The 144,179-nt window shown below is 39.9% G+C and overlaps 5 protein-coding genes across 5 annotated transcripts in view; 4 read left to right on the top strand and 1 right to left on the bottom strand.

The window, feature by feature from the left end:
- Positions 1-42,155: 42,155 nt before the first annotated feature.
- On the bottom strand, positions 42,156-50,007 carry LOC149283532 (non-structural maintenance of chromosomes element 1 homolog). Its single transcript, XM_089497474.1, has 9 exons — positions 49,984-50,007; positions 49,329-49,382; positions 46,398-46,584; positions 45,337-45,465; positions 44,128-44,249; positions 43,440-43,517; positions 43,129-43,275; positions 42,710-42,823; positions 42,156-42,332 (listed from the first exon to the last, which is right to left on the bottom strand). Exons 1-9 carry the CDS (start codon positions 50,005-50,007, stop codon positions 42,156-42,158), a joined length of 1,032 nt encoding a protein of 343 aa, XP_089353600.1.
- A 9,957-nt stretch (positions 50,008-59,964) lies between these two features.
- Positions 59,965-64,881, top strand: LOC149283531 (interleukin-21 receptor-like). The gene is made up of 5 exons (XM_089497473.1): positions 59,965-60,070; positions 60,371-60,525; positions 60,628-60,805; positions 62,368-62,474; positions 64,033-64,881. The coding sequence occupies exons 1-5, from the start codon at positions 59,965-59,967 to the stop codon at positions 64,879-64,881; spliced, it is 1,395 nt and encodes a 464-aa protein (XP_089353599.1).
- A 3,134-nt stretch (positions 64,882-68,015) lies between these two features.
- Positions 68,016-103,972, top strand: LOC149283530 (3-phosphoinositide-dependent protein kinase 1-like). The gene is made up of 21 exons (XM_089497472.1): positions 68,016-68,136; positions 75,783-75,894; positions 76,462-76,646; positions 78,202-78,350; positions 78,782-78,962; positions 79,311-79,323; positions 79,826-79,910; positions 80,611-80,964; positions 96,864-97,106; positions 97,857-97,899; positions 98,200-98,337; positions 99,156-99,300; positions 99,892-99,989; positions 100,212-100,287; positions 100,672-100,740; positions 101,152-101,248; positions 101,710-101,883; positions 102,263-102,480; positions 102,862-102,919; positions 103,299-103,451; positions 103,859-103,972. Exons 1-21 carry the CDS (start codon positions 68,016-68,018, stop codon positions 103,970-103,972), a joined length of 2,826 nt encoding a protein of 941 aa, XP_089353598.1.
- A 4,166-nt stretch (positions 103,973-108,138) lies between these two features.
- LOC149283529 (BTB/POZ domain-containing protein KCTD5) lies at positions 108,139-123,311 on the top strand. The gene is made up of 6 exons (XM_089497422.1): positions 108,139-108,348; positions 114,779-114,887; positions 115,555-115,646; positions 117,085-117,180; positions 120,635-120,760; positions 123,282-123,311. Exons 1-6 carry the CDS (start codon positions 108,139-108,141, stop codon positions 123,309-123,311), a joined length of 663 nt encoding a protein of 220 aa, XP_089353548.1.
- Positions 123,312-143,951: 20,640 nt separating this feature from the next.
- UBE2I (ubiquitin conjugating enzyme E2 I) overlaps positions 143,952-144,179 on the top strand; it is a 3,573-nt gene continuing 3,345 nt past the window's right edge. The window contains exons 1-2 of the mRNA XM_089497418.1: positions 143,952-144,017; positions 144,116-144,179. The exon at positions 144,116-144,179 is cut by the window's right edge and continues 20 nt beyond it. Coding sequence (XP_089353544.1) covers positions 143,952-144,017; positions 144,116-144,179 — 130 coding nt within the window. The remainder of the gene's footprint in view (positions 144,018-144,115) is intronic.

Genomic DNA, 144,179 nt, shown 5'->3' with positions numbered 1-144,179 from the left:
AGATCCCTGAAGTTTTTCCAACAAGATAATCCCACAGAGAAAGCCACATGCAGGATGGCACAGATCCAACCTTCTGGAAATGGACACTTACCCCAGGAGAGGTAAAAGAGGGGTACTTGGTTATTTATTTATTTCACAGAAATACTGTTGGTATTGAAAGTTATATACAATTTCCCTTTGCTTCTCTTAAAGCATTCATATTCCACTGCGTGAAAGACCGGACTCACGTTTTGTGGGCTTCCAAAACGAAGTGGTAAGTAAATTGCACCAAGAGCTTGCCATTCAATTACCGATTTGGAAATGAATTCTCATTAATATTTTAGAGCTCGAGTGGTTCACATTGTCTTCCACTTTTAATGTTATTAGAGTGAAGATGAAGCTTTAAAGAAGGCCCTGGAACTCTCTTTACTGGAAACTGGAATACGCAATGTCCTTACTCTAAGGTACATTATATGGTTTGGGATATATATACATTTTTGTTTAAATGATGTGGTTATGTTAGCTAAGCAATGTTTTTAGTATGTGGACATATGAAACAGAAAATAAATGATCGGTTATTTTACCAAAAATGACGAGAGGATCTATAGTCGCTGTTCGCTTTGGTCATGTGTTGATGATATCACCATGTCGCGCCATCAGAGAATTAAACGGTTTGATATATTAAGCTACTTAGAGGGTGATGTCATAAACAAGAGAACAAGCTACATGTTAACGTTAAATACCCTTTTATTTTTTATAGTCATCCAGAAGATGATGAATTGGCTCACTCATCAGTGGCCAGCAGGGAGGAGTACAGAACCTGTCGACTGAAAGGCGTGAAAGCCACAGGAAAGTGAACTACAAGCGAGATCAACATTTAAAATGTCCACGTTAGTTTATAAGACACATTAACTTTATGGGCTGCAGCGGAATTAATCATAAATTAATTCCTGATACGCTGAGTTAGCTGGTGCTACTATTTTTGTAATAGGTTATTCTAATTTTGGAGCTTTCTTTATAACATTAAACATCAATAGTATAGAATGCCGCTAAAATGATTGAGAAATTCCATGTTAGTTCCTGAAAACGTAATGTGAGCGATTTATAAATATCATATTCTAAGAAAGAATACAAATTCCAAAATGTACATATTTAAAGTATTTGCTGGGTTTTTAAATACTGAATTATATATATATATATTTTATAAAGGATTCTTCTTCTCTTGATTAAGTTCTAAACTGTTTGCATGTATACTATTGTGTGGTAATGCACACGGACTTCTTTAGGAATGGAAAAACACATTTCTGTGTTTTTAATGTCACTTGATGTTTTGGACATTTTTTCAGAAAAAGTATTGTGACTTCTGCCGAAGTGTGGACATCTGTGTATATAACATCAACAGATAACATACCAACAAAACATGTCGAAACAAGAGCACACAAGTTCCCCACAACAACGCTTTGGAACAGGAAAGCCCTCAACATGAGTGTTGCCTTCATTATCGCCAAAACCATTCCTACTAGTCCTTCTATGCCAATCAAAAGATTATGCGTTGGATCACTTGAATGGACTAAAATGTATTTGTGTAGACAGTGTATAGTTTCATTGTTTTGGCAATAGTGACTGTTCAATATTATTCGAAGAATTATTAGGTTTATTTTGCCCTTGATAAAAAGCACCTTGAGTTGTTTAGCTTACATTTTATTTTAATATTTCAGTCGTAAAAACTAACTTCTGATAGGTAAATGAGTGTGTAGCGACACATGTAATCTGTTATGTTGTCACTAGATGGCAGTATTAGGACATGACATTTCCATTGCCAAGCAGCACTTCACTAAAAATCCACATTGTGCCCCGATAATACTAAAACACAGACCGCCTGCAGATGAAGGTAAATTATTATCTTTTATTTATATAGCGCTAACAGTTTACACAGCGCTTAATACAATACATAAATTCAAAGGGTCTGACACGACGAGAATTGACAGACTAAGACAAACCGATACATTAGGTGGAGAGAGCCCGGCTCGCAAGCTTACAATCTAGAGGGGAAAATGCGTTTATAAAGGAGATTATCAGACTGAGATACTCCAGTGCTTGTGTTTAGCATCTGGATGCGTTATCCTGTGACACGTCAGGTTTTAAGGTGGCTTTATCATGAAAACAACCATATACCGTCCCGTCTTAAAAGCTTCATTTATGGATTGATCTACTCATTGGCACATGGATATGAACTTAATTTGTACCCAGAAGCAGAAGTTGTAGAACATATGTGTGTTTTATAGTTCTTCTGTGGGCTATTCTGGTTTAGACCTTTGGCTGCGTTAGAGATGATGGGAGAAAGTTCTGGAAGCACTGTAGCTGTTGGAGATCTTCTCCCCTTGGAAGTGCTCACTGGGTAATCACCAGGATCACGGGGTGGCAGTTTATGGTGCTGTTAAGAAACAACCTGTGCACACCTAAAATGAGTTTCTCACGACTACCTTTACTCCTAGCTCGTACGGCCAAGTTCCTTTGGGCCTCTGACCTGGTCCTGTTTTGTGAGGAGCTATTGCAGTGAAGGCATCAGAATTTAACATCAAGGATTCCCGTTGAACTCATCATCTGCAGTCTAGGGCATGATTGTGAACTAATTAGTTACCCCAGTAGCTGTATAGAATCCTCATAGAATTTAAACACTGTATAGTAATAGCCAGATTCACAAACATCTTCTTTTTTTAAGCATGAGATGGGTTCTGTTTGTGAACGCGTCCTCTGCCTTAGTGCGTGGGCAAATGTATGGATTTCCACAAACAAATATGTGTTGACCCACTATAAAGACTGTTTTTTATGCTCTAATGATTAATTCACTGTTCTCACAGGTACGAGTTCCTCTTTACAATGGAAACCATAAACCTTTTCTGTTTCTGAAAATATTTCTCATTTATCTCCTTCTTACCACATTTAAATTATATTGAATTTATAGCAACGTTTTTACATGCAGGAAAATAAATTTTTAAAGAAAAGAAAAATTTTGGCCATTTAAATAACATGAAATAGATCAGAAATCCAGAGCAGATGGGGTTAATGTTGTAAATCACTACTGTAGCCGGAAATGGCTGATTTGTAATGGGATCTCTTCATAGGTGTACAGAGGCCCTTTTATCACTCCCATCACTCCTGTGTTCCAATGGCCCTTTATCACTCCCATCACTCCTTTATCACTCCTGTGTTCCGATGGCCCTTTATCACTCCCATCACTCCTGTGTTCCAATGGCCCTTTATCACTCCCATCACTCCTGTATTCCGATGGTCCTTTAATCACTCCCATCACTCCTTTATCACTCCTGTGTTCCGATGGCCCTTTATCACGCCCATCACTCCTGTGTTCCAAATTTAAGTTTAAAAGGTTAATTGATCTTAGAAAAACCTTTTGCAATTATGTTACAGCTAGAAATTCCCTTGTTTTCCATGAAAACATTTGAGTGACCCCAAACCTTTGAACGGCAGTGTATATGCTATGGTAACCACATGAAATATAAACAAAATCTAACTCAATACAAGTCTGGGAAGCATCGCTGTTCAATTCAACAAACCCGCGGGTGCTTCAGAGTCTGTTTGCGTAGGTAGAGTGCCCTTGGCACACAATCAATTCCCTATACAGGAGGGAGCGGTGGATTTCTAGGGGTATTTGTGACTCCACAATGCCCTGTATTTGTTTCATTGCATTGCTGTAGTATCCATAATAATATCCAGTCTCACATCTTACATCATTGTAAAGACACCCAAGAAATATAGAGTAAAATCCTTTATTAATTCACTATATACGCGCACGTTTCTGACTTTATATCATGGGGAGACAACAACGCATCTCACAAACACCGTGTTCTCAAACTGGGCCGAACTGAGATTACTAGGCGGCCCTGGCCCTTAAGGGCAGACGGCTGTCGGCTGGATAATAGCAGCCGCACGTTACATTTCCATACGCGCGCAGTGTCGGCCGGGACGCGTCTAGTCAGGGGCTGCACACTGAAATACCCAATCTGCGGGATCGTCCAGGCCAAAGAATGGACATCCCAAGCAAATAATGGCAGCTAACCCCAATCGCCGGGGCCGGACTGGTGATGACTAGGTGGCCCTGGCGCTTTAAGGCCTGCTGGAGGCTGGACACCGCAGGGCCAGATCTGCCACTGGTAAGTATGCCACCCTATCGCCCACCAAGCATTTTCATGAATAGCCCAGCAGCCAGTCTGGGTCTGCCAATCTCAGAAAGTAGTGTAAAGTTGCACTTCTCACTACCATTTACGATAATGATACACGTGATTGCTTGTGACATCACAACTGCCTGTTTCGGCCAACCTTTGCTCTTGTCAAGGCTTTTGCGGTTGTTGCTACAGAAGCAGGCAGAAAAAGGAGCAAATTCACTTTTTAAACATTTTGGCAAGCTTTGCTATTTCACTTACTAGCCCCTTAAAGCTAGAGGCACCACAGGGACTTAGCAAAAGGAAACTCCTGGTACCAAGTAAATATTAACTACTTTAGAAATAAAGGAGGCTTCCTGGAGCGTGCACAGGCAATGAATAATAAATACACCCTGTTGGGTGGGGGGAACAAACAAGGATGTCCAATGTGAATAACAGCAAAGAGTTGATCTTAAAGCACTTATGCCTAGCAACGGAAACCTCTAAAATAGACGAGAGCACTGAACACTGACGTTAGTCTTACAGAGAGTCTTCTGGCACATTAAAAAAATAGACTAAATGTTCTTCATGTTAGCATATCATCCGTGTGGCATGGGCATGGGCTAAAATAACTATACACACATGCTAACATCAAACTCTAACATACAAACACTAACACACATTCATGCTTACACCATACACTAACACGCACTCTAACAACATCCTCTCACACATGCTCATACCGGGTTACAGGACCCTTCTACATATTATTGTGAGTTTTGGGGTTGTAGAAGATTATGGCACACCGATATCCATCAAACGTTCTGAGCTCCTAGAAAAGAGGGGGCAGCAGGGGAGGAAAGAAGGACAGTGGGGTTTGGCCCTAAAAGAGGGACTGTCCGTCCTAAGGAGAGAGAGAGACTCTTAGATCGTTCCTCTAGCACTCAAAAGGTTAAGGCTGTTAGAGGTACTTGAAAAGAGAACTTTAAAACAATACCATTAATCATCACCCCGTCTTCTAAACAAACGGTTAACAGGGGCCATTATTAAATCATTGCCACCTTGTTAAGTTAAACAAAGTAAAACATAGAACACAATGTACAATTCATTGCCCGCAGATCAAAACAAACTTCTCTATTAACTGTTCTTTTATTATCTGTTTTGCAGAAAAATCCCCTGGACCCATAATACTAGTTCCTTTTTCTTTTTTACTGAAAAAAATGAAATGTCACTCATTATACCGCATAGGAAATTGTGGTGTTTGACGTGTTCGGAAAAAAATATTTTCTGTGTTCCTTTTGTATCATTGTACAGTATTACTGTTTTTTCGTTTATATAAGAATAATTAGCACATATACTTTCGGGGAGGTCTAGAAACATGAATGTAAGCATGTAATGTAATGTTGCCACCATGCTTGATGACGTTGTACGATGTCACTGCACGCTCTGCCCCTTTGATGCCTATTTAGTGCCCGCTGGGGCATTAGGCATGTGCTGTTGGCCGTGGTGCTGAGATTTATACATGTGATGGGATGGCCTCAGCCTGCGTAAAGATATTAACCCCTTGAGGACAATGGGTGGTCCCAAAATCCATTGAAAACAATGCATTTTGAGCCCGTACGTGTAGCTTAAAATAGCTTAACACCAAATACACGGCTGATGTCAGGATGATGTCCAAGGTAGAGGATCATACATAAATTAAAAGATATAGCTTATGCCGCTTTGTTCTACTATTACTACTGATTATTATTGGCCCGGGGTCATTGAGTAAAAAAGTTATATAGTTTAGCAGGGAGTTTGTATGGGACCCCTTCTAATGACATCATAAAGAAGTCCCCACATTTCTCCAGGGATTATGTACTTATGTTAGCATCCTTGCTACCATGTCAAACCCTGCACTAGGCTCAAATTGGCCACCTGGCACAATGGGTATAGCCCTAGGGGTGATAGGGCTATATATATATTTACCAATAATGCTAGGCAAGAGGCTGATCAGATCCCGTAGTGTGTGGCCGCTCCCTGGATACGCATGACCACATGCCGCAAGAATATAACACTGTACGTCATTTGGCGGGCGCAGGGCCACCTATTCATCCCCAACAAGCAAGATCTGGTTTCAATAATAAAAAAAGCCCCTCACTTTCCCCCTATGCCCCTGGAGTCCTAGGCTGTATAGGCGTTGGCCTGGCACTGCTGGAGTTAAGTGCGATTAACGCCAGGGATGATTGTTTATTTTCTGTTTACCGTTGCAGGCATGGCCTGTTGTGCAGACCTTTGTAACGTTGTTACGATTAAAAACGCAGTGTCTCTTCGTAGCTGAGCGAGAACACCGTGGCATACCGAAGTCTCCCTGTTCATAAGAGACAGTCCCTTTTGTCCTTTTTCCCTCCCCAATGTCCTTTTTCTTAGGAGCTCAGATTGTATGAGTGCATCACAGAGTTCTACAGACCTGAGTCACAATAACGTAGAAAATGTGATTATTAGGTATAAAAAGAGGGTGCATAATCATTAAAATGGACAATATATGCGATTAGGTGGGTCCTATTCTGCCTTAAAGGTAAACTGCTGCCATCAAAGCTTTTACCATAACTAGCTTTATTTAATAAGTTATTATTAGACAAAAAAGCTTTGGTTTTACATACGAATTTTCATAACAGGAAACAAAAACTATCCGATCGTCCTAGATAAGGCAGCGCGGACTACGTGACTACGGACAATTTCTGAAGCATCCGACTTTCGTTTCCAAGTAACATTTTTTTTCTTCCATGCTTATTACTGTTTGAGGAATAAACATGTAAGCAAAGTTCAAGCAGCTGTCCGACTGCCAAGACTAAATAGCCCGACCCTCCTAAACCAGATAATATTTACAGTGGCGGGTTTCCTAGAAACTCAGCAGATGCAAATACTTAGCATTGTATAAAAAAAAAAATATTGCGTGACTCGAATTAGGCAAATATTTAACTTTGCTCCTATCAGGATATTAAAATAGAAACACAAAAAATTAATGGCTTTCCATAAAGCCCCAAACAACTGTATTATGTTGATGGTATTCTTCCAAAGTGTCTCGATTTTCCCAGGACTGTCCTGCTTTCCTATGTAGCTACCCCATTGTCCTGTGGCGGAGATACTCTGATCTCAACTGCTTGAAAACACAATTTCTTATCTTTTTAAGGTTTTTTTACATAGAAAAAAATACTTATCCTCAAAAAATAAATTATATATAAGTATATACAACCAAAAATGAGGAAAGCGAGGAAATGCCTCGGTGGTCCATACGCAACACTAATTCCTACGACGAGCGCTACCGAAAAGGTCAAAATCTAAGTTTGACTCCAACCAAATATGGAGTATTCCCAGTACTCTTCATCCAAGACCGATTATTAAACCACACATTTTAAACAAAGCAACAAAAAGTTTATAAATATTGTTTATAGTAGAAAGTTATGTTTTATATATAAACCATAATTGTCTAAGTAGTCTGTGGGCCAGACCCACCATGGAAAACCTCTCCAAAAAGCATTAGAAAAGATCAAAGTAACAGAGCCCTGGACCGGCCCCAGTATACCAGTATGATCCCAGCCCACTGAAGGGCCCAGTGTCTAAATGACTGTATCCAGCAATCTGGAATCGAATTAGAGAACTGCCCTTAATTGGAACGCTCATTACTAGGGATGCCACCTTTTGCCAAGCCGTTTGACAGATTGTGCCGCACGCTAGTGTAACTCAACGCTGGGCTGTGTAAATAAAGCACCATCTTTGGACTTTGGACCAGTGGAAACATGTTTATCGGAATGATAAAACGTTTTGCTAGCTGGCTGTCCAACGGACAACTCTGTGTGCCAGGGGAACGCTATCTTTCTGACAACTGTAAAGGTTAGAGGTGGCGGGAAGCTTGTGTGGTTTGGGGTAGGCCCCTTAGGGCCATTATAAGCACATAAGCACATTTTCAGCACACCGTGACAAGGTGGTGGCGTCAGTTTGCGGAAGGACCGTTACAGTTTTAGTGCGACACTGGTCCACGCAGAAAGGGATTGTTAAGATTGATCTCCACAGAGCCCGAACCCCATCACCTTTGGGATCCTCATCCAGGCCTAATCGACCCACATGAGTGTGAGAACCTTGCTGCCGCTTTTGTGAATAAATAGAAGCAAATCTCTGCTCCGATGTTCTAGCAATTAATGGAAAGCAAGTGATGGCCGCATTCTTTAGACGGCTTTGGACAACATGGCAGGGAGTGCCACGGCATCTCCTCAAGTTAATGGATTAGGCCGGCTTTGGGGGCTGGAGAAGAGGTTGAGAACTTTATAGCAGTGGGCAAGAGGATCGGGGCCTTTTTTTTTTGGCAGAGCAGCAAGTAAACAATGTTATGTCTGTTTCCAGTGTTCGTATGGCTGGGGGGGTCTCATGAGACTGAGGGTCTTCTTTTGTGCGGGGGTTGGTTGCCAGCCAGCCCAGGCTGCACCAGCCCAAAAAGGGAGGCCTGGTGCTGGGGGGCCAACCCTGTCGGTGGCATCTCTGGGGTTACCCTGGTCGTAGTCTGCTGGGCTAGGAACCCCAGCATGTGATAACCAACAGGGACGAAGAAAATTGTACCCTGGACAAACCTCCCAAGTGACCTCCTGGCGTTACACATCATATATTTTGGTTATATGGTTGTCATTCTGTTTTATTAAACACGTTGGCCTTAATAACTCCACTTATGCCTCCGTGTGGTTGTTTGGGGAAGATCGGGAAGGATGTTAGACTTGGCATTTTCCCCGTCATTTTATAGCAGCAAATAGAGGACTAACTCCATATTAACAGCCACGATTTTAGAATTCAATGTTTGATTCCACAGATGTCCACATAATTTCACAATTCATGTGAATTGACACATATATGACACATATATGACACATGTACCACAAAAGGCTCTGTTTAAATATAAATCTGACTATGTAAAGTTTCGGCCATAGATTCCCATTTGTTTTTTTGTGTAATGCCAGCACCCAATCTTACAGTTTGATTCGTCTTTAGGAAGAAGAAATATATAACCATATAAGCTCAAGAGAAAATGCAGTCTTTAGTTGATATTTCTTATCAGGCCAAAACAGAAAAAAAGATGTAAAACATCTGAAGAAGAGGCCACCGTGGTCCTGAAAGCTTATGTAATTATACATTTTCTTCTATGTCAGTGCTTTATAAGAAGATATTTTGGATTTTCGGTCTGAGTACCTGTCTGGTGTATCTCTGTATCAGGTCTTTACTTAGCAACGTATATTATAAGCGATATACCCTACCTGTCCACTGTTGGATGGAAACCCATACCAAGTTCCCTTTTGTATTCATCAAATGTAACAAAGCAGATTGATATCACAAACCACAACTTCCATATCAGAAATGCTGCATTATCTTATAGAAATGAGTAAACACAAAAGACGTGGGACTTCTACATTTTAAAAATGCCTTTAAATGTCCTACCTAGAAAAAAAAAATATGAAAAGTTAATGGTAACTTTAAAGTTTCATCTATTACCATTTACAGAATCAGGGGGCCCAGGCTACTTAATAATTGTGATGCAAATGATCTGTAATTGATAGTTCTTTGGGTGAAAAACCATGGATCTAGGGATTTCTTCATTAAGAACTAAACCCATGGTACTAGGGACCAGCAACTTAGGAACTAAACTTGTTGTTCTAAAGACTAGAGCCTTGGAGACTAATACTATGGTCCAAAACCGCCGGGGCATGCTGAAGATGCCGTCGAGCTGCTCGTAACTTGCTTGGCTAGGGCAGAAAAAAAAATTGGTCAGGGACTGATGATCAAAAGGCAGCCCTGGCACCTTTAGGCTAGCGGCCGGACTGATGACGTACAGCAGATGCGGCTGATGGTTGGATATGAACGGCTGCATGTATATCTGGACAGTGGAGCGACAGATCATTTGAGTATGGGGAGCCGATGGCCAGCAGCCCACAGGGCGTTTGCCCACGGTGCCAGATGGCTAGTTTAGGCCTTACTGGTCATTATGGTTATTTTCCTATAATTAAAATAAACCCAGTATGAATGGTAACAAAAGCCATTATCTCCCCCAAACCCATGGAGGCAAAGCATTTCTCGGTCTACCCGCAGTGTATAAAGTGGTCCAGGGCTGACCCTGTTTAGGCCAGATCAACAGTTAACGCTTTGGAATTAAATGTCCCACAACACCTTATTGTAGGTAGGTTGGAATAATATAAAGGATGTCCAAGCCATGTCCCTTAATAATGCCTGGGGAGATAACGTTTATATCGCGCCTGGTAACTCTATCAGTCTTTGTACTCTTGGTGGTGAGGCTGAGCTTCTGCCGTGAAGCTGCCGGAGATCAATAAATAGTGAGAGCGTGACATAAAAAAGGCACAGTTGTTCCTTTAGCATATTTGTTTGTAAGACGAGCTTGACCTTGCTTCCTCTCCTCTCTTCTTTAGAATAGATTTGGGCAATCGTGTCTTTTACATACCAGTAAAGCAGTTTATTCTAGTAGCTAAGTATCGTGTATGGCGTCAGCGTCTCATAAAACTAGGTGGTCAGAGGCTTAGATGTAATGTAAGGAAGTTTTACGTCACTGAAAAAGTGATGGATACGCGGGGCAAGCTACCAGCAGAAGTGGTGGAGGTTGATGAACGCACTACTATTTGTATTACTAATACACAAGAAACCATAAACATTAGCTTTCTTTTTTTTCTGGAAACCCCCTATAAAAAACTATTTTTCAAAATATTTACCGGTATGTGCCAAAAAGTTAAAAAGAATGACAATTTCTCTAATGTATCTGAGAGGGACAGAAACAAAATGTAGGTAACGCCACAAACTGAAAGGTGTGAACCACAAAACAGGAAACCCCATGTACAGTATGCGCTGATCAAAACAATTCAAAAATACCATTTTCTTCTATTTTTATGGCTCATACAAACCACTACTGACTGCAAGTTAACAGCACACACCCCTTCCAAAGTGATAAAACAAACAATACTTAAAGATTACATTTTTTTGGCAATGATTTTTTTGGACCCACTTTATCAGACTTTTTATGTGTGTTCCTTATTGGCTGTGATTTAATCTTTGCATTTAGAACTACATTAAATACTAGAACCTTTCGCTTTCCGGAACCAGAACTTTATGGACGCAAGATTTCCATGAGGCTTAACTCCAGCGGAACATTGGACCTAATGGAAACCCAGTTCAAGCCCAGTTTGAGCACCAGAAATATTGGCGTGCTGTTATAAACCAATAAAGTCGGCCAATTCAAGCGAGATGTTCCGCCATCAGAACGCATGTACAAAATGACATCATGCCTTTGCCCCACCCACATTATTTATTTTAATAAAATATTTATTTAATTTACATCCTCTGCCAACTAAACATGTAATATATGTCCCAAAGCTTTTTAAAACATCAATAATAAGAACATATCAACAATAGAAATATACATTTATTGTTAAACTGAAATTCATTAAATACATGACAAAATGATTAAATAACACAACTCATGCTCCCCAAATGTATTTAAGAAAAAAAATAAGGATTTTAAAAAGTTAACTTATAGGATTTCTGACCCTTAACTTATAGGATTTTCTCTATAACTAAAATGCAGTTCGATCCATATTACTGTATTATTTCAGCATAACGAGAGGCATTAAGTAGAATACATTCGTGAAGTTAGCAGCCAAAAAAACAAAGTGTTTAGAAAGACTCAAAGGTTAGCTGACGTTTCAAGGTTTAATTAACAAAACACTTTGGCGTCCAGGAATCTGCCTCTAAATATACGATGTTGCAAGCCAGGAAAATATTACCACTACCAGCCTAAAAAGGAAAAAAAATGTAACATATCTCACAATGTCTCTCTCTGTGACCCAAGTCCCTCTACCTATTTTGTCCCTCTTTTCTAGGGGCTCAGAATGTTTGCGGGAGCGAGCGTGTATCACGGTGTTCTACGGCCCTAAAAGCCACAACGATGTTTATGATAGAAATAAAATAGAATATTCTTCTTCTAAACGCCTTACACATGACTCTTAATAGGTCACAAAAGTCATATTAAAGGGGCATCACCTTAAAACCCTTGCCCCCCACACCCCAAACAAAAAAAGTAGGAAGATTTTTAAATGTATATACAATATCGCAGCTCTTTAGAGTCCGTATTCTATTTGGTTGGATTTGATCACAAAGAAATCAAAAGGGTTAACAAAGTTTAAAGGGTCAAAAAAAAAAAAAAAGAGATGAGGTTAAGGAACTCTGGAGAGATATATATATATTCATAACTCCAGCCCACGTTCTGCGTCAGTGCTGGGAAAATGTGTGATTCTAAGACTACAGGAAAAGCAAAGAGTAGTAAAAGTAGGCAGGGTCAGAGCTTCTTGAAAACTAAAGAGGAAACGGAGCGGAACAAGCAGCCCTTACCAGCCATGAACGGACATGAAAATACAAAAACTTTCCACGTCTCCTCCGCCAGGTGACTACTGCGAGGTAGGTGAATCGGAGGGTTAATGAAATAACCTGATCTGTGGAATAAGGGAAAAAAGTTTTGTTGTTGGTAAAAAGCAACTGTTTATATAGGCTTTTTTATACTGTGTATTGTGACATACGTATGTTTCCCGGACTCATCAAGAACCGTAGAGGTTATACTGGGAGGCGGAAAGGTGGATCGATTCTTTTTTTTTTTCCCTTTAAAAAATAAACAGGTGTTTTTACTCTCCAAATGTTCGCCTCTTTTTTAACCCCTTAATGATAAAGCCAATACCACCTATTGTCCTTAAGGGGTTAAAACCACCTTCTGTATGGATCTAGAGGGACTTTTGCTAAAGAAAGTCGGACCTTGTCATGTATAAGGATTTCAATGTTATGTGTTGCTGCCAAGCATGTTAGACACAATGTCACCAGTAGCGATCTCCTATAGGATGAGTGATTATGTGTGATGTATGCATTTGTTACTGGAAACCCTTTCTCTGCGTTTCATTGGCTGGATGTTCATTTAGGGTTTGAAACATAGACTTTGACAGCTCATCTAGTCTGCCCCTTATTCCTGCTTTAGTGACTGAGACTTAAATCCATGTATTAGATTCAGGAGCCATATTCCCCAACTGTTTTAGCCTCTACCGTTTCTGCAGGGAGGCTGTTCCACTTACCTACTACCCTCTCAGTGGTATTGCCTGGTTCTGCTCAGAACTCATTGCTAACTTTCCATATAACTCAGATGCTTCTTTTCCTGTTTACTTACCAGAATCCACTCTTTTATTCTCTCCTCCCTCTTGGCAAACAGTTCTTCTCTGGATAGCGTGACTTGGTATAAACTGATGCAAGTTAAAGGGGAGTATATTACATAAGCCAATAAAGCAATCAAATACAGATTTTGTTTAAAAGAGAGCTTTTAGAGAGGTTCTGAGTACAGAAGACGTTTTGCCGTTTTCACCGGATGATATTCACTATTATTAGACACCCTAGATATTTGGACCCAGGTCCTTTTAAATAAGTTTTGAAAAGATCTGGGTTTTTTTCCTGGTTCAAAACTGTTATTATTTACACATAATTAGCTGTTTTGGCATCTGCATTTTTATCTATGTTTTATCACAGAACGGCCTTGTGGGAAAGCAGTCCATATCTGAATAAAATGTCTTAATCATAATCACCCTGATGGACCACCATACTATGGAAGGTCTGTAAGGAAGGGACTTAACCTGACTTCATTAGCATTCAAGAATTCCCCGGCACCACCCACCTTTGAACACAATGACCCCCAACATCAACTCAACATTATCCAAACAATACAATAATAAAAATAATAAAAAACTCCTTAATAGGGGTATACCCAGATACCCCAACACCCCCAGGTTCTTAGCCACAGGACAGCTCGAAACCAACCAGACCAACATAACAACCACCTAACCTCTAGGTAACTTCTATCAAAAACCCCAACTTGCCTATCCACCCCCACCACAAAACGGGGACCCCCCCTCAGCCTTTATATAGGAAGGGAGGGTGGGACAAAAACAAGTCTGAAAAACTGGTTAAAATGTTCTTAAACAAAATCGATACCCCTTATTTATCTAACCCAGCTGCTTCAGGCTGTGATAAGGTGGCCTTGTAGGATCTAAAATTGGAGGTCAGAAGATCTCCATAACCAGGATAGGTCTCTGGGACAGCGACCGACCTGTTGGGGGTATGACATTTTGGCTCCATAATGTCTCAGACGATAAGAATAAGTTAAGACTAAGTTAAGATAGAGCTGATCACAGCTAGTGCCTTAGGTGGACTATGTCTCCAGTGTCCCTGCATGATCTTGAGAAGCTAGTTGTAATTTCCGGCCACCAGCAGAATATCTTGTCTAATGTGTCTACACTGTATGGCCAGCCTTGGTGACCCACGATGTATTTGAGAGATCACACACAATGTGCACGGTCCAGTCCTGTTCAATACCCATTCACCAAAAAGGACTGCATAGGATAGCTGAGAGGTCCCTCTTAACCTTCATGATGCGCCCCTTGCATATGCATTAAATCGCCCCATATGCATTAACCGATTTGCCCACCCCCTGGCTATAGTCCCCGCAGGAGTTACGTTTGTCAGGAGGTTTCGATGGGATCACACGGAGTCACTGGCATACCAGGCATACACGTCTGCTTATATTTAAGGACTGTGATATCATTCTTCTGTATTGGTTTTGTATGTTATTTTGTGAGACGTGAGGTTGTTTTCTGTGCTGCACTATTGGTATTACTGTGTGCGTTACGCTTCACGCACCCACTTCTTTTATTTTTTTCAGCCCTTATAGAATACCTGTAAAGAGTCCCTCTTCAGGAGGACAGTCCCTTTTTGGGACCCAAATCTTGGTGCCTCTGGATATGAGCGTGTCCTGGCTCTAAACGTTATAATAATGTTTATATAAACCGCAGAAAATGTATTTGTACCTTAAATTGTGTAAATAAAACACATTATTCTAAACGCCTTATATACGTAAATACCCATCGATAGCTCACAAAGTATCTCAAAATGCCAAGTAAACCTGCCCTAGCCACAACACTTATACAAACATTTTCATATCATTCATTTTTAATATCCTTAGGACGATCTAGAGTTGGCCTGAATGTGGACAAATAGTCTGCAGCTGCAGATTTCCCATGTTTCAACACGAGAAAAATTTCAAGCTTTCAGTTGAACGATATGACTACTTTTCATACGTTTCCTGCGTTTTAGCCTGTACTTTGTGAAATAACTAGTATTTTAATCTTTCTGTTCCCTCTCTCCCTTCTAAGTCGTACATATCGAGATCCCTTACTCTTTCCCGACAATTCTTATACTGCAGACCATCTTTTCTCCCTCTCTATAACAAAGCTGGGTAGGGCATCCGGGGGTAGCCAGACCACGAAGTGGAGTCACCTGCACACAGGTGACAAAAGAAAGTAGGTGGAGCCACAATGGAATGGGTGGAGTCAAGCAATTACCCCAAGCCTGGAACCTTCCCCAAAGATCAAGCAACCAGCATTATCACCAGTATTATCACTTTTTTATCTGAACAAAGAATAAAACAAGTTTTTTTCGACCAAAGCAAGGCTCCAGTCCCACCACACAGATTCCAACCAGTTATAGACGCCATTCACTTTCTACCCCAAGCCAAGAATCTAGATGAAAGAACATCAGTTTCAGACTTTCTATTTGTCTTGTGGGTTGATATCTCCCGATCTTTCTCTTTGTCTTAGTTTCAAACTGTCTTCCGTATTTCCTATATTTCATAACTTTATTTTTTTAAAGACGAACAATAGATAAGCTGATGAAGTTCGAGTGTCCAAAACGAGACATCTGCGTTGGCATGTGTAGTTAAAGGGCGACGGCAGAAGAGCCGGGGCTGTAAAGAGGACAGTGGGGCAGCTATGAGAAAATGTAGGGCAACTCATGAAAAATGAGGCACTTGGGAAGGATGAAATTGCATTACCCTGACACTAATCCTGTGAGTTCAAAAGGTACCAGAAATGAAGTCATATCCTCATCACTCCATACAAACTCACATTCTTCATATGCACTTAGGGTGAAGCAATATAGCATTATATCAGAAACACAGATCCATGATATATCAGAAACACAGATCCATGATATATCAGAAACACAGATCCATTATATATCAGAAACACAGATCCATGATATATCAGAAACACCAATCCATGATATATCAGAAACACAGATACATGACATATCAGAAACACAGATCCATGATATATCAGAAACACCAATCCATGATATATCAGAAACACAGATCCATGACATATCAGAAACACAGATCCATGATATATCAGAAACACAGATCCATGATATATCAGAAACACCAATCCATGATATATCAGAAACACAGATCCATGACATATCAGAAGCACAGATCCATGACATATCAGAAACACAGATCCATGACATATCAGAAACACAGATCCATGATATATCAGAAACACAGATCCATGACATATCAGAAACACAGATCCATGACATATCAGAAACACAGATCCATGATATATCAGAAACACATATTCATAATATATCAGAAACACAGATACATGATCTATCGGAAGCACAGATACATTATATATAAGAAACACAGATCCATGATATATCAGACTTATTGACAGCAGCAGAGCCACGGCATAAACTTTGATAATTGTCAGATAAGGCAGCTGAATAACAACACGAAGACAGACAAATACCAACAAAATACAGTAATTAAAGGGGAAACACCATCAAGATAAGTGATTAAGACTGAGGCATTCTATTGTTTACCATAAGAAAGTATGATTAGAAGTCATGGTGTTTGTATAATAGATTAAAATGACTGGCAGCAAGTAAAAAAATGGTCTTGTCCTAACCCTGGCCATCTTTAGCACAGGCTAACCTTCGGCACCCCCAGCCCAATCGTATCTGATTGAAAGTAAAGGTCTGTGCTGTCACTGACACGGCAGGGAGTAGGAGGTAAGAGGGTTGAGAGTGGGCATGGCTCAGGTAAAGCAGGGCTTCACTCCGAGACTCCAGGTCAGACCTGGAATGTGCCCAGTATGAGTGGCTAGTTGGGAGAGTATTTGGAGACAAGAGAAAAATGGTCAAGCCCATTTCTAACAGCAAAAATGGGGTGAATTAGCCATCCCTAATACATAGTTAAGTCGGTGAAATGTCATCAATGTCTTCTCACTGATTTACCTTTGCATTAAGCAACAGCAGCACAACCATTCTTGTAGGAGAAACTCACCAGGGTCGGAGCTTTCTAATTCATAGTGAAGTCTATAATTTTAAATGTTTTCCATTCAACTCACGGTTTAGTCAATGGACCCCAGAGTCTTAAGAGGCAGCGATGGAGATTATTATTAATTATTGTTTTATATCGCACATCATATTCCGTAGCGCTGTACAATGGGTAGACAGGGCATACCAAGTAGCATGCAACATAACAATTTGACTTACAGAAACAAAAGGCGTGGAGGGCCCTGCTCCAACGAGCTTACAGTCTAGAGGTCACTTTGAGTAGCCAAAGTATTGCGTCTTCCTGTCTATTCTCTAATTCTCTCCAGTGAAGCTTTGGCCTCTGTAAACATGGAGCACAGTGGGTCAGAGGCAGATCACTGCGTGTTTATAATTACTTAAGGCCGTTTAAATGTTTCCTCGATACTCCCTGAGGAACGAAGGATGTTGACATGTTATGCTTGATGGACAAATCAAGGAGGACAGCATATAGCCATAAGCCATAGACTTCCACTGCTTCTAATTGGTTACCCGTACCATCACTTCCAAGTTCTCAAATCCGTTCAAAGGTTACAATGAAACCATGAACGGAACTTCCCATCCATGGTTGCAAATTAACCTATTCTGTAGGTGGGGAACGTGAATGAAACGCATCCGTTCTGTTTCTAATTTCACTTAAAAGAAAGGTTACGTGAGCAAAAAGGTTTTCATCAAAGACACAAGGAAACTAACTTTGAACTGTTAGTCGGGTTTGTTCTTAGAAACGGGTTGTTGGAGTGCGATATCATCTAATTAACGCGGTTATTATTGTTAATACCCCAGATCGGCTATAGTGGGTGGCAAGTAGGAAGGAAGTTGGTGGCTAAATGCCACTCCTTGACCTGGAGAAAGAAGAAACTGAAAGAACGTGCACTCAAGCTCAAACAAAATGATAAAAATCATACCTAAATTACCCAAACAATAAGAATGTTTGCTAAATCCTAATCACCATATCAACATTTGCTAACTTATTAAAATGTAAAAATAAAAATAATATGTATAATCTACAGATCTTCTAAAACCTCTTTAAAATGAAGATGACGTTGAAGTTTCCGGGGAACTGCATAATGAAGTACATAACCTTCCCGTGGCTTCTAATGTTGTGGTGCGAGCATTGTGATGGTAAGTATTTTTTTTTAACTCTTTCTTAATGTGTTTTAATATTTTAGAAGAGGGAGCGAGAAACATGATGGCTTCTCCCTATTAAATATATAAGAGTAAGCTGAAACAGAAGTTCATGCAAACATATAGGGTTAAGGGATTAAGGATTTTACCAACCGCTTTTCATCGAAATCTTACAAAAGCAATAACAAAAATAAATGTATTTTAACGTGTTTGGTTTCCCTAGCTCATTTGGACTTAAAGCTTAAAAACTTTGATTGCTTCAACGATTATGAAAAACACAGTTTTTGTTCCTGGGAAGTTGTTTCTACACCAAGAGTTAACTGCAGTGAAGAGTTTCTCCTTACATATGTCTGTAGAAATGATACTCCCGAAGTAATGTACGTATTTTTTTTTTCTTTTCATTATAACCAAATTGTGTTATTAGCACTTTACAGTTTAGATCACATTTTTTTTTTTACAGTTAAAGGAAAAAAAAGGGAACAAATGTACAGAAATATTAATATATTTAAAAATATATATATATAAAAAAAAGATATTAACTTTTCTAACAATAGGTCATAGTAGATAAATTAATGTTTTGCACTACAATGTACCGGTAGTTGTTTGACAAGATATGGTTTCGTTTTATGTTTCAGTAAAGAATGCGTCCCGCAAAATACACGTCTTGATGACATCACTTCACCTATTCAGTGTATCTGCCATCTTGAGATTTATCCTTATTTAGCATCTATTGTGTATGATGTTGAACTCAAATCACATGGGGAACTAATAGAGAACACAACCTTTCCCCTTATGCAAAAAGGTAATGTCTAGCTACGTCTCCACTCCCACCCCAATGGCTATGCTTTACATAATGTATGCAAAACTTTTCGGAGAAAACAAAATAGAGACACGTGACTGGTATTAATGTGTTAACAACATGTAACACGGCTAATGTCAACTATTTTGCTGACGCCGTAGAATGGACATGAGCCTTATGTACAAGTATGACCTCATCATGCTGGATGATAACCACCAGGTCTACTGATTATTATTCTTCAGTGATACTCTACGCAACAGACAGTGTTTAATATTGAATATCTTTATTTTTGCCATTTTATTCCTCCTTTAACCCAATTACAGCCCTTAAGTTTAAGGATCTAAATGCTCTTTTCTTAACAGCAAAATGTAGGGAAACACAAGTCACTTGGGTGATGATCTCATGTTATATGCAGCCGATTTCTTCCGCAATCAATTGAAATAACCAACCATCATTTTTTTATCTTATCTTATACACAACAACCAGATGCTATGTAATCATACATTTATAAGAGCGTCTTGTTGCCGTTAAGTATGCTCAGTTCAATTTTGACATATTTGGTATCATCTTGTAGTTGTAAATGTTTTTTTTTTTCCTTTTTTTTGTACAGTTAAACCCAAAACCCCTTCCAATTTAACCATTGACATCAGCGATGCTGAGAATATCATGTTGGCATGGGATACCGGATATAACGTCTTCCATTACCTGCATGACTATTTGTATTTCCAGCTACAGATTACGTCCAAGGAAAACCAAAATGTGGTAATGCATTTCAGTGGAATGATTTATTATTTGAAATCACTGATTCGCGGTAAAAAAAAAAAAAGGGCTGATGGGTAGAATGTTCCAGGAGATTAAGATTAGAATCCTCAAATACATTCACCCCTCCTCAGTTCTGGCTTCGGTGAACGCTGCATGCAGGGGTCTATTTAGACCTCAGTGCGCATGTATGAATTCTTCCTCTTGATTTCAATAGGAGGATTTTCCAGCCACTGACTGGCTGCTTAAGCTGTCAATCAGCAACATGAAAGTTTGATTGACAGCTTCAAGAACCGTTGGATCATGGAGGAAGTAATAAGATTATGCAGCATGACTGTAAATTTTGTGCCAGGTAACTTTTATTTTTTAGGTTTTGTTTTTATTTTGTAAGACTGCATATTAAAGTACTTTAAGTAGAGATTGTTAGGGTTACTCACAAAGTACTTTAATATGCATTCTTCTATAGTAGGGGTGTCAGGGAAACAATTCCTTCTTGACTCCGAACCAATAACCTGATTTCTCACTGGATCAACACGCTTTAACTAATCCTGTCCTTATAACTAATTATATTATATTAGTTATAGTTATACTGGTTATATATACAAGAGTGCTACATAGTCCTCCTGATGTCATACATCAGAGCATGGTATCATGCGTATTCACATGAATCCACTACCGGTGTATTCCTCCCCTGCAACGGGACATCAGCAGCCTATCTGTAAGTGGGGTCAGTGGGGTGCCTAACAAAGAACCCTGGTGTTTCTCATACATCAATGACTCATGATGGTGAAGGGTTCGGTATTTTATTGAATAGAATGTAAACTTGGAAAAAAAATTCAGACATAATTGTTTCTTTGAACGTCGCATTCTAGGTGGAAAACACTATCCTAAACCAAAAGGAAGCTCGCCATGAAATAAACAAGAGGCAATTCAAACGAGGCCATCAATACATGGTACAAGTCAGATCAATGCCACATAGTGAATTTTACAACGGCTCCTGGAGTGAATGGAGCCAAGCAGCTGAGTGGTATAATGGTAAGATCTACAAGTACACCTCTGGGTCAAAGGAAGCAATTCCTAGTAGTAATGTAATTAAATATTTGTTGCTATTTTGTAACAGAATTTAATTTTGCACACTTTACCTTTAATTTAGAATTACATTTGGAAAATTCTCCATGCAGCTATGGGATTTCAGAAAGTTTCGTACACACATAAAGCAGACCCCCTGCACATACGTTATTCTAATGCATCATTCATTTTTCTCTACAGATTACAGCCCATCTGTAGAAGATCTTATGAAGATGATTATCCCGGTGGTCACAATAGTGATTTTATTATTGCTCTTATCATACTATTTTGGTATTAAACAGTAAGTATTTTTGGAGTAAATAGTACCAACTATGCTATGGACCCTGGAGGAAACTTTTAGAGAAAGAGTATGTGTATATTTATTATTTACCCTAAACAGTCCCTGATTAAATATCATACAAAAGCATCACAGTGATGAAATGCAAAAATCTGGGTAGGTGGATGGTCCATTTCAAATGATCATCTTCAAGGCGTGCAAAAATTATTCCCGAAAATTATATTTTCCTAAAAGAATATGTGTCAGTGTTCCATATTGAGCAACTTAGCCCAAACATTACTTTTGGGTTGGGTTCATGGCTTCGCTTTGGTGTAACAGAGAAGCTAGTCTTGCAGTAAAACATATCTATTCCTTTGCAGTTTTAAGAAGTGGTGGTTGGATGAGACCCCGGACCCTGCAAAAAGTAAACTCTTTGTGAGGAAACATCACATGCAACAGGTTAGGTCCCTCTTGAGCTTTTGGGTGGTGTTGGCTAAAACATTTTCAATTTACCAAACAACAAAAACTGTGAGTGGTATAATAACGGACATAGGTAGAGGTTAATTGCAATAGGGAGACAGAACTGTACATCTGCTGCAAACCCCCTGCCAACTCCCTCTTTAGTGAATAAATCCCACTCATGTTCTCCAACTGTAGCCAGGTTGTAACTAAAAGGAACTGTGTGGTAGCCTGGGATGACCCAGGACAAAGATGAAACACTCTAATTTACAAAACATCTTGGTATTCCTTAAAGAACTGCTTCATTAAGCTGGTTTTCAAAGAGGTTTCAAAGAGGTCTTCAGGATGAGGAAGAGTTGAATGTAGCAAAATATATTTGACCATTTTCCTATATAATGGACTTATATAAGGGACATAAAAAGCACACTTACCTACTTTTCACATTCTCACTTATTTGTCACAAGTTATCATTCTATGGATACTAGGTCTTACTTGAGTACACTCATTCATCACAGGGAACATTCTGGGTGTTCAACATAATCAGTTTTTGTCTTTGTTACATTTGCATGAAACTTAAATTTAACTGAATCTACTTTTTTTTTAGAAACTTTTGTTGCATTCCGAGTGGAATCATAACAGGCCAAAGCAAGAGGACAAAAAGCAAAATGGCTGGTAAGCGAATAGGGCCATTAAGCAAAAGACAGCCTATGCTGTTGTGTAGGAACTATTGTAAATTAGGGGCTCCAAGGAGGGATGCAGCAAGTACAATTGGTTCATGCAAAGAGATCTCTTTTATAGCATTGCGTATTTGAGCTAAGTACATTTGTTTTTTTCATGAGCTTACAGCTAAGCTTTTTCATAGAAGTCAATAGCCTCGGATGTAAGTATATTTCTAGGAAATGTTCTTTGTAGACTCAGGTATTCTGCTGTTGTTTTTTCCAGGCACAATATCCCATTTATTCCTTTTCTCTTCTTTATGTTCTCTCCCCCTCCTTCATCTGCTCTACTCTTTCTTCATTCTTCTATTATTTTCTCTTCTCTCTCTCTTTCCTTCCTCTTCTTTCTCTTCTGCAACACTATCTGGCAGCCCCTCACCCACCCCCACAACACCTGAAAATCCATCTGATAATAAAGAAAATTGTGCCTTCCCTAAAGAATTTATAAATCCAAAATGATTAAAAAAAGGCAGACTTTGGTTCTTTCTTTGCTATTAATAATAGTTGCTATGCACTTGTCTCTCTCTCTCTCTATATAAATATATATAGAGAGAGAGAGCGAGAGAGAGAGAGAGAGAGAGAGACACAAGTGCATAGCAACTATTATTAATAGCAAAGAAAGAACCAAAGTCTGCCTTTTTTTAATCATATTTATATGCTAATGCGCTATGTGTCCATATTAAATTATATATTTGTTTCGGATTACTTGTGGACTTGTTTACATGACCTGTATATTAATCTTGTGTCTCACAGCCGAAACTGGTTTTATAAGTTGATGGCGAAAGACCCCACAGAGTATGACCTCCACGTCAGTGACACTTTATGTCCAGTTCTCCAACCAGAAACTACAACAATTGAAAAAGAGTTTGAAGTATATTCTGTGGAAAATGAAAAACATACAGACAAGTGTGTTTTAGAGGAGGCCGTTGTCGAGGAGGATGGTGGACCAGAGCAAATAGACGAGTCCGTAGAGAGCACATTGCTGAAAATTGTTGCAGAGAGTGACTTTATGTTTGAAGAATTGATGTTGGACAAAGTGGATAACCATGAAAGTCAACCTGCATCTTCAAGCCAGAATGGTTTCTCTATTATCAGAGGACTATGGCAACTAGAAAACACACAAGTGGAAATTTTTGAAAATTCCCTTGGATCTGGTTATCATAGTTATGAGGGTGATAATTCCCCAGTGGAGCTACAAAATAAACCGGGCCAGTTACAGCTTTGTAATTTCAATGAATTTCCTTGGGGTTGGGACAACTTGCAATCCAATGCGCCTATGGAAAACCTTGAGAACTCATCTCATGTATGTCAACCTATCACACGCATGGATTCAGGCTACAGCACTTTTGCCAATGTTGTGTCTGGTTCAGAAGATCCGGTAGACTGTGCTAACAGTACTAGCCCTACATTGTCTTGGGACGTTGAAAAATTCCCAGCGAGTTCACTTATCAACTCAAACCATCATCTACAACCACACGCGGAGTATTATAATAGAAACTCATCTCTGCTGTTGCCTAAAGTAAGTCCATATAAAATGTATAATCAAATTACATTAAAGCCAAATCCAGACGAATTCTCACATTCTAACCCAGACGACTGTAAATATGAGGATGAAATAGAACACGACTTCGACAACACTTATCCTTCGCCCACCCAAGAGTGGCCAGGATACCAAAGTTTTTCCAAAGTAATCCAACAGGACGGACAATCTGTAGGTTGCCCTGTTCAATCTATGTACCCTGTGGTAGACTCGGGGTATAAATCCTTCAATTGTCTTCTAAATGAAAATAAAACTGAGGTGGGTAATGATAACTCTTTGTTTGACGTGGACATGCATTTTGGAGAACCTTTCCAAAAGGATATAGAGCCAGCAAACATCAATTCTAATAACTACAATGAAACCAATGTATCAAATGAACTTCGTTTTGGTTTTCCAAATGTCCTCTTTTCGGAGGTGTGTATGGATGAAAGTAAAAATCCATCTTATACCATGGACTCATCTGAGCAGATGGAAGATGATGGAAGCAAAATAATGGCTATTAAAAATAACACTACAATGATCTCTCAAGATGAAAATATTGGAAAGATTCCTTACGCGTTAACATTTGACATATGTAACCACTTGTGCAATTTGGCTAATTTGTACGGAGATAATCTTTCACTGGGTAAACTAAAGTCTAAAGGCTTAGTAGACTTTAACTTGAATGACAGGACTGGTTGTGTCGTCTCCTACTGTCCAGATAAGATTTTATCGTGCCTATCCGCATCTGGATCAGCAACAATGAAAGATGAGCTCTCTTTTATTCAGTTTCTCAAAGAACCACGACAAAGAGGGGTTAAGTTTGAAAACATGTCATATTTTTTCAATCCTTATAGGTTAAAGACTTTACTCAGCGACACACAAGAAGACTCAAATGTGATGCCCACCAACTTACTCGTGAGCCACAAAGTACTTGATAAGGACGGCAATTCATATATGAAATTAGCACTAACAAACACTCAGCACCTGGAAAGCATTTGCACTGCTAACAAATGTTAGATGTAACTATCACAAGCTGTGTAATATATTAAAAGTAAAAGGATACTAGTGCGGGAGTCTCCAATGGGGTTTATTCACTGGATACGGAGCTGCCAGGAGAGTTTGCTGAAAAGTTTGGGTTTCAGCTCATAGACTTCATTAGGTTTTATGTATGGTAAGTGACTCCTGCAAGAAGGACTGTGATGGCCCCCCGATAACATAGTTCATTAAGTAAGGTGACTAAAGAAATCTCACTGATTTAATCATCCATTGCACATGGGCAACTAGGCTCCTCTCCAGCAGAAGCTCACTAGGATTAATCCTTTATAATGTAAAGCAAAGCCAGTGAACTGAAACCGCAAGTCTCCTTCAAACTCTGGCCAACTCCCGTTTTAATGAACAAACCAACCACCTTGTCTATATATATTCCCTGCTTTTTTGGTAGTGGATGTTCAGCACCTTAGATTTGAGAGTATAAAAAAATGTACATTTTTTTTTTATTATGTGGTGGCATACTTTGTTTTGCGTGTTTAAATATAAAATTGGTTATCAAAGTGCTGTGTTGTCATATTTTGTGAACGTGAGAAGTCTTTTGTGGAATCCTACACAGCCTTCAGAATTCTGATCCGTGGCATGCTTAATGTCATATTGTGGCACTCGGCAGAAAAAGACGGCAGCTGTGGAGAGGGCAGATCACGACTTTGCCATGGGCCAGGCCAAGTGCAGCGCCCAACATTATTATATATCATCATCATCATCATCATCAATCAAACCTTCCTGCCAATGCTGTTGTCCATTACCTTTACTGTTTTCCTTCCAAAGTATCTTTCTCCACTGAATTGAAAGGAATTGATAGACAGATAATTATAAGGGGCAGCCTGGTTTTTATGTATAGTATCTATGACCTGATACAAACATTTATCGATACATGACGGTTTTGTATCACAGCCTCATGTCGGATATATTACACATCCAACACTGAATGATTTGTCTTCTGCCTGGTGCATTATAGACATTGCAGCACACTTAAAATGTTTGTACATGAAGGATGGGCTAATGGATATCTTCTCACACATTGTGTTGGGGCAATTCATGATGTTATGGTGTAAACCAGCAAGTTGGAGATAACTTCCTACAATGTGAAGGAAGACATCAAAAGAAAGAAGTTGCCTTGACACAGACATGCCCATGGGTGGTAAGATGACCAAAAGGAGCATAGGGTCTGTTAAGGATGGACCTTGATTTCCTGGACAACGTAAAATAAGAAATCATAAAATTAGCAATATTCTCTTTCTTTTACTGTCTGCCTAACCAACAACATAAATAAATAAGAACAAACACTGGTAACAGAACAAATAAATAGAACTATTCTCCTACACACATACTTTATGATAGGGTCTTGTATTTTGCACGCTTGTCATACTGCTCATATATTTTGGAATAAGCCTTTTTCTTGGAAGTAGAAAATGTGATTGTTAATAGTCAGATAGATTATAGTCACAAACCTGGTATTTAGCAGGGCAAGTTTCAACAATATTCTGTCATTGATTGACAGCTAAAGCAGCCAATTAGTGGCAGGAAAGTGCTCCCACTGAATTCAATGGGTAGACTTTACACATGCGCACTGTGGTCTAAACAGACCCGTCTGTCAGTGCTGGAGCTGACTGGAAGCGAGGGCATCATAATGCTTTTGTTCGAATGTATCTCATGCAGGGCATTTAGCTGAGGGGAGTGGCAAATGCATTTGGGTGGAATCCTCCCGTCCATTTACAAAACAGACCATGCTAAAATCTAATGTAGGTAGGCAGCTATAAATGCAATAACGTGCATATGATGCCTGGAATGTCCCTTTACCTCGACCAATCAACTTATTGGAGAAGAGACCCAAAAGTGAAGATAGGGTACCTATACAGTGTCCCCATATGAGCTCAGTCTGCATCCTCACGTTATCTGGAAGAACAGCAGCTGTCATGTGAGAAAAGGAAGGAAGATTTCAGTTTCAGAGGTTTAGGTTGCAGCTGCAGCCACTGAGTGACAGGATGCAGGGTACCCCAGGTACCTATCTCAGAACTAAGCACTTCTGTTTACTATGGCCGAACCAAAAAGAATAGACATTGTCATCAGTGACAATATAAACTCAGGACTGTATAAGGAACATATATAAGGTAATACATGACCATCATTTTTGCGTAAAAAGTGCACCTTACAAAGTTTCCTTCTAAGAGACATACACAATGGCACAGGAAGCACTCCCTGCTCACACCACAATCAGGAAGGACCCATGGAACAAACCACTAACACTACTTGAGGGGATGTAATCTACACCTTTTGTAATGATGGCCCTGGCCAAGGGTTAAGCATTAAAGAGGGGGTAAACAGTTCTGAAAATAAACTCTATGCCCACTGGTACACTAATGGGGAGGGCCCCTCTATCACTGCCCCCAACTTGACTCTCCAGTGGTTTGTCATGAGTATGAGGAGGATAGATGACCTGATGGTATAATTGAGGTCTAGCTGGCACTCGTGGAGATTTGTCCTTTCATACATAACGCTTCCCCCTGGGACTCGGGATCCTGTGGCACCTGTATCCTCACTTGCCCCCAATCGTTTATGACCAGTTTTGCAGCCTGATGGAACTCTCTGAATCTGGATATCATGGAACCACTTTTTTTTTTTTTTTTTTTTTTTTAGCAGTTGTGGGGCCTTTCATATTTTCGGGTCCCGGTACTTTCCGCCAGCCTAACCAATATAAATTCTCCCTCTAGGGAATAAATGTTAGTTTCTGGAACTGTAGCTAAGTATGTTTCACATCTTTTATGGTAGTAGCCGGTATCTGCAAATTGGTGCTACTAGTAATAAAAAATACCTGGTGGGATGGCACCATCATATATGCATATAAGTAAATGTTAAGACCCCATTGGTCTAAGGGGCCGCTTAGTGGAGGAACGGAAGAGACCTATATGGATATGGCAGACAGTCTTCATAAATATAAATTGCTGCAATGTATTTTGTGACCTTAAGTACTGCATTCATTTTAATAATTATTTGACTATATCACAAAAGGACCCTCGCTAAATCGTTTGGCTTAGGGTCCCCAAAAAACACCAGCTCTTATCTTTAATCAGGAAATTGTTCTTGAACAGCATGCAAACATTCTCTGAAACTTGAGCTTTACCTTTTAGTGCCGGCATGCAAATCAGTAACTTTTTAAAATATTAACCCCTTGGCTAACAGAAGTGTGAACCTGGTGAGCCTTTTTGTCCCCGAGAACCCCCGTTAGTTTTCCTGCAGGTGGATGCGTTTGTGGGCACCCCAGATAATGTATACACCCTATCCTATCGAGGATAACTATGTTCTAATATGGAATCACATTGGCTCGAGCAGTGCAGTAGTGTCTATGTGGTTCACTCCAGCACGCAGCTTCTCAAACCATAAACTCAAAGTCCAATACAAAATACAACATAGTGTTTTATAATAAATACATAGCATTTGTATCACTAATCTGTTTAAAAGACTATAAAGAGATAAAGCAATACAAGATCTTCACTCAACTGAGAACTAACTATGCAGGATCACAATCTTAATTGTAGTTGGACAACTTAACCATCTACCAACAGAAAAAAATAATATATTCAGCCTCAGCTCAGCAGCTTTCTCCCTACTCTTAGGGAACAAAATAATCTTCTTGTCTAACATTAGGTGGGTATTTAACTGCCTCCCCATTAGCACTATCATTATTATATATGTAAAGAAACATATGGAACATATGATAGGATTATCTTACCTCTGACTAGTGATATAAAACACTGGGTTTTATATCACGCTCAAAGAGCCAAGAATCTAATACTTTTTTTTTTAATCATTTCATGGGGATTTAATGTGGGCATTAAATAAAAATGGTTAATTTTGCCTTCTGTCTCAATACCGAAACGTGTACAATCTCAAAAGGAAGAAGATCATTTTGTAAATGTGGGCAGGACCGCACCATCATCAGCTAAGAGGAAATATGTGTAAGTAAGATGACATTACAGTATACTTGTAAACACACAGGCTGGAGGACAGATGTGAAGACATTCACTTCAACCTGGTAAAAACTTTATAAAAGTCTGAATTCAATGTAAGTATATTAAACTTCTATATTAAAATGGTATCTGGGATTCTAGAAACAAACAGGACTGCATTTATGTGTAACGGAAGTAAAAAATATAAATAATTTATAAGAGAAACGCAGGGGAAAGCTTTGTGATGTCATGATGCACCCACATGACATCACACCTCTTTCTTGGAGCTAGTGGAGCCAATGTTAGGTCTGCTTCGAAGGAAAATTATTGGTTCAAAGTGTTTTATATTCCTAAGAAAATACACTGATTCTGCTATCTGTTGAACAAGAAACATTGGGTAAGTTCTAGAATGCACTTTCCAGAATCTAGTATTCTGGCCTACAAAAAGAATCTTTGGGTATCATGTATCACTTGAAATGTGGTCTTATTGTCATGGAAAACAATGGCATATGTTCCTATAGACTGGACCATTCCATTGGTTGCTATGGAGATAACGCTCCCTTTTTAAACAATGAACTAGAAGAGGGGTGCCCAACCTGCGGCCCTCCAGCTGCTGCAAGACTACATCTCCAATACTCCTCAGCCAGCCCCTTAGCTGAAAGAGCATTATGGGAGATGTAGTCCTGCAGCAGCTGGAGGGCCGCAGGTTGAACACCCCTGAACTAGAAACACCCCAGTTATGGCTGAAGCATATAGGTATGGGGCAAAAAGAATAACATTATCCAGAGGAGTGGATAAAACCTAACCACAGATTTTCTTTCAATTATTTCTTTATGCGCTCAATTACCAGCCGGACTTCTCTATGGCCTTAAGCTCTAATATTAATCTTTTTTAAGCTTTTAAATGCCATGAGATTGGCTGAAAAGTTTTTTCCCCTTGTATCTGAATGCTGTCAAACAATTTAGTATGTTGGAAAGTAACAGTAATAGTATGAATAATACTAAATCGGTTCTAATCCACAGACGCAGAAGAAGAAGAAAAGAATTACGAAGATGTTGGAACAGCACAGAGAAGCAAACATATGCCTCCTGTGGCTTCTTGCACTGGCAGGCTTGCACTGTCAAGGTGAGCGTTGTGTCATGAAACACGTTGGCACGGTGGTCTGGTGCACTAAATTTCAGAGAGCTCCAGATTGTAATTGTAATGTTCCACATCAAATATACAGAAAAACATAAGCCATAAAAATACTTCTCTCTTTCAACTGTGGCCTAATAAAAGGTATCACCTTCATCTAAAGACTTTTTATCGACTAATATGGCCAACTTCAATTTCCTTATCGACTGCTTGATATAAAATTGAGTGGTTTATTGATGGTTTATTGCACCAGTCACAGAGATCACAGTCAGAGGAAGCGGGTTATAAATATTAGTGGACGGGGGGGGGGGGGGTTACCACCTTCTGGGAGTATAGGGTGGCAGGTAAAGCAAAGTGTTCTCAACAGTCCCTGGCCAACACCTTCCCCCCACAGTACATAACATAGGCACTGGCACACATAGTCACACTTACAAAAACTTACACACACATGCACACTAACACACATACTTACACTAACATACACTTACACATAATCATTCTCACAATCACACACACTTGCGCATACATACTCATGCTAACATACATACATACATGAATACCCACATCCACCCTATCTAACTTTTACCTTTTCCCTTACTCACTCTCTTACCCCATTTACTCCGACCTCCACCCCCCGGGCCAGCCCACCCCTGTTAATGCACCAATATTCATAGAGTGATATGTACAGTAAGTATCATACAATTCTTTGGATTACTTTGTAGACTTGGTTATATATTAGAAGGCAACGGTCAGTAAAACCTACCTCACATGTTTCACTCAGAATAACATGCCTACAATTAATCAAAATCTTAAAGTTTAAGCCCCTTATTAAAATGCCAGAATGAGTAACCATTAAAAACCCCATTTCGTGATTTGGTATGATTTCGCTATGATTAAGCAATATCTTGATTTGGTGGTTTAAGGGAAATTTCATAAATTTGTTTTCATTTAAAATACTTATTTTTTTGGCTTCTCACACAGACCTTCAAGTTACAAATTTAGATTGCTTCAATGATTATGAAACAGAAATGTTTTGTTTTTGGGAAATCTGGAATTCAACGGGTTATTCTTGTAGCGATTCCTTGCTGAAATATTCAAACAACATAGAAGCAGACGAGTGAGTTACATTTTATTTTAATGCCTTCATAATCACTGTTTGGTTCAGGGGTACCTCTGGGAACTACATGATAACCACAAACTAGGGAATATATGTTAAATTACTTGTATGTATAAAAACAAGTTTACTTTACTGCCTGTTACATCTGAATCCTATATCCCAACATCTCAAATGACCAGAGAGGGAATGTTCAGACTTGACTGTTGTAACCTATTACTAGCTATTAATGGTTTGATGGCATATCCTTTCTATACACGTGTTTATGGTTTTTAGTGCTGGGGAACACTGTGTATGCACATATACACAGAAAACTCCTAGAGAAGAGGGGCATCGGGGGAGGGACAAGAAGATTTGCGTCCCACACAGGGACTCTACGTTCTACAGATAGACACGTATTCTTGAATGGGTCTACTTTCTACAGAGCCCTTACAAAAATCATTGGTATTCCAAGCAGGTATAGCCTATACCACACAACCTTTACATTAACCCCTTAAGGACAATGGGCGGTACCTAAACCCATTGAAAACAATGCATTTTGAGCCCGTACATGTACAGGCTTTGTCATTAAGGGGTTAAGTTGGGAATGTAATGAATTCCTTGTGTTCTGCTGGTTATAATTGTGTATTTTATGTAATACCTGTTTTCTGTGTGATTTCAGGGTTTCACAGTGTGTCCCTGAAAGCATTCCACCCGACGGTTCCAATGTACCCACCAAATGCGTCTGCCAAGTAGACGTGGCTTATTTTGTAGCAGGTCTAGTCTACAACATAGAGGTCAAATTAAATGGAAAATCTGTTCAAAACGCAACTATCAGACTTGCAGAAAAAGGTAACCTTCCCATATTTTATACTTGTTACAAGCCTTCAATCATCTTGTTGCGGGCAATTCGGTCACTCCTCAAGTGATTCTCATATATCGCGACTTCTCTACCAGTTCTAAAATATTACACAAAAATAGAAAAGATACAACTTGGATAAACAGTCCATGCTGGCAATTGTAAAGGGGACTGTAAATTCTTAAAACAAAACTATGTAACAAAAGGACAGTATTTAGTAAATACGTGCGCTTACACTTAATTTATGAAAATAACTTTGTATCTGTTTGAGCTTAACATCTTTCTAACCAGTGATGTAATGATAACTACTGCATGTTTATTTCACTTGATATAGTTAAACCAAAGACCCCTACAAATGTAACGCTTGATCTCAATGAGATAGACAGCGTGATATTGAATTGGGACACAGGATATTCACAGGAAAGCCTTCTTCACAATAATTTGATTTTTAATATACAACTTACCTCCAAGCAATACCCCAATAAGGTAAATATTTGTTCTGTTTTTTGTTAAATATTTGATTTAATATTTGATTAATTATTAAACATTTGTTCCATTCCATTGGTTTCCTGTGGGATAAGACCATGTTTTTCATACATAATCCATTATTTATTTAAAATTAACATGAAGGGGTACAATGAGTTACACTGTGAAAAAGATTAGTTTCTATTGATTGAACCACTTTAGTCCCCTATGGACGTACATGTACATCCTAAAAAGACAATCAATAAAGCCCTTTAGACCTTAGTACTACTAAGCACTGTAAGCAGCTTAATAATGCCTACAAGAATCAAATCTATAAAGTCTAGTAATGTTATGTCAACAGTACACATAGTAATTTGTTGCATCTGATCTTCCAGATAAAAAATACAATTCTCGAACAAGTGGAACCACAACATAAAATAAGCAAAAGACAGCTGAAACAGGGATACGATTACATGGTTAAAGTTCAATCAAGACCTGGATTTAATGGCTATAATGGTACTTGGAGCGAATGGAGCCATGCAGTTGAGTGGCACAATGGTAATGCCCACCAAGAGAATGTATGGTTCAGTACATGCCGTCATCTATTAAGCTGGAAGTTCATTACTAGAGATGGGAACAGGATAGTAAGACAAGACTGAGGACTGATTAAGGTCTCTACGTCAGGAAAATGGGCAGACTAGATGGGCCAAATGGTTCTAAACTGCTGTAAAATTCTGTTTCTATGGAATGTGTTAAATAACTTCACTATACATAATGAACGGCCAACACTGTGTTTCTCCTAAAAGATGGGCTAGCGGTCAGGACCTTACCTCTGGCTGCATTTTGGTCTTTAATCATAGGGCACAGCCACTAAATCCCAGCAGTCAGAGTACCTGGAGGCTGAAAATCTGCAAATCCAAGGTTTCCTTAGTCAACTCAGACCAAGGGTTCATCTCTAGACTGACATTGTTACATTCAGCAAGATAACCTTAAGGAAATTTCCCCATATTAATTGTAAATGAAAAAGGCTTAACCACCCCCATCTCACGCATAATACAGCTGATGAGTTTGACTTGCCAGTTTGGCCAGTTAACAGAATTAATAGGTGTCAGGTTTTATATCATTGAAACACCTGAACTTCAGATTTAGTGCATTGGCCTAATTATAGTCTACCTGGTATGATTTAAAGACACAAAAGAGCTGTGATACTCGGGGGTAATTTGAACCATTGGAGTAATATTTGCTGCAGGGCTCCCTCAGTCTAGCAACAGGGAATGTAACTATTTAACTTTTACTTCTAAACATAACTAGTTAAGTTACCAAGTTTATTTGCCTGTAAACTAATTATACGTCAACATTTCACAATGCAATCCCCTCCATGCCCGGCATTTAAAAAGGCCTATTTTAAAACTTTAATCTCAAAATGAATGAAAGAGATGAATGTTTATAATACTAAGATTGCTTCCATGTAATGATTGTTTCAGTATGTTAAGTATATAAATATTTTTAAGTATGCTGAGACCAATGGCAAAACTAAAACAATTACTTTTCTATCTTTAAGCCTTCACCCATTCTAGCAACAAGGAATGAGCCTCAGGACTATTTAACGTTCACTTCTTAAAAGCACTTGGGCACAAAGACATCATAAATATGAAACTTCCTTGAAAAATAACACACACAACCCACCATATGCATGTATAATACTATTGTGTTTTTTTCTTTACAGATTACAGTATCTCTGCCCATCAGCAATTAGCCGTGATTGTCATCGGTATCAGCATAGGGGTTGTCTTCACCTTTCTATTTTGCTTTTCATGTGTTACCAGGTAAGTGTGACACGTAACATGCTATTATCATACATAAGAAAATATGAAATATGAAGCATCACTAGAACTAGACTCACATGTAAGGCACTGTAGGTACAATACTAAAAGTACCACCCTACTTCCTCAAAGAAACATTAAAAGGAGACTGGGGCAAAAATAAAGCAAGACCCATTCATAGGACCATACCCGTTGTCCTTAAGGGGTAATATTAAAAGTAACCCAAGATCTTAATTTTCAGACGCAGCAAAGAATGGAGGAGCAGAATCCCAGATCCTGCAAAAAGTCAACTGACCTCAAGCATATTGCTGAAGGTTAGGTCGCTTTCATTGTCTTTTCCTTACAGGTGGCTGCTGCCTGCTTTCTGTCGCTGCTGGGTCTATTGCATGGGTATCCACGGTATTAACACAAGGCAAAATGGGGGACTGCCCTGGCCCCACACCAGCTGTCCATTAGGTCCCTCAACAGCTATCTCAGCCTGAAGTTGGAGTCCCAGACCGCTCCAATAACACTTCCTCCCTTGAGGGCCAGTACTTCACCTGCTGGTGTGGAGGACCGGACCATGATACGGCATCATAACCTACCTCCCAGCAGCAGAACCATTGCTAAGGAGGGAATGTTTGTAGGAGGTCTGTGTGCGCTGCTTCATAGACCTTCACCTTCAGTTGCCCAGGTATAGTTGCCCTGTGCATTGTCTTCACCCTCCTAAATCATTTCCTACCAGTGCCAGGGACTACGAGTGACCCCCCCCCTGTAAAGCCCACCCATGTCCCTGGCATGATGTGGCTCAATGTGCTATCAATAGAAAAAATAACCGTGCAGGGGAAGCTGGGGGGGGGGCTTTCATATTCAATTGTTGTTTAATTACCTGTTTCCATAAGTCAAATTGCTATGTTATATACTACTACTTATGTCCTGTTTACTCATTGTACAGAGCGGTGGAATATGATGGCGCTATATAATAATTCATTAATATTAGTCCATACCTGTCATTTGAAAAAAAAAATACTCAACATTCTCCTGTTTTATAACATAGCTATCTCAACGAACGCACGTCCTTACATCTTCAGCCTTGTTGCATGGAAGGAACCTCATGGGTAGTAGCACAGATATGGCTTCCTTCATCTTTACACGGCTACCCAAAGCACTTATTCTATTTTCTCTCATTTTCAGCTTCCAATATCAAATATGAATTCTAACAATGAATCACAAATGAACAATCACAGCTTAAAATCAAATTGGTAAGTACATAGGATTCATGATCAAATGCAGCTAAAATTAATCTTATAAAATATTGTATTTTTTTCTTATTTCACTGACAACAGGAATTCCAGTACCTGTGGATATTAAGTTCTTAGAAATAATATCCATTCACATAAACAATCTACAGAGCGCCGGCAGATTCCGTAACGTTATTACAATAGTGGAGAATAAATACAATGACATTAACATTGACAGTATACACTTAGCGCATGTTAAAACATACCGGTACAGGAGGAGAAGAGGGCCCTGCTTTTGCCAGCTTCAAAACAATTCCGTTCACCATATTACTAATACATTGTACTGGGCTCACGGGCAAGTTAGAGTCTCTTGCAAGATGGTCTTCATTGTCCATGAATAACCTTTAAATACGTGAGGTGTTCAGGAAATCCCACAGATTAAGTAGGGTCTGTTTAGTAATTCTTTGGTGTATGGAGGATATCAAGGTCTATCCTGGATCAGTGGCAGCACAAGCTGTCCTACAGTTGTCCTATGGGTCCTCAATGTGGCCATGCACCTTTTGCACCTACCTAATGCTGCCTCTGGATACAGGGTAGGTTGGTGAACACAATTCATCTTGTAGTCGCTGGTGCAGTTTAAACCTGCTGGTTTCAAGTCGGTATCTACACCGGTCTGTCTCTAACCCAACACGGGACTAAAATTAAGGATTATTTTTTCTTTCCTTTCTTCTTCCGCAGCGGAACTTGTTTTAAGAATATGTTCTTCAAAACCCATGAAGATAAAATCAGGAGTAGCACTGATATCCTTGCTGAAACCCAAGACCTAGAAGCATATATTCTAATTCCGGAATATGCAACTGTTGAGAGAAAGGTTGAAATATCACCTCAGGACGGCAAGGGCCTTACCTCTACAAGTGATGTAACGGAGAGCGAAGGTGAAATCGACGGTGGAAATAAATCACTGGAATTTGACTTGCTTATCAACAATATGATATTTGATATTTTAGGAGAAACTTCATTTTTGTTTGACCCGCCAGTCAGTATGAGTGAGAAACACGGGGACAGTCTATCTTTCCTCACAAAACGGTATCCTAACGATTGTTTTTATAAGGAAGGTTCAGACGTTGCAAACCTAAAAATATCCCAAGAACCAGGCTCCTCGACTGCATTTCACAATTCACCGGTGTTTTTTTCAAAAATATTGCAACAAGATCATTATTGCTCTGATGCTCGTAACAAATCATCATCCAACATAGTAGATGGACACTGTTACCAGAACTCTTCGGATGATGCCTGTAGAATTGACACACGTACGAATGAAGGTTACAGCAGTTTTGCCAGCATTCTGCCCGGCTCGGAAACCAAGAAATATTCTACAAACAGTGAAGTGGACACAATGGTCACCATCGATAACGGCAGCCCTGAAATGTGCTTAAGTGATATCCACACTTACCATAGACTCTCTCACCTTAGAGCGCCAGATTTTGACCCTAATAACATGGTCTATGATTTGGAGCAGTTGTCTATTTTGAAACCGTATATAACTTGGAATGGACATGCAACCCGATACAGCACAGACAACACATATCATATGCCCATGCAAACGTTCTCTAAATATCACTGGTGCTCCGACCCTATCCAACAACAGAAACCATTGGTTAGTTTCCATTCTGAACCTACAGATTACCATATATTACTAGATGGATACCTTTTTGGACCTGTAGATAACACCGTGTTCCACTCAGGGTATAAATCATTTGATTATCTTTTCAACCAGAATAGACATGTGGAGAACAGTAGTAGTCTAGATATAGGGCCACATTTGGACGAGTCTTCTCAAAGTGACGCCTCAAGCGCTGGGGCCAACAGCAACATGAACATCAAAGGAGATGAAACCCAAGAACATTTTGAGCACACGGACCCAAATAAACTTTCTTTTGCTTGCGAAACGGTTCACTTCACTGACTGCGAAAGAATAGCGATACAAAATAAATTAATACAGTACGTATCCGATATAAACGATTGCGGGACAACCCGTCTTACACAAAACAAAACTAAACTGCCCATATGGGATTCTAACTATGAAAATGTTCCGTACGCGCCGACGCTTGACATAGATAACCATTTGTGGAATGCTTCTTACCGTAATGGACAGAACATTTTACCGGGTAAGTTAGATCCAAAACCTTTAATATATGTTAACAAGAATGAAGAATCGTTGCCCCCATTCCCAGTTTCTTCTATTTTTGCTTGTCACATTTAAATGTTTCTGATCATCCAACTAATTTTAATATAAGACAAAGACGTGATTAAACAGAAAATGCAGCTTTTACGTTATTTTGTTTATTAAAGCTAAAGCGTTAATTTAAAACCTAAACCGCCAATGTGATGGTTTCAAATTTCAAAACGATAAATGATTCAGAGATGAAAATAAGACCGAAGCAGGCTATTCTACAAACAATCATTTCAGCATCTTAGTAGAAGGGCAGATCCTGTAGATAAAGCGCTTATGACATAAATATTAACCTATTAAATTACATTGGAATTCAGTACTTGTTTTGCCACTTTTCCCATACATTTTACAGTTAATAGATAAAATGAGCCTACATAAAACATTGTTTACGGATTACAATTAGCAACACATTCATATTAACCCCTTAACCACCAATGACGTGCCAAGCACGTCACGGAAAAACGACTGATGACATCCCTGGCACATCATGGCATTAAACAAGCGTGTGTGTGTATGTATATATATATATATATATATATATATATATATATATAATTATCAATACTGAAGGATCATCCTTGCAACACCTCCCTCTCTGTGCTTCATCACACGGAGTTAAATTGACATGTGAATTCTATCAATTTGAAGATTAGTTTTTGTAGACAGGTACTTTATATAGATGTTGTTTCTGTAAGCCAAATTGTTATGCTGTATACTACTTGTTATGTCCTATCTACCCATTGTACAGCGCTACGGACTATGATGGCGCTATACAAAACAATAAATAATAATGTTAAGTTACCCAGTGAAGATTAAACTTTGCTGCCAGGCCACTGTGTTATTGCAAGAATGTGTATAAAATTAAAGTTTTCATAAAAAATGTAATGTTTTTTGAATATACCGAAATCACCTTGTTTCCCCCCTTGGTGGTTTTCAGTACACATTGCATGCAGCAGATGTTTTCAAAACATATAGTTTCACATCAAAATATCTCATATGGCCCATATCAAAGGAATACACAGCACATTGCATCATGTAACATGGTTTAGGCAATTTCCCTACCAACTAACTACTGTTTGCTCATAGAACGCTTCAACCCTCACTCAAGTGCTAATATTTAGATCTTAAGGGCTCATTCGTCTGAGCACAAACAAGTTACTGAACACAAATGTAGGCTTGCTGCTGCAAGACCATTTGGTCTGTTAATAGTACTTGAGTAAAGATATAGATGATTTTGCAGGTCATTTACAGCCAATGATGTCACAAATTAGGTTCTCAAACGCCGCTATATGGCATAATCCTCATTATAATTTCCAATAAACGTCACCCGATGGCCTCTGTAACTGGGGGGAGGTCAATACAAATGCACCGTGCAAGCAGGTAGTGATGTTAAAGCACCACACCAGCTTATATACTGTATGTCTAGTAAGCATTGTTCGTTAAAGAGGGTAATTAGTCCCTCTAACACTGGAGTTTTTAAATCACTGCCTGGTCTCCATGCACTCTTGAAACACGTACCCATGCAGCCCCTTTTTTGCTCCACTGTGTCCCTATTATCACCTCCACACGTATACAAAAGGAATGGTGGAACAAAACAGATATCCAAGTTAAAAAGAAGGTTTGGTATTTAAAATGGCGGGTTTTGTATTTACCAAAATGAATGTAGACATTTTATTCTCATAGAGAAATACAACTGATTTCAGAGGGACCCTGAAAACTAACCGTAATGTTGAACTACTTTAGAACATGGCTGCAACTAACAATTATTTTCATAATCAATTAGTTGGACAATTATTTTTCGATGAATCAGATAAAAAAAAAATCAATTTAAAATAATTAAATAAGGGGACCAAGAAAGTTAATGATGGGAACTGGGGACCCCGGAACAGATTGAAGGGTGGGAGGGAGTTTCTTTTATTTACAGACCAGAAAGTAAGAGGGGGTTTAATGAGGGGACCAGGGAGTTAATGAGGGGAACTGGGGACCAGATCAGACCAAAGGGTGGGAGTGAGTTTCTTTTACTTGCAGACCAGAGGTTGGGAGGGGGTTAATGAGGGGACTGGGAAGTTAATGATGGGATAAGAGTGAGAATGGGGACGGGATCAGTCTGGCACGTCTTCTGCACTGAGCTCCGAAGTATCATCTGTCTGAAGTACTTTAACTTTGAAACAATAGTGCGCGCCGTACCGAGACCCACTAATCAAATGGCCAACTGATAATGAAAATCGGCGACAACTATTTTAATTTTGTATTATTATAGATCGAGTCAACAGTAGTTGTTTCAGCCCTACTTTCGAAAAAAAGAACCAACAACATAGAAAAAAAAGCCAGAAATGTATTGTTTCAATATAACCGAGGCAACATTTGAAGTCAATAGGATTTTACATATATGACTGACCTTAACAAAATCTACACCTAAAGTAACTAAGAAAATGAATCTAGTGCTTTTGCCTTGTCCTCGAGGCCACTGAAGTCTTGGTTGTTCTTCTCTCAAGAGTCGGGACGCTTGCACTTCGGGAAGTGGATGGTCTTTGTGAACTGCTCTGGCTTAACCCTGTGAGAAAATATGAGAATTAAAACCTTTAAATGTCGAATATATGCATTTATTTATATAGGGTCATATTCTACAATGTTGTACAACAGGTAAACAGACCATAACAAGTACAGCAACTACAAGTTAAAACAAATAAAAAACATCTCACACGATACATATATGAACATAAACACACATATATATACTGTAAAGCCTCTGATATATTACTCTTGCTGCCTATGCTGGGGCACTTGAACGGGGCTTCTTATACACTTTCCAGAAATCCAAATTACCGATAAATATGTATTTGAGGGCAGCCATTATCACTAGTCACATCGTTTCCACATTTCCTTTCCCTTTAAACTATTTATCCTACTTGTAGATGACATATGATGACTAGGCGGGAGAAAGTGTACTAAGTATAAAGTACAATGCAAATCAACCATCTGGGGCCTGAGATCAATTTCCATGAGATAAAAAGTAAATATGCTAAGATGCAAATCACTCAGCCTGTTTTCACAAACAGGTACGCAGTAGCACCTTTGTGGTATAACCGAAACATTGTTTTACCCTAAGCAGGATCACAATAACACTGGGGTACTTGCCAGATTATCAAAACCGCCAATCTGTTGTTGCATACAGGGTTGCAGCACATTATAATGGTCCATCCCACGGCAAACACTCATTTTTTCCCCACTTTATGTTTGTTTATGCAAATTTATAATGACAATGTAACCTGATATACTGGAGCCTTTTTTCTGTTATGAGAACATTATTTCTGGGGTTCTATTTTCAACATGAAATCCACATTTAAGATGTTAGATAAGTAAATAGTGTTTTTACAACAAGCTTTGCTCATGGGACATCAATGGCACTTCCAAGACGGAAACATGTGGATTGTTCTCATCACTCTGAGCATCCTTGTTCACCAAACAAAGAAGGAACATGAAGAGACTCACCAACGTAACTGCAAACAAACATATATCTTTATTCCAAAGTTTATTGTGGACACATACAGCAGGACATGCAATGTTGATCACGCCTTATGCATGTTGTGCTGAATAGTGCTATTCAGCAAGAAATGTGTAAGGCGCCATCATCATTGCACGTCCCGCTGAAGGCATCCACATTAAACTTTGAATAAAGGTTTAATTTTTTGCACTTGCCTAGGACTTGTGATGATTCTCTGAGCTTTCCCGTCTTCTTTGTTAAATACATTTTTGCCATGAACGCTTTAGCTTTAGGTTAAATAAACTACAAGCAGGCTACTAGCGCCCTCTCGTGACAGATGTGATCACCTGCAACTACAGCTGCTTGCATCCACTATGAAATTGACAAAAACCTACTTGATTGTAAAAGAATAGTTCAGGGCAATCGAGAATGCTTTGCTCCAAAATTATATAAATTTCCCAAATTTCTACCCAAGGAAAACTGTTGACATCCATTCATAAGCACCCTACACGTGACATGTAAACAGGAGAGACAGATTACATACTACAGGTATTCTACTAGTGAATTACCAAAAGCCTGATTAAAAACATAGTAGTGAAGCTAATAAAAAAAAAGTGAAAAATAAATTAAAAATCCGAGGCTGCATTTGGAAGCCTGATGCCAAGGTTTGTAACAAAGCTTAACCTGCAAATCCATTTTCTTTAGGAAGAAATCTTCTCAACATCACCTGTGCAGTGCAAAATTTCCCATCATGGTAAATAACGTAACATTTGACTCACTTGGAATCTCGTGGGCCCACAGCTCATTACAGTTAGGGCAGCGAGGCTCCGCTTGTCCTTTAAAATATTTCCCTGCACATGGTATATGAATCTGGATCCCACAAGTTTCACACATCTGGCTCTAGAACAGAAAGATGTTAATTCAACGTATGCTTTTATTAACGAGAGCAGAATGAATGTACTTTATATGAAGATATGCCCACAGCATGCTCTGTGGCTGGTTCCTAGCCGCGCTATGCCCTGCCTGTAAGATCCAGAATGGCTCACATTGATGTTATTAAGAGGGTGAATTCGCATTTCCCATAGCAGATGGGTAACTCCCACATCTAAAGCTGCCAGGATGATGAAGATGCGAGAAGAACGTACTTGAATGAATGCACTGCTCACAACTTTCCTGGCTCTTAATCACAATCTGATTTAGTTGACTAAAAACATGAGTCAACGTGAAATTAACTTTAAGTGGTATGATTTCACAATCCTAGAAGAGCGACGGGTTACCTGAACTGCTACGTCGCGACAGATGTTGCATATTTTAACGTCTTGGAAAGTGTTCCGTATATAGGGTTCCAATTCCATTATGCAGCGAGTGTGAAGGGTATATTCGCCTTCTCTCTAAGAATTAAAAAAAAACAAAAACAAAAAAAAACCACTGATTTAATTTTTACCTGCCATGATAGAGAATTAGAAGAAAAAATAAAGAAAACATTTACATAATGTGAACATTTAACACTTACATTTTGAAGACGTAATGGGCAAACACCAAGAATGCCTGGCCAATTGTATTAACTATATACTACTTTTTCTAATTATTATGTGTCAGTAACTGGTTAAAAAAAGGGTGCATGTACAGAGAAAGGTAGCTTCCTCGCCAAATTTTACATTCCACCCGCTGAATATCAGTCTCGTTAGTCACACACCTCAATAAGCCACTTCTCCTGCACAAATTTTTGCAGTAATTGTTCCACCTCCTTTTTCTTAATCTTCTTGGTTTGTAGTTCATCCGAAAGGTTCAAAAGCCGCGTGGAAGACGCAAATCCGTTCTCAGAAGTTACAATTAAGTCCATCTTAAAACGTTAAAAAAAAAATACACATCCATGTTCACATTTGTATGTAAAGTTATTTAGAATTGTGGCCCCTCTTACAAACACTTCCCAGAATGCATTGTGAAACAGAGGTAAATATTTGCACATTTATTTTTACTGCCACTAACCCAGTAGTCAGATCTTACCGTTTTCCTAAAAAGCTCAAGTTCATTTTCTGCGTAATCCGAGGCCATTTTAGTAATTTCATTTTCGGCTAGGTTCACCTGTCGAGTAAGGAGACAACTGGTTAAAGCCTCTTTCTAGTTCCTGGATATAACAATGATATAATTTGCTGTAAGATTTACAATATTCTGGTGAATAAGGAGCACGTTTGTGTATAATAAATGTGTACATTATGTATTTGTGCTGCTTCTTAGTTACTCAGAGCCCAGCAGGAAATCTCTGGAGTCAATATATAAAACGGCTACCCGTGCGTTTGCTTATGTGCTTAAAAAAAGTGTCGCTTTCATGCAAATATAAAACGGTCCCTGAACTTCAAAGTTTGAACCAATTTTACTGTCACAATGCAAACATTCAGATGCGAACAGGAATGTGAATACACATATCTAACAAGTATTCTTAAGATTATTGATTGTTTTATATGTTATTTATTGTTTTATATAGCGCCAATTACTAATTACAAAAATACAGAAATTACAAAAAGCGCAGGTATTTTTTTTTTTTTTTATAAATAATCTTCGCTATGGTAAAATATAAAAGGCAGAAAAAAACAAAACTTCCCCTTTGAGATTTAATGCAACGTAGAAATAAATTGTACAAATAACGGCATTATTACGGACAGAAAATAATAAATTGGGGAGTGTTATGACATACCAAGGCATAGTACCTCTTCCCCTCATCTTCGGAGATCCTTTTTCTTATCTGCATGAACAAAGGCTGCAAATGTTTGTTTATAACATCGATGAAGTCATCCAGTCTGTCATGTATATAGTGAACTGCACAAAACAAGCACAAAAATCACATTTCTTATATCGCATGAATGCCCCATGTAAAAATGGTAATACCCATCTGAATTTCTCTGTGTACCGCAGACAGCCTGTAATATATATTTTTCTCTTATTTTGGGGCAACTCGTCAGTATGCGCTGATCTCCTCCTAGATGACGCTTTGTACAGTATTTATTTACATTTTTGTAAAGTGGGTCCTATCTTTAACCAAAATCAGAAGTGGCATTAATGTGTGGATTTATACTCCCAGCTTGGGTTTCGTGGCAAGGTTCAAATCTACTATTACAAAACTAAAAAGGCATTTCTGAATAATTTTCCCTTTTTAAATATTTTCACATAAAAGGACTTTGGACGTATTTCATTAAATGAATTCCGTCTTTATTACCTAATCTACCCAACGGTATCAGTGCTCGCTCCGGCAACCCGCTTAGTTAAAGGCTCGACGTGATGATGATGTATGCAGGCAAAAAAAAAACATCAAGTGAAAATACTTATTTACATAAATCCATTGAATTTGCCAGACAGATTTACTGCCAAATAGCTACAGCCTATAGCTACCAACTAGACTTATGCACATGGACCAAAAAGGATTCTGACATAATTTTTGTCTTTGGTCAACAAATTTCCAGACGTCAGTACCGATTGTAGACAGCAAGTACAGCCGCGGTAAGCAAATGGTTAACAGTCCCAAATACAGTGATGCAAAAGCAGGAGTCTGTGAGCAGCCCAGGTCAGCAAATAGTTAACATCTCCCATATACAGGGACATAGGTCATGCTGAGGTCAGGAACAGGTTAACAAATAATCAGGAAGATCCACAGTGTAATCCAGGAGGTGAGGTCAAAGTTACAATAGCCAGTAGGTTATATGGGAGCTAGGGAAAGAGGGGAGCGAGGAACTGGTGCAGGACTCAGGGTGGGAACACCTAGGACGTCTCCCACCAAAATTGTGGGCAGACCGATGTCCCAGTTAGAGCATAACTGGCTTTTGCTGCAGCCTGTATTACTCGGCACATCCTACATATCCATATCTTTTCCTTTTTGTGATGGGTCTCTTTTTAGCAGACTTTCACTAACCTTTATGAGCTTCACAGCAATGTTTGTGTAGAGTTCTGATGGCCGAACCCTCCATTATTCCATGGGACATCAGCACTTGGAGGAAACGTTGGTGACTCTCTGTTATTTGTGCCATTTTACAATGAAAACCTGTAATAAAAAAAAAGAAGATTATAGAGGACAAGTTTGAAAGCATCATTACAGTCTTAAAATGCGAAATGCGATTGAATGGATGTTCTCTAAAAAAAAAACTTCGACCAATTAGTTCTAAAAAAAAAAAAAAAAAAAAAAAAAAAAAAGCTATTTATTGAATTCGGTAAATATGTGATGTTAGGAAGGTAATGGGAGGTAGGAGCAAAGTTACCCATTATGGAAACTGATTTTCAGGCACTATCCTGCTATTGCAGGCAGTGGGGGTCATGAGCTGGTTAGGGAGGTCATGGGCTAGTTGTGGGGGGGTCATGGGCTGGTTAGGGAGGATCATGGGCTGGTTAGGGACATCAGAGGACCTCTCTAGACTATCCAACAGAGAGAAGTCAATCAGGTCTATACAGTTTGCTTGTCTCGAATGTAAGTTCTGTTTATGTTCGCCCTAAAAAAAAAAAAAGTAACCCGTCCAATCAATGAGTTGACGAAGAACAAGGTAATCTAGTTTAGGGGAACTAATGCGCTCTCAGGGTGCCCCCAGGCCGTGGTTAGTCTTATCAAAACCCACTTTTGACAGACATGTCATGGGAAGTAAGTAGCAGCATCCCCACAAGGCACTAACATGACAAGGTGTCAGTTGGGGAGGGGTGGCTGACCTTCACCTATACTTTCCCAGCCAGCATGCTTGGAAACGTATAGGTAAATTCATCCCTATGCTCTATAGGCCATCAGGTACTGACAGCATAGTGATAAAAGCTACAAACACGGCTACCGGGTAGCTGTGCGTACATTAAAAAGGAACAGCTGATTGGAGAATAATTACATTCACTATTTCCCTACAGGTAACAAATACTCCCCTCAGCACGCTGACAAATCTAAACGCAGGCGAACCGTTCACTAAACACACACCGGAACGAGCAAACGTCACCCACTACCGACAGCTGGCGGGAAGGACGAAAACTTCAACACAGGGAGTGTCTTCGTTGACGTCACTGCCAGCCGGCTGAACATGCGCAGTGCGCACACAACTGAGCGTATCAGTGGTGCATAAACTCGACTTTCCACTAGAGGGCGCTCAGAGACCACCGTGACCTGCTTGGCAGTCAGGTGTGACACTCGGCACTAAAGTGCACACAATACAAGTTATACACAACCTATACCAGCTCCCAGTTATAAACACAGACATGCCAATAATAGTAATGATAATAAATAGTATATGGCAAGGATTCTGGTTACGTAACCCTTCTCATCCTACACAATGCATCTATAAAAGATACTCCGTTAAAGCACCCATCTGCTCTGTGCTGCCCCCTGGCGACCTGTGGCACCTTCTGTGGAGGGAAAAAAATCCAGCCCATGATGGCATTGATGGGATTATAACTGAACGTTCATCTTTTTTTACCCTCCTATAAAACACTGCTACCATAGGGCCGGGGTATCTATCTGGAACTAGGTTAATGCCTAGGGGCTAAGTTGCCCAAAACCGTACATTTAATTCATATGAGGTAGCCACACTCACAGCCATGGTGTACGCAGGTCTGAGACCAGGAGCCACCTGTGTTAGTATCCATGTTTTTAGACGCATACCGACCATAGTCCACGAAATGTGACTTTATTTTTCTGGATATATCATGGTTTTATGCCCTAGTTTGCAACGGTTTTATTGTTTACAAGTTTGAATTTGTTGCAGGGAGTATTAATAATTATATCCATATGTATATGTGACCCCATGGAGAAGGTGCAAGAAGGAAGCCTCTGAGACGGTAAACGGGGCGAGGGCAGGAAAGCAAATAGTTTGCACATCATATGGCAAACAGCTGACACTGAAGACTCGCAAGGAAACCAATGCATAAATATATAGTATTTTTTTTCTTTTGCCCGTATCAATTACAAAAGATCCCCTCTGCTGTTAAACAATTAGCAAACAATGAGGTTTAAAAAACACCTTGTGACCGCCATGTTGTGCACTTTTGTCACCCAGGCCACAAAGGCAAACTGGGTAAATGCTCAGTAGGCCACTGGCTGATATCACCCCATACTTACCCGTACTGTCGGGATCCTGTGGTGAATGGCGGCCACCTGGATACACGCGTGTAAAAACATAACGTGACGTCACTCTTATCCAGCTGGCGGCCATTCAAGCATAAAGTACTGGTCAGTGGCCTCAAAGTGCCAAGGCCTCTTTTGATCCCCAGTTCAGCCAAGACATTAAAGTTATCACCCAATTAGCGGTACGTGATAGAAACAGGAATGTTCGCTTTTTAAGTGAACAAACTATTTATAGCTCTGTAGGAAAGAGAATGTGATCATTTTCAGATTCACTTTACATGTATATTCAATGTTATATGTATCCAGGGAAACAATCCAATCCCAACAATGTAACACGATGTAGGTGAAACGTAAAACAATTTAATTGCAGCACCACAAAAAAATGAGTAGTGTGTGATGTCATACCACAACTCCTTTGGCATCATTTCTCACACTCTAGACCAAGCAAAATGTTTGCAAATATGAAAGGGAGCAAATGGACACAGGAAAAAAATGTCTACCTATTTCATTATTATATGGACCTAGACTGAATCTGAAAAACGCATTCCCATGTATGGCCCTCAGGGTCAATATATGTAATGAACTTGGTGTACAGGAACGTGGGGGTATCAAAAGCACCCTAGATGCATTGTGATTTTTGTTTCTTTAAAATAACTTGTATTTAGCATGGTTTGGTTTACAACTGGGACATTTTGGTGCTCTTGGAAGCCATGTTTTGTTGTCTTTGGTGGACCAGCCATGATGTCTTTATTAGTATGAAATCCCATGGAAATGTTAGACATTTGTTTTAGAAATTCTCCAGGATATATAGCGTCCACTTCTGTAATTAGCTAGTAACCTGTTACATTAGAGGGACGAGAAAGAAGGATAATTTAGAACATCTCTGATCAGAGGCTTCCATATTTGTACATTTCTAAAATACTTTGGGTTTCTGTCACATCTCCTCTTGATAGACCTTTCAGTCCACATGGAGTGATTAATACATTTCACTCAGGTGCCTTAGAGACAACTTGCTGTTCTGCGCTGACATTTACTTTTTTGTCTGATTTAAGAAGGAATTTCCCCCATTTTGACCCACAATTGCGTGGGTTTTTGTTGTTGTTTTTTTTTACTTTTTCTGGATCAAAAGGAAGGTTGAAGTTGATGGACTTTTATCAACTTAAATCTGTTATTATGTGAGAATGTCTGGCTGGTTGTCCACTTACCCTTGTGACCTAACATTACCGTAAAATATTTTGTAATCATTCATCTCAGAACTAGACATCTGTTCCACTTCTGACTCGTTTATACAGGGCAGGGTTTATCTATTGACGCTGAAAGGATGATTCACTCCACTTCTGCTTCTAGATGCTGAATGTTCCTTTGCTTTGCATTCCATTTGCAATAAAGGTCGCGCAAACTTGGTGAGTACAATGCTATTTTACATTCATTCTTACTTAAGCTTAATTGGATCGGCCTCCAGAAATCTATCATTAAATACATTCCGAGTGCACAGGAAAGAGCGTACCTCTGGAGCTGGCTCCTCCAACAATACAGGTTACCTGGGTATCTTATTATCACAAGTGCATCTGTCGTATCTACTGATAGTATACTAGTGGAAGACTCCAGAGTTGGCCTTGAGACAATGCCTGGATTCACATGTAGTTTACTTTAGCAAAGCCAAGGATGTCACCAGGAAACCCAGACTAGTTGGTGTTTTTTTATATCTCTGGTCCAGTTTTGCTCTGGCTCACTTAAGCTTCTTTTCCTTTTTTATACATATTCTCATACACGATTACTTTCCATGATCACTAAATCAAACCAGGAAAAGGTCTCACCTTCACTGGCCCACCTTCAATCACTTCAAAGTTGACTGCATTTGCTGGTGCTTTCTGTAATAAGAATTAGGTAATGGTCTCCTATTGTTAATCTTGCTTGGGTTGACCTCTACTTTTTGCCGTTTTTCCTCACTCACTGTTTCTCTACTTAGCTTTGATCACTTTGGTGGACATCATTGAACTTTCTGCTGCCATAAAATGTCCCCTGCTGAATCCACCACTGCCCCTCCATCCACATGGCTACAGTCTTGCCCTTTAACATCTGAGGGTTGACCATTACTCTGGCCATTTGCTCAGAAGTCAGACCTTGCCTGGCCATTTCCAACAACAAGGTACCCATTAACTGAGCTGAGCAAATGCCGACCGCAGGTGGATGAATAACGTTTGTGGACTTTTTCTGGACTCACCAATGCCTCAAAAGAGTCCAAGATGCAGAATAATTTTAAGAAGTATTATGTTTCAATCTTTGTCTATCACATCCGAATCAAATTAAATTGATTGGGGTTAGTCCTGGATGTAAAATGTCACAAATTTATAGATTTTGTTCCCTAAAATGTCACAGGGAAGTCTGAATGGAGCCTCTTGGAGAACTGAAAGAGGTAGGTTGATGGCTGAGTCTTTCCTCTGCTACAAAGTCAATTTAGTAGTCGCTTACCTTAGTATACATCACTACAGGCATCACAACCGAGTCTCCCGTCTATTCTGACTCTATGAACAAAGCACATCTTCATTATTCAAAGTGTTACACACATTAAACATTACATTTATAATGGCCTGATCTTCCGCCACATGCCAGGTCATCTGGGCTTTTCCCCAGATACGGATATTTCCTGCCTTCAGAAAGTATTTTGTTCATTTCAAGCCATTAATTGTAGATGGTAACTTCTTCGCTGACTTTTTTTTCACTGTATGTACCGAGTGACTAGATGACTAATAATTTAAACAGAAAAAATGAGTCAGTGACATTTTGCTGTCAATAATTCCAGAATACTGATAATAACCAAACTCTTTGATATATATATGTAACCTATGTGTTCTGAATTTCCCTCCGCACAGACGAGCACGTACCATGAGATTTACTAATCTCTACAGCCAAGCAAACATGGACGTTAATAGAAGTTTTATATCCAGTGGACAATAGAAACCACTCTCAAAAAGTCAATGTTCAAGCTGTCTGCATTTGGGTTCTGGAGGCTTTAAAAATGTCCCATTTTTATTAAGCAAAGGTAAGCACTATGAAAATCATTCTTTCTATATCCATACATTGCATAAAACGCATTATTGATATTAATGGAGATCGAATGTTCCGTGAGCTGAGTTTCATTATATTACTTTTGCAGCCTTTCAACTTCAATCTTTCTGAAAGCAAGTATTTTTTTTTCACTTAAGCTAGGAAATAAATGTGTTTTTTATATAATTAATTATTTTATCCTGTAGCCTCTAGAGGGTCAGAAAAGAACCAAAGTACTCAACAAAGTCTTTTGGATATCATCGCCCCAAAGCTTACATTTCTAATAACTGTCATGAGGGTCACCACGACATTTTTCTAGAACAATAATACTACAAAGTATGGGGCGGGAGACATTTAAATATACAAAAATTCCAAATTTCCAGATTTATGGGATTTTTTTCAGTTTTTTAGAGCAGTTTTTTAGATTCTGATATAGAATAAACATTTTTTTCATGCTATCAGGAAATTGGTGGACAATCTTGGCCAACGTATCAAAGTTTTTATTACTCATAGCTGTGCGGTGGATTACATCCCAAACTGTACCACGTTAATTAATAATTGTTATGTTTAGAAGCAGTACAACTGAATTCTTAAGCCTGAAGTCATTCATTTTAAGTTAAAATACATATTAATTCTGTTGTTAGACTTTTTAGTAGCAGAGAAAATAATAATTGTTTTCTTTTATAATCCACAGTTTAGAAAAGCTGCTTAATTTCAATATTTTTCCTAAAATTAGTATTACAAAAAACAATTATATATTTTTTATTTCCATTATTTCTCTAGATTCACACAATCTTAAAAAATATTTTGATTTTCAATTTTAGTTTGAAGTGGCAATGGATTAAATTAATTTTATTACTGTATGTCCATAGTATTTGCAAAATATTAAACATTTTTTTAGTATATGTGTGTTATATGTATTTGTAACCACTTGAGCTTTACAAATCACTGTAATTATTTCCTGTTAACTTCAATAATATCCTAGTTTCCTTTTATAAATATATAGTTTTATTTTATTGATTACCAAATTAAAATATACATAGCTTTTTTTTTCAGTATGCATACTAGATATATCCATGTATTAATTATTTACCGTATAATTTGTGTTTTTAATTTCACTTATATTTGCGTAACTAAGCATTATTTTGTTTCTCGGAAAATAGAATTAAATATTTTAAGTTAAAATTGGGCAATTACAAGAAAATTATGAGTACTGTGGAATATAATAGAGCCTAATTAAGGATTCATATTTATTAAAATGTATTCAGAACATGCACACCATGAAATTAGCTGAGTTTTATATTATTAATAAAAACCTCATCGTTATTTAATAAAAGTTTTCAGTACACTTACACTGTGAAATTCATTTTTTTGTAATAATAGATGGTTGTTAATTATCATGGTGTTTAATTAAAAATTTATATTCAAAAGTTTAAAGTACAGGGTTTATTGGTACAGTTTTCCTGTCGTTTTTTTCAATAATGTAAGAAAATTGCTTAATATATCATGTTTATGTAAAATTATGTTGCCATGTTTATAATATTGTTTTTTTTTTATTAATGTTACCTTATTTTGATAATTTGGAGATGCATAGGATTAGTCTGAACTTCAATGGTATTTCAACAGGAGCTTTAAAACTAAATGAAGAAAATTTATAATTTTGTATAAATTGTAGAAATTAGAATATGTATCTTAATTTAAAAAAAAAAAGATGCAAGACAGATTTTATAATGCACATTTATTTGGTTTCAATAAATAAAAATAAACTCAATAATAAACAGTTTTATTAATAACAAAGTTAGAGTCGGGTGTTTAATGTGTTCCATGAGCTATTGTCTAACTCTTTAATCAGTGATTGTTATAAGGTGTAGTTCCTAGCGACTGGACAATTGCTCATGTTTTTCCACTGTGTAAAAGGGTAGCAGGGATGATTCCGGGTTAGGGTGGCCACACGGCCCTTGATTTCCCAGGATAGTCCCTAAATAAAGGAGATGTCCTGTGTCACCCTGTTCGGTGAACATGTCGTGTGCCGGAATGATGTAAGGGTAGAGTAGTGAAGAACCCACTGTTATCCCGCTAAGCCGTAGTAGAGATGGAAAGGACATAACAATTAGTACGCTTTCGTAAATATTGTTGGTACTGTTCCTGTGAGGAAGAGCGTGTATGTATTAACTAGGGTTTGATTGACATGTGTGGGCTAAGGCCACATCCTCTGCCCTACAATCACAAAAATTGTGGTCACCCTACTTCCGAAACAATAGACCTTTGAGTCTTACTTTAGAAGTGGGAAAATTAATGGAAAGCCTACTGAAAAATAAAATCGTAGCTCAGCTAGTGCGTATTCTCAGACCCAAGCGCATTTTACTGAGGGAACGTGCCTGCCCAATTTTATTGAGTTCTTCGACAACACAATAAACGAAGGTAGAGCAGCTGATGCGGCATATTTTGATTTTAGCATTACGTTTTATTAGGGGTGAGCCTGTGGTTAGTGGTGCAATATTTCTTTGGAATCCCACTCCCATCCGTAACTAAAACACACCACCACTCACTCTAACGCCATACATATTATACACATATACACACAAAATACCACCCTCCTCTCCCTCGCAACACTAAGGCTAGGCTCATCCCTGACACCACACCCTAAAACCATATGCTAACACGCTGTCATGCTAATACCACTAACAGTAACACCCATACACCCACATACTGACACCCAAATTCAACCACATACACACTCATGCTAACACTATACACTAACATACCCACACTTAACACCATATGCTGACACACACTCATGCTAACACTCTACACTGATATACACACACTAACACCATTTGCTTGCAGAGACATACTCTAACACCATACAGAAACACATACATGTCAACAGCTACACTCAAACATACTAACAGCATTTGATCACATACATGCAAACACCATATATTCACACATGGTAACACCATATATTAACACATGCACATGCTAACACCCTATAGTACCACATACTAACGTCATATGCGCACACATGCACACACATTCTGCCGTGAAACAGAACTGCACACTTATACACACACACACTCTCTTCAACACCATACAATAACACACTTACTCAAACACCATATACCTAAGTGAAAAGACTTAGAGGGCAAGATGAAACATGGAGATGAAAAAGAATAAACTAAGGGACACAATACATCAGTCTAATTGGAAGTAGATATATTAAAGTAGCATATATCTAATTAGAATCCTAAATAACACTTTTCCCAGATATTGAATCCCCCCTTACTGTTGAACGTGGAAACCCCCCTAAAAGTTACATGAGTTGATTCTAAACTTCCCCTGTCTTCTTCCTACACCGCATAAAACCATAAACACCAAGATGTTAAGTGTTAGGTCTGCCTGTGAAACTTTGATTTAAAATAAGATGAATAATAATACTTTTTGAAATAGGCTTATTTTGAACTTTTATCAGATTTTTAAACTATACATATCACATCTTTTAAGATGTATGTGCCGATCTATAAATGAGTGTATGTGTCATCCAGTTATGATGTGACGCCTATTAGACGTATGCATGTTTTTCACTACCCACCAATTTCACACACGTATTCTGCACATAGATTATCAGCCGTACTTTACTACCCGTTACCACATCCTATATGTATCACATCACACACGGCAGGGAAAAGTCTATTCATACAATTCGCTGTAACAGGCAGTCTGTCAGTGATCAGAGTGACCAGAATTGTATTTTTTGGGCTCAGTCCCATCTTCTTTTTACAATGTTTTTCTACAAAAGAGCATTTTTGCATTGATGAATTTCCTGGGCAATTCAACCTACACTGAAAAAATGGAAAATTAAAAGGTAAGTTATCGGCGTGATGAAATCATTCACAATAGGTTAAAAAGCAAAAACATTATGCCTGTTTTAGTAATTTAAACAGACTTACAGTATATATATATATATATACATACATACATAAACTACCATTCAAAAGTTTGGGGTCACTTTTGTGAACTAAAATAGCATGGAATGGATCAGAAATACTGTGTAGACTTTGTTAATGTTGAAAATTACTATTGTAGCTGGAAACAGGGAATATCTTCATATGTGTACAGAGGCCCCTTATCACTCCCATCACTCCTGTGTTCCAATGGCACATTGTGTTCGCTAATTCATGTTTAAGTTTCAAAGGCTAATTGATCATTAGAAAACCCTTTTGCAATTATGAAATGAAAAATCTTTTTTTTCATTAAAACAACTAAGTGACCCCAAACTTTTGAACTGTATTATATATATATATATATACTATTATTATATATAATTACTATTATTATATATATTACAATATTTGAAAAAGCACTGAAAGCTGTAAATTTATTATTATTCACGTACAAAAGGCCGTGTAAATTGTGTTAAATAAAGGATGGTCTTCCTTTATGGACAAGATTATGTAGAGCTTTTTTTTTCTGACAACACTTTTGAAGTTTCCGTTATCCTTTGTCTATACTGCATCTTAAAAATATCATTTAAAACAAAAAATAAATTCAACATTTGAATAGGTTTTGTATAACACGTTCAAAAAGCCTATAACATTAAGGGCATATGAAAAGGTTTATGTATTACAAAATTGTGATTAAAGGCACATTGTACTAAAAAAAAAAAAAAGCATGATAGGGTCCCTTTAAGTATCTTTTTCTATCTGCAATATGAAAAAAGTATAAAACTGTAATTTCTGTTATGACTCAAAATGTGTATCTTTTGCTCTTTTCCAAAACCTCTTTTTTTGCAACAAAATTATTATTATGTCATAGGGTACGACATGCATTACTGTAAATAGCCCTTTTGCAACACCTGTGTAAAGGTATTTCTTTTAAATTATTCTATTCTCAGGGTAACCGTTAAGCTGGTGAAGTAAAAAGAAATGGACTGTTCCTTTAAATATTCTGCCTTGTTTAATCAGTGACTACATTTAACAAAAATAATTGATATATTTCACGTTCAATATCGCTAAACGTGCTTGACAAAGTAGTAGTTTTTGTGGAATACAATGAATAATACAATGAATACATTTAATTTGTACGTTTTAGATAACTTCTATATTAAAGTGATCTTTACTTTATAGAGGAGGTAGTAGATAAATAGAACAGCCTCTCATCAGGAGTGGTGAAGGCTAATAAAGGAATTTAAACTTCTATTATATTCTTTTGTAATCTATGGTTCTGAGTGAGTCGTTTAGTAATATAATAAAATGTGTGATTTATTATGGAGCCGCAACCCCAAATATTTGACAAATTGGCTAAAATGTTTGCGTTGTTGGACTAAATACAACATAATTTGCATTAAAATAAAATAGAAGGGCAGTTGACACGTCCCCCATTATATAGAGGATAGTAGCCCTAGAGGTAGGTTGTGAGGGGGCGTCAGGCCTAAATATATCCCTAAGCATCTTTCCATAGGCTCTATCTCCCTTTTATACCACATGCGCAGCCTATATTCTGAATAGCCTGCGGTTAACGTATCAGTCCCATTCCTTCCCTACGTAAAACTATATAATCATTCGGAGTCCTTCCATTTTAGAACCGTACCATGCATGTAAACAAAAAAAGTGTTCCTTATGGTGGCAGTTCCACCATAAAGTTGGTACTGATTTAGTATATGAATTCTGCATAACAATAGGTTGTTTTATACTTGCCGGCATTGTGCAGAATGGCCATTGTGGCTCCGGCATGTTTGGTTGACGTGCTCAGATTATTTTACATGCCCCTGTAAGAGAGCCACAGACCTACCAGTTCCCCATCATGGATGGAGTTTGAAGGGCGAGGAACTGTACATTAAGTGTTCTCCTTGTATTCCTTTATATCCCTTTATATTGTTTATTATGACCAAGTGAAATATAGTATAATCCATGACACTGCATGATGCTTTCGTGTGTGCAGAACAGGCCATATTTACTATAAGCAAATGACATAACTTTGGTTTCCTTCTCATTCCCCGCAGGAACCACCACAAGATCAAAATGAACAGGAAACATGATATTTACCCATCGCCGCTGCTTTTCATTCTGTGCTTTATAGTTCCAATAAGTAAGTACAAAGGATGCTTTAAATCATCGCTCATCATCAACACAAAACCTCTACGTTGTATCCTCAGACAACTCAGATGCGGAGAACTCAGATGACTTGCGAGATGACTCATCAGCTCTGCAGCAAACCTTGTTCTTCCGTCTTAAAGCGATAACTTTAATGGGGAAGTGGCGCCATTGCTGCTTTGACCATACCTTATTCATTATAACTCCCTAAAGTTAGACATCTTAGACACTGGTCCAATGCCTGGTGGGCTGCTGGCCAACAGTCTCACCCAATACTCACCATACTCACCCAATGTGTGACAGGGAGATCTGTGCCTAGACGGTATGTGCTCTAGTGTCCATACCTGGGAACTTTCCAGGGTCTGTAGACCTCAAGCTAGAGTACTTCTGCTGGGAGGGTGTTCTTCATAGCCACCACCCCCTCAGTAAAGTAAATCTTAAGTAAAACATGCTAACATTGAATGGTTTTGTGGACCTCAAGCTACTAGAATGAAATATTAGTCTGTGCTACTGCTGTGAGGGCAGCACGGGTTTCCCCAAAAATAACAAACAGTGGCTTCAATAGAAAACTAATGTGCCTCACACAGCTGGCCTAAAATACAATATAATACTAACGTAACCACAGTGGTTAAAAAACAGAGATCCCAAGGTTAACGTGCATGAAGCGTAAACAATCGCAACTTAACTCGTTTCCCTGTGACCGTCATCACGGCTTCTTTTCGTCCTCTGTGGTCAAGAGAGGTTTCTATTGTATTTTAGATCCGCTGAGGCAACATTAGTTTTATTTTCAAGCCACTCTTTGTTATTTTTGAGGAATCTTATTATTTTTAAGGCAGCCTAGACGGGCAGGACAGGGGAACAAATGCTATTAAACAAATTAATCTTAGGTATGTTTTTATAACAGAGCATAATTAATATTTTTAATAATATTATTAATATTATAAATGGATAATATCCATTTCAGTGCATGTAAGGAAAGATGTGCATTACCGTACCTCTGCAAACAAGCAAAGATTAAATTATAATTTAGGGCAGCTTCTATTGCTTGCTCCCCCAATCTCTCCCATCATCCTCTGCAGCTGCACACTCTCTCATATACTGACTCCCTCATCTCCCTTGCTTCCTCCTCCCACCTCTCCTGTCAGCTGCGCTGAGAGATCACAGGATACCATAAGGCTGGAGTAGGGTGCACAGTGAGAGAGATACTTATTTTTGGGCAACAAATTCAGTTTCTAAATAAAAAAAATCCCTCCAAATTGACTCCGTACCGAAATGGCAGGAAACAAAATTTGTTGTCTGAAAATGAAAAAGGAAAAACTTGGTCCGAAATGATTTTAGGCCTCTTGCACAGGTCTATTACCTACCCCTACTGGATGTGTGGAGGAAATAGGCAAGGGTAGGACCCCAAAATATTTTTAACACGCATAAAGTGACTGTGAAAACACTTGATGCATTTTCGTCTTTACATGTGAGTTAAATATACTGAAATCTTTTATATATCGTCCCTAATTCAAATCTTAATGTTGCAGCTAAGACGTGTGAAGATTTGACCTGCTACGTGGATTACATACATTCTTTATCCTGCACAGTTTTCAGCAACGAGGGAGACAAGCCAGGTATTTCCTACCACCTTAGTGCCACATGGTAAGAATTCTTTATTTCAAAGGTACAACAACACAAGATAAAACTTTTTGAAGTTTCGCTGTTTATTCTTGGTATCATACAGGGGTCTTTCTTTGTTCTAACTATTAGGCTAGGTTTCCACTTGGGTTTTTGTCCTGCGTTTTTTTTCTTGATGAAAAACGCCAAGAAAACCGCCACTGCTTTTTCCTGGGTTTTGGCGTTTTTTTCTGGAGTTTTTTCTGGCGTTTTAGCCTTTCTGTGGAAATTGCTTTTTTTGACCTTAGGCAGTTTTTCCAGCCTTTACAAGTTAGAAGTTTCACCCAGCTAAAAGGGATTAGGATAAATGGCAAGTATCTGCCCCCTGATGTCATTTACTTGGTAGAGTTCTACTTACACGCCCCGGCGGACCCTTTTGTCTCTTTTCTGTGGTTTGTAAGGCATGCTTTATTCCGAATGTCTGCTCCTCTAGGAAGATTGGCCCCAAATGATGGTGCAAATTGTTTGCTGTTGCTTTTGGCACGCAGGATCCAGTTGATGTGTCGCGTATGTTTGTTTGTAATGGCATGTTTGTTCCAAATGGTGTAGAATTCAATATGAACTTTGTTTTGTGTGAAACTGTTTGTTTCCAGCCTATTTCTCGTAGTTCACACAGATACCGGGTCCATCCTCTGCATTGTAACTGTGGAAAAAACGCCATAAAAAACGCCAAGGCAATAAACCCACATGGCTTTTTCATGGCGTTTTTTTCTCTCCCATAGACTTCTATTGGAGAAAAACGCCAAGATTTCCTTGCAAAAAACGCCAGAGTGTCAACATGCTGCGATTCTGAAAAACTGCCACAGAGCCCAAAAAAGCAGAAAAGCGCCAAAGAGGACTGAAAAAACGCCGAACAGAAAAACGCCAAGTGGATATGGCATTCTGCGATTTCCTATTGAAGAACAGCTAACATCTGGCTGCAGCGTTTTTTCACTAAAAAAACGCCAGGTGGCGCTATTGGCGTTTTTATGGGCGTTTTTAGCAAAAAAAAACCAAGTGGAAACCTAGCCTTAAGTTTGTGACTGTAAGACTTTTATTCTTCCAGGGAAACTTTATCCTACTGCACTATAATATACACTGAAGCAGGCCTGGACTGGCCATCTGGTGGGCTGCTGGGTGACAGCGCCCTGTACTTACCACAGTGTGTGGGTGCTAGCTGGATATGGCTGGCCGCATGGTACGTGAGCATAAAAACGTAACGTAAGGCTGCCCATATCCAGTCGTCTGCCACACTTCCATCATGATGCGGCCGCTGTCCTTAACGTATCAGGGGTGCCTCATCATCGCCGGTCCAGCCCTGCACTGAAGCACACATTAGCTCCCTAAATTGATTTAGGATTGTTTTGTCCGATCCACGTTTTGTTCACACTTAAATACAGAACATCTGATCACACAAGTAACAATTCTGGAAACTCTCTGATTTGCATGTATAATTAAATTCTGCAAAAACATTCTCCAAAATGATGATGCCATGGAATAATGATGACTATTAAAGGTATATTAAATATTTAAAAAATAAAATCTGTTAAATAAATATGAAAAATAGTTTGTCACGTTTCCAACCATTTTCCAAAGGACCACTGAAGATGAAGAGGAGGGCTCCTGCCAGCTGGTGCAATCATCCAACAAACATCAACACATCTGTATTCTGGACATGGATCTCTTGGGAGCAGATGACACCTACTGTATTTCCATAAGTAAAACCATTAATGGTGAGAATATCACAACTAAGTGTGGACCGTATCGCTTCAGTGGTACATGTAAGTCTCTGTAAGTGCTTTGCTATTACTATTCTGATACAGTGTATTTACCCAATGCCAGTGTACTCTTTATGAACAAATGTATGTGGACGCCTGACAATAATATAATTTGCAAAGTTGGCATCCTATGACAGCGCCATGTTTAAAGTGACTGAGCGCTTCAGTACGACCCATTCTACTGCCAATGTCTATGAAGACGGCTGCCTCCGTTCTTGATGTTATACACGTGTTAGCTGTACAAAGTGTTGTCCTGGCATTATGATTATGAAATAATATATAACTTTTTTCTTTAACCCACAGTTCGACCTACTGCCCCCTTCAACCTTAGCGTATCTTTTTCTGAGAAGTCCTATAATTTTTCCTGGAGAACAGAGTATGAGGGTGTTGAGCACATGTTCCAGCATGGCGAGATTGGATATGAACTGAGCTTTAAAAAGGATGGCGATGCCTGGGCGGTGAGTTTACTCCTTGAAACAATGTGGCCAGTAATAAGTCAATAATAGCCAAAGGATTTTGAGTCTATATATATATATATATATATATATGTGTTTTCACAGAACCACAGATCCATCAATATTATAGAGGATGAAAAAAGTGTCTCCCTTCTAAAGATACAGTTTCAAGGAAATGAAGACTACGTTGCCCGTGTCCGAGCCAAGCCACGGAATACTTCTGTGTATAAAGGTTCATGGAGTGACTGGGGTCCTTCGGTCACATGGAGGACTGAAGTAGATGGTAAAGAACTTATTTCCGAACGCTAGAGCTGCACAAAAGTTCTGAATTTTCCCCTGCGATAACTAAAATGAAAACCTCACAGTCTCTGTTCCATATGCGGGAACGCAGACCCACGTGAAAGTGGGCACAAACTGGCAGTGTTGCTGGCATATTGCCACAACATACATGGCACAAATAATCATGGAAACTCTGTGTGGGCAATAGAACATAAGGCTAATTTAACAGACAACCTATTAAGCAACACTAAGATATCTTTCAATCCTACTCGGAACTGAAGTCTGCAGCCTTGTAGCATAGTATAATTCATCCGATTATTTTTCTTTTCTTTTTAGAGTATAACAGAGGTGTTTGGAGTTCATTACATTGGATGATTCTTCTATGTTTAGGAATTTGCATTGCCATCTTATTGCTATTCCCATGTATTCCTTTGAAACTGCGAACAAGGTATGTTTATACACCACAAAGACTTTGAATGAAAAGTTTTGATCCATATCATATCAATATGTCTGATACACGACTGCACAGACCCAGAGCCCAGTCTCGGGATGGACAGCGCAGTCATGGTTTGACTCCATTCACTATTATGATGTCGCTGCAGCCAGTTTGCCAATAAGCTAAACCTGGAGGGTACTTTTGATGGCACCTACTTCTAATTCATAGGGAGGCGAGATGATTACCCTCTGTTGCCTCCGAGATCTGAAGAGCATTTGTTAGTTATTGGTTGGGAAGAGGTGACACGACTGGAAAACACCGAACATGTATTTATTAGAAACATAGAATTTGATGGCAGATAAGGACTATTTGGACAATCTCGTCTGTCCATTTTTCCTTATGTTAAGACCCAGTCCTTGATCTAGTCTAAGATTCAGAAACCATATGCCTACCTATGCATGTTTAAGTTCCCTCGCTGTATTAGCCTCTACCCAGGGCCGGCCCGACAATGGAGCCGAGTGGGGCAACCGCTCCAGGCGGCCCTTTTGAAGGGGCGGCACTTCGCCGCCCCAAGCCCTTTTTTTTTTTTCTTCTGTCAGTATCCGCTCGGCGCCCCTCTCTCTCTCCTCTGTGGCGAGGGGGGGGGGAGATAATGGGGGGGGGAGATAATGGGGGGGGGAGGAAGGGTAGATAATGGGGGGGCAGGGGGGGGAGAGGAAGGGTAGATAAGGGGGGGGGCGGCATTTTGCCTTGGGCCGGCCCTGCCTCTACCACTTCTTATAGGAGGCTGTTCCCAGTGAGGTAAAACCAACTTGCATTACATCTAGAGGCAAGGAAAATGAGTATGTACCTGAAAGTATCACAGTCAATCACTAAAAAACATTAAAACAAGATATAGACAATTTAAATGCTGCATTATTTCAGGTGGTAGGTTTCTTATTTTCTTATTTTTTGTTGAGTATCTATTTTAAAGTTCTAAACTAAAAGTTTTAGCAATTAATAGATTTCTGAATATGGTATATATATATATATATATATATATATATATATATATAGTATGTACTGTATATTTCATATAATAACACTATAGTAGTTTTGTTTTTGGTTCTGAAAAGCATTTTTTTTAATAGATATGTGTTTTTCTATTTATAGGATTTTTAAGAATATGTGTGGGTTCGTGCCTAACCCTGCACATTTTTTCAAGCCACTGTACGTGGGGCACAGCGGTGATTTTAAGGTAAGAAAAGTATAAATAGCTATGCCCTTCGTCATGACACGTTGCCGTAGATTGTAAGAGACCGTATCATGTTCCTGTTTGAAGGCTGTGATACTCGGAATAAGTGGGTGGATTCAAATCGAGATTGGATCAAGTTCTTTTTTTGTACCTGTCTTTAATCACTACTTAGGTTTTGATCATTTTTTAGGTATTTTTCCCCTGTTCATTTAGGGGTTATTTGAGAAAAAGCCACATAATTAATAATGTGTCGACTTAGTTTCACTTCCTCATCTTTGAGCGTGTGGGTTTTTTTTAACTTGCGTAACTTGTGTAATGGCAAATTAGCTTTTTACGTGCCTACTGTAGCACTGATGTTTAATTTGTCCAAAATTGAGTTAAAAATGAACATTATTCCTCCATGGCATGAATTGGCGATATCCTCCTACATATGGTCCCAGGGCCGGACTGATGATGGGGTGACCCTGGCCCTTTAAGGCCTGCGTTCGCCTAATGACATATGCTGGACATGCATTGCCACATGTTAAATTTTTGTGCCCATGTAGCGTGTGGCATATCTAACTGCTGGCCACACACTACGGCACCCGATCTGCTGCTGGAGTGAGTGGCTCTGCTTAGTGTGCTGGATGGCCAGTCCTGACCTGCGCACCTGAAATGTTGAGGGGGTCATACCTGGCAACTCTTAGGGTTTGAGTCTCATGGTTTTTGCCCCACTCTCAGGGTGAAGGGGCAGATTCTCAGGGTCACCCAATCTCAAGTTAATGCGTTCCTATTCTACACTGCTGCGATTATATACAAGACTCGCAGTTGGTGCTTTTGTTCCCAGTATGTTCTGATTGATATCCCTGTTTGAATGCAGGTGACTCAATTAATTGTATCTTTAAAGGTTTCCATGGGAACCAGTATTAGAGCCATTTAGTTAACATATTTGGGAAGTCACTACATAGACTCTTCATGATGGCCTAATAAAGGGTTAATATTTCACAAATTTCTGGGTTAATTGAGTTGCTTTATATGGTGTAAAGTTTATTAAACAAATTATATTATTGTGTTTGTTACATTCATAAATTTGGAAGTAACAACATTTAACGTCATACGTGCTGTAAAATTATTGGATACCGGATAAATTACGCTATTGCGTAACTTATTTGTGCGAATTGGTAAAAACCCATTCTACATAACAGACTCTACAATTCACTTGCCTTGTTAACCTCCCATTCCCCCGCAAATAAGGACTACGATGAGATGCGTGCACAACACACTGAAAATTTTATTTTTAATGAAATGTATTCTTTTCATCTGGCCAAGTCAAACTGTGTCTAATTTCAGAGAAATATATCTGCAGAAAGCTTCCACCCACATACTCATGACTGTAACTGTCGTGTTTGAACCTTAAAGTCTTTCAAGGATGTGGTTTATATCAAATGAAAGCCAACACTGTAGAAATGTTTAATATCAATAAATTATTATATATATATTTAATTGTATTTACTATTGTATACCACTAATTATACCATTAAATATTTTATTTCATTATATGCCTTTGTCCATTTTATTTTAGAGCTGGCTGGGAACTTCTTATTATGCAACGGTATTACATTTTGACTGCGGCGTGGTTCCTCCAGAAATCCTAGAAATTTGCAGTCAGAATCTATGCAAGCGTGGATCAAAACCAGGTTTATATGACACGGAAAATCATGAGAAATTATTACCTAAGACATGCTGTAACATTCACATCCATGACTGCAGAAAAAGTAGAGGTTCGGCAAGTATGAGGAGCGCACACAATGAACGAGTATCTATTGATACCGTGACGGTGATCGATGATGGAACTCCATGTTGTCCTCAGTGCATTTCCGATAATGGTCCATGCATTAACGCCAGTATGGACAATGAAGAGATTAATAGTGATGATGGTTATCCTCCAGTCACTCTTGATAGTGGCAGCTGTGATTTATTGGATGACGTACAGAGTAATAAGTCCCACTCAAATGTAAAACCTTCAAAGGAACTTGAACTTGATCTTCAGGAAAATCTAAGGCAGCCCAATGTTAATTTTCTTGACTTGATAGCAATACCCCCCGAAGAATGGCAACTTCAAGATTCACTTTCCCAAGATGACGAGAATGTGTTTTATAATGACGAACCTTTTGATCCATTATCTCCTGGCTCGGGAAACAGTGAGGATTTTGGTTACCCAAGAATGTGTCTTGATTTGGATACCATAGACAGTGGCTTTGTAGATTCCGACTGTGGGAGTCCTGTGGAGAGTGAATTTGGAAACAGGGACATATCCATAAAGAGTCCAAGTTTACAATTTCACAGTGGACAAGAAGAATGCAAAAGGAACTACGTCAAACAGTGGGTGCCTTCCAACACAACCACTGCTGGTGGCTCCAACAACTTTTGAAGATTTTATTCAGTTGACATAAAAACGTTCATTAACCCCTTGATGACAATTGCCGGTCCGGGCACGTCACGGAAATTCAAGTCGATAACGACAAATGACGTGCCAGGACCGGCACGTCTTTCAACGGGTGCAGAAAGCGATCTATTTTCGCTTTCTGCACCGAAACGGCGTTGCTGTAATGTTTCGACCTCGAGGCATTCAGCAACGCCATTATCGGCACAAAGGGGCCATCTCTGGCCCCTCCCCGGGGCTTTGTATGGCAGCGGACGCCCGTTTTAAAAGCGTTTAGGAGGCGATCAACGATCGCCTCCTAAACTTAAATGGTGTCGCTGGAAACCAAACACTTACCTGGGGATGGACTGTGACCGCTCCGGAGAGCGGTCACAGCCGCAGCTGCCGGTGATCTTCGCCATCAGCAAGATGGCGGCGGCCCGGGAAAAAAAACCCAATAAAGACTAAAAAGTTCGCTAGACGGTCTCCAGACCCTCTAGAGAACTCTGGCTCCATTTGCAGGTTGAATATAGGTACTGCATTCAACCATGCAAGTCAATGGAGCTCAGCTTTCTAATCACAGTGTGATTAGAAAAAATAAATTTAAAATAAAATTAAGAATAATTAGAAAAAAAAATGTAAAAAAACAGTAAAATGTAAAAATAATTTCCCACTGATGTCACTATCAGGGGAACCTTCAAGTTGAAAAAAAATTTAAAAAAGGCAAAAAAAAAAAAATATATATATATATAAAAAATATATTTTTGTGAGCAAGTCCTAAAATTAGCATATTAGCTTAAAACAATTCTCGCATGCTTTTAGAAAAATGATACTTTTAAAAAATGTATGATTTGATGGGGTAAATTGAATTGGCCGGGTTCAACAAGGTCCCAATTAACACGGGGGGAAGGATGGCCACACATCTAATTTCCAATTAGAAAAATGCACACGTACCAAATGTGGCCTTTTAGTTCCCCCCAAAAATGACAAACCCATGCATGTGGGGTATCACTGTACTCAGGAGATGTTGCTGAACACATATTGGGGTGCCGTGTAACAGCGGCATATACCAGGAGCTGTAAATTCATACATAAACTAGGTGTGTGGGGGAAAAATACACGCACAAAAATACTACTGCAAACTTTGAAAAAATGCTGGTGGTAAAATGTGTGCACGCAAAGAGTTAAAATACTAGCATTTGAAATACCCTGGGGTGTCTAGTTTTCAAAAATATATGGTTTTGTTGGGCACACTGAAATGGCCCGGCTCAAAGATGTACCAAATAGGGCATGGGCAGTGGATCCCCAAATGCCAAAGTTCAACATTGAAAAATGTGCATGCCCCAAATGTGGCCCTTTTGCCCCCAAACAGCCAGGCAAAATCATTCATGTGAGGTATCGCTGTACTCAGGAGATGTTGCTAAACACATATTGGGGTGTTTTATGATAGTGACATATACCAGAACCTGTTTATTCATACCTAAATTAAAATGTGTGTGAAAAAACAAATGCAAAAAAATTACTACCATAAAGTTTGACAAAGGCTGATGGTAGAATAAGTGCTTGGAAAGGGTTAAAATACCAGCATTTGGAATACCCTGGGCTGTCTAGTTTTCAAAAATATATGATTTGATGGGGTAAATTGCATTGGCTGGCTTCAAAGATACCCGAAATGGCACATGGGGGGAAGAATTACCAGATTTGGAAAAAATGGCTTTGAAATAGCAAAACGCTACCTGTACTTATTGCTCCATAACGTGCAGAAAAAAGCAAAAAAACATAAAAACATTGGGTATTTCTAAACTCAGGACAAATAGTAGAATCTATTTAGCAGGTTTTTTCATTACCTTTTATAGATGAGTAAAAGATTTTTCAACTAAAAGTTAGAAACAGTCATTTTTTTCTAAATTTTTCACCATATTTTATACTTTTTTTTAATAGTAAATAATATGATACAATCAAAACAATGTCATCTAAAGAGAGCCCTTCTTGTCCTGAAAAAAACAATATCTAATGTGTGTGGGTTCAGTAAACGGGAAAGAAGAAAATTACAGCTAAACACGAGCAGCGCAGAAATGTTAAAACGGCCATTGTCATGAAGGGTACAAAAAGTAAAATCAGCCTTTGTCACGAAGGGGTTAAACAAGGGTTTATGTGTAGGTGATTAGTTCAGCTGTACTGAGGTCACTCATAAGCTGTGTGTCTGTAAAGTCACAATAAGTCGTGCAGACAGAAATAATATCATCGGCACTCCTGTTTTATTATAATACTTCTTTAAAAAGTATCATTGCCTCTAGTGTGGATTCCCAGAGGTTTAAATCATGAAGTGTCACCTCTTGGTGAAATAAATTGCAAAGATGAATAACTAAATAAAAAATAACATTATGCCTTTAAAATCAACAATTATTTACAAAGTAAAAAGTCTACAATTTACTTGTATTTTTAAGCTATACTGATAATAAATGTATTTCCTGACTTGAAATTCATTGTTCATTTTGTTTCCAAATCTAACGAATACCTAATCTATCTTGAAAGATTTTCCCTTTTCTGAGTACTTGTCCAGTTGTGGAACAAGAAAAACTGATTTAGAGATCACAAAACAAATGTAATTGGGATAAAAAGGGTCCAGAGCATAGCACAGTCCCCTGCAGCCCCTGAATGAGTCTAATTTATGGGGCTCATTTAAGTCTATGGAGGATGCACTACAGCTTGAAGCACTAGAGGTCGCTGGTGCACAGTAGTATACATATACATACATTTCTTTGCAGTAGATGAAATTAGTTCATATTCTGCGAAATGTATCCAACATTTTTGTTTTCGGAAATCCCTTTCATTTGTCCGGTTGCCATGAAAACAAGAAAGAAGAAGTTGAATAGGGAATTTGAATTCAAAAAATGTGAAAAATAGCAGGCTGAGGCTCACAGCAGCACAGCAGTGTCACATAAAGCCGTCACAGTGAAATGAACGGATCCCCTGCCTGCTCTGCTCCTATATAGGCTCAATGCGTTACAAGTCTGCTTTTATTTTTCTTTGAAAGATGCAGCACAGCCATTGGACAAGCCCTCGACATGATGTGACAGGAGTGAGCTGATTGGACAAAGGAAGATCAGCTCACTCAATGTCCCTCCTCTTAGTGCAGGCAAAATGGCGAGAACTCCTCTTCGTGTAGTTAGCGGCCGCAGCAATGGAACGAATAAACGAAGATTTTCGTATTGCATAAGTTCATTTTATGTTTCTTTCGTCCGATGGACGAATGGACGAAACGGTAAAATTTGGCCCAAAAAACACATTTGTACGAAAAATTCTAAGTCTAATTATGATGTAAGTAACCTGGAATTTCCAATATTTACAATTTACATTTCTTCTTTCAGGTTTAGCAATAAATGATGATATCATTGCATTAGGATACAATTCATCAAGAACTTGTTAATCATGAGGAGCTTCCATCTTAGGACTTATCTCTTTCTGTTTTTATGAATTCCTCCGTGATAATGTCTTCAAATACTATGTAAAGAACTGCGTTTGTGGGGATTCCAGTATCTCAGGCAACAGGAAGTAAATAGAAGTGTGCCATTTCTTCAGTCTGGAATATTGGGGCATGATTGTGGAACTCTAGGCATGTCAACGTGATAAAATATTTTCTAAATAAGTCAAATGTTCATAAAACATAATTTTTAACTGTATATTTAAACTGTATTTTTTTAACAAGCAATTTACCATAAATACCACAAAAAAAAAGCCAGAATAAAAATAGTTATTTTCCTTTAAGTGCTCTTGTCGGTAAATAACTTTCAGTTTTACTATGTTTTGCAGTGCAATGAATTATTTCCATTTTCTAATAAATACTCAACGAATGAGGCATGATTGTGGAACTCTAGGCATGTCAACTCTAGGCATGTCAACGTGATAAAATATTTTCTAAATAAGTCAAATGTTCATAAAACATAATTTTTAACTGTATATTTAAACTGTATTTTTTTTAACAAGCAATTTACCATAAATACCACAAAAAAAAGCCAGAATAAAAATAGTTATTTTCCTTTAAGTGCTCTTGTCGGTAAATAACTTTCAGTTTTACTATGTTTTGCAGTGCAATGAATTATTTCCATTTTCTAATAAATACTCAACGAATGAGGTTGTCATATTAATATATTTTAAGTCATTCTTACACTTACAACCTGATGAGGTTTCATACATCGAATTGTGTAGTTTTAACTCACTGCAGGAAAATACAAACCTTCAACCTAAAAATGTATTCAATTAAGTGGAAAGTTTGAACAGCCCATTTGATTTTTTTTCTAAAAATGTAAAGAAAATGTACCAATAACTTTATAATAAAATGTTTTTTTCTTACCTTTTCTCTTCTTTAAACCTTAAACTGAGCAAATGCAACATTAAACTAACAATGGAATATATTTTCTTTTACCAATAATGTTAACATGTTTTCAGCTCGTCACTAGCATACCTGGGAAATTTCAAGGGCAGGAAACCTGGAGGTCTCTAGGGGTGTGGCTTTGTGAAGGGGTGGGGTAGCTATACATGTGGGTGGGGCTAGCTCCAGACAGCCTTTAGTGGGTGGGACTAGGTAGAAAGTGGAGGATGGAGTGACTCCGGCCAAATGACGCTCACCTGTCTGGAAAAAGTAGAGACTTGGAGGAAGGACTTCACCCGGAGACTCCGGGTCAAACCCAAGAGCGTTCCCAGGTATGGTCATTAGTTGTATCTGAGTCTACAAGTTATATACAAACTGAGAATACTTGTGGGCCAGTATGGCCACCTTAATTAGCTCAGGCTCCAATACCAAGCTAGAGGCCAGGAGAAGGCTGGCCCAGTCTGACATTGACTACTTTGGACCAGTTAAATTTGGAACAAATTTACAATTTTCGCCAACTTTATAAAGCCCACTCACTGGCTTTCTTGGGTTTATTCAGTTGTCAGGAGAGATTTCAGGAGAATTTGTTCCGAAGAAAGGCACTTCAAACACCTCACGATTTTGCTCAGTTCTGAGACAATTAATGCAGCAACAAAGACCTCTCACAAAACCAGGCAGAAATCGCAAGCGGACATCATGGTACAGAGAAGTTTCATAAAACTTGCCTGCATCATGATGTCATGAGAACACGTGTGAGCACATGAGACACAAATGAAACGCTAATGAGAATATTTTTCACTTTATTTTCCATGGGGCGTACTTTCTGCCATGGTTTACAGTTTAAAAACACACACAAATAGCAGGTTACGCATTTAGCAAAAACAAAAACTAACAAGTATTCTGTTTCAAAGGTTGTAGTTTGTTTTCTCTGTCTCTGTTTCTTTATAGTTTTGATATTTGGTGCTTCCTCTGGTGGGGGATGAAAATAAGATTTGATAGAGTGCTTCCTCTGGTGGTGGAGCTGATCAGATACCATCATGCATGCACAAACTTTGGTCAAGTATTGCGATGACTTACAACGTTAACATTTGCTTCAAGTGCAAACAATTACATTGTACGATTGAAACACAGATGTGACCGATTAGAATGTAAAAGGACAGCATTCTATGTTCTATTCTATATATATATAGTATATCACTAAACGAACATTTTTCTTTCTACGTTATTGCTACTTTTTGTGGAAACCCTTTGTTGGCATGGAAAGCAAAGGTCAGACTTTTTCATCACACAAAACTAATATGCTAGTTTGACCCCATTTTTTTACTTCTCATCTTCTGGAGTAGTGGTTTTGTAAGAGGAAGAGATAGCCATACACGGGGCAGGGCTAGATGAGCATTTGGACACCAGGGCTGCCTGGGGCTAGCCCTAAGCGGGCTGGGGTTAGAAGGGCAAGTGGGCTCAGAGTGTTCCTGGTCAAACACAGCTTCTTTGCCCTATGAAAAGAAAAAAAGTGACCCGGAGACCCAGGGACGCAGCATTTCACCAGGAGACTGCCTTTGCAGTATAAGTAAATCAATTTCTTAAACTACCTACTACTTATCATCATTGTAATTTCTTTGGATAATTAATTTTGGCAGAAGGTGGAATGGCAAGTCACCAATTAGTTTTCTAATCAACAAAGAGCGACGTAACAAAAGAGGAGAGAGAACCTATTGGGGTGGAATTATCGTGTGGATCCAGAAAACATGAACTTACAATGACTGCTCCCATGGTTTATACTTCCCACTGGGATTATTTATCGTGTACAATTTTAGAATTTAGGGAAAAGTGAAAGATCCCTTTAAAGACGGCGCTGATAATAATTGACGATATGCTCATGCAAGCTATTGGTAATCAGCATATCTTGTTCCTCCGCTGTATCAGAGACAGGAAATGATACGCAGTTGATAGCAAAGATAATTTTTTTCTTTTTTAATTGAATTCTCATTAATTGCAAGAGTGACAGAAGTGTTTTCTCAGTGGAAGGTAAGGAAGTTTTTCCTTTTGAACTCGTTTCTGAATTAAAAACCGTAGATTCATTTGATAATTGAATCTTTGGTAATGAAGATCGTTCAGATTAGATTTTCTTTCGAATAATTGTAGAATATTTAATACAAAACCATAACATCAGTTTGTAAGCACTCTCTTTAACCAAATTTATTATGTAATGATTGAAACATTTTACTTTGTTTTAAGTTGGAGTGGCGGTTTACTGCCCCCTGCATTCCCACCAATGAAGGCATATTAACCCCTTAATGATGAAGCCCGTACATGTACAGGCTCAAAATGCATTGTTTTCAATGGGTTTAGGGACCGCCCATTGTCCTTAAGGGGTTAAAGTACTCACTTTTAGGAGAAGCTGCAGTTTCAGAGGACCCGTCTCCTCTGTAGGCCTGTTTTCGCACCACTTTCGACTGCTTCAAGCAACCAATAAGTGGCAGAAGAGTGCTCTGGAGGAAAATGCATAGAAGGGATATGCAAATGTGTTTGTATTAATGTTTTAATTTGTGCAAAATTCATATATTCGAAGCAAAATATATGTCTTTCAGCAGGGGCTTTACCATACTGAAAACCCATCAGCACTGTTACATGGAAAGGGTTTCCCTTCCGGCAGTGTCAGCACCGATGGTTCCCTTACTGCTGATCCCAGACGGTTTGATCAGGAAAGCGGGGCTGCACCACTTCACACTGCATGTCCTCCTCTGCGACTCACAAAATCAGCACACCCGTGCCATATTAAATAAATAAAAGAATAAATTGAAGGTTCTCAGGATAAATAGTCCTTAGGGGTATATGTCCTTTCATGCTCCTCTCCCCTACCTCATGTTAATGGGATAAGGGTTAAATTATCAAAATCGTGCACCTGCCCCCCTTTCTGTCCCTCTCCAGTGCAGTGGCGCCTCCAGGTTTCATATTTAGGGGGGGCACATGGGGGGCCAGGGACCAAAGTAGGGGGGCCAATTATAAAACGGTACATATACACTATATATATATATATATATATATATATATATATACACACACACACGTTAGACGTGCATTTTTAACTACATAATATGCACTTATCTCTTTGAAGTAAAGACCGTGATTAAAATATGATTTCAAAATAACAGCTAAAGTGACAGTTATTTTTCATTCTTTAATATTAGCCCCTGCTGACAATATATATAAATATTAGACCCTGCTGCAGATATATAGAAATATTACATCCTGCTTCCGATATATATTAATATTAACCCCTGCTGCGGATATATATTAATATTAGCCCCTGCTGCGGATACATACTTATATTATACCCTGCTGCCGATATACATAGAAATTATACCCTGCTGCCAACATATATTAATATTAGCCCCTACTGCCGATATATAGTATTAGTCCCTGCAGCCAATATATATAAATATTAGCCCCTGCAGCCAATATTTATTGATAATAGGCCCTGCAGCCAATATATATTAATATTAGCCCCTGTTGCCGATATATATAAACATTAGTCCCAGCTTCCGATATATATTAATATTAGCCCCTGCAGCCAATATATTTGCCACACTGACTGCAGATCAGGGGAAGACAGTGAGAGTCAGTGCAGTGTTCTCTCCTTCTGACTGCACCGTGACATTGAGAGGTCCTCTCCCCTGTAATCATCCCCAGAGTCCCTTTGTCCCCTCATTCACTAAACCATAGCGTTCTTTTACTTACACCCTGTAGTTCAGGTATAGATCAAATAAACAACACATGGAAACAGCACATGCAACTGAATGAGATTAAAAAAAAACTTGTATTTGCAGGTATACATAAATAATGTATGGAAACATAGCATTGCAGGTATAAACCAACAGGACACACAAACCCAGCATTGCAGGTATATATCAACTGGAAATCACATGTACACTCAGCACTGAAGGTATAGATCAAATAAACAACACATGGAAACAGCACTCCAGGTATTGATCAACTGAATAAGACATACAAATCCTATATTTGCAGGTAAGCATTAATAATGTATGGAAATATAGCCGATACAGATGAACAGAATGACACAAAACCCAGCTTTGCAGATATAAATCAATTGGAAATTACATATAAACTCTGCATTAAAGGTATAGATAAAACCCCCTAAATTACAGGCATAGATCACTGGTCACACACCCCAAAGCCAACCCTGGTGTCCACACTGCCCACATAGAACCTGACCAGCACCTAAGTTACACATTATGTCAACTTTGTCCCCAAACAGCTGAACGTACGCCGTTTTTGTCCCATAAAGACCTCTCCCTCCCAATCTATCCTATCTACCCCCTCTCCCTCCCAATCTATCCTATCTACCCCCTCTCCCTCCCTATCTACCACATCTGCCCCCTCTCCCTCCCTATCTACCACATCTGCCTCCCAACCTATCCTATGTACCCCCCTCTCCCTCCCAATCTATCCTATGTACCTCCCTCTCCCTCCCAATCTATCCTATGTACCCCCCTCTCCCTCCCAATCTACCCTATCTACCCCCTCTCCCTCCCAATCAATCCTAACTATCCCCTCTCCCTCCCAATGTATCCCATCCACCCCCATCTCCCTCCCAATCTACCCCCTCTCCCTCCCAATCTATCCTATCTACCCCCTCTCCCTCCCAATCTATCCTTATCTACCCCTTCTCACTTCTTATCTACCTCTTCTGACTCTCTAACCCCCTCCTAACTTTCTAACCCCCCCTTTGAAGTTCACTTACCTTGGGCTTGCCCAGCGGTGAGATCGCGAGGTCTCTGTGTCCCTGGTTCTGCCGGCTTCACTGCTGGGCGCCGGATATGACGACATATACCGGCGCTCGGCTTGAAATGCCGGCACTGCGAACCAGGAAGAGGCCTCGCGGTCGCGGAGAAGAGTGAGAGGCGCCGAACGGTTGCTGAAAACTTATTCCTCAGCAACCGCTCGGCGCCTCTCACTCTCTCCTCCGGGTCTATTAAAAAAAAAAAAAAAGCCGGCGTTTCAATTGGGGGGGGCACACCGGGGGGCACAGCATGATGTAGGGGGGGCCATGGCCCCCTCTGGCCCCCCCCTGCCGACGCCACTGCTCCAGTGGGATGGAGGGAGTCGTCCCCTCCACCCTGCGGTCCTTACTACTGGGCACCAGGATGTTTCTCCATGTATTATAGCAAAATGAACTCTTTTGAATTCTGCAAATACTTATATGTGCAGCACTGAAATTTGTTTTATGTATTTCAGCATATTGAATGAAAATAAAGTTATATATGATGAACCGCCGTCTGCCGGTGCTTGTAATCGTGGTAGTTTACCTGATACAGGAAACAGGTGAGTGGAGTTTTAATTAATCAAAGTGACCTTCAATTATGCATTTGCCCCTTTTCTCACCCCCCTCCCATTTGGTAGATATGCTTTTATTTTTTTTACTTATGAAGTATTTTAATATCCATTCAGTAAACTGTCCCTTTAGTCCTCGCAGGGCCGGCCCAAGGCAAAATGCCGCCTGGGGCGAATTTTAAAATGCCGCCCCCCCCCCTTATCTACCCTTCCTCTCCCTCCGTCCCCCCACCTTGTACTTACCTTTCAGCAGTCCTGCGGCGAGTCTCCCTGTTCGGTCTCGGTGCCGGCTTGTAATGCTGTGCGCCGGAAATCTTCCGGCACTCAGCATTACAAGCCGGCACCGAGACCGAACAGGGAGACTCGCCGCAGAGGAGAGAGAGAGGGGCGCCGAGCGGGTACTGGTAAGCGAAAACCACTCGGCGCCCCTTTCTCTCTTTCGCTTTTTTAAAAAAAAAAAAGGGCTTGGGGCGGCAAAGTGCCGCCCCTTCAAAAGTGCCGCCTGGAGCGGTTGCCCCACTTGGCTCCATTGTCGGGCCGGCCCTGAGTCCTCGTCTCAAGAACTCACTGAGAGGATGGGTCTCTAATGCATAAGTAGCAGCTCTCATCTTTATACGCCTTTATACACCTTGTCGGGGGTACTAATGTAGACCAAGAAGTAGGAGATCTCATTTCTCGTGCTTTTCCATTTACGTTTTCAGTTTCTTAGGAAGCCAGAAGGTAAAAAAGGTTAAATGCTGAGGACATAGTCTTCACCTGTAGATGATGGTATAATCTACCCTCACTAAAGGAAGCGGGCCGTTACCCAGACTCACTACTTCAGCTGAACTTCCTTTATGAATTGCGTCACTCTAAGTCACTTGTCCCACCTGAATAGTCACTACTATCTACAAAAAAAGTATATATTAAACCTCTTACATGCATAACATGATATCTGCCATTATCATACCTGGGAGGTTATGATGGCGGGGCCGAACTAGCCATGTGTAAGTGTGGGGCTAGCCCCTGACAGCCTCATCGACCCGGAAAAAGAAGAAAACCGACCTGGAGACCCAGAGAAGCAGCGCTTCACCCCGAGACTCTGGGTCAGACCTGGAGAGCTGCCCAGTATGATGACTATTCGTCCCCGTCGGACAGCTCTTCTACTTTGATGGACATTGATTTACTTCTATATCATATCCATATAGCTAACACAGAACACAATCCGGACTGTGTTGTCGATTATGTATTCAAGATGCACTGCACATGGTCCAAAGGATCGTATACTGGAGATGGACCTTTCTTCCTGCTTATCAACAGGTAACTTTTTATAGGAAAAAAATAACTTTAATATATTATTTATTCAAAAATATAACATTGTTAAGACTAATTAATTAAATGAGTCTATCCCAGAAATGGTGGCTGCTGACAAAAGCCAGTTTGAGCAAAACTTTGAACAGTAGAATGTCCGGGGGCTCCTCTATGCACATGGAGCCCCCAAAGTTACATGAAAGTAGGGTTCACGGGCAGAATAATTGTTAATAAAAAATAATCTTCATTACCCATCAAAATAAAAGGACACCTCCGCTGAGAAGAGGTCCAGTGTGGAAAAGAGGAATAAGCAGAAGCTCGCCAGGTGTGCTTCTGTTTAGATTTCTGTTTTAATGTTAGGGAATTTAACCCCTAAACCCATTGGTCCCTAAACCCATTGAAAACAATGCATTTTGAGCCCGTACATATACGGGCTTTGTCATTAAGGGGGTAAACTATATGCTTATATTTCATGGCATATTTACATCATTTTTGGGGGGGTTTTGATACATAATTTTAATTGATATCAGTTGACTTATTTTAATGTTGCAAATATTTTTTTATTTTTTTTTTCAGCTCTGGAACATTGTATTCGTGTAACTTCTCTATTAGACGTGATGCAGAGAATTCATATAACTGCACTACATTGATATTAGACGGATTTAGCATATTACAAGAATATACAATGCAACCGCAATCACCAAATGGTATCGACGGAAGCGATATATTTGAGATATTTCATTTTATACCTTCCGATAACAGTTAGTATTACCTTTTCTGTATGGATCCCATTAACTTCCAAATATCTGGACTTTAAATGTGGAACTATCACCTCTGCTGATTCCTCGTTAATATATATTTCTAAAATGTCTTACTCAATGCCCCTCTTAATAGAGAACATAAAATGTAATATAATGTAATTTACACGAAAATATTCAAGGAATAAATAAAAGACCACAAAATAGCTAGAAGTAAATAGGAGACAGAGGAGAATCGATAATAATGTTTGAATATATAAATGTGTTAAAGAAAGTACAGGAGGGAAATATATTTTTAAGGGGATGGTGGTGGATAAGTGGAACAGCCTCCCATCAGTAGTGGTAGAGGCTAATACAAATAGGGAAATTAAACAAGCATGGGATAGACATGAGGCTATCTTTAGGTCCAGACTGGCCATCTGGTATTTGCCTGGTGGGCTGGATATGTCCGGCCGCATGCTAGGTGACCATTAAAGGTTAGCGTGCCGTCGCGCATATCCGGCCGCACTTACGTCATCAGACGGCGGCTGACCCATCATCGGCAGTCCAGCCCTTACTGGTCTAAGATGAGTCCAAGGACTGATTAAGGTCTGAGTCTTTACAGCAGGAACAACAGACAGACTAGATGGGTTTTATCTGCCATCAAATTCTATGTTTCTTTGTTTCAGTGAAATGTCTAAAACTGGAGGTTTTTGGTGATTTTTTGTGTCTGGGTGCATTGTTCACTTGGCGCCCTCTAATGGCCAGCCCTGGCATCACTGCCCCATGACAATTAAAATGTCATTAAGGTAAAGTGTTGCAACCAAATGACGTTTAAAACATATATTCTATTTTATTTATATGGGTTCTATTGCAGAGCGATGTCTGGAATTCTGACATTTGTTCAGAATTATTGTGTAGGCAACCAAAAAAAAAAAAAAAGAAAGTGGGATCTTTTATAATATTTTGTTTTATGTGGTCTTTCATGTGAAGAGAGGACTTTGATCTATGCATAGGTAATTGAGTTATTAATCCAGACTTCAGTGGTTCCCCTGCAAATAGCTTGATTTTATCAGTAATAACAATAATAACTAATAATTATATATAATCATACCCAAAAACATTCTAGCTGATGAGCTGATCCAGAGAGATATTAACTCTTTAATAATCCGCCATAAAGATCCCATTGTAGTGTTTCCCTAATGGTGGTAATCAAATGGTTCTAATAAATGCCTTTATGAAGGCCAGTAATTGTAAGATGATAAAGATTTTCAGGATTAAAAAAAAAGATTTTCTATGAAATCCTAGACTGGAATAAAAATTAAAAGATTTGGAGTGAAATATTCTATATTGCATTGCATGGTGGTTTTTATATTTTTTTTTTATGTTTAGATTTATTTGTCCGGAAATTAAGAAAAAACAGACCTCTTATTAGTTGATGAGCACACATCCGGGGCCCATGGGCAAAAAACATAGCATTTTCTGTGTGTGTATATATATATATATATATATATATATATATATATATATATATATATATATATAAATGTGCGTATCATTTCGTTCTTGTCTCTTCTAGTAAAAACAAACCCACCTTTTGACCTTCTCTACAATTTCTCGGACAATAAATATAATATAACATGGAGTGTGGATGTGGAACTTACACATTCCCTTAAAGAACATTTGGAATATGAAATTGAAATCAAGAAAGAAAATTCAGCCTGGGCGGTAACTTCTTTTTATCTTTTGTTTTTATTTTTTTTCTCTAAGTCAATATTTTAGCTTTTCTATGATCTTTCATTTACAAATAACAAAACTATAGACGTGGATTCACGGGAATCTGAATGATCATATTCCAGATATCATTCCCAATAATAAGTCTTCCACCTATATTATTTTTCATATTATATGGACATTAATGCATATGATAGCTGAGTGTCACCTTCCAATTAACACTTTTTCTTCCATGGAAGCGCATGGTGGGATTCAGCAGATTTGTCCTCTTTTCCTGCCCGTTAGATGTTTGTCCTTCAGGAGATGTGTTTGACCCAACACTTTAAACTCCAGCAGCCAACTACAACACTGATTTGCGAGATCCCCTCTCAACATGCACAGAAAGCGCTCCTTTTTCAGTAATGTACATGTTTATCATGTTGCAGAATGCAAAGCGCAAACAGGTCAGATATGATACATACGTGGAGATTGAGATGTCAGAGCTGGAGAGGGACACGGAATATGTTGTCCATCTGCGATGTAAGACAACTGAAGCCGTCAGTGAGCTTTATATTAGCAATTGGAGTGAGTGGAGCTCAGAGCTTCGCTTTCATACTATAACACAAGGTATGTGATATTATTTTTAAATTGTATGCACCCTCTCAGTGCCCTGTGGAGTGTTCCTATACAAAACTCTCTGCTGCCTATCCTATGAATGGTTAAAATCCTCTACTGCATTTGCCTCTACCACTTCTGATGAGACTCTGTTCCATTTATCTACCACCCCCTCAGTAAAGTAAAACTTCCTTACATTACACTCTACAAGGGGATAGTATGACTTCTTTTGAAGCCATTTTTGTTCTAGTGTAAAACCTCCTTTAGTGAGATATTTTTTCTTTTTTTGGGGGTAGGTGGTGGTATTTTTGTTTCTTTTTCTTCCATTAAATGTTATGGGAAATACTTTCTGTATTACAGATAAATCGAACTCGTAAGTCTTTGGTTTTTTTAAACTAAATTAGCTGTATTAATCGGGCAGAATCAGCCACTTTCCTCCTGCTGACCTCAGCAGGCAGTTTAACCTGGATGGTTTGTGTGTCATGACATCATGAGCAGTCATGTGACAAATGTTACAACGTCTGATGCAAACAAGAACTTAAACTCTGGAATATGTTACTTTTTCACCAAATTTTGGAGGTCGGGGACAATTTTTGCCAGTTTTATTGTTAAATACTTATTTTCGTCTACTAATAACTTTCTCTTTCCAACTGCAACCGTTCTCTGAGTAAGAAGCCGGCGCGAGTCAATACATAGTGTTCCCGCTGGCCGCAGTGATCTGCACACTCATCGTGTTGTATGTCTTCTTCAACTTTCATATGTCTTCCAGGTAAGGAGTACACAGTGGCCTTCTTTTCCTAGGTGCCATTATCACTTAATTGCCTAATAATTTACAGCATATTAATGTATTCTTCTTGTTTCCAATCACATTGAAGGGTAAAAGTATTATTCACGAGGGAAATCCCGACAGCGGCTAAATTCTTTCAACCGCTTTATAAAGAATACAATGGAAACTTCCAGGTAAGTGTTGTACATTTATTTGTCATCTACATACCTTCCAATGGTCCCTTTTGAAAAGGGCCAGTCCCTATTTTAGGCCCAAACCCTGTCCCTTTTTTTCATCGCCTGATATCATCTTTTCTAGAATGTTTGCTGGGTATGAGTGTTTGCTGGGTGTGAGTGTTTGTTGGATAGGGGTGTTTGCTGGGTTTGAGTGTTTGCTGGATAGGAAGTGTTTTCTGGGTATGAGTGTTTGCTGGATAGGAGTGTTTGCTGGGTATGAGTGCTTGCTGCATAGGAGTGATTGTTGGGTATGAGTGTTTGCTGGGTATGAGTGTTTGCTGGGTATGAGTGTGCTCTTCAGCCAAAAAAAAGCATGTAAATTAAAATGTGTAAATACAATATATAGTCCTTCTAAATGCCTTACTTGCTTACATACATAGCTGTCAGAGAAAAGTCTTGGTAAAGCCCTGACTCTTAGCCATGGCGATGGGTGTGGGAGCGCGACTTTCATGTTCAGCTGCAACTCTTCCTTGGCAGTTCTTAGAAGCATCTGGGCTGCTGATCCAGATTTACCTTTTTGGGAAAAACCAAACGTTCTTTCTTTTTACGTCAAGAAATCTAAGCCCACTTTAGACTATGACCTGACCTTCATACAAACTCTAATCAGAATTTTAACCCATTGGTTACCTGTGTTTTTACAAGGATACTTTTATTCCAGGACTGGGCTAAACCTCGACTGAAACCCCTCTACAGTCCCAATGGTGGGAAATCACGAAGTGTCACAGATCTAGACTTCCCAAGTATGACTGTTTTATGCTTCCACAAAGAGGTCTTCTCAAACATTGATCTTGTTATGCCGTTATCATCAGAACACGTGACACAGGACATTTGTGACATGGAAGATTATTCCCAAACATTTAACCAAGACGATGTATCCTTTAATGATTCTTATCCTGCTATCCTCCAAGAACTTAATACTTATAGTTATCAAGAGAAAACAACATCGCACATGGATATTCTAAATTCATATATTTCTTACGATAAAGATAATTTCAGCGCAGGCCTTCATAGTGTCAGTGGGCTGGCGGGGGAGATCAGTAATGGGCCCACTACATAGTGGTGCTAAAGGGAGCCTGATCACCCAAAAGGGCTGCCGAGTCGCCCTAAACCAGAATACCCCAAGGAAAAACAAAACTGAAGTAGTTTCCGTAAATTCCTGCACCTTAATTCAGCCCGATTCTGTATTTCACATAGAAAAAGGCTGTTTTTTTTAATGGGTAACATTAAGACAGAAAAAAGGGAGTTAAAAAAGGTAACCCTGTCCGACATCTCCCGGGTTGGTTATGGATTTTAACTGACAGGGATGGCCCTTGGATTTTTGGAGCCCTGGGTCTCGAGATTTTGCAGAGCCCTTCGCTGACACAGATAATGGGTTAAATTATACACAAACTACAGAACCAAATATACATTACATTATGGTGATTCATAATGCATACATTATTCACAGATCTCTATCCTCTGGGCCATCGTGGGAGCATCCTTACCAAGTGTCCATCTCCAGAATGGACAGTCCCTCATTCCTCCCTTGAGTTTCATCTTTTATAGGAGCTCGGAAAGTTTCTTCTAAATGACCAAATGATTGTAACAGCGGAATCGGATGGCGCTATATAAATAAATTTAATGCACCTAATGGCATAAAAAATTTTCAATAGGTACCATAAAGACTCTCTTGAACCAAACCTTCCCCTCTCTGTCATTTCAAATACCAGCGGTATGACCATTGATGGTCCTATGAAGCTTTCCAGTGTATTGGACCTGGGATTCTATCAATGTTCATTACTTGGTTATTTCATGCATTCTGTAGCCTAGTTGTGCTTATATACTATTTGTTTCTTATTCCTCCTAAGCATTTTATCATATTGTTGCAACGTTAAAGGAATAGTATTTCTTTGCAATAAAAATGTATATAAGTGTAATGTATGATCTAGAAATAAACTTGTGATTACTGAGAATGAGAAGCCTGTGTAAGATTTGTCTGATTATCTGTGTTCAGGTTTTCTCTAAACCTCCTGGTGATAAGACCCATCTCACACGGGATTTATTTATCCCCCTAACCCACCAAGCACATTGTAACAGGCGTGGACTGACCACCTGGGGCTTTAAACATGTATGGTCAAATGTCTTCTGCATGTAAGACAAGACTAAGGACTGATAAAGATCTGAGTCTTTACATCAGGCAGGCAAGATGCCTCAATTGTTCTTGTCTGCCCTCAAATTCTCCATGATGTCTTAGAAAAAGAAGCCGCAGATTTACCTTTATTGCTGGATACATGCAGCTGCCTGTGTAGCGTGTAGCCGCGTGTATCGAGCTGGCAGCTACACGTATGTCATTGAGCAGCCTTAAAGTGGTTTTTTTTTCACCAAGTCTAGCCCAACAGAATAGAGGTAAATAGCTACTGAATATGTAGGAGACATGATGACCAAAGGGATAACATAATAATGGCCCGTGCTATCATAGTACGCTTTAAATAAAGCCCACATATATAAGTATGGTATGTGACAACAGTACAAATGGGTTAAATTCTACATAATTCAGCCAAGTTTCCTCTTACAATCAAGCGAAAGCTCGGGTTATAGTGAGTATTCTTTGTACAATATCACACTTCCAGTGTGCTAAAGTCACAAAACCCAGAAACGTGTTAACGCTGGTAACAACTGTACACACTGTTGCTGTGAATGTGCACGTTACTGAGCGTGTCCTTTAATTAAAAAGACAATATATCATCTTGTCAATTTTCCGATGGTCTGGTGCCACCTGCAGGACCTTAGTATCAAAAAAAGGGAAAGTAAAGGAAATCAATCACTAAACAAACTAAATGGCACAAGTATTTAACCCTATTTTGTGACCGGAGGCTTTAAAGGCGCTGTTCCACTTAGATAAAACAATTGAAAATGTAAAAATGAGGCAGAAGTTTACTTGCTTGAATAATTATTTATGTAAGGGCTCTGGGCGTTCGTCGGTACTAGGAACAAGGTTTCTAATCAAGTTTAGTTTAGTTAAGTAGGTGGAACTGCACCTTTAATGTCAGCTGCATGGCAGCCTTCTTAAATAATGTGCGTGCTGTTTTGATATGACACAAACATCTATAAAAGAATCTACCAATGTAAACATGATATCACATGCCCTCTATGAAATGTGATTAAATTAAATATCTTAGTTTCTTTTAAGGGATCGATCTGCTTAACAAAGCGTTGTTAATGTTTTGTGCTAGTGGAACAGCACCTTTCAACAGACTTCTTACAGATCTTTACTAACTCGGGTCTTAAATAGTCAACGTATCTGTGGTGTCCCCACATCACACAAAACTAAACAAAAATAACTTGAATTTGCGCGTACCGTCAACCACAGCGATCGGCGGTAACTTCCTGTATTTTGTCACATAACGTGGCGGGTCCTGGTATTTGTAAATAACATGCACTTACTACTCGGCAGGCAGAGGAAAAGCCGCCGGTATATATAAATAACAGATGCTTCTGAATAACAAGGTAGAGATGTGTTTATAATAAAACATTTTTGCTTTGCCGGCTGGAACGCCTTTATTTGTATAGTCTAATGCCAATGCTTCGCTGTGTCAGACACCTTTCTTCATTCCTCCTTTGAAGTGTAATCTTCATTCTTCTTATTTGTTCTACTACGTCTGCGGGAAGCCTATGCCAGACCTCCATGTGCCTACCAGGAAACGGTTCGAATGGCCAAAAAGGGACACTTTTGTTCTAGGGGGTGTGGTTGGAGGTGGGGTTGGGGTGGGGCTTCATCAAGACATTTCAGGTGACTTTCAGATTTATGTATTTATACATATAGGGCTGCAGAAGACAGCAATGCATTAATGTCCACCAAACGTTCTGGGGAGGAGAGAGGGATCTGGGTCCCAAAGAGGGACTGTCCTTGAAAAACAGGGACATTTGGGTGGCATGCACCTTGTATGCAAGGTACTTAGAAGATTGCACTTGCTTACATTACTCACTCAGACAGGGTCAGCCGTACAAACAGGGGAACTAGCCAGCTGCCTATGGCATAAGGTGGTGGGGGACGCCGCCAATGATTGTTTTTTTTGTATAGGAAAGAATTGCTGGAAACTTGGTTCTGCTTGGCTGCTAGAAACCCCAGGGCTGGCTAACAGAGGGGAACGCGTCATTATCAATAATTACAAAAGTTAATAGCGGATACCATCAGTCCCAGCTTCAAAGGGTCCAGTTAATCACCTAGATGCCTTGGGGTCAGGCGAGGACCGTCACCATCTGGCCCAGGGGGCAGGTAAAGCCAAGCAACCCCATCGGCCCCTTGGTCAGCCCCCACTATCATATGCACTGGCACACACACGCTCTCGTGCCTATACACACACTCTCACACTGCATACATGCACATTCATGCTCCCTGCTAACTGTCTCCCTTTCTCCTGCCTTCCACCACTCTGATCCATCCTCAACACTCCGCCTGGACTAATCTTCCTTTGTCATCGTTCCTCATCTCCCGCTCCTCTGTGCCAGTCGCTCCATTGTCTCCACGTACCCTCCAGAATCAAGTTCAAACTTCTGACCTTGACCTACAGAGCCCTTAGCAGCTCCGCACCCCTACATCTGAACCCTCTTACCCAAATGGAATTCCCTTCTCGGTTGGTAGAACTTTTTAGATCACTAAACGCTTACATCAGCGCAACCCCTGGTTAGACTCTTCTCTAAAATAAAATCCCGAGCACAGTTCGCTGGTGGCACGTGTGAGCGGACCAGGACCAGACACTACCTACGGAATCAAACCAAACCTAGAATAGGAGAAATACCGGATATCGGTGCTAAATACGACAGAATTGTGTAGTTTTATATTTAGGAATCGTATGAAATGATCCCTTATTCCTTTACTAGTATGTTATTGTTTCCATTTTGGAATTCCGAAATTACTCGAGGGACGATTTAGCCATAATCTGCACTTTAATGCAAGTAATAACTGAGGAGTCCCTTTACATTTTCATGCTCAGCCCCCATACGGATTTGCCTCTTTCCCCACCATGCAGGGGATGTGTTCAGCCGAACACGTCCTGACACGTGAAATACTTACCACCATTTAGCTCATAAAGCACTTCAGCATGCATACCTTCTGGAGGCTGCCTGGCGCATTAACCTGTCCCTTTAATACATGCATATGGGGCAGAGTGGGCTGGGCTACCATTAAGCTCCTCCCATTCGCCGCCTGCAACGTTTTTAGAGCACAGTTTGCCTTTTATAGAACCCCGAATGTGCATTAAGAAATTACTAAGCTAACCGTCCTTTCATTATTCATACATTTATGAATAAAACCTTTAAGTTTATGAATAAAAGTTTTCTTTAAGTTACATTTATAACTTTTTTATCTACACACAACTAATTTCATTTGTCATTTTTAAATCAGCAGACTAAGCAACTCCTACGTATGAAATAAATAATGAATAAGTAATGCACCCCTATATATTATATATAACAATATGCGTACTAAATAACTAAATAATAAATATATATATGAATATTTCCTGATTATACATTTATACATACATATTTATATATAAATGAAAATATATAACATTATATTATATAATTATAAAATTGTTACACTATATATTAAATATATGTATAAATTATTTTCAATCTGTGAATGGGTATGGTTTATTATATGGTTTATTACATGGATGTATGTATGCATACATAAAGTTATTATACAAGTTAATACAGCTATGTATATTTCAGGAATAAAATGAGCTTATATATGTATTGTGTGTGTGTTTAATAAATATATCTATGTATGTACAAATGTAAATATATGTATGTATGCAAATATGTATATATTTAACTGTGTATGTACAAATGTAAATATGTAGTGTGTGTGTGTGTGTGTGTACACACACGTATGCATCTATGCGTGTGAATGAATGTATATGTATGTACGTAGCACATTTGCACGGATAGCGTTCATTTTGTATTGTATGCACGGTGAGGCGCTCAGGTATGAGCCGGTGTCACGGGCAGGTACACCCCGCACCATCTTGCTGCGAAATGGAGGAAACAAACAAGGAAACGAAGACGCTTTTTCTGTGAATGAGGAGGAGGGGTGGGAGGGCGCGGGCGGCCTCTGGGAAACGAGCGTCCGGCTCAGCCAATTACCGGTCAGTGTGGGCGGGCTGACAGCGGCAAGCGCCTATGGCATGGTGCTCAGTTCGCCAAGCGGTCCCTCCCTCCACCACCACGAACATTGTTGTGGAGTGACGTCAGCGCCAGACGATGCAGGCGGCCATTACTGCTGGCTGTGTGATTCCCTGAAGCCACAGGAGAGGAGCCCATGGCCAGGACCACTAGCCAAGTGGTGAGATACCTGTTCGGTGTGGGGTTCGGTTATACGCTTAGGGGCAGGAGTGGGCCCAGGGGGACTGCGCAAGGGCAGAGAGGGAGGAGCCAAGTGCATTGGCTGAAGGCCTCTCCCCTCCTGAGCTGGGTGTAGTGCTGCTGGAGACAGTCACCCCATTTACCCCACTACCTACCCCTGATACCTACCCTGTCGCACACAGGCCTAGGGGTAACGGGGCAATAGAATGTGCGGGCAGCCTGCAGCGTGTGCAGCTTCTATTACTATAGCATGTGTGCAGCGTGGAAACACCCTTCAGCATAGGGCATCCTCATCTACTCAGTACCCTCTCCTTATGCTTCGTACCCCAACATAGGCTTTAATCAGTCCCCGACCTCGTCTTAAATTCGGGATCCATATGCCTGCCCCATGCATGCAAGCCCCTCACTGTATTAGCCCTCTACCACCTCTGCTGGGAAGCCGTAGAGCTTATCTACCACCCTCTCCGTAAAGTAAAGCTTCGTCCTCCAAGCTATACGTATAACGCATATCACAACTGCTTTACGATAGACATCCTTCATCACCCCTCCCTAAGCAGATATCCACGTCAATCTCCTGCCCGTGGATACGGGTGTACGTTAGGGGTTTTATTGGGGGGATCTGGGATAAACGTGCAAAAATAAAAAGTGCATTGTTGTTGGGTCTTCACCCCAAACCTTTGTATCTGATCCAGAGGACAGGGTGGAAAAAGTTCCTTGTGCCGGTAAAATGACAGGGTGTAGTCTGATGTCTTTCCTTCTGCAGATGCCACTTATTGTTTGTTTGTTTTTTATTGCGTGTGTTTTTTTCGGCTTAAAACTAAACAACAACATTCTAGTTCCTTTTCTGACGAGCGAAAACAGGAAGCTGCCGCGAGGGGTTAAACTCCGTGCCGAGTGGCCTGCGCCGCTTCGCCGTGTAGTTTGTGGAAGCCATTCATAAAGTGGCCGTCATTCACAGATCTCGCGCCGCCAGTCGTTTGCTTGGAACGAGCCGTGTTGTTGTTGTTGGCGTGTTTGCCGTTGGCTGCTCGTTGCTTGCACGGCTGCAGCGTGTGAGTGCTTGTGCGAGCGTGAGTGCGGATGTGGCATTCAGATGTCTCTTTTCTGACAGCCCCGGGAACGGCTCTTCTGTCCGGCTCGCCTCGGCGTCCCTGTGTTACTCCATCCTGGAAATGGTTACTGTCGCCTGTAACCCGCTGGCGTGCGGCGGGTTAAATATACAGAGTTTACGTTATTTTCCAATTCTTCAGAATTTCTTTCTTTCGCAAACAATATATTCTAATGTTGCCGTATTAACGGGGCTGCGCATGCACAGGGCTTTATTTCGTTAGCTGTAGCGCGGAAGTATTGGTTCGAGTCGTCATGTACGATTTCACAAACTAAATTTCTTTTTCTGTATTAGCCTCTACCACTTCTGCTGGGAGGCAGTTCTATTTATCCACCACCCTCTCAGTAAAGTAACACTCTGCTGATAGAACAGAATGTGTCGTGTGTTCACCTTGCTTTCTTGAGTGTATATTTCGACCCACTTGTTGCTTCCCAGGCTGTGCAGCGCTTAGAGGTTTCTGACGTCTCAGTTCCTAGCTAAGGATTATGGGAGTTGTAGTTCTAGGGACCGGTGGAAAGGCACCTGTTAAACTCTGTCCGGGGGGGGCTGTGATTTTGTATGTTGAATTGTACCCCTGATTAGAGCGCCGTGCGCTTTTACCCCTGCATTTAGAGAGACGGCTTATTATGTGTCGTTGCGCATCTAGTGCGTAATTGTTGATAAAATAACCCGTTTTATCTACTGGTGTTGGCTGTAGAAGGTTGGGTTTCCCGTCCGATGAGTGCAAGCGCTTTCCCCGACTGTCGGATCAGAAATATTTTCTTGCCTTAGAGATCCTGATAAGAAGATTACTGTAAAAGTAATGATTTATCAACTACACCAGAGCTGCTGGTAAAGTGACATCATTCACCGGGCTGCTGTGTTATGATGTCACGAGATGAGAAATGTTTTTTTACCGGAATTCTGATTGGGATCTGATGTGTTGGTACTTCTTGGGAAAGCGGGGGCTTTGCCGGGGCGTCAAACACCCACCTTATGGATATAATGGATATCATATTCCATGAACTCTTTTCTGACTCTTTTTAGTATACAAGCATATTATTTATTATTATTTTTAATATTATTATTAATATTTTCAGCAATTATTTATACAATGCCAACAATTTCTGCAGCGTTTCTTAACAATACATACAATCAAAGACAAATAGACTAAGACAATTAGATAAGGAGGGTCCCGCTCCCAATATATATATATATATATATATATATATATAATATCTATATATATATTATGAGTAATATTCTGCCACACTATAGATATATATATATATATATATATATATATATATATATATATATATAAAGTGTTATTACATGTCTATATATATTATATAATTCATCTAAATATACCATGCAATGCCGCTTGTAATTTGGCAATATCATTTACTTAACCACAGAAAAATGCCCAAGACGTTCTGTGAATCGGATCCGTTGAGCTCTTTCCTATAAATGTGTTTTATATTCTCTGAACGACTAAATTATCTGCAAACCAAACTCAAGCCGCTCCGGGATTATACATTAAAAGAACTTGTTTCTGGTGAAAAAGTTTCAAAAGGTATCTATTTTTCACAGCAAGCGTCGGCAAGATCATCGTTCCTTTTGGTTGCTATGGCGATAAGTCCGTTTTTCCAAACTTTGTACCCGATTTCACATTTTATACATAAACCTCCGTTGCGTCTGCTGCCGTTCTGTGCTCCTGTGTGTTTTATTCCCCCCCCCCCCCAGCGGTGCGTTGGGGGTAAAGGAGCAGAATATGTGACACGAGGAGGTTAAAGAAAACTACTATTTATATTATATGGAATAATCATCGATTGATCTGTAGACTTCGTTACCATAGGAACAGAGCAGATTATTATTTATTGATTTCTATAGAACATCGTATCCCGCAGCCCTATATATATAAGAGTATAATAATCCGTGCATCACAAGAGCTTACACTCTATCAGTTTCAATGTAACATCCATTAAGCTGTTTATTGCTGTGTATGTATATGTGATCTTTCACGTGATTGTATGTGTTCTATGTTATTATTTTATACATGTTTGGGTATATTTTGAATATAGTACGGTATATAGAATGAACTCGGTTTCTGAAGTTTCTGTGCCCTTACGGCTTGTGGGTGTTACGGGAGATACAGTTTGATGGCTTTTAATGGTATTTTGGTTCTTTGCATGTGTTCTCGAAACACGTTGTGTTATGCTGTACATCCTCGCTGCTAGCGCAATGTTTTCTTCTGTTTATTATTTTATTTTGCGTAGACGGCTTATATCATTTATTATTTTTCGCTATATGTATGTGGCATCCTCGCGGAGCGTTTCTGCTAGACGCGGATGAGTCATGAATCCCGGTGGAGTTGTTTAAAAAATGCTCATGTCTGTTCTGGATTTGCAGCTTCTTATGATTAAAGCCCGTCGTGTTCCGCACGCCGCGTGTCGGACTGCATGGGATGTGTGCGTCCCGGTAATGTTACATACGTTAGGGAGAGCTAGCTGTCAGTGTATGTATGTGTGTGCGCGCGTTGTGTATGAATGAATGTATATGTGTGTGTGTATTTTTTATATATATATATAAGCATTGTTTCCCTAGTGTTGTGTTGGTTTGGCATACTCCATGGACCAGTGTTCATGAAGCACCTTTATTAAAGCAGGAAAAGAATGAGCCGATATTCTTCGGTGGGATAGATATAGAATGAACTTCCTTGGAAGAAGTATTTTGCTGACATCCGTTGTCTCTTCGATCGTCCCCGCGGCAGTTGGACAGAATGTACTCCGGCTGTCAACTTCTGGTCACTTGAGACGAGGAATCCTCATAGCACCTCCTGCCCTGTTTGGTGTTATTCTGCGACACGCTGCCCTGCATGAACAAAGGTTAATTATGGGGGCTGCTGACACTTAGGAAATGATTGTAAGCAGTGTAGAGGTGATGTGCTAAAGGGGCTCTTTAAGTCGCTCATCTTTAAGTTGTTATCTTTTATTTTTTATTGCGGCAACAATTTACGTTGCGCTCCATAAAATACAAATAGACGGTCTGACAAAACTAGAACTGACAGGCAAAGCAATATGTTCGATCAAGCTTACAGGCTATAATGAATATATTGACCGACCTAACATTTCGGCTGGGAGGCAGTTCCACGTATCTACCACCCCTTCAGTGAAGTAACACATCCCTTACATGTTTTGGTTTGGGAAGAGCGTTTTATAGAGCGAAGTATATATCTGAATGAGTGCTTGTCGGTTATTTCCCGTGAAGTGCTACGCATAATTTGACGTGCTGCCTTAATTATTGTAGATTATATAGGTTTAACCCTTCGCTGCCTCCCAAGCAGTATGGCGAGTGGCAGGTTTTCGCAGATTACCACTTATTTCTAGACCAACCGTTTCTTGGTTTGGCAAGCGGAGCGCCGGTTATTTATTTATTTTGTTTTTTACGAGCTGCCGCTCTACAATGCAAAATCATTTGTATGCCACAAAAATAACACTTTCTTCCGCTTCCGAGAAGGCTCTGAAATCAAGCTTGGCTTAACGGTAAATGTTTAACTCCATCTACGTTTGAATTCCTCATTGTGAAAGCAGCGCAGCACAAACTGAAACGTCTCTGACTAGCGGGGTGTTTGTTTGAAGCCGGGCGGTTTGTTTCGTTAACTCCGTTTTCACCGCGAGTTTTATGAGAAGATTCTCCGTACAGAAATAGTTTAAAGAACTCAAGATACGCTTCTACATTGTAAGCTCCTTTGGGCCAGAGCCCTCCTTGCCTTTTTTTGCTTCTGTAAGTCAGATTTGTTATGTTATCCACTACTTGTTATGTCCTGTTTACCCGTTGTACAGCGCTACGGAATATGATGGCGCTATATAAAAGAACTAATAATTGCCCGAAAATGTAACGTCGGGGAAATAATATCCCTCGTATTCTGATTTCCTCTTGATATCGGGGTTTATTCACTAAAGGGATGGTTTTCAGGAGAGTTGTGTTTCAGCTTCTTGACTTCGAGTGTTATGAAGGACCATAACGTTCAGGTTTCTCCGGCAAGAAGGCTACGCTGGCCCTGCATAATGCATAGGTCAATGGGTGAAGGCGTCTCACTGATTGAAGTATACATGTGCAGGGCCAGCCGAGCTTTCCAGGTTCCCTTTCATAATATATAGTGACAATATATGAGACACGAGTCCCCAGAAAATGCTCACGATGACCCGCCGGTATCTTCCGAGGTCCTAAAGAGCCCCCATTGATGTTCTAGACATGATAGGATGCGTGTTTGAATTCTCCTTGTTTGTTTGGGGGGGTTGTTTTTATACCTAATGTACTTCATGGCATTGCACATGTCCCCTGATAAACCACAGCGGGGTGAAATAATGTCATAATGATTTAAGTCAGATTTCGTAGGTGGACATGTCTACGACGCCGGTGGCCGAAACTTTTGAGTCCTCGCTCCGCACACCCGCTCTGCAGTGAAACTCTGCAGTCCTTTTAAAGATACCGTCGGGGGTGGGGTGGGGGACACCATCAGTGTATTAAGTGTGACTTTTTATCTCATTCCCGTCACGCACGTTTCCTTTGGAAAACACACTTGCTTTCTCTAACCAAACTGACAAAAGAGCCGCAGTTGTTGTGCGAGCGAAGCGTCACCGCCGTCGTCTGTTCTGCAAAATAAACATTGCGTTTCCCAAACCCTGACGACATCAGACGGGCCGTTTGGTCAGGAAATACAACGTAAATCTACAGAAACAGGTGCTGCGTGTGTGTGTGAATGAGTGCGAGTGCGTGAGTGTAATGTGTCAATATATTATATCAAATACTTTTTAAGATAATATTTCTAAATCAATAACCGTTCCTTACAAAGCTATTAGATTGTAATTCTGTATAATGCTATGTCAGTCTGCTAGCTAACACGTATATGCTGAAAGGGTTAAGTCCATATCTCATATATATATATGTGTGTGTGTATATATATATATATATATATATATATATATATATATATATATATATATACATACATGTGTTTGTGTATGTATATTTTCCGATTAGTTTTGGTCTTAACGAGCTATCGCTGGGAACATGAAGCTCGTCCTGTATCCCAATATAACCAGTAGGTGTGATAAGCTGAGTGACTGGGAACTTGAGACCGCTAAGCCGCTGATCTGAGAGGGAAAACAGGAAGCTAGAAAGCGTGGATCGAATGATGAAAGGCCGTCGATTGATGCCTAGGAACAGTCTGAGTCCCTTATGAGAAAATAACTTCATTTCCCCTCTTCTATACCGATAATAATTTCCTTATAAATAACGAACGCTTGTAATTGGCTGTTCCGGCCGGCTCGTGGATTACTTAATACAGGTTATGCCATAAATAGGAGTCGCCCTTAATATACGACGACACATGCGGCAAATGCCACGAAATATATCTATTATTTACCCTCTAAAATAATAGAATTAGCACAGGCTCTGTGATTTTATCAAGCCTAAAACCGTGGGATTTACCAAAAATACATTTTGCAGAAGCCGAGCAAAAAGACTGTAAAGCTACATTTTTTATTAAAGTTTTATGCTAGAAATGATTGTTAAAAAACAAAGAATTTTTTTTGAACGTGTTTGAGCCTCAAACAATTGCATAACGAAATTTTTTTAAACAAAATGTACATTATATTTTTATTACTAGAAAATGCTCAATTGGGAACTTTACTAATCATTTAAAATGAATGTGTTTAAAAGAAAATACACAGATGTTTTATACCTTTTTACTGATTTGATGCCATTTTCCCCAAAATGAGTCTCCCTTGTTACAAGTGCATCATTTAGCCGCCGATATGACTAAATATTTCAACACAATATGTCGTTAATAAATAGTGGATTGTGTTCTTAGTAAGCGGGGTTTGAAGAGTGATGTGTAAAGCCATAGAATTAGATGCAGTTTGATAACAGAGGGGTTTTTTTCTTATTAAACATCTTTTTAGTACTAGTTATTTTTGTTCGCAGCCTTTCCTTTCATTCCAAGCACAGTCCGTCAAGTCGTGAAATCTTTGAAACTGATACCAACATTTTGATGCAAAAAAGTGAAATCTGCTGTGCTTGATACTACAATAGTCATTTTGTATTTCTGAAAACGGGATATATGTAGCACTGTGTTTTTTTTTTTTGATTTTTTTTTTTTATAAAATATACATTTTAATCGCTTTTTGCTTGTTTTTTTTGATAGCGATGTTGCTGTATTCCCACATTATGAAAAAGGACACAATCTTCTGATAAATTCAGCTCAGTGTTTGCTTCACAGCCTTTCGTCAAACTGAAGGAATTATTTACGATTTTCTGTATTATTTTGGCTTCTCTGGGGTTTTCGTTTTTAGCCTTCGTTTTGTCTCTTTTATTATCAGGCATGGCATGAGAAAAATATTGGTTACCATACGTTCTGTAGATTAAAAAATATAATAAATTCCTGATCTATTCCTGTTACATTTTATTAGAACAATCATCCAATTTACCGAATCAATACAACTCACCGAATAAAGGGTTTTTTATTATTATAATTATTATACTGAAAAGGTACGAAAAAATAAAAAAACTATGGTAAAGTTTTCTGTCAAAGCCTACAAACCATGAATGACATTGTAATCCTCTGAAGGCTTTCTTTATGTTTGAAATTTGATCGGAAAGTATGCTGCGGCTGGAATTTGACCTAAAAATTCTTTGTCCGTTCCCCTCTCAGGAATTTATTGATTCGGATTTTACCACCGTTCACAAATCCTGCAAATAATCTGCGTTAGATGATGGGTTTGGTGGATCGATCTGCTTTTCCCAATATTTATAAAGTTATAATGTTTATACAGCGTTCCTTGTTTTACGTGGAGTTTAATGGCAGATGAGATCCTTTCCCCCGTCTAGTCTGCCCCATGTGTCCCTATGTAAAGACCCAAACCTTAATCAGCCGTTGGTCTCGTCTTAGATTCAGGAGCCATAAGCCTGTCCCATGTATGTTTAAATTCCCCTGTCACTTCTTCTGGGAGGCAGTTCTACTTATCTACCACCCTCATTACTGTATAATTGGCAGCCTTTTACAGAACTGTTGAAATGGGACCTAGATTTGACAGAAATTTTGAGGCACCCACCATACATCGTGAAGAAGCTTTGGGCGATGCTCGGCGAGGTTCTTCATGGTCCGGTGGGAAGTGACTCGAGGTTTAATGGATACCTTGTACTGTTGTGCAGCGGAAGACACTCCGTTAGGAAGAGCTGGGGGTAAATTATTTAGCACGCTATAGGAAATCACATTACTATTCGTATATTTTATTTATGCGGCTCCAACCATTCTGCAGTTTCAACAGATTCCTGTAACGAATATAAGCGAGCAGATGGAGAAGTGGAAGTCCCTGACCACGCGTCCTTACAATGTAAAGGCAGCGATATTATTATAAGTTAGAGTAAAATGTACATTGCATTTATTCTGCCCCGTTGACTAGATAATGAATCGACGCCTGCAATACCTGGATTCTAACATTTTCTGAAGTAAGAACCCACTTGAAATGAGATCATAGATTCCCCGTCCCTCCCTGACCGACCGTGTGTCCGAGCTCTCCTCATTTCAAAATCCAGTCTTATTAGGCTGACAGCATACATAACAGCCGGTCAAATTTACTGTTAAACAGGCAATTTTTCCTTTTTTGTTTAATAGGAGGGGGGCAAAGGGTTAATAACTGTTTTTATTAAGTATTTTCCCCATACTCCATAGGGAATTTCAGATCCCATTGTACAGCGCTGCGGAATATGATGGTGCTATATAAAGCAATAAAAATGAATGCTATTAGGATTCATTTGATTTATTTTTTCATTTTTTTCTTTAGGCAAGGCTTAATTATAAACATTTTCTTTCATGGTGATAAAACCTCCAGGACACAAAAATAAAGTTCAGTTTTTGTATTTTTGTGTTTTTGGTTTGTTTTTTTGTTTCTTTACGTTGTCTTTCCTCCGTAAGAAGTTCGTAAGTCCATAGACTCCACAAATGGGACCAACAGCCAAGAAACGCTTCTGCTGACCAAATGTTTGATAAAACCTCAGTAGATTTATTTCGCAAACCTAGAAAAACAACCGACAGTGGGATTTCCCCCTCCACGTAACCAAATCTATATAAGAAACAGCTTGTTCTATGTGAGAGGGAAATAAGTACATTTGTTGCGCTAGACCTGGACATTCTCCCATCTAATACGCCGCCCGTTGGCGTTTAAACCCCACAAAGCGAGATCTTTTATCCATGTGTCTCAATAACATCTTATCGAGGGCAAGTTTACTCAAAACTCCGTCGTGATGGGCAAACCCCCTGGAGTTTTGGTTTGATGGGCATTGCTAGAATAGCCCAGGTGGCTGGAAAGTACCAACTTTTTTATTTATTTGTAATCCTATATCTATCTTAAATGAGTATACCAAAAAAAACCACTTTGTTATATCATGTTTTACTGCTTTCAGGACAAAGTTAGCATCCGACAAAAAAAAATAAAAATGATTTGTTGCATCTTCGTCTTTTCACATAGATATAAATATAGTAGTTGTTTAATTTAACAAAGTGTTGTCAGGTGTTTTTAGGTTAAAATTTTAAGATTTTTTTCTGTCTTCGAAATGCGTCCTGTGGCACTAGCCTTAAAAAAAAAAAAAAAAAAAAAAAAAAAAAAAGGCCATAAAAAATACTTTGGATAAGGTGACTTTTTTATTTAGTTTTTTTTTTATCTAAATAGATTTATGCATATGGATTTTAGTGTCATCCATTGCAGAGTTTTGTTTTGAATTTACATTTTATTTAGATTTTTGTTGCGTTTTTTGGTATTTTTATTTGTTTCAGTTATTAGCACTGTTCATGTAGTTATTTCTTTCGCTTGTTTTGTAAAAGCGGCTCCAAATGCTGTTTTTTTTAGGCAGGAACTTAATTAATCCCCCTTCTAGTTGCACTAATTGATTGGTGGTTCATTGGTGTGCTGTGTTCCTGGTACCCCCCCCCTGTAATTTTATGATGGGGGGAAAGAGATGACGGGCAGAGTCAGGGCATGTTTGGGCATCTCGGGTATCCTGAATAGGGATGGCTGTCGTGTTTGGAACTGATAGTGTTACTGTGACTTGTGCGGTGTATGAATTATGCCTCGTGTCAAGCTACACAAATGTGTTTGTGATTTAGCGGCCAGACGAGCATATTTAAAAGCAGGGCCAGGATTTTCCATGTCAAATAGTCAAAAAGGCACTAATCCTAAAATATTTCTCATTATGGAAACTATTGAGGATCTTATCATTCCGCACCCTCTGGTAACATTTAGCCTTTTTTCTGGAGTTAACTGAAAACATCTCAGTCCCCGTAGCTTGGATCTGGTCCTTTTAGCAACGAAACATCCCACTAATACGTTAGAGTCCAACGTGTGTTTCTGTTGTGTGGCCATCACTACCTCGTTGACCCTAATGTTTGTCCTGTTCTCTCTTGTTCCTTTCAGTATGATGCTATTCCAATTCAGTCCAACGTGGTTATATGTTCCTGTCCATCCCCTTCAATGGTGAGAAACTCATCCGAGTCCGGCTCACCACCTGCCCTGTCTACCTGTGGCAGCAGATCGGGCGCCAACATGGACGTGAAGACACCAGAGTCTAGATCTCAGCAACAACCTCAACAGCCTCGGAAGAAACGACCAGAAGATTTCAAGCTGGGGAAAATTCTGGGCGAAGGGTCATTTTCAACGGTAAGCGCCCACCCCGGACACAACTATGCGGAGAAGCGATACAGCCGCTGAGATCCATGTGCAATAATGGAGCAAATAATTCCAGCGTTCTAATTGCTGGAGTCTCCGTATCACAAACTTTTCTGGAGTAACTTGAAATACACAACCCACTAAGAAATAATTTTTCTATTTGTTTTGTGTGCTCCTTGAACATAAAATCCGGTAATGTTGGTCGGCATTGACAAAAATGTAGTGTTATCCCATTTTGCTCCAATAATCTTTAGTCCTAGAGGCTGCTGCTGTTGTCAGCCATGGGTCTGGCTGGGTGATTAATACTGAGCCATTCAGTTGTTTAATAAAATGCAGCATAACATGTTTGTCTAGTAGACTGGGCTTCGATACCGGAGCTAGAACATATACAAACGGGGTAACATCCAGCTGAATGAAAACATTATACTGTGCAAAAACTAGGACTGTTTGCAAATATATTTCCAAAAACCCTTGGATGCAATTAATACAAAAATTAGCAGGAGTTCCCCTTTAATCATTTTAAAATAACATCTTTGTAGCTATGCAAGACCCTTTTCACTGTTTTCAGGGATTCCTATCTGGAATCATTATAGTTTTATTATGAGCATATTATTTATCGGATCCAGTTGTACAGCGCAATGTAGTATGATGGTGCTATGTAAATCCAACGTTAATAATTATTCTCTTTTAGGATTTATTGTCTTTTTTTATTTTTTATTTGTATTTTTTGGGGGCTTGCAGGTAGTCTTGGCCAAAGAATTAACATCAGGAAGAGAATATGCCAGTGAGTATTTTTTTTATTTGGAAATGTTTAACCACATGAGATTTTTCTTATGTCCCGGAGGGCAAGGACGTGTTACAAAAGAAACAAATGCAAAAAATACTTATATACAAAAGGTATATAATGAAAACAGCATTAATGGTTATTATAGCTTTATATCGCCTTTCATTCTGGTAAATTCATCTATTTGGACTAATGTACCTTTTTATTTTGCTTTAAATATCACAAATTTGTTTCATAGACAATGTCCGCTTTTTTTCAAGACCACCCAAAGATATACGATCATTTTTCTTTGCATTGTAGTTAAAATTCTACAGAAGAGGCATATTGTAAGGGAGAATAAGGTACCTTATGTAACCCGAGAGAGAGACGTGATGTCTCGTCTGGACCACCCATTCTTCGTTAAACTTTACTTCACATTTCAAGATGCTGAGAAACTCTGTATCCTTTCGTCAAGTTTGACATGATTTTTGGGAATCGCAGTATATTATCAGTCCCTTAATATTGGGGGGGGGGGATAGTGGTGCAGGAAAAAAAGAAAATTTTACGTATTCTTGGCTTTTTGGTCCTTTTGTGGAGTCTATGGAGTTAAGAATTTAAAGTATTTCTCACTTATTTTTTATGTAAATACTTATTTAAGTATTGATGAATTGGGACACAACTGGGTACATATTCACTACAAGGTTAAAAGGCTGCACTAAGACCCATAGTTTGTGTAGTTGTTCCCATCGTAGGGGTTCTCTTCTCATCTAGGAACTGTCAGTGTATCAGCCTTCAGTCTGTAAGTTCTAGTTTTGTCAGACCCTTTGAAAGTATGGACTGTATGAAGCACTGCATACATTGTTGGTGCTATATAAATAAAAGATAATAATATTTGAAGAATGCATATTAAATACTCACACAGGGTTAGGGGTACTCACAGGGTACTTTAATATGCATAGTTCTATAGTGGGGGCTGTCGGGGGCATTAAACTGTCCCTTTAATTTTACTGAGCAAATGTTCTAAAATATATATATATATATGTTTAAAAATGTTTGTATATTAAAATATGTAGTTTTACAGACAAAAACCTAGTAGAAAACTATCCTAAAATATATAGGTAACAGAAACAAATATGTTGCCTAATAATGTCTTCTTCTAACTCGCAGCCCTTGTGGGATGTCTCCGGCTGTTGATTTAACATGTGAGCGCCGGTCTAGTCAAGCCTATATATATATATTATGTATATATGCATTTGACTCCTTGACCATTGCTTCAGATTTTGGCCTTAGTTATGCTAAAAATGGTGAACTACTGAAGTACATCCGAAAGATTGGGTCGTTTGACGAAACCTGCACCAGATTTTACACTGCTGAAATCGTCTGCGCTTTAGAGTACCTGCACGAGAAGGGAATCATTCACAGGTAACAAGCGACTGTATGCAAACAGCGCTATCCCTGCGGCTGCCAACGTTGTTATTAAGGAGCGTATAACATTCATCCCTCACCAACAAAGAGTTCATGCTAAAGTACGTCGTAAGTCTTTTAGTACGTGCTCCTTGGAGGTAAGGGGGGGAGAGACTTGCCTTCAACTAGAGAGTAGTGATCCACCATGAGTCCCAGTTTTGGCTGCTTCAAACAGCGGGAATGCTTTCTGCGTATGTGCGGTGTTGTCTTTTTAGACCCCCCAACCTGGAAATCTTGACGCCAGCCAGCCAATAAGTGAAGGAGACCAGGGTTTTATTAAATAAATCCATTTGCTGAATTTACCCATAGTAATAATGCTCATTTATTAGAATTACTGCATGTTGTGATTGAGTCTTATTCTGAAGTCCTTTAGGAAGGTCGGAATCCAAAAAGGGGATTAATTGTGAGGAGTAAGCATGCGCTTTCTGTTAAAAACCCTTTCACTGGCCTGAAAGCAATGCATTAAAAAAAAAATTAAAAAAAAATGAATATAATCTGTAAACACCGTTAAGTATAGACTTAAAACTTTTTATTTATTTTTTTGTAAAGAGATCTGAAGCCAGAAAACATTTTACTTAGCGAAAATATGCACATCCAGATTACAGATTTTGGGACGGCGAAAATTTTATCGTCTGACAGCCGACAAGGTAAGGCCAGCTATTTTCTTGCATGTTTCGCATGACCTAGGACCTTGAATAAGGGGTTGAGATGTTATGAGTGGATTTAAATACAGGCTTCATTTATGCTTTTGACACAGATCCCCATTTACACATTCAATTTATTCAAGAGGACAATCAATTAATTTTGTTAAAAATACGTTTTTCACTCTGAGAAATGTGCTCATTATTTAACATTTTCTCCCCCAACAGCACGGGCAAATTCATTTGTAGGCACGGCACAGTATGTATCCCCTGAGCTGCTGACGGAAAAATCGGCTTGCAAGAGGCATGTATTTATTTTTATCGCATTGGGATTTCTTGACGGTGGCGGTGTGTGCCGTTGTCATTGTCATGCAGAACAGAAGTGTTAATTTAAAAAAAAAATAAAAAAAATATATGTATTTAAATGGAACTGAAGTAGCTGAAGCTCATCAACATAGGCTGTCATGTGATAATCCATGTTCCCAAACCACGAATTCCACCCAAAAAGTCTCCTCTATAACTTACCTTATTTAAACTGCTTTGACGAGTTTGATTTAATAGCATTTTAAAGCAGTTTTTAATACATGATTGTAATTGGAGTTTTTCCGTGTCTGAAAGATAGATGCTGGTTGATCCAAAAATCGTTTTATCCTAAACATTGTGTTTTTTTTTATATATTTTCTTTTAGTTCTGACTTATGGGCACTTGGTTGCATTGTCTATCAGCTGGTTGCAGGACTACCGCCTTTCAGAGCTGGGTAAGATCAGGCTTTACATAGTGTTATCCTTACATTAACCCAACTGTTCCCAAATAGAACGATGTAAAGTACATAGATTCCGTGCATTGATACGGAGTATAAAGCCCAAATACATTTTCTACTCATTATTATCCTACGAATGTAGTTCCAACAGATCCAGCAGTACTTTACTGAGAATTATACAAGAAATAAAAAAATAAATAGGCGGGCCGAGGGCGAGTGTCCAGGAGGGCCACACCTAAGAGAATACAAAAAGCATCTATATGTAATATTGCAGGGCCGAGGTGCAACAACAGACGCTTTAAGATAAATGTTATTCGTTAAAATTGAACAGGCATGATGACCTTTAATATATCTGTAACCAAATATTGTTTCATATTGATAACTTTTTTTTTTTCTGCGTTTTCACAGAAATGAATATCTCATATTTCAGAAGATTATCAAGCTGGAATATGAATTCCCAGAAAAATTCTTTCCTAAGGCTAAAGACCTAGTCGAAAAGCTGCTGGTAAGTAATATAAGAGTTCTCTTGATGTTAATTTCACCTTTTTAAACTTGTGCCTTTTGGATTTAGTTATTCACAAGTTATTTTTGAAAAGAAAAAGTAAATCCGTAAAACGTATTATTTTATACATATCTTGATGCTGACGTATGTGAAATTGCTTTTTAACATTTTATTCATGTATGATGTATATGCCATAAATTATTGTGGACGATATAATTGATATGTTGGGTGTTCCTTGTCAATACATTGAAATATAGGTAAATGGGTTGTCTTCCCCTTTTGTTCCCATCAAGCTGTCTACAAACTAAAATGCCTATCCTGTTAAAAAACATTTGTTTGAGTAATATATACTATTTCTCTGATCCACACAAATGTCTCAATGGTGGTCCCTATCCTAGTTGGTTTGTAATGTACGATGGTAATTTGCAGTGCCTTTAAAAATGTTATTTCCCGTTGATTTTTAGGTTCTAGATCATACAAAACGTTTAGGCTGTGAAGATATGGGTGGCTATGGACCTCTTAAAGCACATCCGTTTTTTGAAAGTATAACATGGACAGACTTACACCTCCAAACCCCTCCAAAGCTCACAGCATACTTACCGGCGATGTCGGAAGACGATGAAGACTGCTATGGGAACGTAAGTAACTCTGGCCACAGACTGATTTATACTCCTGGGTACAACGGGCTGTTGGCACAACCCCAACCGCATAGACTGGAGCAGCTGTTGCCCCTTTTAACCCACCTCCTATTGGCCACAATCAGTTCCCCCCCCAAAAAGGGGTTTTAAGGGGAACATTCATAGTCTGTCTTGTGGAGAATGTGCCCATTGTTTTATTGAACATATGATGCTTCAACATAGCTCAGTCTATATGGTTTACATTGATTTTTTTTATTTTTTTTTTATCTTTTATCCGTGTTAAGCGAGTTCCAATGTGTTTGTCTTTTACATGAGTGTGTTGGGTTGTTTTTTTTTTCTTTAATTTTTATTTTATTTTTTTTAAATGTTTTTATTTTAGTACGATGACCTCCTGAGTCAGTTTGGTTGCATGCAGGTGGCTTCTCCAGTATTGCCCACCACGCTGCCAGTACCGGAAGCCGTTCAACCTCAAAGGTCCGGCAGTAACATAGAGCAATATATCCACGACCTCGACAACAATTCCTTCGAGCTCGATCTCCAGTTCTCGGAAGAAGAGAAACGGCTGCTTCTGGAAAAGCAAGCCGGAGGAAACCAGTGGTAAGGGTTAAAGGCATACTCGCCAACATGTCAGATGGCCACAGAGGGGCGCTTTGTTTTTAGGGGGTATGGTTGGGGGGGGGCACTCTTTTCCAAGACGTATTATGAGACTTTGTGACACGTCGATAACTACAGAGCTGAGTAAGGCACTTAGTAATCATTTTCTGCAAACGTCATGCAGAAGAAGCTTTTACATTTTTTTTTTTTTATGTTCTACTGATTATATTTAACCTGTTTCTGCTTTATATATCTCCCCAGCAGTTTAGGTCGTAAGAATTGCTGGATCCACTTGTATTTCTGAGTGCTGTTAAAAATTCTCCACTTTTCCACGGAACAACCTCAAGATGTTGTGAATTTAATTTATTTATTTTTTACCAACAGGCACCAATTTGTAGAAAACAATTTAATCCTAAAAATGGGTCCAGTAGACAAGAGAAAGGTGAGCGTGGTTTAAGCTGTCCTGAGGATATTTTGCACGCTGGTTAACGAGAAAATAATGGAAAGAGCTCGCGTTTATGTTTCTCACGCACACATAGCTTGCAGGCACAGATACAAAAATAAGACAGATGATCGCGTTAAAGGAATTTACGGTGTTTTTAATATTCAGAAAAATATACAAATTTAAGGATTGGAAATACGCATTTCAGCTACGGCCATACTGCGAAATTTCACAAATAATGAATAATGTAAAAGTGAAAAGCGTTCATGGTGAAGTCAGGAAAATAAAGCTGCAAATAATACTTATTATCCTGTTCCGTAATATTAAATTGTTTTTGCGTATTGTAGCTGAAGCAGCTTACAATTATCTGTGTCCTCAGGGGCTGTTTGCTCGGAGACGCCAGCTGCTGCTCACAGAAGGCCCACATCTGTACTATGTGGATCCTGTAAACAAAGTTCTGAAAGGGGAGATCCCATGGTCACTGGAGCTGCGTCCAGAGGCTAAGAATTTTAAGACCTTTTTCGTTCATACAGTGAGTTGTTTTTTTGTTGTTTTATGACATTTCTATTCTTTCCAGATTGTTCCAATAGCAGACCTTTTATCTGTGGAAGCTATACGTTTATATTAGGCAGATCTTCCATCGGAAATTTTGGTCTCCATGTTTTGGATCCTAATGCTTTTGACAGGGTTGTACTCTTCCACTTACTTTCTCACCCAATGAGTGCTGTTAACTTTGGAAAGGAAAACTGCCCAATAGAATATGCAGAATACCGTTCTGGCCTGAAAATAGGTCACCTCCAAATAAAAGTTGCCATACAATGGGACCTCAGCTTATGGCACATGCTTTGGACCCCATTCACTTGGATAGTTGTGGCATTGCCATCAATGTGGCCCTTACAGTCCCCGTCCCCCCCTAATGTTGTTGGTATTCATTTGCAGCCTAACAGAACATATTACCTTATGGACCCCAGCGGAAACGCTCACAAGTGGTGTAAAAAGATCCTGGAAGTGTGGCAGCGCAGATACCAGAACCATCAGACTAGCGGCACCTAACGCTCCTCTCCGTGTCTTTCAAATCTTCCCTTCATGCTGCTAGAAGTCCCTGATTCGACAGATGAGCAGAACAGAAGAGAAAAAAATAAAAATAAATAAACCCTTCTCCTGTCACCTTGCCACCATCTTCATGGGAAAGTATATGTCATAAAATTAAAAAAATGAAGAAGAAAAAAAAAAATAAGAAACTATATGGAATTCAGGGTTGCTTTGCTACTTCTCTGTGCTTCTGTTGAGTTATAACATGCATATGGTTGCAGTGAGGATCTTAATCATGCGCACATTCGCTCTGTATCCTCGGCAGATTAGTGTAGGCCGTGCTACGCCAGCTCCATGTACCGTCAGTAGAGACAGATCCGTGTGCGTGTGTGTGTGTGTGTGCACACCCCGACAGAATCATATACAGTAGTTTTTTCTTTTTTTTAATCTCTTCACTGCTGGAGAAAACAGCAACCCATCGTCATCCTGCCCCGCAGACGATAAGTACACAGAAGGGTTATTAAACGATCACTTTTTTGTGTAAGTGGCACATTAAGTCAAATGCACGCGTGCAGGTTTCTAAATCTCCTTGTCCTGACATATCAGCGGTACTTATGCTTGTGTTAGTACATGTAAAGTACATAATTTCATTTACAGACTCGACAAACTATATAAAGCAGGCTATGGGGGGGGGGGGAGACAATGCTGACCTTGGCACTGATTCTATGTATAGATAATATATATATATATATATGAACACACATTTGTACAGGGCTAGAATTCTTCACTCGCCCATTCGCCTGGGATACGCAAATCCAGTAGAAAATAATAGAAATGTTCATTTCCCCCCATATGCAACACAAGGTCGGTTAATAACCTATAGTTCAGTTTTAACTTCACACTTTAAAAGAACAATTTTAATAGAAACTGACTTTAACATATAGTCGGTGTCTGTTTTAACATCACCCCCCCCAAAAAAACGTCGGCAGAATTAACACACTTGCTGTTTTTAATAGGCTGATCGATTTACGAAAAGGGTTATTTCTACTGGATGATGTAAGCACTGTCCACGAGGCATTGTGATGTCATACTTTGGATTTACACGACCAATCGCTGCTGCTATTTTAATCATTGGTTAATTCATTGAGCCACAAAAAAAGATCACAGACCAGTAAGTGTGAGATATCGGAATAGATTTATGGTACTTAAGTCATATCCATGATATTGGTTTATTAATCGCATCTATTTTGTGGTCAAAAACATTTCTGCTTTAAAAAAGGGGGAAAAATAGACATGGATATTGAATACTGAAAACTTAAAGACTTTGTAATGTGTACATTTAGCATTTAGAGGTTTTTTGGTTTTTTGGCCAACTGTACCAGAGGAATTTTTTTTTAATACACCCATCAAAAATTGAAAAAAAATCCACCCTAATATATGAAATATATGCCTTTCAAGAAGTAGAAGAAGAAAAATAGTGTCTGTGGTTATTGTGACCCTGGTACACTTTGCCCATAGCCTCACGGTTCGTGTAACTTATTATTTTTTTTTAATAGAAACATTTGCGTTCTGCCCAAGAATTGCATCCCATACACCAAATGCTTATTTCTTGTGTCGCTGCTGCGTATAGAAATGGACATCTAACTTATAGAGCGACCCTGCTTTGAATGACCTACGTCCGTAGAAATGTTATTACCGGTGAAAGCCTTCGAGAACCGACCACGCTCTAGATATTATACGGTGTCTGCTAAATGCGCTAATTGGTGGCAGTGATTAGAACTGCAGTATATCTAGATTTAAAAAAAAAATTTTTTTTAAAAACATTACAAAAAAAAAACCAAGCTTAGTAGTATATTGGCTTTCTTTCAGGTTGGTGGCAGTTGGTTATAAACGTGTTTGATTTCTACCTGGTTTGTAGCTGACTGTAACTGTGATGTACAGGCAAAGCTTAAAAACTGAATTAAAAAAAATACAACTTACGAAACAAATAACGCAATGATAGGATATTCACTTTTTTTTGTATTTTTATTCTTGTATAAGGTTATTTGCTGGCTAAATGTTGGCCTCTAGTTCAGTTTGTGTTATTTAAATTCTAATATATGAATTATTTGGATTGAAATCATGTTCCAGGCCAGGTTGTTATATGTATTGATGTACAGCCATGAATGTGAATAATTATTGTAAACTATATTTTACAACTTTTTTTTTTTTTCTGGCTTTATTATATAAATTTTCTATTTGGTCAATGATTTAAACCTATTTCTCATAATTTAATGAATATGTTTTCTTCTCTTCTTCTTTCCAAATATTTCTGCCCCCCAGATGTAGTTACTGAATGAGGATTTTTTTTTTCACATATGCTTGATTTAGTCTTGTAATAAAAAGCATGTAGGGTTTATAGGTGTACTTGGTGTCTGATTCTTTATTTCTCTGTGAAAACTCACTGCTGAATTCTGTTCGCAGCCACGTTGGGACATATACATAGGGGATGCGTCATGTACGCAGTCAACGGACTCTTGAGTTATGCACCAATATCGACGCGACCTTTGTGTGTATGTGCCAACATCGAGCTCTCTGTATAAGCTTTGGACAGTACCCTTCCTTCAGAGACTGGGCCGCAGGGCAGTATTCCAACATAACGACCCCAAACATACCTCCAAGACGACCGCTGCCTTGCTAAAGAAGCTGAGGGTAAAGGTGATGGACTGGTCAACCCTATTGAGCATCTGTGGGGCATCCTCAAACGGAAAGTGGGGGAGCGCTAGGTCTCTAACATTCACCAGCTCCGTGATGTTGTCATGGAGGAGTGGAAGAGGACTCCAGTGGCAACCTGTGACGCTCTGGTGAACCAAGAGGGTTAAGGCAGTGCTGGAAAATAATGGTGGCCACGCAAAATATTGACCCTTTGGGCCCAATTTGGACATTTCCACTTAGGGGTGTACTCACTTTTGCTGCCAAGGTGTTAGACATTAATGGCTGTGTGTTGAGTTATTTTGATGAGAAAACCAAATTTACACTGCTATACAGGCTGTACACACACGACTTTACATAGTAGCAGAGTGTCATTTCAACAGTGTTGTCACATGAAAAGATATAATAAAATATTTCAAAAATGTGAGGGGTGTACTCACTTTTGTGAGATACTGTAATTGAGCTGTCGTGACGGCATCTGACTACCAATCCTGAAGTTAGAAAACTGGTGGCTTTAAAAACTATGGTCGTCAATTACATTGGATCCATACTGTCGTTACTCTCACATTTAAGACTGAAATACCTGATGAACTTGCATCATCGTTATTGTTATTTGTTTTATATACAAAGGGTAGACAGGACATAGTATACAACATAATGTGGCACCATATGAAAGAATATGATGTTGGTCGTGCCGGTCTCAGGGAGCATTTGTATTTGTAACGTTGGGTGATGGAAATGTTCATTTCAGGGTATTCCTTAAAAATATTCACGTAGCTCCACATGTGGCGCAGGCCGTGTTGCCCAGGACATGTAATGTTCCTGTTTCTAAGATATATAGACAGGAAGGTATGGAAGGGAATGACACAGGACCTGGGAAACATGGCCCACGCGGTCTACCTCCATCAGATACGGACGATGCGGGGATGTCCCGCTTTTCCAGCATGTATAGGGGCAATGGGTCTTAGGTTTGTTGTCGCCTTTTTGTGTAGCACGGGGATATTGTGTATACACAAATACACATCGTATACATAGCGTCTGCATTTTTATTTGGGGGTTATGGTGAGGAGTCGGCTTTGGTGAGACTTTCTATGTGGCTGTTATCCTGCCTGGGGCACTTTGGAGAGTATTGTATTTATAATAGCGCGTTTACAGATTTTATATACCCAGAATTGTGGTATTTATGTCTGTAGAACACTGTGATTCCCACTTACACACAAACATTCTGAGCTCCTAGAAAGGAGGGCGTCAGGGGAAGAATGAGGGACTGTCCTTCCTAAACAAGGACACTTGGGAGCTTCGTACTTTTGCTCGTGCATTATTCAGTAACCCCTTGCTGTTTCCAGTTGGTGCATCCCACAAAACATTCCCCCGTGGGCTTTCTGCTTCCGCTTCCGTCTGGCGTCACACACGCGCGCGCACCCTGCGCCTTGGAGGGAGGATGCTATTAAAGCGCGGACACTTCCGGGGCTGTCAGTGGAAGGATTGTGGCGGACATGGCGGAGAATACTTGCGAGTTAAACGGCCCCGGGGCCTCGGTGTGCAGGCGGTGCGCGGCCACGGGGGAGAAGGGCATGGTGTCCAAATGGGTCCGGCTCAATGTCGGAGGGACGTGCTTTCTGACCACCAGGCAAACGCTGTGCAGGGACCCCAAATCCTTCCTGTACCGCCTGTGCCAGGCAGACCCCGACCTGGACTCGGACAAGGTATCAGCTGGCGGCCGGGGAGCTGAGGGTGATAGCAGTGGGTGATGTGGCGTCTTGGGGCTGGTCGGGGCTGTTCTAGACAGCCCCCTTTGCTAATGTGATGGTGGTTCGGGGATAAGGAGAGGCCATCGAGGATAGGCGTTTGGGGCGGTTGCTGGATTAGGGTGATGGTAGTTGTGTGTTTGAGGCTTCTTAGCCAGGGGGTGTTAGATATAGAATATAGTGACATTTAATCATATATATATATATATATATATATATATTAAGGTAGATGTTTGTAAGTTGATGAGTTGTTAGCGAGGCTGTTTCATCTGAAGTCTGGCTGAGTGTGATGTGGGTTGGCAGTCAGATTTTTCTTATAATGATGCATGACTGTGAAATCCTGAGCTTTTGCGACTTTTAAATTGTATTTTTTTTAACATTGCTTATTACTGTTTTAATTAAAATGTTCACGGTAATATATTTATGTCCCCAAAACACGGTTACTGCTATTTGTGGGTGACTTCTGGAATTTTGATATATTTACCCTGGACCTGAGCTGTTTGGATGTGGAGATCTGTGTGTTTTCCCCAAAAACATCGAATGGATGGAAAGAAATGATTAAAGGGCAGGTAGAGTTCTAGGCGAGGGAGTGCGAGTGGAATTAAAGGACATTTGAGTTGCTGGATAGTGTTGCGTGTGTTTGTTTTTTGGATCGGCTCCGTTATGGGTTTGTACAAATTATTGGGCTTTCGTATCGCTGTAGAACTCGCGCAATCGTACACTTTTGTTTTTGTGGTTCGTAGTCGATCGGGCAGACGCTGCGTGTTTCTTGGTGGTTATGATAAATAGGGTGATGAATGCTACCTAACGAGATCTGACCATTTAATTTTAAAATATATTTAAATAGTTCCCTTTAGTACGACGGGCAGTGGCAGAAGGTAAGACGAGTCCGGTCGCAGTGCGGTTAGATTGTAGGAATGGAGTTAAGCTTTTCAGAGCTCCAATAATCTGTCCTGCAGGGTGTGACGATCGTTGGTAATTTTAGCTGAGACCGGTTTGCTTTGTTTCGCAGGAAGGTATTGGATGACTGGATAATTCCAAGTATGTGCCGGTAACGTAAAATTACCCTGGCGTCTATTAAATGGTTAAGAGTTAGATCCTCGTCTATTATATAATGGTTAATATCTGCATTCCCAGAAGGAAGATTAGTTGATAAGAGAGATTTCTAATACTATTTGTGTGTATTCTTCTCCAACACACACTTACCTATAGATAACAATACGCACTAACTGTCCCTTAATCAGACAGAACTGAAAGTTTGGGTCAGGATACCGCGATTAAGCAGAGATTCTGAGAAATACTCTGAACGCAAGAAATGTCATTTTTACTTTGGCTCCAGCGTGGAATTCACTTATTTGTTTGAGAGATTAAACTGCGTTACAGATCCAGTATGTACGGTTCATATTTATTGCCGGATGACCCAGTTTCATAGGATAATTAGCTCTTTATTAAAGTTCATATACGACGGGTATCTTAATGTTATTGCTGCTTCTCGGCACAGGCTTAGCATTAAATACTAACAGTTCTGTTGCTTATGGATATTTTTTTTCCCTTTCCTTTAGTGTTTTTTGTAATTGTGACTCCGTTATACTTTGTATACAAAACGTGTAGCTCATGTTTGGTAACAATCTGCACCATGGACGGGAAGAATGTATGTAATGTAAAAACGCTGTGTACTGATGACCCGGGAGAACCTGATGGCTGCTGTGATGTCACCCTGGTGAATAGGAATTGTCAGGAATCGCTGATTTCAATCGAATATTGTATCGAATATTGTATCGAATTGCGTTTCAATCTTAAGTGATCCGTTCACAACTGATAAACGTGTCGTGAAAAGTATGTAAGCCGTTAAATCTCTAGCGTTGTAAGATCGATAGGACCGCACTCATTTGTGTTTTTATTATGTATGAATAAACACACCCAGGTTGGTAGCAAGGTAGGGAATGCAAGAGTAACTAAACGAAACTTCTGACTTCCACGTTGGGAGGAAACTCCATAGCGCTGAGGATTCGAGATGCCCCAATTTTTTTTTTTTTTTTTTTGAAATAAAGAAGAAATATCCAACTATTTTTGATTACGATTAATAGCCTTTTGGCTGCCTCCGTGTAAAAATTCTGCTGGGGTTCTGACTTTTTAACATTTTAGGATTTTTTTTGCCTTAGATCCATGGATTATGCTTGTGTAAACCCAGTTAAACGTCTTACTTTTCCAGCTACGACATCTATTTGTAAATGTTTCCTTGGATATGTAAATCAGGGTCCCAGTTTTTGCATTTCCTTCCTCCAGCAGCTATGTTTGGAATCGGCTGCTTTGATTAAAGTACGTATTTATATCCATTTTGCATAAAGGCAAATGGCACAGAATAATTTGCGTTCTCTCTCGTTCCCAGAGCCAAATTTTCTGCTTTCTTTTTATTTGCTAATTAGAATATTCCTGCCGGCGCAGCCCCTGAAATACATTCTATTGCCTCATCCTTCGTACACAGATTGCCCTGAATCTCTATATGTATGCAGTAGTGCAGTATTGAGGATAAACAAGGTATAAAGCGCTGCTGGGGCGAACCGTTTGTAGTCTGTTAGTATCGAGAGCTTTTTCGGGACGTTTCACCAGCGTAAAAATTCTGTTTGTCTAGACCCATAGCATCTAGTCATTGGGGAGGATGGTTGCCCAATGGGCCGGTGACAAGAGAGATTGTTTATCCCCCAAACCATCCAGCCAACCAGCATATCCTTCGTAATGCTAAATCTATGATGCGCAGCCCCAAGATATGACATCATATGCCACTGCCAGCGCTCTGCTTGGGGTGCTGCCCTGGGCCTGACCCAATGTAAATACATCTCTGCCATGAAAGATATCTAAACATGCTGCTCCTGTACATGGTTATTTCTGCCCGATATGTCGATGGGTTCAGACAGCCTGAATATTTGACGTCTGATGCGTTTGAACCTCTAGAGCCTTTATGTGATCCTTAGGTAGTAATGCTATTCAGCTTCTGATAATGGCATTCGTCTGTCCGCAGCACCTCGCACCCTGTGGCTTGCCCTTGGTAATGTCGGGGATGTCATCACGTGTGCAACCAAAAACCAGCTGCCTGTATCTGTCAGAGCTTTGGAATTCCCACCGGATTCAGGCTTGGTTAACTAAAGCCCTTGTGTAAGAAATGAATGGCCGGTCTTCTGATCCAGGAGGACACATCCTCGTTTGGCAACGGAAAGTACTGGAGATGACTGAATTGTGAAATATTCAAACCAGTATCTAAAATGGTCCATGGCATGAGGTCTTCACAGCCTCCGGCGTAATGACGGTGGTCTCTGGGTAGTAGCTGCCTGTAATGGTTACTAATGGAGCTTTCTCCTGATCTCTTCTCCTGGCCGGGCTGTCCGGTTATTCCCACTTAGTAGATCAATGTTCCCCTCCCCAGAGAAAACATAAGAAGTGTCAGTCTTTTTAGCACAGAATATCGTGCCTACTTTGGGATTAAGTCAAGACGAGCTAAAAGATCACTATACGGCTGTATCAGCTTGGTCTTTGTAATGATCTGGTACGTTGAGCGTGTGGAGAAGGCTTCCGGACCAGTAGCTCGATGGGATGGGCAATTGTATGTGACGGCACCCTTTTTTTCCCTCATTGTCCTTATTTTACCCTACTGCCTGTGCTCAGAAGACCTTTCTACAAGCGTAATATATATCATAATCACATTTTTATAACTTGTCCTATACACGTCTCTATATTTCCTTTTTGCGTTACTTTCTTGAGGCTTGTTCCAGGATCCTCGCCAGACAGCGTGAGAGACAAAGCTCTACTGATCGTGGTAAATCGTACCCGCGCCTCGTTCTTTGTATGTGGTTACTCTGAACGTTCTCTTCCGGAAGCCTCCTGATCACATGTACCCAGCCTCGTGTGCTTATCACGGTTGCTGCTGTCTTAATGAATATTGCTACTGATCGCACAGAAAGACATAAACACGCATAACATACACATGCAGACGTGGGCTTGTTACTTAACCCATCGAGGGAGGGTCCAGAGTGACGCTTGGATCTGTCTACAAAATATTTTGGTTGCTATAATTGCACTTCTGGGGCGTTTTTTAGTTTAATTAAAAATAGCCGTTTAATCCATACATTCTGCAATACAATACACGCTGTATATACAGTATCAACTGGTACAGGGACTTGGTGGGGATCTTTTTGTCTTTTAACCCCTTAATGACAAAGCCCGTACAAAAGGCATTGTTTTCAATGTGTTTAGGGACCGCCCGTTGTCCTTAACGGGTTAAACAATGCTTATAAAAAAAAAAAAAAAAAAGTACTTCTTCAATGACCTGACATTTGTGGATCAGTAAAGTACTTCTAATGAAATGAATGGGTATCGCTGTCAGAGTAAATCGCATGCAGGGAGATGCATTTGGTTAAGTGCTTCTCTAGCAGGGGCAAATGCATGGGGGGGGGTATACTCTGCAGAATCCCCCTGTGCATTTGCAAAATGAACCACATGAAAACTTAGGGGGACCAAATGCACTTTAATGAATTAAAATGCATGATTGCAGGAGTGTCCCTTTAAAAGGCAAACATGCTGTGTAAAATATTACGGGCCGTACAGTCGGAAAAAGTTACTTTCTCTATAGTAAAACGGAACATAACTTGTATTTATTTTCACCCCTACCGGTTGTTTGCTCAGATTTTATTTTTTTTCGGCCACCATACCTCAAGCAGGATGTTGGGGGCTTTTTGGGGACCCCGGCTGCTTGCGCCCAGATAAATCGCTCTGTTTATCGAGCTACCGGTTGCACAACAGTCATTATTCTAATTTAGTAACGCGTGTCTGAAATGTACGAAGGGAAAACGATGCGCACCTTGGGGATTCCTGGCTTGTTTAGATGCCTCTTTAGCGAGATGTCAAAAGAAGGTAAATTAAAATAATTAACTCGAAGCATCTGTTCGTTGTATGTACAGGCGACGCGCGGCTGATCATCAAGTTCTTACAAATTGATTTTAATAATTTTTTTTTTCTGTATTTAGAAAAACTGCTAGCAAATCTGGGGGGAAAAAAATCCATATGTATAACAAATAATCACTAGGCTATTAATTGGATTAGGTGGCCCCCGTCACCGGTCTTCTTTGGCACCAGGACTGAAATGGGTATCTTTTCAGTGGAGGGCCTGAGTTAAAGCTGCTGTTCCATCTACTCCACTAAATTTGACACATTCACTGTTATATGCAGTGTTAGAAATGTCGTCCTTGGTGCTGTTTACTAACCAACCCTTCCCGGGAAGAATTCTTTACTCGTATATAAAGCTGTCGTACATTTTGCAATGAACGCGTGTCTTGTTTATAGGAAACCTGTTACTGTTGGGTTAGGAACGGGACGATGTTATTCATATTTGCGTTCTACGTGATTAAAACTTCAAAGAAAACAAACACTTTTTTTTTGTAACCGCAACTTATCTCAAAGAGACTTGAAATCAGCCAAAATTACCTTAAGATTCTCAACAGTCGTATTAGAACGGTTCTCATCGAATGAAGGTGACTGGATCATTCTGCCATCGCCGAGCCGTGTCTTTAGGCCAATAGGAATTCTGGATGACTGGTGAAAGTGCATTAAAACATTCACATCTAAAGACAATGAAATATACACTTTTTTTTTTTTTTATATACATATATAATAAAGTATTTCCTGTGGATATCTCGTGTTTTTCTTCTGATAGAACCCTTTTATCCTTAATGCTGCATACATTATTCATGTAATTGCTGTTACACTCAGACAATATCTGGCTGCGTTACTTTGCAGAGGATTAAGAAAGCGATGTTTGATGCGTTTCTTTACTTTTTTTCCTTACTTTACGTCTAGTACCAGTCTGGGTTTGTAGCTTTTTATTCCAGAGAGAGCTTCAACGCAAAGTTTCTTATAGACACACTTGACCAAGACATGGAAGCCGACTTCTCACACATAGCAGCCTAGCATTAAATCCCTGGCGTTGTCATCAGATGGACCCCCTCATCCTCATGACATATGCCATACACACACACACCCTATTTCTGTTATGAATGAAGAAAGTTGCATTTATACAATAGTTGAGCAGACGGAGGACCTCTGGGTTCCGTGTTGCCTGATGTTCAAGACAACTGGGGCGCTACTAAGAGATCAGACTCTATAGGGATTGTACGTGTTCACGTTTTATTTTAGTTTTAATATTTTATATGGTATATTATAAAGGTGTCATATGAAATTCCTGGGGGGGATTTAATTCTAATGTTGTTTTGTCGTGTTTGCCATCTTGTGGACCTGCCTGTGTCATCTGAATCCTCCTCTGGTCCTCCAAAGACTTCGTGGTAGACAAACGGTATAGTATATGCTTTAAATGCTGAATTATTTTTTTTCTTCTTCTCAGGATGAAACAGGTGCCTATTTAATAGACAGAGACGCCACGTACTTTGGTCCGGTGTTGAACTACCTGAGACATGGCAAGCTGGTGATAAACCGAGACCTAGCAGAAGAAGGTGAGTGTCGCCTCTAAATGTAATGAAACCATTTTTTTTTTCTTTTTAGTTTGTTTGAGCCGTCAGCTGGTAGGAGGGGGCCAAAGTTTCTGTCTCGTCATATAAACTGCTGAACCTACCAGAACCGCTATGAATTAAAAAAACAGGGGAATGAACACCTTGGAAATAGTCTGCTCGTTGAGTGTCCAAAGAGAGTGTTGATGGTTGTTCTCTGTGCTTAAAGCTGTATTTCCAGTTCGTTTGGATGTCTTCAAGGTGTGTCTCTTGCACCAAGCAGACGGCGCTCAGCACAGCCCTGTAACTGGCTTCTGGTTGCCACTGACTATTAACAGACTCTCAGATTCTGTGTAATACTTGGGCAAGTGTTTGATACAGCAATGGGCATTTAGAAGGTGACCAGACCCTTTGCCTTTATGTTTAATGTGTAAAATGTCTATTTAAGATAACTTTGAACTTTTATCGATGGCCTGGTCAAACCCCACTTTGATTTCATGCACACAAACCTACTACACACCTGTTTATGGGTGTTCTGGGTGGGGAAGAGGTGTAATATACACTGTATATTTAATGTCTGTTTCCTCTGAATTGTGCATTAATCCCTGCATTTTTCATTGCTGCTTAGATATAGTTCACTGAAACTCTTGTCTTTGTGTATTTATTCTCGCAGGTGTTCTGGAGGAAGCCGAGTTCTATAACATCACTTCCCTAATTAAACTTGTAAAGGACAGAATAAGAGAGAGAGACAGCAAAACATTACAGGTAAAATGCTCTATTGTGGTGATTGGAATGGCGCGGCCCTGGCACCGCCACATACGTTTCACTGCGGGGGCTACAGCTGATGGAAACACTTTGCCTGCACATCACGTGGCTGGAAGCATGTAAGCAGAGTGTGCAAACTCTTTACCCTTGACTAACGATTACATTGGGATTTAGGATCATTGTCTGATAAGGCTGTTTGGAATCTATTTCTAGCCCGACCAGGATCTCTCGTATTTAAAAAGCGTGAGGTCAGCTGGGGATATGGGTCACGTCTTTTGCCGCTGTACAGACAGGCTTAAGTATTCAGTTACTGTTAACATGTTGGCTTTGATGCCAGAAACATCTTGGCGCTTAGCTTGATAAGCTTCCTATGTTGCAGGCTTAATCCTGTATTTATTTAGCATTTAAAAAAAAACAATCGTATGAGAATAAGCCTCACAACTATAGATATTTCGGAATAATGTAGGTAAAATTATACTAGTCTTTATTAAACCTCATGGTCTGCTCGTACCGGACGGTAGAAGAGCAGGTTGTCGTACCTTGCCCAATAACCAAGTCTGTCCTTTTTATACCCCCATCCGGAATGCGTGTGTGCAGACACGGGTTCTTGTTCATAGTCCCCTGCCGTTCACACCACCGTGTAATTCCAAAAGACAAACTGTTTAATGCTTTTTACTTCTAGCATCAACAGTTTGTTCTGGATCTGCTGGCATTTCGGTAAACGGAGGAGACTAAAATGCTCTAAATATTCCTTAAAAGGAAGTCCCCGGCCGGCAGACGCTGGACAACATTAACAAAGTGCCCTCCGCGTATAAATTATCTCAACGAGAGCAGACAAAACACTCGCTCGAGCCGAGATTATTGACGTCACCAGATAACGAATCGCAAATTTAGCCACGACGGTTAATACTAACAACATCTGTGCCTCGGCTGACAAACGCTGGATTGTCGAGCGTTCCGTCTCGCAAAAGGAGACTTTACGCATTTTTGGTTTCTAAATGTTTCCCTTAATCTTCGGTGCAATCAATGTTTAAGATGCGTAAAAATAAATAACAAAAAAAAGCCCTTTTTGCCCTGGCTAAGTGCTAATCTTTAAGGCCAGGGAAATCTTACGGTCTAATTAGGTGTGATGGAGACCTAAAGACATTATGGGAAACGGTGTATATGTCTCGGAAATCGATACACTGCGTGGAGTGCTTTTTCTGTGGTTGTAGCACTTTTCAGATAAGTGGCCTGAAAGCATTTTCTAAAATGTCGTAAGGTGTACCTTTTTCACATTATTTATGACGACCCCGGCGGACGGTGGCTCAGTCCAGTCATCGTGAACTTGCAACCTGCGATAGGAGTGCATTTGTAACTTTTTTTTTTTTTGAGCTTTTTTTTTTTTTTTTTTTTTCTTCTCGTGAACGGTGCGTAAGACTTTCCGATTGCCTTGCAGATCCCCGTTAAACATGTTTACAGAGTGTTGCAGTGCCAGGAGGAAGAACTTACACAGATGGTCTCCACGATGTCTGACGGCTGGAAGTTTGAACAGGTAAGCAAGCTGCTGATGTTGTGTAGAATCGTAAGGTAACCTAAGGTAGCCAAAACTGTGTGTATTGAGGTGATGAGAGTTGAGACTGATTTGTTTAAAATGTCCTTTATGGGGATCCTTAGATGTTTTTGGCTCCTCCAGAGTAATGGCTAAATAAATGGACATCAACAAATAATTGTAATGTAAGTTATCCAACTAATGGGAGGCCAACTGTTTCCTCCAACAGATTTTCTCCTTCCCATCACCAGAAAAATAATGCTTTATTACTCGGTTACCCGGTTTGCAATCTGGCCAGGGCATTTCTTTTGTATTTTCCATAACTGTTCCTAAGATAATGCCGCACGCAAGGTTGGTTTCAACATTAGGGGATCGTTAAACTAGCGACAAACAATGAGACAAATGCTTAACCTTACATTTGCCTATGTTTTGACATCCTTGTATAGTGTATTTTATTTCAGAATTGATATACTTGTGTATGAACGTAATGTTGCCTCGTAACATTGAGTACCTTATTTCGCCGTGGCCGATGTATGGAATGCCCGATGTCTCCTCTCACTGTGGCTGTTTGCAGTTTGTCAGTATAGGTTCCATGTATGGATTTGGGCGGGCTCATCAATCAGAATTTCTGCTCATTGTGTCAAGGGAAGTGAAAGGGGAGGAAACGAGCCGTCAGAAGTGCAGCGGCGAGGTGTGTCCCGTGTTGCACGCAGCTCTCTGCTTGTCTTCCTTCCTATACCGAGTGTCTCTGTAGATATGCATGGCCTTCCACTTCGCTTCCTTTACACCAATGGGATGTTTTTTAGCCCCCCCCCCTCTCTGTAGTGGGGTCCCTTATTGCGCCCACAACGAAATGTCGCAGGTCCTGCCAGCTGAGATGGCTAAAGAAAATCCACCAGCTAGAAAGTTTTAACGGGTCGCTCATTAACCAGCTGTTATAGCTATTAAAACTTTACTTACGGAAGCCTTGATGTCTTTCGAACTGGGGACTTTTTGGCCCCCGCCAGGGGCAGCAATAATGGTGGGCTCAATATCCTTGGTTTTCCAATGTTCCCAGTTGAGATTGTTAATGATGATGCAGGACACCATCTCATGTTGGAAAGTCTTGCATGTAGGCGTCTTCTCTCTTCTGCGCTTGGGCATGGCTTATTTCTGTCTTATGTTGCTAGTCTTATATCTTTTTTCCTTGTTCGTGAATCATTCAGCCACTTCATGCATGACCTGAATAAGAGAATATACTCCATGACACCTTTTATAGTGAGGACTGTAATCTGTGGGTGAATGTGTATGCCAACAGCCTGAGGGCTGCGCGATTCCCGTCTGTATTCTGGTTAGTGTTCTGTGCAGTCCGGCCAGTGCGCTGGACAGGCATATATACGGCCCTCGTGAATACATCATGGACCAAATAAACTTCGAGGTTCCTACCGGAAGAGGCAGACTAAATAGGCAGGTCCTTATGTGCCATCAAATTCTGTGATTTATACTTGTTTAACATCTGTGTTAATTCACATAGTAAAGTATATAAAACAAAACATAACTTATCCATGTGGGCTACTATTCTACTCGTAGTAGGGGGTTTGACCATGTTTTTTTTTTTTTTTTTTTTGAGACCTAAGTAAAATTGCTAAAACCTGGAGTGTTTTTTTAAATTTTTTTATTCATACTAAATGACAGCCTGTTCAAAAAAAACAAAAAAAACCACTTTTAAATAGTGATATAATTTGTGTGGGTACACTAAACATGGGGAAAGGGAAATGGTGGGTGAACAAAGATATGGTTAGAAAGCTCTGGCCAGGAAGGGGTTAAACTACATAACATCGTGTAACCTTCGTAGCTGATGCCGGAATCGTAAGAGGGTTGGAGGGGATTTCATAAATGCCCCTAGTCGTCTGTGTTCCGCGGATGATGGTTTCCAGCTCGTTTTCGTAGCTGTATGAGTTTAGATGAGCTTTCTATATGACTGTTGGGCGAACGCTCGGCATTAGATTTAATTAGTTATTTCAGGAAACTGTTTAGATTTGTGCTTTTGTGTATTTTAGAACGGTAGTAATCGGTACATATCGAGCTTCTCCTGCACTCTGTAAGTCGGTAGCTCTCAGTAACCACTTCATGCAATTCTTTATGGGAGTTTATTAAAGACAATTCATGCCTCCGCCAACTAGTCATTAACCACACGTCCGTTCATCCGGGAAGGAACTGATTTGCAAACCAAATGTATTGAAGTCCCAGGCAAATCCCACATCACATGCAAGGCTTAATATTTACACCGAGAGCGGCATTATTTATTAAAGTGTCCCATTCAGCAGCTCATTCTATTGGTTTCTGTGGCCATTCTGCTGAAAACGTGACTGTTGCGGTCTTTTGATTGAAGTTCAGCGTTACGTGATTCTGCGCACAGCATGTACCCCTCACCCATGGCACGTGGTTTATCATGCTTTCAAAGCAAACACTTTATTTAAAAACAAAGTTCATATTTCCCTTTTTTTACTAATGATTCATAACGATCTTCATACCATTAACAGAGAGACTGCTTGTTGGGTTATTGGCAGTGCATTAATCCCAACCCTTCAGTGTTTGGTCTGGTAATGTATCGTCAGGTTCTGGCCTCCCTTTACGAGCCGCCCCAGGAACCACTGCCTGTAGAGGAGGAAGCGTTTCATAGAGCGTGTGACGGCGTCTCCTGCTGTCGCCTCTTAGATGTTTATCATATGAATGCTTCTCTTATGACTTATGCTGGTTCTTCTGGGACTTCAGCGAGTTCAGACTTGCACAGAGATTGCTACCTTTTGGAGATGACGTCACAAGCCGTTCAGCCTTTACAATGAAACGCAGCGCTGTTTACGGCTCTTTCCACAGAGTATTTATTTAGCTTCTATGAGCTGGGATTAGGACGCTGTGCATGCAAATCCCCCGATTGCATAAAGGAAAGTTTGTTCCCTCCCCGAAACTTCACACTCCCTACAAATTACCCGGAAAGAGCAAGACGCGTTACATATAATATATATATATATATATATTATATGTAACGCATAGCTCAATAGATGGGCATTGCCTCTGGTTTTTTTAGTGTGTTATACAGGCCCCCAACCAAGCATAATGCATAATAAACTTGGAGCGTTTAAATGGTCAGCGTTCTTACAAACTCCCAGATCGGTAAATAAACCAAGAAGGGTATAAATGTATTTCTGCGCGTTATAACAAATGCCCCCCGACGGCATCCGAAAAGGGACATCTTCCACCTAGATTGGCGCCGTTTGGGTAGAATAACGCGTAGAGGAGGTCTGTGTGCCGTCTTGTCATGATTGCTGTCCTCTAATTCTGTGGTCTGTCGTCTTACATCTCGTTCCGTCTTTACATTTTATTGCTTTCCACCATCCCCCCCCACCACGCACACTCTTAATTGGTAACGTTTTTGCATTTCCTATCCGTTAACAGACTTTTCTGCTTTCTTTCACAGCTGGTCAGTATTGGGTCGTCCTACAACTACGGAAACGAAGATCAAGCAGAGTTCTTGTGTGTTGTCTCCAAAGAGTTGCACAATACGCAGTACGGCACAACTAGTGAACCCAGCGAGAAAGCAAAGGTAAGCGTAAGGGCTGTTAGAGCGCCTGCGTATTACCCTACGGGTCCTGAGTGTGCGTGTGCCTCTTCCTGATATCTAGTAACCCGGGTGTTTTCCTGCAATGATGTAACGCTCTAACTCTGTTTCTTTATAAAACGCTGGCAACGTTTGGCTTCAGATTCTGCGGGAAGCGAGTGTCCCCTGGCCTGAAGCAGGTGTGATAACAAAACAAAAATCACAATTATATCTCCCGCATTAACTGCGTACGTCCCTCGCGCTTTGAAAGATAGAGCTCTCCTTAGAAAGTCCTTTCTGTCTAACGGTCACTTTTTAGTTAGTCTCGAATATTTCGCACCACGGCGGAGGTATCCCGTGCCATAGAGTGAGATTTGGCCAGAAAGCCATTGTTGAATACGGAGATTAATGTGTGTTGAGGAGGACATCCCGCTAAGGTGCTCAGAGATACTTCTGGCGATCACGTTTTAGATCAAATCTAGATTCACATTTTTTTAAGTGAAGAATTGTCACCATGCAGGGTTTCTCAGTGGACGGTCCCCAATAATTTGAGTTAGGAGCAAGTTCATTCTCTTGTAATATTCTGGTTTCTTTCCAAGACCTTTCTAGGCTCATGCTAGGAAATTGTGAATGTGTGCTCCTATCTTCCTATATATATATATATATATATATATATATATATAATTTATTTTTTCACCCCAGCATCTTAGTGGTTGTCTTTTATTGCTGAATACTTCTTCTTCTCTTATTACTTTTTGCTTTATTTCACTTAACTTTATTTTCCGCTCCCTTTCTCGCACTTGCATGCTGCATGCTCCATACAGAGTGAGGACGAAGAGACGGATTACGATATGAATGACTCTGATTAAGTTTTAACTCGCTGGTGAGAGATTGCTTTCCCAAATCTCCCACGGTTCACCCAGATCTGTTCCTGACCCTACGTTCAACCTCCCAGCCGCCCCGGTATACCTATATGTACCTATAATGTCCCATCTCTTCTCTGTACACACGGTGCGTTGGCCGCCCAATTGTAGTCTAAAAGGTCTCTGTTTCGCATTTTTCATCATCCATTGCACTTTTTTCTCTTTAATTACTTCTGCCTCTGTTTTAATTCTCTTGTTGAGTTTGTTGCCGATTACCCCGACTTAGTGCGCATCCATAGCTTTTTATTAGAACTCCTGCTGTGCTTGAGGATTCTCGAGGATTAGGCAAATGAAAACTAAAAACCTATTAAATTTTACTTGTCTCAAAGGTGTGTAAAATGCCACATCCACTATTTCTGCTATCTGGGTTTCTGGCTGCCAATATATTCCAGCGCACTCTGCTTACCTGGTCTACTAAACATTACAGGGCAGCAAAATGTGTCTAATCCCAGCCAACATTGGGCTAAGACTTTATAATATTGTGCAGTATTCTGCCACAAAATATTCCCAGATTTTTATTAGGGCTGTTATCTGTTTTATACGGACGTGTATGACCTATCGGCTGGAGTAGCACTGCTAAGTCCTAAAAAGGAACCATGTCCATGTCAGCATCTCATCCTATCTGCTATGGAATGGGGTGTTAATGTAATCTTGACTTGTTATGCGCCTTGAGCCATGCACACACTCCGCGGTCTTGTAATTCCCCCCTCTGGCATAGGTTGGTCCGTAGTGAATAACTACTTTGCACACGGGAGCCAATATTCTATAAACCGACGGCTACGTAACACCAGACCCCTGTGCAGAACTCCGGTCTTGAATAATATTTCCAAACCCACCTCCGACCGTTCTATGCATCTCGTTGAGTAAATTGCTTTGTCTTCATCTATGATCGGAGAGGCGCACGTCTCCTAACTTGTGTTCAGTTTGCTGCCTCCAGAAGCCGTCTTGCTTTACCCTGTGAGGGTACATGAGCAGAGCTCTGACAGCGTTCCCTTATGAAATTACGCTACTGAAAGACTTAATGGCGCCGCGCCGTCACAACTTATAGCATAGCTAACGGAGACCAACTACAGCTTGTCCTTTCTGTTTGGCGGTCGGTGTCATTGGTTTTAAAGAGTTAAGCAACCTCCATGAATGATGTCTCTGGGTGGCAAGGCCAACTTTTCCTCCCCTAAACTTCTCCTTTTCCCTAACCCACTGTTAAAGGCAGATCGACTTAATGGGGCATAAGTTAATGGGAAGGTGTGACCCAAATCTATAAATGGGGAAACGCAATGCCTTTGCCCGTGGGACGTGTAAGGTAGGTATTTAATACATAATCGTGATTTTTAATCTGTTAATGTAGGATTTGGGGAAACTTCACATCTGTAATATTTGGGAAGAGGTTAAAGTCGGGCCAATGTACCCCATGGATCAGACTTATTTAGGTAACAAGCATCCATCCCCTCCTCTTTAGTGAATAGCCGCTCCTGATCCCGATCGCCTAGTATTTTGATATGTATGTAGTCTTCTCTCTGTCTCATCTATTCCTCCAGTTAAGAATGAGTGGATCTCGTGCGGATATTTCTCCACGTCACACCCATCCCTTTCTATTTGTCTTACAGATTTTGCAAGAAAGAGGCTCGAGAATGTGAAGTGCCCCGAAAGCTGAATTTTGGTTTTAACCGTTTTATTTGACGCACCCAATGACAAGATGCAAAGAAATCTAACCTTTTTATTTGTTCTCTGAGCCGCACCAAGACAAAACCTTTTTAGATAATGTAGTCGGGAGTATGTTGGAACAATTGGGTGCTGCGAGTATATGAATGAGGGCAGTGATGGGTATCTTGTGGGGTTGGAGGTGTCACAACCTACACATTCGTCCTCCTGCAGACCCCTAATTTTTTTTTTTTACATTTTTATAAACTGCTTTAACACTAGTGGACTATGTAAAAAGAAATCAACTGACAGGCTGTACATGGGACTGCGTTGCCCCTAACTGCAGTCACAAGTGTGTTCTCTTTGGGACGTTAACAGGACCCACTCATGATTGTGCAGGTTTTCTCTCTTTAAACATCAATGAGTAACAGATAAGCCGCTTGCCGTAAGAAACCAATAGCCGTTTCCACGAGGGCTTAATTTGTGGCCTCTGTCTATCCACAAAGGGAAAATAGAACCCGTACAACATATATTCTGCACTCGTCCTTTGTTTTAATGTTGTTTATGCTGAGCTTCGATCCTGCCCAAATATCTGGAGGTTTAATTTTTTTTTTTTTCTATTATTATTAACACCCCCCCCCCCCTCGGCTGAACTTTTTCAGTGCGTTTCTCGAAGGGACGCACAGGTATGTAATCTTTGGACTAACGTTGAATGAGAACATAGTAAGGTAACTGTTTTTGCTTTAATGCCTCAATTTTTTTTGGAACTCCATCCAAACCATAAAAATGTATATAAATTGATACGATTTAGGTGAAGAACAAATACGGCTTAAATTGTACATTTACCAGACGGGGTTCCACCGGTCCATATTAAATCTTAAATTGGGATATTTAATAACGTCATTACGTTATATTTGACAGCTGATCTTAAGACGTGACACATCCGGTAGATATTCTTTTAATTTTGGAATCCCCATGTTTTCCTTTAAAATATTGGTTATTTTATTTATTAAATACCCAAATGAAACCATTTTTTTTCTTTATCTAATCTTGTATTTTTTTATTTTTTTTTTGCAAGTTTCAACTTCTACTAGACCAAGGTGTTGGAATTGTTAACCCACAGCATGCCAGTGACCAGTACTGCATTGTATTCTGAAGGCCTTACTATAACACTGTAAAATTGTACAATTGTTTTTAATTTGTACCTACGTAGACTGGAAAGTTTGGGGTATTACACATCACTTTTACGAAAAAAAAAAAAAAGTGACAGTGTGTATATATAATTTCCTATTATCTATCAATCTGAATATATTTCAGTTCGCTTAAAGGCCTTACTAATACAATATGTCTAACCTTACTTTGCCACAATGTGGTATGTTGTACTTGGCACTTTTATTAAACATTCCTCTGCTAAAAAAAATCCACCTTATTTGATGTCATTCAGTATGTGTTCACAGCACTGAATCCACGGTCACAGGTTGCAAAGTTAAATTTGATTGTCTGTGGGCTTCTGGAGAATACTATGTGTTTCTTCTGAATTTCACTATTAACACGTTGTGGTGTTTTTTGTCATGTTCCTGCTCTAGTGTAGGCTTTGTCTAGCAAGAATATTGCTACACATGGACACTCATTCATACATTCACACACTCTCTCTTCCAGAATGCTTCTGCACCCATCAGTCTGTATCTCGCTTCCACCAGAAGCTGTCTTTCACTGGGTGTTGCTACTAAACAGTGGACTTACAGCGCTGGCAGGTGTTCAGATCTCCTTCAGTAGCCCTGCTGTATTTGCATGTAACGCCAGCTCTGTGAATGCTGCTTCATCGGCATCCTAGCAGAGCATTCGTGGGATCTGCCGGTGAATTACCTGTCGGCTCATGATTCCTCTTATCCATGCGCACATTTGTTCCACGAATATTTTGTATGAACTCCTCTACCTGGACTCCTTAGTAATAATACTACTTTTCATCACATACAGTGTTTGCTAATTCTAAATAGTGGCACTCGATGTGTAATCAAAGCCATGTGGATGGCTATGAAGTGTAAGCATAAGTGGACAGATATTGACTCTAGTGAACAAGTCTATCTCCCCCCACCCCCACTTATGCAAAGAAAGTATTATAATGTGTAACAATCTTTCAACAATTATATAGATCCCTTTATAGATATGTTTATGTATATATAATATATCTGCTCATTTCCGTGTGGTATTTCCTCAAGTTCTAAGTAAGCAGAAGCCTCAGGTAGTGGGGAGATGGAATAAAAATTTATCTTCCATTGCTTTTTTTAATTTTGCATCTGTGAGTAAAATATATATTTCTTTAAAATGTATTTACAGGTATTCTGCGATAGTAAGAGGCTCTGAGCTAGTACATACTGATGCCTGGAACCTGACGGCTTAAAGAGGAATTGGGTTTTGATCATTTATAGAGAGAGAGAAATAGAAATTCAACCCCTCAATATTTTAGCTTTCTTCTACCAATCCCAGGCGAGGCTAGAACGTAATGTTCAGGAAGGTTCTATCATGGAACAAGTATTCTAAGTGCATTAACACTTTAATTGCTGGAAATGTTGTATGTCTGGGTCTTGCCGTGTGATGTGGCTTTTAGTGTGTGTGTGTGTGTGTGTGTGTGTGTGTATACATGATTTGCCTAACCTCCCATGTTATAAAGGGCTATTCCTAAGGTTTTTTCCCACTTGGTTTTAAACTGTAATGCAGTAAGATAAGGGCTAATAAAATATTTTTGACATGTTTCCTTTTGGGCAGATTTTTTTCCCCGATTTGTTTTATGAGGCTTTATACTATTTTCTTTGACATTACAACTGGGCCCATCGATAAGTCCATACCTGTACTCCTGTGTTTTGGCTACTAAGTGGTTCTTCTGTGAAGCTGTTTATAATGGACACAAACCCTGCCTCCGCTCTTATGTGTTCATTAAAAAAGTCTGCCTTAACCCCTTAAGGACCACAGGTTGTCCTTAAACCCATTAAAAACAATGCATTGTCAGCCCATAAATGTATGGGCTTTGTCGTGAAAGGGTTAAAGGAACACCCCACAGCTATTCAGGGGGCTTACTGGGTTTAAATTTAACCCCCCTCCAAAAAAAGGTAACATCCTCCTTGTTAGTGTTATAAGTGACATGGAGATGCCACCCACTGACGGACTGACATGTTTCCTACTCGCACACCTTAGCGGGTTTGTGGGAATATAAGAAGATCTGTACCAATACTTCATCTTTCGGCAAATTATCATATGAAGATCAACTTGCATCCAGATATCGCCCTGCATCTTACTCTGACTAGTTAAAGGGATAAACTGTTTTACTTACACCACCTCTTAACTACTTAACTAACCAGAGCCCGGTGCTTAAGGATGGAACAGTCTCGATGATTCAATGTGTTAGCCTTATTCTCCATTTATGTTTTGGCAGAAGGCAGTCTAACAAAAAAGCCTTGTTTTGAAAAAACACAGATTGTGAGCTCAGTGATCATGAGGAGATAGTGGAAGCCTATATGTATAGATAAACATCAACCATTACTCAAGATCTAGGGAACATTTTGTCTCAGCTTTAATTAGCTCATGGATTCATTTCAAAATCCTTCTAAAGAGTGACTTTTTTTTTTTTTTTTTTCGATAAAAAACAAACAAAAAAACAAATTGTGGCTTGTTTTAATTTCCCCAACTCTGACTCCAAACAGGTCATTTTGAACCCAAATTGTATTATCACGAAAAGTACTGACAAATTATCTCCTTGTATTATCTTAAAATGGTATGACCCAAACCTAAGCGCTTGTGGGATAACCCATTCATAAAGTGGTGAAAACTTGCTTCCGGCTCAGCTATCCTAACATATAATCTGAAGGTTCAAACAAATGCATGTAAAGTAAATGAAATGCTGGGGCTTTTCGTGCAGCTCGTAACCAGACATTCTCTGTGTCGTATTGTCTTATGTCAGACAAGAATACGAAGCGTTTTTATTGCAGTCAATACAATTGTGAGCATTGCAGGTTAAGGTGTGATTTTCTGAAGATCTGTGAACTCACTGATACATAGTGTTTAATGCATTACCTGAATTCAGTTTGTGTTTTGGTTGGGAGCGATCCCTTCTGATTCTTCTAAGGTGACCTCCAAACGGTAACTTTTTTTTTTCTTTTCTTTCAAGTACCTGCTAATTAAAAACTGGGCTGAATCTTTGAGTGGTTATTACCTTCTTAGTTTGCACATGCACTGCTGCAATACGTTTGGCTTGCATACGCAAAGAATTCTAGAATGACATTAAAATTAAACTGTGATCCCTGCTACTATCTTCATCTAGTTTGGACTGGTTCCTTTTGGATGACAGCTGGCCTAGGTTAAATGCCAGCATGTCTTGTTATACTGTAGCCTAATTATTTCTTTATTTTCCTTCCATTTGTTCTACTGCCATGCAGAGCAAGTTCCAGCCTAGATCCAGCGCTCTCGACGGTCATTGGCGCTGACAACGAATTTCGGTTCAGATTAAATTCGGAGCTTAGAAGCCACAATTGTTCTTACTCTCCTCGCTTTGTGACACTTTTTTTTTTTTTTTTTTGTTCTGTCTCACCCTCTCCTTTCTTCGTGTTTTCTGCACTTTCTTTTCTGGTAATTGGCTTCTCCTAGTGATCTGTTTGTTACCCTGGCCTCCTGGAGCACTTCCTCATCAGACGGAGCCTCGGCCAAGGGGACACCTGCTAATAAAAACATACGAATGGCTTCAAAGTTAACGTGTCCACTGCCACACTGGTCTAGCACATGAACTTGCTTATATGTAGCTAAAGAGCAGAAATCACAAAATGTTACTCTCTTTTGAAAGGGGTAGAGGTAGATTGACAAAAAATAAAACTTATTTGATACTTACTGAGTCGCCTTTTCTTAGGCAATTCTCAATTTCTGATGCACAAAGAGCCTCAAATCACTCGGTGTCCGAGATCTTTGCATTTACAAAACAGCCAGGGACGTTACTCCAGAACCGTCACATCAAAGTTCATAACTGGTAAGCACAGTGTTCTGCCAGAATGTTTCTTTCTTCTGGAAACAAATTTTTATATGGAGTGCGGTTTAGTGTAAATTCTGTAGTTTTACCCCCCCCCCCCGACAAAATACATGTATACATGTTTAGGATGTCCTCACATATGTAAAACTGGGCAGGAATATCAATCAGACCCTCTGATGACAGGCCTGAAGAGGAATGCTTTATTCTATTAGGAAGATCACAAGCATTGCCTATGCTGCTTTTAATGCTGGTGAAGATTCAGCTGTTAGAACTGTGGTGCCCTCTAGTGGTGGTAGTGAGACACTGCAATAGTGGGACATCAATGGCTCAGCTTATCACTGGCAATGGGAACCGGATATATTCTCATTATTTATTTACAACTGTTTTGCTTGAGCAATTTGTTTTTGAAATGTACAGCAGTTAATGTAGAGCATCTATAGGGTGAAGATTCTGTTAAGAAAAGATGGGAGCGAGCACAATATAGTGACGGTCAAGGTTTCCCCCACATTATAGAAAACTTGGGTGCTGCGTTAGTTGGGGTTCTTCTGCCATGTCCTAAGTTAGGAAAAGGAATGATCCTTGGGCTAGGAAAACTACATATATAATACCACAAAGGCCAACTACTTATTACAATATAGTTGTGGCAAACAGTATGTTGGTCAAAGTAAAAGGCTTTTTAAAAATACATTTTCCTATTGACTGTGATGGGTTAAAATCCTTTAGGTTTTGATATTTTCTATTTCTAGGTATAGAAGCTATGTGCATGTAGTTAGATAATGTTTGGTAATTTGTTGTATATTTGGGGTATACTTTCTGTGCTATTATGGGGTCTCATGTTTGTGCCCCCTACAGCGCTGTACCCTAGGCAGCTGCCAGTTGGCTGTATGGTAGGACTTCCCCTTTAACGTTAATCTGTAGCTGCAGATTTCAAAGGATTTGCTAAACTTACAATATTGATTTATTTCTGGTGGTGCAGACTGTTATAAAATTAAGCATTGATCCATTGATTGTCCGCGGAGATGCTTATGGCCATTAGTCTCTGTTGCTCCATGATGGGAGTTGCCTACCTTTACACGATTTACAAAAGTATCAATTAAGTCCCTTGTTCTAATCCTGTTAACACTCGATCCTATGTATATTCTTTCTTTCCGGTAAGTAAATAATTGCGCTGTGTGGGTTCTGGATTCACCTACTTATCAATAAAAATCAAAGTATAAAAAGGATCAGTAGGCTGCCAGATAATGCACCCCAAGGACAGAGTATAGAATACCTGAAACCGTCCTAACCTCAACGTGTGAGGAAAGGGATTTAGGGGTAATTATTTCTGAGGATTTAAAGGTAGGCAGACAATGCAGTGGAGCAGCAGGTAATGCTAGCAGAATGCTTGGTTGTATAGCGAGAGGTATTAGCAGTAGATAGAGGGAAGAGCTCATGCCGTTGTACAGATCACTGGTGAGAACTCACTTGGAGTATTGTGTACAGTACTGGAGACCGTATCTTCAGAAGGATATAGATATGTTGAAGATAGCTCAGAGAGTGGCTACTAAAATAGTTAATGGATTACAGGATAAACCTTACCAGGATAGGTTAAAGGATCTTAACCTATATAGCCTCGAAGAAAGATGTGACGGGGGGGATATGATAGAAACATTTAAATATTTAATCAAGATAAAGGAAGAGAGTTTGTAACAAAGGAGAAATACTACCACAACAAGAGGACATAAGGTCTAAAGGTAACATCAGGAAATATTACTTTACTGAAAGGGTAGTGAAATAGCCTTCCAGAGGAGGTGGTATAGGTTAGTACAGTGTAGGGGTTTAAGCATGAATGGGAGAGGCACAAGACTCCTGGATATAAGGCCGGGGACTAAGTAGAATATTCAGAAATTGGGCCGACTGGTTCTTATCTGCTGACACGGTATATATCGAGCTAGCTTAGAAACATAGCCTTTGACAGCAGCTAAGAACTGTTTGGCTGAACTATTCTGCCTGTTTTTCCTAATATCGAGACACAGAGCATAATCTGTCGTTTGGTCTCGTTTTAGCTTCATCTCATGTATGTTTAAATTCTCTTGCTGTTTTAACCTCCACCACTTCTGCTGGGAGGCTGTTTCACTTATCTACTACACTCTCTGCAAAGTAAAAGCACTGCTTAAATAATGAAATGAGGCACACATTTTGTGAGTACAATGTATGTGTCCTTTTTGTCTTTAAAAAAAATAGCACACACTAAAATCATTAACCCTCTTCGTGACAGGACTGCTTTTATATATAATATTTTGTACCCTTCGTAATCATGGCTGTTTTTAACATTTCTGTGGTAACATAGTAACATAGTTCATAAGGTTGAAAAAAGACCAAAGTCCATCAAGTTCAACCTATATACATATTGTGTCCCTACTGTGTTGATCCAGAGGAAGGCAAAAAACCCTTATGAAGCAGATGCCAATTGCCCCATACCAGGGGGAAAATTCCTTCCCGACTCCAAATATGGCAATCAGAATAAATCCCTGGATCAACGTTCTGTCCCTATTAATCTAATATCCATAACTTGTAATATTATTGCTTTCAAGAAACACGTCCAGGCTCCTTTTGAACTCTTTTATTGAGTTTACCATCACCACTTCCTCTGGCAGAGAGTTCCATAATCTCACCGCTCTTACTGTAAAGAACCCCCGTCTGTGCTGGTGTAGAAACCTTCTTTCCTCCAGCCGTAGAGGATGTCCCCTTGTTATAGATACAGTCCTGGGTATAAATAGGTCCTGGGAGTGATCTCTGTACTGTCCCCTTATATATTTATACATAGTTATTAAGTCCCCCCTAAGCCGTCTTTTTTCCAAACTAAATAACCCCAATTCTGATAATCTTTCTGGGTACTGTAGTCCTCCCATTCCCCTTATTACTCTGGTTGCCCGTCTTTGAACCCTCTCCAGCTCCACTATATCTTTCTTGTACACTGGTGCCCAGTACTGTACACAGTATTCCATGTGTGGTCTGACTAGTGACTTGTACAGGGGTAGAATTATTTCCTTGTCGTGGGCATCTATGCCCCTTTTGATGCACCCCATGATTTTATTTGCCTTAGCAGCAGCTGCCTGACACTGGTCGCTACAGGTAAATTTACTGTTAACTAAAACTCCTAAGTCCTTTTCCATGTCAGTCGTCCCCAGTGTTTTCCCATTTAATACATATTCCCAGCCTGGATTTTTCTTCCCCATGTGCATAACCTTACATTTATCTGTGTTGAACCTCATCTGCCACATCCCAGCCCAAGCCTCCAACCTATGCAGATCCATTTGTAATCGTGCGCTGTCCTCTATTGTGTTAACCACGTTACAGAGCTTAGTATCGTCTGCAAAGATTGATACTTTACTATGCAATCCCTCTACAAGGTCATTAATAAATATATTAAAAAGAATAGGACCCAAAACTGACCCCTGTGGTACCCCACTAGCAACAGTCACCCACTCAGAGTATGTACCATTAATAACCACCCTCTGTTTCCTATCACTGAGCCAGTTACTTACCCACATACACACATTCTCCCCCAGCCCAAGCATTCTCATTTTATGTACGAGCCTTTTATGTGGCACCGTATCAAATGCTTTGGAAAAATCAAGATATACGACATCCAGCGATTCACCCCGATCCAGTCTTGAGCTCACCTCCTCATAAAAGCTGATCAGGTTAGTTTGACAGGACCGATCCCTTGTAAACCCATGCTGATATGGAGTCATACACTTATTTTCATTGAGATACTCCAAAATAGCATCTCTTAGGAAACCCTCAAACAGTTTACACACAACAGAAGTTAAACTAACAGGCCTATAATTCCCCGGGTCACTTTTTGTCCCCTTTTTGAATATTGGCACAACATTTGCTATGCGCCAGTCCTGGGGAACAGACCCTGTCACTATAGAGTCCTTGAATATTAGAAATAGGGGTCTGTCTATTACATTACTTAACTCCCTTAGAACGCGGGGGTGAATGCCATCTGGACCTGGTGATTTGTCTATTTTGATTTTTTTTAGGCGGCACTGCACTTCTTCCTGGGTTAGACAGGCGACATGTACTGGGGCATTTATCTCATCCTGCTGTATATTACCTGGCATTTCATTTTCCTCTGTGAATACAGCAGAGAAGAATATATTTAATAGATTAGCTTTTTCCTGATCCCCGTCTATAACTTCTCCCTCATTACTTTTTAAGGGGCCAACGCTTTCATTGTTAACCTTTTTACTATTTATATAGTTAAAGAACATTTTGGGGTTTGTTTTACTCTCTTTGGCAATGAGTTTTTCTGTCTCCAATTTTGCTGCTTTTATCTGATTTTTACATATTTTATTTTTTTCCCGATAGCTTTTTAGTGCTTCCTCACTGCCTTCCTGTTTTAGTAGCTTAAATGCCTTTTTTTTGCCATTTATTGCCCCCTTTACATTTTTATTTATCCACATTGGTTTTCTCTTGTTCCTGACTCTTTTATTCCCATACGGTATGTACCTTTCACAGTGAGAATTTAAGATATTCTTAAAAATCTCCCATTGAGCGTCTGTACTCTTGTTTTTGAGGACATTTTCCCAATTTACAGTGTTAAGGGCTTCTCTTAGTTGATCAAACTTTGCCCTCCTAAAGTGCATAGTTCTTGTGGCTCCTCTAAGAGTTCCCTTATTGAAGGACAAGTTATAATGCATCATATTGTGATCACTATTTCCTAGATGTCCCCTGACCTGCACATTAGTTACTCTGTCAGGTCTGTTGGTTAATATTAAGTCCAGTAGGGCGCCCCCTCTGGTCGGGTCCTGTACCATTTGGGACAGATAATTATCCTTACTTATAGTCAGAAACCGGTTTCCTTTATGAGATTCACAGGTCTCGGTTTCCCAGTTTATGTCGGGATAGTTAAAGTCCCCCATAATAACCACCTCATTGTGATTAGCTGCCTTGTTTATTTGCTTTAATAATTGATCTTCTGCTGCTTCCATTATATTTGGTGGCTTATAGCAAACCCCGATCAGTATTTTATTATTTTTCTTTCCATATATTTCTACCCATAATGACTCCACATTATCATTTCCCTCACATATATTCTCCCGCAGTGTGGCCTTTAGGCTGGACTTTACATAAAGGCAAACTCCTCCCCCTTTTCGTTTTTTCCGATCCTTCCTGAATAGACTATACCCCTGTATGTTAACCGCCCAGTCATAGCTATCATCCAACCATGTCTCTGTTATACCTACTATGTCATAATTTTCTTCAGACATTATTAACTCCAGTTCGTCAGTTTTATTGGTCAGACTTCTGGCATTAGTAAGCATACAATTTAGAGGTGTATGTTTTTTTTCCCTATGAAGCCTATCCCTATTAACTATTCTAACCCCTCCCTCTGCTCCACCCCCAGGTACATTTATAAGCCCCAGCTCTCTATCTACACTATCTTCCCCTTCTATATTGTAGTTTCCCTCCCCCCCTTTCCCTAGTTTAAACACTCCTCCACCCTTCTGACCATCTTCTCCCCAAGCACAGCTGCACCCTCCCCATTGAGGTGCAGCCCGTCCCTACCGTAGAGCCTGTATCCGACAGAGAAGTCGGCCCAGTTCTCCATGAACCCAAACCCCTCCTTCCTACACCAGCTTCTGAGCCACTTGTTTAGCTCCCTAATCTCCCGCTGCCTCTCTGGTGTGGCACGTGGTACAGGTAATATTTCAGAAAATACTACCTTGGAGGTCCTTGCCTTAAGCTTGCTACCTAAGTCCCTGAAATCATTTTTAAGGACACTCCGCCTCCCTCTCACTTTGTCATTGGTGCCAATGTGCACCATGACTGCTGGGTCTTCTCCAGCCCCTCCCAGTAATCTGTCAACCCGATCCGCGATGTGCCGAACTCGAGCGCCAGGCAGACAACACACTGTTCGGCGATCCCGGTCTTTGTGACAGATCGCCCTGTCTGTCCCCCTAATAATTGAGTCCCCCACTACCAGCACCTGTCTGGCCTGCCCTGCGCTCCTCCTTCCCTCCTTACTGGAGCAGACACCCCTCTGGTGGTCAGAGGCAGTGACTTGCTGCAGTACTGCTAACTCTGAACTAACATCCCCCTCATCTGCCAACCGGGCAAACTTGTTGGGGTGTGCTAGATCAGGACTAGCCTCCCTGGCGCTTTTCCCCCTACCCCGCCTTCTAACTGTAACCCAGCTAGCTGCCTGACTGTCCTGTACCTCCATCCCACTATCCTCCCCCACCTCTACCTGCGAGAGAGCTTGCTCAGTGAGCAGCAGACTCCTCTCCAAGTTGTCAATAGATCTCAGTGTTGCCAGTTGCTCCTCTAGACTCAGGATTTGTGCTTCCAAATGAGCAACCCGCACACATCTCGCACAGCAATATGCACCCTCGAAGCGCTGCTCAAGGATTGCATACATTGAGCAAGATGTACACCTGACCGCATTGTCAAACATGGAGGACATCTTGGCAATGGGGATAGCTCCAATAACTGGCAAAAACAGACAGTAAGGCGCAAAATATATATAAATATATTATATGCAATCACAAGGATTTATACTTTACCCTCCTTCTTGCTTTTTAACTCCTTCTTTGCTTGTAACTCCTCACTTAGAGATGTCACTTAGGAGATTCGCCCCAGCTCAGGATTCGCTTGTGTGTCCAAGCTAAATGCAACTGCAAAAGCCAAGCAGAACTCACAGAGAGTTTGGCTATAATTTTTCTTTTACTTCAGATACCATTATTTTGGTCATATAACCTGATTTACTACAAAACAAAATGATGAAAAAAACCTATAGCACAAAAAAACTTGCTAAATTTCATTAGAAAAATATTTTACTTGTCTACCAAAGCTAATACAAAAAGCTAAATAGATTCCTGATTTATTTTACTTTTTTCAATAAATTGCTAATTCAAGGCCATTTTCTTCAAATCTGTTCGTCCTGCACCTATTTGGTACATCTTTAAAGCTGACAAATTCAATCAACTCCATACCATGTATTTCTGAAAACTAGACACCCCAGAGGATTTCAAATGCAGGTATTTTAACACTTCCCATGCACTAATGCTACTACCAGCCATTGTCAAAGTTTGTGGTAGATTTTTTTTTTTCTTCTTCTTTCATACACATTATATGGTATATGCCACTGCCACACAACACCCTAATATGTGGTCTGTAACATCTCCTGAATACACTAATATCATCCATCCCATTTGGGAGATGTGCATTTTTCACATCAGGCCATCCTGCATTCATGTTCTATTTGGGTCATCTTTCAGCTGGCCAATTCAATTTACCCCATCGAATTATATATCTTTGAAAACCAGACACCCCAAGGTATTTAAAATCGCTAGACCATTAGTTTTAACTGTTACAAAATGTATTTTAAAAAAAAAATATTTTACTAATCACATGACTAGAAAGCTTTGCTCCATTGACCTGCATGGTTGATTTCATTACCGTTAATCAACCTGAAGGGAAAGCTCAGGAGTTTCTAGACAGATAACCTCTTGGAACTTTACTGGGTGCCACCTAACTTTTTTTTTTTTTTTAATTATTATTAAAATTATTATTATTATTATTATTATTAAAACTGCATGCTTTACAGGTACATGCTTGGCATTTCCATTGTCCTCAAGGGGTTAACAATGCATCAAACATAATTTTGGAGTATTTTTTTATTTCTTTTTTTTAGCTAGCAGATGGCTTTCTAGCGTTTGTTTAGCAATGAGTTTGAGTCTTTTTATTTACCATTATCTCGGTGAGAACGAATGAAGTGGTAATCAAGGCTGGTAATTTGATCTGAAAGCCTTGCCTTTTCTGTTATATTTTCATCAAGGGAAGAAAGTCTCCAGCGGTGGCCATCATCCTTGGAGTGTGAACATTATCAGAGGTAATTGGAAGAAACAGGACACATCCGCTCAGCTGTCACAAATGTTCACGTGCAGGTCATTTGTCCTCAAGCATTTATCAGCGGGAGCCTAGAAATTGTGCTGTAGAAAGAAAGCTTCTGAAAAGTGAATCTTATTAGACTATTGTCTGATTTCCACGTGAAGTTCTACAGTCAAAGCATCAGGCAAGAAAGTCTCTGATATTCCACATCATGCAGCCTGATCGTAGCATATTTAAATTAAAAAAAAAAGTGAAGAATCAGGTCAACTAAGTTTAAACTGGATGAAAATAAACTCTCTACCATCAAGCTAAAACCTGAGTCTTTCTGATGAGACGCATACTGTAAATCATGGCAACAGAGGTGGCCATCATTTGCCACCGAAATCTAGTCCTCCACAGCTTGTTCCAAGTATAACATCCATTGGGTTTTCCATCAGGTTAGGGGTAATTGTCACCATTACAGCTTTTAATTTAGCTATAATAGCATTAATATTATAGCATTAATAAAACCTTCCTATAGTTTGTGCCTTTTATTTGTCATGTCAACATAGTTGCCTGGGAGGCAGCATAGTATGGAATCTACCATTTTTATATATGAACTTCCTTATAGAGGCAGACATTCTATTAATAATGCTAGTGTAATAGTCCCTTCCATCCCCAAAAATGTATAGAAAAAAGCCCCAGAAGTAGAGTGCACCACCCCCTCTTGGGTGAGTTTTGTGTGCACTCTAATTAAGCTAAGCTATCTGCAGGTGCGTGGTGGGGGGTTTCGTAAGACCCCTGGAACTGTCACAACCTTAGTAGCCAGTACACCGCGCTGAACGCATCTCCTGCAAGTCAAGGGGTTGGGGACAAGGAAACGGTGCAAATACATAGGGGTAGGTTCTGGTAATTCTCTCTATGCATTTACACTGAGGGGCGTTCATTTAAAGGTGGTACTGGAACTGAGGCTTCTCTTGTGAAATTTGATAAATTTTTCCCATACTAATGCCTCCTTATTTTGTCAATTTTGTGCAATTTGACAACACAAGATAAATGTAACAAAATATTTAGCAACATTACACTTGGCAAATTGCCCAGTAAGTTCTTGCAACTAAATTGCTAGTTTAAAGGAACATTCCCATGGTCCATACAGCCTCAACAACAAATAATGCATTTTAAAGTATACTTTAAGTACTTTACTATGCACTCTGTAATGATTTGCCTTTAGGAGAAGCTGCAGCACGGCCTCCCCCTGTGGTCCTGTTCTCGCACCGCTGGTTTGCTTCTTGCGCACCAGGTGGAGAGAGTCTCATGAGAAACAACAACAAAACATGAATATGGGACACTTGGTGATCATAGGCACGAAAGTCCAAATGATGGCAGCAGAAGTGTCCCTTTAAGGAGAAATTAAAGCTTTGCGTATAGAAACCATCATATGTATTAAATACATTTTTAAAAATACCGCATAAAAGGTTCCCTGAACCAACTATGAGAAGAGATGCACATTCTGGCTTCCAATATAGATAGAAGAGCTTGCTGGGTTCGGCCATACACAAACTAATTTCTGGGGACCATGTCTGAAATATCCGAGAAGTCGCTTTTGGGTGAGGAATGAGAAATTTTTGCTACCCCTGATAATTACCGATTTCGCTCACCACGTTGGGGCAGAAATATGAATACGTTGGCTGCCTATATGCCAATAAACACCCTCTGACCCTGCTGTAAGAATATCAAATTCTGTATTTTGGAAGGTTGATACCTGTCATTGATCTATTATAATATTTGTGAACAATATGGCTACTGAGCAGAACTATGGCCGGCCCTTCAATACAAGAACGAGTTACCGGTGCTCAAACACACAATATATACACTGAACAAACATCAGGATTCGGTACCATATCTTCTGAGCATAGAATGGCTGGGCTTCAAAACCAGGTTAGTGACTGATAAGAAAGAGGGTAGCTTTATATGTCCCATAATAGGGAACTCAAACCAAAAATGGGGATGACCATGAGCGTAAATCACAGGCACAATTTTGTATCAAACCACATGAAATATCAACTCATGTTCATCAACGTTCTGCTGATATGGCAAACCTGTGACCCTGTAAATCAACAAACTGGTGGGCACTCTTATTCTACATTTATGAGAAAAGTTTGCTTTCCAGAATACGCGCTTGTAGAATGTCTTTGTACCAAACCACTTGTCCTTTAGAGCGCTTGTTGAACCCTTAATTACAAACAATTCAAGTCATATACAAACAAGTGGCATCATTTTTAACAATCAATTATAGTGTCCTATCACTATAGCAACCAATAGAATCATCCAGACAAACCAGGGACATTCCATTGGCTGTGATGGCGTTAACACTTTCAAACCTTTAACTAACCCCAACTGTCTTTTTAATAATATTAGTATCAGCTTACATTGCATTCTCCTAATAAACAAAGCTAGGGGTTATGGCAGCTTGAAAAGTGACCTTATCGCCATAGCAACAAAATAAATTTGACTGGTTGATTGTTCTTGTAGCTATGGCAACATGACTATTTTTCGAACTTTGCAACGAAATTAATTTTTATAAGTAACCTTCAGTTTGCTCTATAGATAGTTGGTCTTGAGGACAGGTGCAGGTTTATATGCTCTCCTGGACATCCTCATGTATTCTTCCTTGTAAAATATTAAAATATTTTATTTTGCAATAAATAAAAAATGTCATGAGGAAGATATATGTATACATTATATATATAATAATAATAATAATAATAATAATAATAATAACATACTCCTATCAGTAGTATGGCTGTGAGAATTGCTATGGCCCTTAAATTAATAGTGGTCACATTACATTATTTCTTTAAGACTAAACTAAGGGACTGTCAGTTTGTACCTTTTCTTGCTGCTTTTAACGTGTTTCCCATTCTGTGCTGACCCTTCCGATTGGATGATATCCCTGGCCACGCCCCACGCTTGCCGGCTGCATCAAATCAGGTGCGCGTTCTCTCCCAGCAACAGCTGGGTGATCACCGGCAGAGCAGGAAAAAGTCCTGAGCACTATTAGGCCTCACTTACTCTTCCCGTCTCAATATCCGGTCCCCGAACTTTTTTTTCGGTTGATATCGATTACTAAACAGCTCCACTCGCAATATATATGCGACAATCGTGGTTATCGAGTTGGAGGTTTCTGATATTTTTTGTAACATCTTCCTGAGGCCTAGTCCTTCACCCCAACCGGCACTTTGCAGACAGTCCCTAAATTTTTTAGAGTGCGGCTCCTTTAAATGTATAGCTGTCCTCAGAGTAGCCTGCGCGGAAATACACTATTTAAATTAAATAAACCCCACATAATGTTAACTAAATGTTCGCTATCTCTTTATATAGCCTGTGTTAAATATCAATTATTTTTACATAAACCTATCTTGCAATTAGACATCTCAAAGATTATCCGTTCCGTGATTTTAAAGACTGAGGCGGGACAGGCACGTGTTAGTACCGGTTAAAGAGACCCTGTTATAGTTCGAGGTGTGACGGTCGGATGTAGTTCCGGGAGCGACTAGCATATCCCGCAGGTTTTGAGGTAACACGGCTTGATGGATTCTTGTGCATGCTCGGATCAGGCACCTTACGGGCAGCCCCATTAGGCCGGGGTCCTTGTGACATGAGGTCCTATTTAGTCTGGGTCAGGTTCAGTGCTGCTTCAGGAGGGAAACTTCGGGGGCTTTGTCCCGAGACAAAGAAAATCGTCACCGCCGCGGAGCCACCGTTCTCTGAGGGGTGAATTTATCGCAGGTGAGGGGCTTTTCCCAGCTCGGGGTATTGGGGTGATTCCGACTCCCCACAGCATCCCCCATCCCCCACTCCCTGCGGAGCGCAGCGGCTGAGGGGGGCGGGGAGGCCGCACCATGACCCGGGACAGGCGCTAGGCAGGGAGTGACAGAGGTGGGTTCTCCTCTCCATTTACCCCGGTTGGGGTAAGTGCTTCTATTGGTAATCATGGGCAGTCGGCTGGGTGTAGATGAGGGATCACTGTGTGTTGCTCCATTCTACGCACTGTGATAAAGTTTGGGGTGTCCGGGGAGTAAGTTGGCTCCCGGTTACCAGTGATTGCCCCCAGGGGGAGGGGGGTGTTGAGAAAAGAAGGGGGACATCTATTTGCTGGGGGTCTCATATTAGAGCAGCTTATTGATGGCAGGAATCACGTGTCTTGGAGAATTTGCAGTGCCTCCCTCTATAATTACCCCATGGGGCACTTGTATTTTTAAAGACTTGGGCCAATATAGACTCTCCATAGTCTTCCTGATTAATGGAGGAACTACTGGATCTGTGGGCATCCCCTATTCTCTGTGGATGGGGAGAGATGCAGGACTTGCCCCCCCCCCCTTGTAGTGCCATGCTTCACCCCTTCAGGGTACTTCTGTTATTCTGGGGCAGATAGTGCTGGCAGTAGACTTAAAACACAAACTCCTGGCATCTGTTTGGGGGAAGCCAGAGCTGCTGAAGCTGTGCTTGGTAATAATGTATTTGTGTCTCCCCATTCATTCCTTGGGCTGTAACCCACTCTCATACAGGACATGTGCAGCAGGAGTGAAGATTCCTGCTGTCCTTATTCTTAATTGTCCTGGGGGCCGTGTCAGCCCTTGTCGTGAGAGTCTTGGCATGTGGAAGAGCTATGATCTGTCAACAGCAAGACATGGCTTAGGGAGCAGTAATGGTGCATTCAGCGAGTTGAACGCTGTTGCTCTCCGTAGACGAGCGGCATGCTGCCCTCCCTCCTGCTCGCAGGTAATCTGTGATGCGTGGAGCACCTGCGGAACTTGATCTCACTTACTGTTTTGTTTAGGAATGCAGCCTTATTCCATGATTGATGAGCTGTGTGTATTATATGTGTGTGTTATATATATATATATATATATATATATCACACACACACTTTAGTACCTGAGTGAATGTGGCTTGAAAAATTAAACCTCTGAGTTGCTTGCCATCTAAGATTCGCAGCTTGAAGTGCTTTAAATATCCATATTTTTTTCTTTTAAAAGCCTGGTTAGACAATGAATGAGGGAACACGGCACCTGCAATGGGTTTTCTTAACTCTCCTGTGCTGGGTAACTTGGTGTCTCTTGCACCAAAGTATCAACAATATATTAAGAAGTCAGAATTTGGCATGTTGCCATCTGAATGATCCCTTGCTGTCTATAATCGATTAGAAAGCGTCTTGTATTTACGTGAGGTCAGAGGGGATCTTATCCTCCACTGTTGAGTTGGTGTGGAAGCCATGAAACTGATCTCTGCTCCTGTCAAAGCCACTTTGTTTTAGGTTTATCAGCTCTATGCAAGTTGATTTTAGGCAGCTGTACACAAACCGCATAAAAGTCGAGCGCGGGAAGAAGTCCCGTAGTAGGGTCGGTCTGCGTTGTGCCGTGACGTAACCTACTGTTTAGTATTTAACTGCCCCTGCACGTTGTGGGGGAGTCTTCGGTGAGGGGCCGGGCAATTCTCATGCCTGAATGAGAGTTGTTGGTCTGTCGGAGCACTAGCTTCTCTTTGTGTGATGCTTATTCTTCTCTGAAGGGTTTTGCCCACGGAAACGTGTATATGACATGCATAAAGATTGGCCCCGCAAGAAGGAAACTGATATGTTTCCAGAAGGCTCCCCGCTGGCCCCGAGAATGACACCCGGTTACTCTATAGTTGAGATAAAGAAGAATGTGTAAAATTTCTGGACCTGTAAACTGGATTTACCTTTATTGGTCATGTGACTACTCGTATAATCTTGATTTATACACTTCCATGGTATTTAATCAAATTGTACGGCGTACGTACAGTGCTCTGAATTGGAAATTGTCCGTATATAGCATGTTTCAGAATGTCTACATCACTGATTACTTAATGGCGAAGACCAGCCCTAGAGGTCCGTACTTCATCTGCAGAAGCGCCTCTTGTGGCTGTGGAGACTGTAGGAAGCGACGTGTGTTCCTCGCTTCATGGAGATACAAACACCGTGTGAAGTTTTTTAAGGGTTGTGCTGGGGCACGAGGTGGTGACCTATAACCCTGTCTGTTGAGTCCCGGCAACCCTGTGACTTTTCTTCTGGTGGCCTAGATTGACCTTTGCATACCTCTTCTTATTGGCATTCTTTTACGTGGTGTCTTTCACTCTGGTGGGCCGAGGAGCCCTTCACACCAGATCACCTGTCATATGGGCAGAGCTGAAAGTGTGTGTGTGTGTGTGTGTGTGTGTGTGTTCCCCTACCTGCGTCTTGCTGCCATTGCAGAAGCTGTGGGGCTCTCACATTGAGTGTTTACAGACAGCTCTCTGCTGAGATAGCAGGTGTGCTCGGCTTTCTCTCTGGAGAAAAGCATGCAACAGAACTGAGGAAGAGAGAAACGGACAGCGGGACTGATACACAAACCCGCAGGAAAAAAGCTTATGGCACTAGTACACGGCAAACATACTAGCCAGCCTCTGTCGCTATACCACCTGCAAAATGAAAAGGTACAGGGACTTTAAAATAGGCAGAATGTCATCACTTTACCAAAAAACTGATTTACTGTAAGATCTATGGCGTATGTCTTAATGACGGGGGTGGTGGCGGCCATGGTAGATGTATGGAGTTAAATAAATGAACAGGGATAACTGTTTTAACAAGAATTGGGGGGGTACAGAGTATTTTTGTGGAAGTTGGTAAACTTAATTAAACCCAAGTGAGCTTGGCTAGCCCTGTATAAAGCATATGTAAACGGTGAGCTTACTTGACCTCACTGATTAAATTGTGCAGGACCAGACCAGCCGTTCCAGCTGAGAAATGCTGTCGGGGAAGCGCCTGTAATGCAAGCAAAGCTGCAACTCTCCGGCCAACTCCTACTTCAGAGAATAAACCCCTTTAAGCACTTAAAGGATCATCGCTTATTGAATTGTAGTTAAGAATAACACTCCAAAGCAGCATATGTGGGCAAAAAGGTTTGGCCTTCTGCACTTTTAATAATCGTCTTTATTGTATATTCGTATCCGCTAGCCTGTGTGTATACCTAACTTTCAAAGCTACAGTATCTACCGCTCTACCTAATGCCAGCATAAAGTACGGGGGCGCCGCTTTCCTCAAAGCAAGATTTGAAATGTCTTATCTTTTTCTTTACCCCCCAAATGCAATACGTGTTTAGCATCGCTCTTAAATGCTTTATATAGCACCATCGTATTCGGTAGTGCATCACAGAGAAACTGCAGGTTCTACCAATATAAATATTAAAGCCTCTTATGAACTAATCTATATATTCAACATGCTTAACAAAGCAAGAAAAGTGTAACAGATAAATGATTTGCTGATGTGGAGATCTCCTTTCTATTACCACTGCATCCTGAACCAATCTGCAACTTAAATGGGGGGGGGGGGGGGATCTTGGTTGAGTAATTAAGTCAAAAACTTGGTTTGAGTTACCCGATACGAGAAGCCGTCGGTAGTATTGTTGGAACTACTGTCCCAGTTACGTGCAGTGATATACCATATCTGCATTTGCAAAGCAGAACACGTTGGAGATGGAGGTTATATGGACATAAATATCCTCGGGATGCTGGGTTTCTTAGTCTTTTCATTGATGGCTGATGGTGAGAAGTAATTTTAAGGTGCGTCACTAGATGGCGCTCTTGGGCAGCCTTAGGACTGCTTATCTAAATATATTTTACTGCACACTTGCTACATACGTAGTTATAAAAATAAAAAATAGTTACATGTATATTTTATTAACTCTTTACAGAAACCCAAAATATGTCTGGCATAGCCTTGAGCAGACTCGCACAAGAGAGGAAAGCTTGGAGGAAGGACCACCCTTTTGTAAGTCTTATTTTCTACTACAAAACAGTGATCCTGTAATGTCGGCAACTACGTTTGGCCCTGTTGAAATATGCAAATGTTTTATTTATTTTTTTTAGGGTTTTGTGGCAGTACCAACAAAAAATCCAGATGGTACGATGAACCTGATGAACTGGGAATGTG

This window comes from Sceloporus occidentalis, unplaced genomic scaffold, assembly GCF_023333645.1.
Source record: "Sceloporus occidentalis isolate IW3139 unplaced genomic scaffold, rSceOcc1.0.p SCAF_103, whole genome shotgun sequence".
Lineage (NCBI taxonomy): Eukaryota > Metazoa > Chordata > Lepidosauria > Squamata > Phrynosomatidae > Sceloporus > Sceloporus occidentalis.
This window is presented reverse-complemented; position numbering and strand designations above follow the sequence as displayed.

Coding starts and splice junctions, on each gene's coding strand:
- LOC149283532 (XM_089497474.1), bottom strand. CDS start 50,007: ATGCCTGTAGTGATGTATACTAAG. Junction 46,585..49,328: donor TTGAAGGTGGGCCAGTGAAG/GTGAGACCTTTT, acceptor TGTGCACTTTAG/TGCCGAGTGTCACACCTGAC. Junction 43,276..43,439: donor TTGAGCTTTTTAGGAAAACG/GTAAGATCTGAC, acceptor TAACGTTTTAAG/ATGGACTTAATTGTAACTTC.
- LOC149283529 (XM_089497422.1), top strand. CDS start 108,139: ATGGCGGAGAATACTTGCGAGTTAAACGGCCCCGGGGCCTCGGTGTGC. Junction 117,181..120,634: donor ACGGCTGGAAGTTTGAACAG/GTAAGCAAGCTG, acceptor TTTCTTTCACAG/CTGGTCAGTATTGGGTCGTC. Junction 120,761..123,281: donor AACCCAGCGAGAAAGCAAAG/GTAAGCGTAAGG, acceptor TTTGTCTTACAG/ATTTTGCAAGAAAGAGGCTC.
- LOC149283531 (XM_089497473.1), top strand. CDS start 59,965: ATGGATCTCTTGGGAGCAGATGACACCTACTGTATTTCCATAAGTAAA. Junction 60,526..60,627: donor AGGATGGCGATGCCTGGGCG/GTGAGTTTACTC, acceptor GTGTTTTCACAG/AACCACAGATCCATCAATAT. Junction 60,806..62,367: donor ATGGAGGACTGAAGTAGATG/GTAAAGAACTTA, acceptor TTTTTTTAATAG/ATATGTGTTTTTCTATTTAT.
- LOC149283530 (XM_089497472.1), top strand. CDS start 68,016: ATGGCGAGAACTCCTCTTCGTGTAGTTAGCGGCCGCAGCAATGGAACG. Junction 98,338..99,155: donor TCAAGATGCTGAGAAACTCT/GTATCCTTTCGT, acceptor CCATTGCTTCAG/ATTTTGGCCTTAGTTATGCT. Junction 100,741..101,151: donor CTACCGCCTTTCAGAGCTGG/GTAAGATCAGGC, acceptor GCGTTTTCACAG/AAATGAATATCTCATATTTC.